The sequence below is a fragment of the Typopeltis vanoorti genome, chromosome 25, assembly GCF_054136105.1.
Source record: "Typopeltis vanoorti isolate ZY-2024b chromosome 25, IOZ_Tvanoo_1.0, whole genome shotgun sequence".
In the NCBI taxonomy this organism is placed as follows: Eukaryota; Metazoa; Arthropoda; class Arachnida; order Uropygi; family Thelyphonidae; genus Typopeltis; species Typopeltis vanoorti.
The window spans coordinates 67,965,738-68,109,916 of NC_143573.1; the positions used below are offsets into that span (position 1 = coordinate 67,965,738).

Below are 144,179 nucleotides of genomic sequence, written 5' to 3' on the forward strand. Positions count from 1 at the left end.
TTAAAATTTACTAATTAATATTTTTTTAAATAGGGGTAGATAGATACATGTCTCCTAGTTCTTTCTCTTCTTTTCAAATACAATAAAGATTGTTTATCCCTTTTCCCTGAATGTGTCTTAAGGTGATAGCTCCCCACCCCCCCAAGTTTTCAATCTTGATCAATGTTACAATCCCATCTGGATTTGCAGATGGGATTGTAACATAAGTTTATTCAGATTGCTTTTATTGTATTGGTGTTTTGTTTTTTTGTTTTCAGTTATTTAAAGCTTGTTTGATCTGGTTTCTAAGAAGCAGCTACTTCTTACCTAACTAATATCAGTTATATATTGCTCCATTATTATAGTCAATTTGAAGGATTTCTCAGAACTGGCTTCCTACCATATGTGTCATCGCAATATTATGAAGATGGTGCTGTGATTATACAATGTTATCCAAAAAAGTGAAAAGCACATTCAGCAGTACAAACATTAAACAATGATGCTTGATGAATAGGACAGCACTGAGAGTCAAAGTTGAAAATAATTAAATGGCCATCGACGACGAGAGATGTATAAAAATTTATTTTATTTATTTGTTTTAAAGCTAGCCAAACTCTGCTTCCTAGCTTATTTTCTTTTATTCACTCAAGGTTAAGTACATTTTATTGTAAATCTTCCTCAGTATTTTTACACAGTATGGTGAACATTTTGTATGATTTCCATCATACTCTCGAAAATTAATATTTTTTGAAATAGGGTGTGGATAGATTGTATCAAACAATGTGTGGATACATGTATCAAAAATCTAACAATGTGTGGACACACACATTGTTAGATTTTTTGCAGTGGGATAAAGCTGTGTTGGAAAGTGTCTTCCTTTCAATCTGGGGAGGGGGATTGGTCACCAGATGATGCAAATTTTATTTTCCTCCTCCAAGTATATGGAAGAGGTGAAAATTTTCTCTTGAGTCAGTTGAAAATCTACATATACTATTTTTTTTCCTGTGCATTGTCTGAGAATTTAGGAGATGTGTAGGAGGTGAAATGAAAACAGAAATTCAGAACTACTCATCATGTCTGATTGGGCTACGTCTCTCTCTTTCCTGATGATGAAGACAGAAGTGCTTAATTTCCACTGAATTATATTCATATAATAGATGTCTCCACATACCTGCAAAAGTGCATTTGAGAATACTCAAGCTCAGTAAGGACACCACTTGTAAAATATTTGAGATAACTTGCGGTTAAAATCATTTAGTAGATATAATTACACTGAAATTAATTAGGAAAGCAATATTTTCCTAATTAATTACAATCACCTCTTCATTCGAAGAAAAACGCTGACCAGGGAGGAAGAGTTTTGGTTTTGGGAAGAGACAGAAGTCAGAGGGAGCCACATCTGGGGTATAGGGTGGATGTTTCAACAATTCATAGTGCAGATCCCTTAATTTTCCCACTGCCAAAATACCTTTGTGGGAAGGTGCATTGTCTTGATGAAAGATGATTTTTTCTTCTGCAAACCAGGTCTTTTCTCACGAATTTTTTCGTCTAGTCTAGTTAAAAGATAGGAATAATATTCCCTGGTTATTGTTTTACCCTTTTCAAGATAATTAATAAACCAAATGCCTTTAGCATCCCAAATCATTGATGCCACGATCTTTCCTGCTGATGGAACCGACTTTGTCTTCTTTGGCACTGAACAACAGGCTTCTGTCCACTGTTTTGACTGCTGTTTGAATTCTGGTGAATCAAAGTCTCATCCATAGTAATAAACTGATGCACAAAATCAGTTTTATTCTTGTTAAAATGCTCCAAGCACTATTCAGAGATTTTCATGCGAGTGCATTTTTGATCTGCTGTGAGCAAGCATGGCACCCATCTTGTGCAAAGCTTTTTCATTTGCAATTCTTCATGCAAAATAAATCCTCCACGTTCTCTTGAAATGCCTATAGTCTGAGCAATTTAACGCACATTGACTCGCTGCTCATCCAATACCATATTGTGCACTTGATCAATGATTTCTGGTGTAGTTTCACTTTTTGGATGTCCTTCACGTGGATCATCTTCAAGACTGGTATGGCAATGTTTAAACTCGGCTGCCCATTTCTTAATTGTTGAAAACAACGGAGAAGCGTGTCCATGAACTTCAAATGAATTTCTTTTGGTGTTAAACCTTCTTTTACAAAGAATTTTATAACAGCACAATACTCAATTTTATCCATTTCAAGGGATACAAATAAAACCTTGCTGATATGGTTGAGGCTGAGAACTTTTCAGACCATCGTTGTATATAAATACATATTTGTGCAGACAACAAAAATGAGAAGAGTAATGCACATGTAAAAAAGTCACTAAAATTTTAATTGTAGTTCAGATACCCATTAAAGAGCTGAAGTACCTGCCTCAAAAAAGTTTCTCAGGTCAGCAGGGTAGGCTCTTATGCTGTAGTCCTCCACAATTTGCCGGATGGTTTGGTTTATGGCCCACAGTCACACTGGGGTGTAGGTGATCTTCCCCACTTGTGTAAGCTGTCTGCACAGATACCATGTTATGTGCATATCCTATTTAAGCTTTTCCATAGATGATGTGGAAGCTCAATCCCTTTCAGATTGTGGTTGGTAAGGATATACTTGTTTAAGTCTGTAGCAATTTTTCTTTCCAAGTTTCTAGCCATTTTGAATTAACGTTGAAATTGCTGTTTACTAGTTCTTAAGCCAGTATTAGTGAAGGCCATTGGGATTTAAGGCGATTTATATATATATATGGGAAGTCTTCATATATTGGTAACAGAGGATTGCTGTTTATTTTTTTGTACTCTGTTACTAGAGCATCTTTTCTGCACAGGTTCGGTTATGCAATATTGCCCAAAGTTGGAAGTCAGTAGAGGGGAGTGGATTTTGATTTGGGATTTAGATTTTGAGGACAGATTGTGAGTATGTGGACTGCAGACTCTGGTTAACAGGAGAAAGAGGGGTGATATGATAGAGGTCTATAAACTTTTGAATGATGAAATTTTTCATCGTATGGAGGGTGGGGAAAGAACATGAGGCATCCATGGAAGTTAAGGTTGTTCTCAGTCAAGAAAGGGGGCAAGAGCTAGGTTTTTCTCCCAGAAAGCGGTGAGTGAATCTAAGGGAAGGTATGATAGCTGGGTTGGGTAATTTACAGCCTCCCTAGAGGTCTCAGATAATAATAATAATGCCTTTTGAAAGATAGTGTTCTATCCTTTCACATATATATATATAAGCTGTGATGCCTTCACACAGCTAATTAAATCATCCTAATTTGAGGTTCAGTGTGGTCTATGTTTCTCTCCCTTATGGAAGATAGTGCTGTCTGATCTGATTTGTTTTTTAAATCCAGGACTTTGTAAACATTGAAGTTTTTTCTGTTCCATCTTATATACAGAAGATGTCTGGGACAAAAATTTTGCTAATAATTTATTTCACCTAAGTTATCCATTATTTATTTGAGCAATGAAAAATACAATTATTCCATTGTATGTTATTTTCAGAAGCGATAAAATTTACAACTGATATAAAGTTCAGCTAATTAATTTGATAGCACCTCTCAGTTTAGAAGAACGGCTTCTTGGATTATTTTTAACTTCTTCCTCTGATGGTGTAATAACTTTTTTGTTAATAGGCATCCATTTCTTTGTCATAAAATTATCAATTTCATCTTTTGTATGCCACTTGGCAGCGTTACGATATTTCTGACCTAATGTCGAACTGATAGGTTCATCTATGTCAATTCCTATAAAATGGCGCTTCACAATACGATCTTCTAATGAGTGAAATGTTAGGACTGCTGCTCGTCCACCAGGTTTCAAAAAATGGTGTGAAAGTTCAAGACCATAATTTAATTCATTAAGTTCATTATTAACAAAGATTCGAAGAGCTTGGAAAATTTTGGTTGCCACATGAGTAGGACGCTGTAATCTGTCTACACGTTCTTCACTATAAGAAGAAAAAAAAAAATCTTAATAAAATAACTCACTTCTTTTATTAAAATATTGTAAATCAATATTCAGTAAAATTCAATAGACTGTTGTTACTTGTGTGCCATGTAGATAGGCATAACCATAACTTCTAAGTTCTATCAGTTCCTGTAGGATTAAGGTGAATGTGACACTACAATAATAATTTGATTGGCTTTGCAGCCAATAGGTTGTGACTTTCATTCACAGTAGCATGGATGAAAGTTACTGTTGTAATAAATTTAAGCAGGAACATAGAACAAGTAAAATATTTCAGCTATTTAGGCAATTTTTAGTGATGATGCAAACTAAATAGGAAATAAAATATAGAATTAGTGAAGCTGGTATGTTAGGAATTTATATTGAATAAGAAAGAAATTAGTCAAAATATTAAGCTGTATACAGGACAGTGTTCAAACCAATTTTAACTTATGGATCTGAGAGCTGGGTTAGAGATGAAATGCTAGATCACAGAATAGAGACCACTGAGAAAGATAGTAGAGTGAAGAGATGTCATCAATGGCAGTATCATATTAAAAATGAACTTGAGATTGTTTGTGTTCAAGAACATCTGAGTACGGCTAATCTAAGGTTGTATAGTAATTTAAACAGAATGGGAAAGATTAGCAAAACACTATTCTTTACCAGGTTGGCAAGAAAAAAACCTAGAGGAAGACCAAAATATAGGATGGATGGATTGAGTAAAAAGTTCCTTAAAAGACAGAAATATTGGAGTCTTTGACAGATAAGAGATTAATTTGGAGGAAAATTGTTGATTGGAAGCTAGTAATAATGTAACTTTTTCATAATATCCTTTATACCCTCCCCCAAGGGTACCTATCAGGAATTTGATGATGAAAAATAAAGTATATCTAAAATGTGCAAAGAAACTTTGTCTATACTTGCTACTGGACAACAACCAAAAAAAAAAGGGGGGAAAAAGATACTTACTCAGGTACAGCACTCGCTACAATTTCAGCTAGCTCTTGAGTTGTCTGGATATCTCTCATCATAAATCGTGAATCCACAATTGCTGCTGCAATCTTTTTTGAAAATTTTTCCTCTCCATATATTCGAAATATTTGTGCTAATTCCTGTCCATTTAAATTATTAACAACATCGGCAGCTGTTGGTTGATCACTATACCTAAAAGAAAAAAAAGCATAATTCATTGGGGCTTTCCAGTTGAAGGTCAGTCAGACTAATATGGGAGGAGTGGCAAAGTTTTTTCATCCAGAAAAACAGGCAATCTGGCCAGAATAACATGTAATTTACAAACACAGCAGATATAATTAATACCACCCTGTCATAAACATTAAGTAGGTTTCAAAGAAGCTAAATTTCTTGACAAGGCATAAGTTTAATTAACACAAAAAGGGAAACTAAAGCTAACTTTTAATGAGAATTTAAGTTGCCCATGCTGCTTGTTACTGAAGACAGTTATAAACCACCACAGGAGATATGATCTATAAAATTTAAAAATCAGAACTGTGTATTAGATAAGTAACATCACAGATACCTTTTGAAGGGTACTGGGAGAGCAGGCAGAATTCTGATGGGTAAGAATCCTACTGAAAAGAGAAAATTAGTCATTAACTCACTGGTATATGTCCCATATCCACAAATGAGGCTGTAGATACCAGAGCAAATGTGTGATCCCAATCAGATGAAATGCCATCTAATTATTAGGTAACTAACCTTCATTACAGATCTCACATAGTGTGGAGACCTTCATTTGAAAATACAGAAACATTAACTGCTAGTTAACACAGCTAGAGATACTCCACTTATCATTCGGTTAATGCATAATCACACTGATATACTGTGCTCTGGATATGTAAAACCAACCACAACAGGTTGCAAAACATGTCTTAGAATCCTTCCCACAATGCATAGCATTATACATTTCCAAAAGGATGTATGCCTTGAAGTTATCAGTAGCCACTTCATATACAAATATATTTAGAAAAAAGTACAGTAATGATAGTGGGTAGTTCAGTGGATATGGGAAATATATAAGTTCTACATTAATTCAACCTATGTATTTCTTCTGGGTCTGGCTCCCATTGATGAGACCTCAATGAAGGTCAAAACTAGTCTGGATAGAGACCCTCCCATAATGCATATCATTATGCACATCCAAAAGGAAGTGTGCTGTTATGGCAATTGATGTGAAGATACTTCATGTGCAAACATTGTTTTCTTACTTCTTAATGGTGCATTACAGTATGAACAACACAGAGAGGAAAAAATACATTTATTAAACTTACTATTTCACTAGTTTTCTACCCAGCATCTTCAGAGCACAATTATAAATGTAGAAAACAATTCAAATTGTAACTAAAACATAATTAATGTCCTAACATGCCATCGTCTATTGGCCAGATAATCATAAAAGTTAATTTGCGGAAGTCAGGCAATCAGAACTCAAAAATGAGTTTCTCAGATCTTTGGCAAATTAATGCACCAAATGTTAATGAATTCATACAGAAAGGCTTAGGTGTTATTCATTAGCCATAATAAAGCTTAACAGTATAACTAACACCATGAGGAAAAAATATATTTATTAAACTCATATTTCTCTGCCCAGCATCATCATCAGAACATGATGAAACTGTGACAGGCGCACAGCACTAAACTAAGAGCTAATGTCCATATATATGGGTATACTTAATAGTATAACTAATCTTAAGATTTCTTATGGATAATGTTAATGAATGTGGGGCAATTGTAGCTCTTTCGCCATCACTCTATCTGATGGGGAGAAAGAAAACACCATGTGCCTTGGAAATTTCATGCTTAGATTTAAGCAGATGCACCACATATTGTGGTGATTTTTTAATTGTAACCAAATCTGCATGGGGTGAAGCAAGAATGTACCTGTTTTAGAATATATTAGAAAACAATAATGGAGAATGCTACATTTTTCTTTTATGTGGTTCCCACCCACAAAAGATTATTAATAAACCTGCAGTAAATTTGTACAGTGGGTTAAGGATTTCACCCCCTGTTTTAATCAGTTTTATATATTTTTTATTTATTTATTTTTAGATAGTCTAGAAACCCTGTTTTCGAGATAAAAAATTGAACTTTTTCAAGCCACATCCGGTGGGGCAGTGGTCTCCCACCTAAAGATCATCACAAACGTCCAAATATTTAATATTTGTGATCCTACAAATTCTAGACATGATGGGAAGAGATTTGTTTTTGATCAGGTGATTCATTTAGACAAGGCAGGATTATATGGATTTGGAGCAGCAAATCATCTTATTAAATTTGTACTTTGTTTTCTGAGGATCAGTATACATTTCACACTGTAACAGGATACATAATTTCCAATCATCATTGTAATTATCCACCCTTTCATAAATCCTACCATTACTTTTTTGTTTTGTTTTACAGCCAGTAAGCAAAACTCTAAGATCGAGAACTACGATCTACGAGTTTCATGCTGAAGAACTATCGGCGAATCCAAGCGTAAGTGACGACTTGGTAGTACAACACCAAAGCAACTCGAAGCAAAGGCGGAGCAAGATCCCTCACCATCTTTGATATTTTCTCATAATGTAAAAACACAGCTCCTAGGAGATGTAATACTGTCATTACATTATGAGGAGAGGTCACTACCCAGACCGGTTTCAACCTTTTTTTGAGGTCTCATCATTAGATTATAACTAAGATGAAAAGCCATTAGGTTTTTCATCTTAGTTATAATATATATGGCATTCATATAGTGAAGGTATGTAAGTTCTTTTCACTTAAACTTTGATATCATCCAGGTCTACCTACTCACTGATGAGACCTCAAAAAAAAGGTTGAAACTGGTCATAATGTAAAAACACAGCTCCTAGGAGCTGTGTTTTTACATTATGAGAAAATATCAAGGATGGTGAGGGAGCTTGTTCCACCTTTGCTTCGAGTTGCCTTGGTGTTGTACTACCAAGTGTCACTTACGCTTGGATTCGCCGATAGTTCTTCGGCATGAAACTCATAGATCGTAGTTCTCGATCTTAGAGTTTCGCTTACTGGCTGTAAAACAACAAGGGATTTTTCTCCCCTTAATTTTAATTAAGGTCACCAGAAAAATAGCCGTTTGGCTTTTCATACATTATTCAAGTATTCATTTTTATTCAGGAATAGATAAATTTTTACTGTCTGTTGTTTCTGAAGACTGGAATAAAAACCTATCTTGTGAAAAAATAAGCAGCTTTGTTTATCACTAAATACAGGATAGAGACATTTACAGTCTATGTACTATATTTAGCAATAATTAGTATCATTAGAGACAGGTGGAACAACACTAGTAATGGGAAACCCCCCCCCCTTCCTTTCGCAGACTATGCCGCATGCATGAAAGCAAAACAGATTTACTGTAGCACTAAACATAGCAGCTAACTAAACACATTTGTCCTAACATTCTTTTTAAATTTTCAATTCCAGAAAATACATTATGACAGCTATTTATAATGTAACCATTGGATACAGGAAGTACACAATTTATGTAAAGCAAAAGATCAATTTGAATTACATTTTAGATATTTGATATTATCAAGATGCTTCACAAATGCTAATTTTACTGAAAAAATTGCAACTAGCAGGCTTTGTGAAAATGGAACTGCCAGATGCAGAACAAGTATACATACACTAAAGCTAGTTCCTGCCCAGTGCCAAACTGAACATCAATCAAGATTGTGGATGAATAACTATGACTCTCATTGAGGCAGATGTGCAAGAGATATTGGACCTCTTGCTGGTCAAATTAAGATAAGCTGTCTGAAGTGCAGATCCCACATGCCTCAGTCTTTAAAGAGGTACCTGTAGAGAGAAAATCGTGTGCTACCCGTACAAATGTGGGAACTTGCTCTCTAGGGATGACATCGTGAGAGGTATGAGGAGGCAGTACTCTAGAAAAACTACACCCTGTTCCAGCACAGGCAATTGTTGGGAGTCTAACTCTCCGGTGATTATATTAATGACAAGTTTTGAGAGCAATCTCCTTTAGGTTATAGAATACTATTTAGGGCATGTTCGATAGGAAAGGTAGTTAAGTTAGTTAATGACACCTGGCATTAGTAAGGTATCATACTCCATCACTATACATGAGGCCAATTCTACTAGTGAGGTTATATTGGAGTAAGGGTGGATGGTCCATAAAACCATTCTTCATGTACATTGGGGACCACAACTAAACACTTCCAAGTCAGAATCTCATCTTGTCAATGCAACAATACTATTTATGCCTCACATGTTGAAAGGCATCGCTAGCCAGAGTTGCTATTGTATTGTTAGTGTAATTGCTCTGCTGATGAGGCTACTAGAACAGAAGCATTAAGGCAGCCATTGACAGCCGCTACTTCCTACACTGCACCAAAACCTATGTGTTGTGCTTAGAAGAGCAGCCACCATACTATGATCAATTTAGACTTATCCTCTAGTCCTAATTCTGCTGGCCAAACTAGTGATTATCAAAAATGGTCTGCTAGAATAAACACTGACTCACTCTTTCCTTTGTCAGATCTCTTGTGGATAACAAACCATAACCTTCTGCAAAGTTTCTCAGCTTTGTGTCCACTGATAATATATACAAAAGCCCCAAAGGGAATAATTTCTGCTCTTCTTTTTCTATGCTCCTGAAAACGTTTGCTCTGATCAAGTTGCTAAAATGAATATCTCCATTTCCTATTTTACTCAGCATCCCAGCTTACTACTAAGCTTTTAGTTTACCAATTATGTCATGGCAGTTCAAGCAAAAATCAATTCAGCATATATATATTTTTAACATGTATATTTCTAGTTGTTTATTATTTTAACGGTATAATAGAACACAGAAACTAAGTAAATAATTAATTTATTAACTTGATGCTGATATTTCGCTGGTATTATAACCAGCATCTTCAGAGCACAAAAACACTGTTTGTCACAATACGCGAGACTAAAACATCATGGTGTACTTAAACAAAATTATAGCAGCAACACAAAGACTAGAGTCCTGATTTTGGTGCCCTCTATCTGGAAAAAAAAAAAAAAAAAACACTATCATATATTACTAGAGTCCTAGAAAAGTGCTAGTTTTTTCTTAATATGACTGTCTCCCAGATCTTTGGCAAGTTAATACAGCCATATTTCTTGAGATTTGGAGTGTGTTTTAGGGCTTCTGTCGCCTCTAAGAACAATTTCTCTGATTTATATGGGTTTCTGTGTAGTACTTTTGTGTTTTTCCAGTTGATCCTGTGTGCAGGGGTATCCAGAGCATGGTCTGCTAGGCCCGACTTCCCATAATGATATTTCCGGATGTATCGTTTATGTTCGCTGATGCGGATATTCACAGTTCTTCCTGTTTGACCGTAGTAGGCTTGATTGCATGAGCAGGGTACTTGGTAGACTCGTGGATGTGATAAAGGAGGAATGCTGTTCTTGGATGAGCGGATGAGGGTGGCTAATTTGCTACATGGTCTGAATGTAGTGCATAGTTTATGTTTATGGAGAATTCTTGAGATCTTTTCGGATGTGCCTTTAATGTAAGGGATGGTGACTGTTTTGTTGTAGTTCTCTGTGGTGAATGGTGGGAGGGGTTTCTTAGGAGTGTTTAGTATTTTGTTTATTTTTTGTGGATTGTAGCCGTTGGCCAAGAAGGTGTGGCGTAAGTGAGTCAGTTCAGCAGTAAGAGCCTTGTCATTTGAACAGATTGCTCTCGCTCTATGGGTTAGCGTTTTTAATATGCCATATTGTTGAGAAAGATGATGGTGTGATTGTTTGTGTAAGTATCTGCCTGTATGTGTGGGTTTTCTGAAAATGATAAGGAACCATCTGGGAGACGTGTGATGAGTGTATCCAGGAAGGGCAGACAGTTGTTGGCTTCCAGTTCCACAGTAAAGTGGATTTTTGGATGTTGTCTATTTAAATGTGCTAAGAATGTTTTCAATGTCTCAGGGCCATGTGGCCAAATAGCAAGCACATCATCAGCATAGCCAAAGTGTTGGTTTGAGAGTGGCTGTATTGATTGCTTGTTTTTCCAGGTGTTCTATGTAAAAGTTGGCTGGGGGGGGAGAGAAAGGGGGGAGCACATGGCTGTCCCATCAATTTGTTTGTATATTTTCCCTTTCCATGTGAAATATCCTGCATGTATTGTGAATTTGAATAGTTCAAATATATCAGGGGGGAAGTGTGACTTCAGTAGATTGAGGGTTTCTATTAGTGGTACATTTGTGAATAGTGAAGTGATGTCAAAGCTTACTATTAAGTCTGAGCTTTTTAGGGTGAGGTTTTGTAAGATGCTTTTTAGGTGTGCTGAATTTTTGACAAAGGAGGGAGAATTGTTAGTGAGAGTGGCTAGTAGCTTCGCTAAATGTCTAGCTAGTTTGTATGTGGGACTATTTATACTGTCCACAATTGGGCGTAGGGGTGTGCCTGGTTTGTGAATTTTTGGTGATCCATAGATCCTCGGTGTTTTAACATGGAAGGGTTTGAGTTTGTTAAATGTGTCTTTGGGCCAGGAAGTGACTTTTTTTAATAATTTTCGTGCCTCATTCTTTTGTGTGTTGGTGGGATTGCGATGTTGACTGATCTTGTAATAGTGTGTGCATTTTGTTTTCATATTCAGTTTTGTCCATCACCACGGTTGCATTTTCTTTGTCTGCTTTTGTTATGGTAATCTGGCTGTTGTTGTGTAGCTCTTTTATAGCAATGAATTCCTTATGTGGGATATTATTTTTTTGGAGGCTTGGACTTGATTAGGATGTTGGCCACATCTAAACGTATGTTGTTAGCTATTGTTGGAGGGTCGTATATTCCTCGTTCGATGGACGGCATTATTTCGGCTTTTGGAACTTGCTTGAGAGTTATGGCAAAGTTGTGCCCTCGACTTAAAGCAGTCGTGGCTTCTTTGCTTAAGGTGAGTGACGATAGATTCACGACGACGAGGTCTTGTTGTAGATTTTCGAACTTCTTTTGGTGCCGGTTTTTGACTCTGTCGAATTCTTTTTTTGCCGTTGCGTCAGTGATGTTCTCTAAGGTCTGCCAAAGTTCCGTATTTAGAATATTATGCAGTGATTCTCGTAATGCGCTGATGGTTGTATTTGCTTGTGCTAATTCCCGGCGAGTGGTGTTAATTTGTTCGCGTAAAAGTGCTACACTCACTCGTTTATAGATGCGTTGGGCTTTGGCCGAGTGGAACTTGTTTTTGATTTTAAAACAGTTCGGTATTAATTTTGTGTCTCGGCACCTCTTTAAGAAGGCTAACCTGTTTAGTTGCCCCGCCAATTTCAACTTCCACTTACCATATCGTTGTGTCTTGCGTACGATATCGTCTCCGTGAAGAATCCTTGAACGTGTGGACAGACTTATGTGTTCGTCGAACATGTTGTTTATTATTTTAACGGTATAATAGAACACAGAAACTAAGTAAACCGAGACTTAATAGTAAGCTTTGACATCACTTCACTATTCACAAATGTACCACTAATAGAAACCCTCAATCTACTGAAGCCACACTTCCCCCCTGATATATTTGAACTATTCAAATTCACAATACATGCAGGATATTTCACATGGAAAGGGAAAATATACAAACAAATTGATGGGACAGCCATGGGCTCCCCCTCCCTTCCCCCCTCAGCCAACTTTTACATAGAACACTTGGAAAAACAAGCAATCAATACAGCCACTCTCAAACCAATACTTTGGCTACGCTATGTTGATGATGTGCTGGCTATTTGGCCACGTGGCCCTGAGACATTGAAAACATTCTTAGCACATTTAAATAGCCAACATACAAAAATCCACTTTACTATGGAACTGGAAGCCAACAACTGTCTGCCCTTCCTGGATACACTCATCACACGTCTCCCAGATGGTTCTTTATCATTTTCAGTTTTTAGAAAACCCACACATACAGGCAGATACTTACACAAACTATCATCCTTCTCAACAATATCGCATATTAAAAATGCTAACCCATAGAGCAAGAGCAATCTGTTCCAATGACAAGGCTCTTACTCCTGAACTGACTCACTTACGCCACACCTTCTTGGCCAACGGCTACAATCCACATAAAATAAACAAAATACTAAACACTCCTAAGAAACCCCTCCCACCATCCACCACAGAGAACTACAACAAAACAGTCACCATCCCTTACATTAAAGGCACATCCGAAAAGATTTCAAGAATTCTCAATAAACATAAACTACACACTACATTCAGACCATGTAGCAAATTAGCCACCCTCATCCGCCCACCCAAGAACAGCATTCCTCCTTTATCACATCCAGGAGTCTACCAAGTACCCTGCTCATGCAATCAAGCCTACTACGGTCAAACAGGAAGAACTGTGAATATCCGCATCAGCGAACATAAACGATACGTCCGGAAATATCATTATGGGAAGTCGGGCCTAGCAGACCATGCTCTGGATACCTCTGCACACAGGATCAACTGGAAAAACACAAAAGTACTACACAGAAACCCATATAAATCAGAGAGATTGTTCTTAGAGGCGAAAGAAGCCCTAAAACACACTCCAAATCTCAACAAATATGGCTGTATTAACTTGCTGAAGATCTGGGAGACAGTCATATTAAGAAAAAACTAGCACTTTTCTTAGGACTCTAGTAATATATGATAGCGTGTTTTTTTTTTTTTTTTTTCCCAGATAGAGGGTGCCAAAATCAGGACTCTAGACTTTGTGTTGCTGCTACAATTTTGTTTAAGTACACCGTGTTGTTTTAGTCTCGCGTATTGTTGTGACAAACAGTGTTTTTGTGCTCTGAAGATGCTGGTTATAATACCAGCGAAATATCAGCATCAAGTTAATAAATTAATTATTTACTTAGTTTCTGTGTTCTATTATACCGTTAAAATAATAAACAACATGTTCGACGAACACATAAGTCTGTCCACACGTTTAATGTATATTTCTAGGTTTATTGTCATAAAAAAAGAGAGAGAGAAGATAGGTATTGCTACTGGAATATTTGTAGGATAACTGGCCAGCAAAGAAAACATCTGGATAACATGAAAAAGCAATATAAATTGCTATGTAAGGGAACTGAAACATAAGATCTCCCAAGCAATTTCCATACATCATGCAAGATCAATCTCAAATTCATATTAATGGTTCCAATGTGCGAATAAGTAACTTCTCTAGATTCTTTAAAATTATATAAACTTCTAAACCACGACACATCCATGGTGTAATTCAGAAGTTTGTCATTTTAAAGAATCTAGTAAAATGATTTGCTTGTATGAAATCCTTAAGGCCTGAATTTTTCTAAATCCCCCCCCCCCAAAAAAAAAAAGATTTATAATACAAGATTTGAGTGTTTTCTATTGTATCCTTTTTTTTCCTTCAGCCCCACACATGAAAGAAGAAAGGAATTTATGTTTCTTGAAAATCTCAGGATTGTAATAATTGGGGAAAACTGTTCAAAGAGCAGAAGGATGAGAAGTTGGTTCACTAAGTTTGGAGCTGAATTTTGTGCGTATTGACCAGTAGCTGTTGTGTTTGTACCTGATTAGAGAAAAGTGGTGGGGATGGTAGTGGCTAATTCAGTATAGCAGCATCCATAGTAATAATAGAAGAGACATGATGCAACTGAAGGGAGTCTTAGGAGTTGAGCAAGTACTGTTTGGGAAAAAAAAGAAAGGCTGTGGAGCTGTGTTTGCGCCAGGATAAGTTGCATGAGGAAATTGATCTTTATTGGTGAGTATATTATCAAAAGCGAGGAAGAATGATGCATGGTCTTTCTTCTGGGAAATGAGAGAGGAATCTGTTTTATTGGCATTAGAATTCACCAGGTTATCCTCACTTCACTTGAGCAAGGAGATTAAAGAAGTGTTTAAAACATTAATTATCCGAGTAGTACTACAATATTCTGAGAATGAAAAGGAGGAGTGGAGAGTATTATTATCAGTAAAGTAGCAGTGGATGTTAGAGAGAGATCACTAATGTATAGGAGAAAGAGCATAGGCACAGAGTCCTGGGTACACCAGCACTGACTGAAATTCTAATGAAAGGAAACTATCCATGTTTACCACAAAGGACTAAGTTTTAGTACATATTTTTTTTTTAATTGCATTGACCAGAATTTTTTAGACTGTTTATCATGGTTGCAAGGTTGAGAAAAGGGGGAAAAACTTGCCTGGGATAGTGCTTCCTGAAGGCTGCTTATACTCTACTCTCTCCAGGATTATTTGCATTTGATCAGTAAGCCTCAAAGCGTTATTAGCAGGTTGAGGGCTGGCCTCCAGATAATAACAGCTTTAATGCTGTCAAAATTTTTTTTTTTTTCCCCACTTAGTTATAAATTAAATTAAAAACATCAAGAAATTATATTCTTGTTTAATCCTTTATCCAAGTGTAAGCACACATACTAAGGCTATATACAAGCAGCATAGTTCTTAAGAAACTTCACATGTAAAGTTTCACTCTTGCAGTACTCTTGATCTCTTAACAATTTCTCCTTTCAGATACCACCACATAGATTACCTCTCCTTTCGCAAAGTAGCTTTATTTCAATTACCCCAAACTTATTCCTTTAGCACTATGACCTTATTATTACTTCCATTCCTCTGACCCAAATGCTCTTAGTCCTGGAAATTATCTACCCAAAATTTTCATCCAAGTTCCAACCCCTGGTTGAATCAGGGGTTGGAACTTGTAGCAAACGACTTTTTTTTAAAATAAAAAAAAACTTGCTGCAGGTGTCTTGCTTCAAGAACCCTAGTTTCATACTCGGCCTGAAGCATGTGATAAATGCAAATCTAGATCTCACCCCATATAAGACAACAGATGGAAGCCATGCCTTCTGGTCCATTGCAACTTCTGCTCACCTGCACTGTCAGCTCTCTTGACCCAATGGTACCACCAGTGGTGAGCTATAAGGGGCTCGTGCGAGCCCTTTGTTAAATTTTTCTAAAATTTGCGAGTCACTTGTTCTTCTTGCTTACTTTTATATTTTTTCAAAAAAAAAAAAAAAATTTTTTTTTTTTTTGAAACATATTCAGCGACAAACTCATACAGTAACCTAACAAAAATTAGTCTATTTGGCAGTGTATAGATTATTTGCACACAATCAACTGTTTCCAGTTGATTGTGTGCAAATATTTCATGTTTAGATCATGAAATATTTGTTTAAAAATGATAGCCTTTAGAGGTTGATTGTCCTCTCATACTTTTTGCATGGTTTTTTGTTTTGCTCGACGATACGAGCCCTTTGTTAAAATTTTCATAGCTCACCACTGGGTACCACTGTTATACATGCACTCAAACCAGGATGCATACTGTGGTTTTTTGATAAAAAGACATGAGAAGAATACTAAACTTGGACACACAAAACTCTTCTGGTACTGATTGCACCTCCCCAAATGAGCTCACACCTGTTCTGTATCATCTATACTTAGCTATCACTTATCCCAAAGTATGGAAGCAATCATCCAGCCTATTCCAAAAAGAGTAGACAGAAGTCTGCTATCAAACTGCTGAATTGCCATCATCTCAATCCTGTCTAAAATAATGGAGTCACAAACAGTCAACTTCTCCACTACCTAGAGGTCCACCAGTTGATCAGCAAACACAGTATGGATGACCTGCCACAAACAGCCTTCCTCATCAAGTGTTCCAACAACTACAAACTGCAACTCTTAAAGCAAAATATCAACTTATTTCTGAATCCTCATCTGCACCCCCACATGGCACTGAGATTCTTCTACTTCTTATGTACGTGATCGATATAAAACATTAAAAAAACACTACCTTCTCTAATGCCTCGAAAAATTCTTGCACTTCTTTCTTACAAGAACCGTCTGTGAAACCACAGGGACAAATAAGTCTCACTGTCCAATTCCCATTTTGATATTTGCCCGCATCACTCTGGTTGGTAGTGCTTGCCATTCAAGCATATTCTCATGTTTAGTATTGAATACTATAGCTACTCTTTTCTTCCTTTCCTTAATCACCATTATTTCAATATAACATCTATTTGTGATTGAGAAGAATATCACCAGCTTTTGTCTTCTTCTGCTGACATTGAGTTTGAATTTGTTCGAGGAGTGACTTTTCCCTAATTTCATATTGAAAACAGCAGGGAACCTTGTAAAACTTGGCAGTCCTCAGCCAGCACTAAATCCCATCATGCCATTTTATTAAAATTAAGTTTAAGCCAATAACAATGAGAATTGGACGTTCAGAATTCGTGAGTGGTTCTCCATATTTTCCTTAAAAGGCTATGTGGAAGGTGCAGCATAACTCATCACTCTGTAACCCAGCTTTCCAAGCTACCACATCTCACTGTACATGCTCTTTTGCACCTCGGTTCTGAATGTTTTTTTTTGTGCAGATTCGTGTTATAGTTGATGCCTTGAATGGCAGTTTTTACATATTATCCTTCATAGCACCCTACAGTCACATTTAGCAAGTGTGGTGGGTCATCCACTGTAGGTGGCACTTGCAGTTGTCTCCTTCTGCTTCCATCTCAGTATGGAGTATTGATTGTTGGTCTTGGATGGCTCAATTTGCAAAACAGATGGGCCTGTAACACTGCATTCTCTCACAATGCTTCTTTCACACTCTTGCAGCCATTTTACCTGGAGCATCATATTCCTCCAATTTATACTTATCCCCATTGGGGTGTCCATCATCTTCTTTCCAAGCAGTGTCTACTTAAAGTGACACCGTATTTATATAAATTTTATCAATTAATTGTATTGTTATATATTTAGTTTATTAAGAAAAATGGGTAACTGGACAATGATACTTTTTTTTTTCTCTCTCTCTCTATGGTCTCACAGAAGATTTGGGAGAATTTCTTGGTTCATTAATAAAAGAAAAAAAAAGATGATCATTGTTAGTGATCCATACAGCAGAGAAAAAAATGAATAACAAACACACAACAAAAACTTGTTATTGAACATCACTACAATCAGGCAGTTTTAGAAACAGTTCAAATTGCAAATGAAAAGGAACAAATCCTATTGTGGCACTTTCTAGTCCTGGAGAGTAATTGCGAAACATCTTAATTTTTATACTTTCTTCTCCTCGCCCTTGGGTTTTATGTCCCTACAAGATCCACTATCTTCACCACAATTCCATCTTTACTACCTAGTTAACTCTCACTATTAGCCATATTGAAGTTTCTTTAGAATAGCTAATAGAGCTTAGCATTATGTTGTATACTGTGCTTGACAAAGATAGTACATCTATCTCTGTCAAGCATAATATACAACACAATGAAATGTAAATCCCGCAACTACCAACACAGAAATCACAAAAGTAAAGGCTCAAACAAACAGTTACTGGGTCCATTCTAGTAGACCTGAAAGCCAAGCACATAGCCTAGAACAGCAGAACAGTCAACTTTGCTGCTGCCAGGAACACTATAATTCTATAACCTCCAGAACCCATACTAAAATGTAACAAGACTAATTGATGTCCTTGATATCGCAATACTGCAAAATATTGCACACTAATACAGTTTTAAGTGTGATGAATGAGCTTATCTCTGATCATAACTGGGTTATATTGAAAGAAGCTTATGAGAAGCTGATTCATCATCCCAATCTCAACAAGAATGATGGATTAGGGAAGACCCATCTGCAACCTATATATATATATAGCATTCAGGTATAGAAGAACAAGATGGCAGAGCCTAAAGGTAATTAGTAGCAACTGATGTAGTTCCAATTTTAATAAAATAAAATTTACTCTTTCCCCCTTTTTCTTTCTTTCACCATATGTTAGGCTAGTATAAATGGTTAACAAAGTAGTTATGCTATAGCTTACTTAAGTATTGTGATATAGCTTGCGTTTTATTTCGTATAACGAGTTATTTTAAGTAAAGTAATTGCTGTAACATATTTTTTACACAATGAATATAAGCAGAAGTGTTTTCTAATGGAAAAATATGCCAAATTCCAATTAAAAACTTACCTCTTTCCATCCATTCTCATATCTAACGGACCATTTCTGCTGAGGGAAAAGCCACGGTTAGCTTCATCGATTTGCATAGAAGAAAAGCCAACATCAAATAAAATACCATCAATTGAACCGCTTTTAACTCCATGCTTTGTAAGAAGATTATTCAGTTCACTAAAGCGACCAAGAAGAGGGACAACTTGATTGCTAATGGGAAGAAAAATGATTCGTGTTAACTAGAGGTGTCCATTACTATCAATCATCAGATAGATCATATTTGTCAACTAACAACAGTGAGAAATCAGGTCATTCAATTCCAGATTGATAAAATCCATGTAGTTTTCTCATATTTTCTCATACAGAACAAAATAATAAATTCTATTATTTTTCTATCCTTTGCAATTGTATCGTGTTTCCTTCCTGGTCAAAATGGCCATCATGTTAGATGGCTTCCCATCTGAAAATTACCTGAAATCTCTTGCACAGTTTTGCTGTTGACAGTAAACTCTATTCCTCTTCATTTCAACAATGCCATTATCCCCCAAGTTGTGTTTGCAATCTTTGTTATATGATCCCTAAACTTCCACAATATCTAGCAAAATCTCACCAATATAATCTCATCACACCTAAGTGTATAACTTTACCTTTACTAAACTTGAACTGACGGCCATTTTCACATGCCCACATTTCCAGCATATTTAAATCATCCTGCAAGTGCTTTATGTCAGTTTACCCCTGATTACCCTCTGCATTATCGACAAACTGTTGTATGTCACCAGTTCAAAAATCAAACAATGAACCAGGGACTAATTGCCTTAAATTTTGCAGACACACCCATACACCATTTTTTTTTTTAAATATCAGTTAGCCATCTTCTTATCCATACTAATGGTTTATAATCCAATCATATATCCTTGGCAAAGTTCAGAAGTATCGTATCCATTCCCCTTGTCTAACTGAACCATAACATTATTAGGGTTGTTACAAAGTATACATTCTCTGTCAACCCATTTCTGTATGCCAGCTCTTATCGATTTTTTTTTTTCTTTCCAAGATCTTTATCATTATCCCAGAGATACTGACAAGCCTATACTGCACATCAGTCTTTGCACCATCCTTATGCAATGGAATGACCATACATTCTTTCCACTATTGTGGAATCTTCTCTGTGCTGAGCTTCAAATTATATAACAGGGATGGCCACATGCAGCTCCCTCCACATGTCATTTCACACTCTACCAAGAAAAAATAAACAAAAAGAGACCACAAAAAAAGAGAGAGAGAAAAACAGGGTTAAAAAAATTACTGCTATAAAAAACTTTAATTCGAAACACATTAAGTTTCAAATTAAAGTAAAATTGTTCAAAGTAAGCATGAAATTTACTTTGAACAATTCGAATAATTTTTAAGTCGAAACACAACAATTTTAGTTACTTATTTAATAGTAGAAGCCTTCCTTGTGTCCATTTTCTTAGTAAGCTCCTTAAAATTAGGTGTATAATTAGTTAAGGCAGTTCTTATAAATGTTCATTTAAAACAGATCTATATTTAGATATAATCAATTTAAGAGTCGAATCTAGCGCTTCAAAAGAGTATGTGGTCCCAAAAATGGAGATAATTTTTCTGACACATTGCTTAAGTGTTGGATACCATTGGTCCAGAACTTGCATCCAAAACTAATTAACGAACATCCACTTTGCTTCACTAGCTTCAGTCCTTCGTCCTCTTGAAGTTCCCAAAGCTCTAGTTCTGCAGCTGCGACGTCCACTACAATTTGTTTTGAAATAGGGCAACCACACTCAAGCACATTTGTGAGGAAAGGATTTTGCTAAACGAACGTTGGCTTAAGTTCTTGAAGGTAGCAAAATCGATTTGTTAGTTCTTCGGCCAGATCATTTAATTTGCTAACATAAGATTTCGTTCTTAATTTCACTTTTGGCAAATTTGTTAGTAATTTCTTCAGACAAATAAAGTGATTGAAAGTTTTATTTTCCAAGTCTCTCTGGAAAAGTTGCAGTTTGCTTTGGAAGCTTAGCATGGTCTGTGTGAGATCGGTTATTAGTTTTTCTTTCCCTTGAAGTGAAATGTTTAATATCTGTAGATCTGGAAAACATTGGAGAAAAATGCCATATAGAAATTTTCCCTCATCTCGAAGTGTCTTCGAGATGAGGGAAAATTTCTCTTTCTCTCTAAGAATCTGTTTGACTGGGTTTATCAACAAAAAAAAAACTTGTTAACTGAGAGACACCTTACTAAGCAAAAACCATGATACATCATTAGGAATCTCGTCACAATTCAACTCATTGAGAAAGCTTTTGAATTGTCAGTGTGTTTTAGCATTTAACGAATAAAATTGACAATTCTTAGAACTACTTCCATTACGTGTTCAAATTTAAAACACTTGGCAACTAAATGTTCCCTGTGAATAATGTAATGTACAGGTAGGAAAGCAGGATACGATTCATCATTCTTAAAGAGCCTTATGAGCCCTTTAGTTTTATCCCTCATAGTTAGAGCACCATTGGTTGCAATGCTAACGATTTTTTACACTAAAATAAAACCAGCCTTGGTGGTAACCGAAGCCTCTTTAGTAAACATAGACATCAATTTATTCTGACCATGGAGTTGTTCTTTAAAGTTTAATTCTCCTCAGATCAGAGCCAAGAGGAAATTTTTTACTAAAATTACTCTGATGAATGTTATAATGATGCTTGAAATTGCTGGCTTTGAATTGCGTACGTGTTATTTGGCATGTGGCACACATTGGTTTACTTTGTCGTTTCACAAAAAGGAAACTATTCTTCCCAGCCTGGCCTAAAACTTCTATGTTCCTCTTCATATTTTCGTTTTTAAGCACTTGAAAAAGAGTTCAATGATAACAAGCACTGTCAATGGATTCACGCAACAATATGCTGAACGATACCAATAGATGAGCGCCGGAAGTGTAACTAACATGTTGTGGTGGGCAGGCATAGCGTCTGCATCCCCATCTCTCCATGCTCACACTCACTTACTCCTGTACCATCACATCATTCAAAGGTTGTGGCTCTTCTAAGTCTTACCAAAATTATTTTGGTTCCAAAAAGACGTGTAGTTGGCCACCTCTGTTATACAACCATGTCATTGAGTGAAGAAGTAGTATTGAGCTCCATGTTGCATACATCATGTTGACAGTTCTTAACAAAATATGCATTCAGTAGTTGAACAATCTTTTCTGCATACCATCTGCATTAAACAGTGTTATTCTCCCACATTCATTCTTTCTTTTACTCAACATAGTGATACAATTCTTTTTGGTTATTGTTACCTTGCAGTATTCTTACTCTCTACAATACTTGTAACTCTTCTGGCCTGTGCCTTAAAATGTTATGCTTTTGCACACAGTATTCCTTTCACTTTGTCATATAAAGCAGTTGAAGAAACAACTCAGCTTACTACAGGTAACTTGGATTAAGAACCTCAACTTCATAAAGACTAATAGCAGATAACTTGTCCTCTTGTCCAAATGGAAGCTGTGCCTTCTGGTATCTTGCAAAAGCAATCAGACAACTTCTGCTCACTAGTGCTTTCACCTCTCTGTCTACATGGTGCCACTGTTACAGCACCCAAAGCAAAAAGCTGATCTCCTGGCATCACTTAACTCTTGCAGATGACAAAGGCAAATCGCCTTCTTCCATGCCAGCAACTGAGAAACATATGACTCTGATAGCATCTCTCCTGTTGTACTAAAACACTGTGCTCCAGAGCTAATACCTGTCCACTATTATCTCTTTTATCTTCCATACTCAGCCAGCACCTATCTTCTAGAAGCAAGCATATATCCAACCCATTCCCAAAATCCTCTCCATAAGAATGGAGAAAGTTATAATCGACTTCTTCACTACCTGAAAGCTCACCAGTTAGTGAGCAACAACCAGTATGGATTCCACCAATTGAGATCCATGGCTGAACTCTTGGCCTACATCAACCACTCGAGATCTGCCATGGAAATGTACTGACATATCCAGCACTTTCGACTGTGTTTAGCATCAAGGTCTGCTTTGCAAATTGCCTTCCTTCAGTATATATGCCATTCTCTGGTCGTTCACGTGCCATGGTAGATTTTAAGGCAAAGCTTAAAGAGAGGGTAGGAATGTACAAATGTAGGAAAAACACTGTGCTCCAGAGCTAATACCTGTCCACTATTATCTCTTTTATCTTCCATACTCAGCCAGCACCTATCTTCTAGAAGCAAGCATATATCCAACCCATTCCCAAAATCCTCTCCATAAGAATGGAGAAAGTTATAATCGACTTCTTCACTACCTGAAAGCTCACCAGTTAGTGAGCAACAACCAGTATGGATTCCACCAATTGAGATCCATGGCTGAACTCTTGGCCTACATCAACCACTCGAGATCTGCCATGGAAATGTACTGACATATCCAGCACTTTCGACTGTGTTTAGCATCAAGGTCTGCTTTGCAAATTGCCTTCCTTCAGTATATATGCCATTCTCTGGTCGTTCACGTGCCATGGTAGATTTTAAGGCAAAGCTTAAAGAGAGGGTAGGAATGTACAAATGTAGGAGCGTCTTAGGACTCTGTTGTGGCTGTATCCAGCAGTATTCTGATCTCAGGTCTTTTCCAACCGGAAAAGACCTGAGATCAGATTCATCATGAGGTGAGGAAACCCCTACATTTTCTATTGAAGGTGAGTTAGTCCAGTTCATTAGATATGATTTTGCTACATGCATTTGGCAAAGTCCATTGGGCAACAGCCCAATGGACTTTGCCAAATGCATGTAGCAAAATCTACCTGTCAACTTGCAGTTGACAGGTAGATTTTGGTATGGAGTGACTTCCCACTATGGGGTTGTAGAATTACGAGTGCCAAGTAATAAAAATAATAATTTTCAAAATTTGCATTAGAGAACAGACTTCATTTCTGCTCATGAAGATATTTCACACTCACCTAGTTACTAACCTTATAAAAATTTCAAATCCATCCATCCCTAAATTTTCACACAGTTGGGGTGGTACACCTAAAACCTTCTTAAAAATTCTTGATGCTGCCTGGAGGAGAGCAATTAGGCTCATAGATGACCCTTATCTCACAGATGCAATGTTTCAGCTCTGTGTCTCTTCTACAAATACTTCCATGGTTACTGCTCAGAATTGGCAAACATTATCACTCCACTTGCTGTTAGGCCTGTTAGAGCAAGAGCAGCAGGTGCCCAACATCCCATTTCAGTAAATCTGAAAAAATACATCAAACCTGTTTCTCCTCTTCCTCATCAACAACTTCAACCTCTAGCTGTTTAAGAAAAATGTCAAAAATATCTTATTTATTTTGTTCCTTCAGTGTTATGTATTAGAGCATAAAACCTTGAATGAATAACTGCCAACACCTAAGCTAGTTTAAACGTTTCAAAAATTTAACTAAAAAAAATTAAGTACAAATCCAAATTTCATCTAGCTAGTGAATATCAGTTCAAATCCTTTTTCCAGTAAAAATGATGAAGCCAACAATGAATTACATTGACATCTTGTGTGAATCCCAAATTTTATTAAATTCCATTCAGTCAGAGTAGAGTTATTACAATGCACTTGCAAACAGCCTAAATGAAACAAAAATGAGAACAAACAGTTGAAATTTTGTTAGGATTCAATAAATCAATCAACCAGTCCTGGAATAACTTACAAATAAAACAAGACAAAACCTAATAGGAACTTACGTGTTCTGCACCACGCACCCAACAAAACTGTTAGATGTAATTGTGGATGGATAGATATGTTGTTGTGTAGTAATAATTCTTTCTGTTCTTGGGTTCAGCAGCATATACCCTAACAATGGTTCTGTTTAGGACTAATATTTGTCAAATGGAACATTTTAATGGTCTAACAGGCTGAATTTTGGAAGCTGCTTAGTAGTAGCAGCTTCCAAAGAAGGAGGTTAACTTCAAATATTTACTTTTCTTCAAAGTCTCTGAAACATTTTTGCACCTTGACGATGATTTTTTTTCTAGTATTCTTAATACTAGAAAAAAAAAAAACTTAATAGTAATCTCCTATTAGGCTAAATAGAAGTCATGTGAAACCTCTTTTACATAAAATATTCTTGCATTTTATTCTATATTTTCGAAGAGAGTCTTTACTTACTAGCCAGGTATTTCCTGTATGATTTCATCTTTTCATGGCCACTTCTCCATCTTCCTAGATTTCACCATATCTTTTTCCAAGAGATTTCCAAACTCCTATTCAAAATTTTTCCCAAAATTGGTTATTCATTTTTACCCTATTCAACACAAGTTCATGACCAGTGCTATTTGAAATCCCGAGTATGTTCTTCTCCCTTAACTAATTTTATTTTCATCGAATATCACAACTGAATAATATAATCGATAAGATGTTTTGTGTGTGTGTGTACACACTCTCTTCATGTGCACTGATGCACATTTCTTTTAGTGGTTTCCTGAACAAAAGAGGGATACATAGAGTCCAAACCTGTCAGTAGGATCTCCCATTCGGCTGGTGCACAAACCTGCAGACATATACTGTGCTAGGTTATGACTGGATGGGGGGGGGGGGGGGGGGGAAAGTCTGAGTAATGGTGTGTGGGAAGCACTGACGAGGCTATGTTATCAAGGAGAATAGTCGCTCTCCATATGAGTGTCGTGTCCAAGATCTCCTCTTACTGCATAATCTTTTCCATCTTAATCAAAAATAAAATGTACTACAAACGACAGTGATTGTGTCACTGATATATAACCCTCTCAAAAATTATCCTCAACAATATTTTTGTTAATTTTGCATGGTCAAACCAAGCACAATATACAAAAATTGCCAGAATCCTTGAAAAAATAATTTTCATCCACCATCATTTTCACCATCCATGGCATAAAATCAAACATAAATGACAATTTTATCATATTATATCTTCTATGTTTAGGAAGTGTGTGTATTGCATTATTGGATACTAAAGTAACTGATGTGAAGTCAGTCTCTATATGCAAATAGCCTTCACATGCAAACTGCTTGCTTACAATTGGATAAAGGATATAAACAAAAATATAATTTCTTGGTAAGTTTAATTTAAGACATTCAGCAACCTGATGTTAATGGTCAACATGGTAATATTAAACTCAACTTGTTAGTATTTCAGAAGGTCTTTCCTCTTCTCCCCACCTCCATAGTGGAAACAAAAATCAAAAGAAGCAGTCCATGAAACAAAGAAATCATAAAAATCCACACTAATCATGTCCTGTTTAGAGACTACAGAAAATGTAGGAATGCTAAGTGATGTGCAAGAGTAGCTAAACAAAAGTTAAGGGAAAGTTTTGGAAAGGATATAAAAGACATAATATCATAAAATGTTTTGGAGATAGTCTTTAAAACAAAGATGAAGTAAACATTAACATTGTAATAACATTGAGATAGTACTGAAATGATATGGGTATAAAGTGTAAAACAGTCGATCTTTCATCAACCATGCATGCAGCTTTATCATTCTAAAGTACAGTCATACCCCAACTTACGCGGTTTCATATATGTACATATTCCCGCCCCGCTTCACCACTAGTCGTATCTTTCCGGCACTGGTCGCATTCGCCAGTGTTGCACATGCTGTGAATAAGCACTGTTTCACGCGGTCTCCATTCATACACGATTTTTTATAGTCTACAAACCTTGTGATTGTTTAATGTTATGTTCTTGATAAAAATTTTATCACATAAAAAATAATAATGTCGTCCAAAGGAAGCAAGTCCGATTCTTCTACAGTTAACAAGAAAAGAAAAACATTGACTTTGGAAACAAAACTCAACATTATTAAGGATTTTGAAGGTGGAATGAAAATTTGTGAGATAGCAAAGAAGTTCGATCTACAAGAATCCACAGCAAGAACAATCATAAAAGAAAGGTTTACAGATTTTGGAGGAGATAGATTCTAACGAGGAACAAATTGTAGCCACAAGGCAAGGAATAAAAAAAATCATTGGCTTGCTATGAAGAAATTTTGGGTGACAAGAAAAAGACATTATGCTGTCAGACGAATCTATTAGATTTTATGAAACCGTTGATATCGAAATAACTTTCTTTTTTTTTTATGTACGAAAAACTACAATTATGATTATATTTCTTAAAAAATATAAGTGTTTTTGTAAACCTTTGGTCCCAATTAACTAATATTTTGTATGTTTGTATGCAAAATTATACCCGAGTTACGCGACTTCTACTTACATGCTTTTTGTTGATCCCATCTACCACGTAACTTCGGAGTATGACTGTACTGTGTAATAAAGCTACATAAAGATAACTATGACAAGAATTAGTTATTCACATTTGGTGTCAATGGATGCTCCTGTACCTCATAGGGTTTGGAGAGTGAAGCCTTGTGCTAGAAGTCAGGATCACAGATTCCCTTTCCACACAGTTAGTAGGACAATCACAAACATCCATTTCCATGGCAGGATTTGAATCTGAGAGTGGACACACTAACTACTTTGATCCAGACTAGCATGACAAAAGAAAGGTGGTGAAATACTGAAAGCAGCTGATTAAATATAATTTAGTAACCTATCATATTACAAACAAAACTGTATAGTTATTCACAAAAATAATTTTTAAATAACTTAAGTAAAGAAGTAATTACGGCTGCTCTTTAGCTAATGACACTGCAAGGGAATGAGCTGTGGGATCTCTATCCAAACAGTAAACTTTGATGTCTTCAGCAACATTAAGTAGGTGTTGAGTATGGCCTCCTGCACCAAATGTCATATCTATAAATACCTGAAAAGAGATAAAAATACTAATCATGCATTTACTCAGGAAGTATACATTAGAAGTTTATTACAGAGGACTGCACTACAACAGGATGTGATAAGGTAGCCAGTTGAAGACCCATAGTAACAGTACTATTTTATCGTTTATGTAAACTGAATTTGCTGATAGATGGCATCATAATCCAATGAAATCATTCAGTTATTGAATGGAGCCACTTTTATTTTTAATTTAACTTACACAACACAACAGCCATAATGAAGTTCAGTGTTGCATGGTCAAAGATGTGACTTGTTTTCTTAGATGAGAAGGTAGTTCCTGAAAACTATCTACTTTGACTGTGAGTAGTACTCTAGAAAGGAAAGTAGGAATTTTGTGAAGTTTCAAAAATAAGAAATTAGAACATATGATTAAATATATCAGCCAAATTTTAATTGGTACACTGCAATTAAGTGTCCTGGCATAATTTTTAAATAAAATATAAGCAAAAGCTTAATTGCAGCTGGAGCTTCAAGTTATAATGAGAGGAATATGTATACCAAATTTGTTGGTTGTGGTTCTTGTTTAGATAAAATCCACAAGAGTTTGATTGGGGAAAACAAAATGTAAGGAGAAGGCTAGAAATTAAATCTGATGTCTTTAGTTTATACTGTTTAGATAAGATCTGCAAGAGCTTGGGTGTGTAGAGAGAGAGTATGCAGCAAAAAGTTTTGATTTTTCAAAAAATTAGCAAAGAGCTTATGAGAATACACACTTAGGCATCAGAGTTACTTTGATTTATATCAGCTCTGCCCAAGAGCCTGTATGTATAAGCCTTTTCTTAGTGCTAAAATTAGATTTTGCTGGCCTGTCAGAGATCAGGCAATTCAATTCCAAAAACTCTCGAGTGACATTAATGATCACTTTCTCAGGTAGTCCCAAAACTGCTCCACCTGTTCACTGACCACCTCAACAAACACCAGACAAACACTTTTTCAATACCATAGCTATCCTATATCAAAAGGTTAATATCATCATAATTACTAAAATTTAGAGCCAAAACACTTCAATTTGGCATAAGTAATCCAGTCATACTGTATAGCCAAATGGAGAAAGAAACTTAGTTTTGAAAATTTACCAGCTCTCTCAACTGAAAGCACTGAAGTCATTAAAAATAACAATCTTAGGACTGTAGTAGCACAAGATGGGAAAGAATACTACTGGAAAATTATTGTAATGCTTCATGACTTCAAGAGAATTCTCTCTCATAAATTATTTAATGTGAAATCTATGAAAAACATCTCCAAGTGTCCAAGATTAAAGCAGTTCATCATGGAATATAGGTAACATCATTAGAAAAAAGAAATTAGTTTTTTTTTTTTTTTGATTTGTCGATTTTTCATCAGTCTTCATTTTGCATTTTTAAGGGGGAGGGGGGAATTATAATCCTTAACAAATGGCTTCAGTAAAACTTTCAACAGTTGTAAGACTTCTGCTCAAGAAGAAATTATTCATATATTTCAATCCCATATATTAAGGAAATATCAAACATATTGTATTGCTAAAATTCTGAAGCCTCTCACAAAATTCACATATCATTTCATCCTGTTTGAAAAATTTCTACTTTTCTTTCCTCACCTAAATACCAGCTTTTACCATTAAGCTTTTCAGGAGTACTAGATTCCTTGCTCTTGTGGCCTATCTTATTTTGGATAATTTAGAAGATCCACTTCAATCTACTGCAGGGAATATAAAATATATCCCAAGTTTCATGAATCTGAACTCTACTCTGAGTGGAAAAGGCATGTTCTGGAAGCCCAGAACACGCCTCTTCCACTAAACACAAAATATAGTTCTTTGGAAGAGCATATTCCTTATAGAGGGGCTTAATAATAATAATAAAAAAAAAGCAGTTGTGAAGTAATATTATATTGTCACAATTTAAAACAGTCTGTCTACATTTGCCCTCTATTATGAAAGATAGTACAGTGGTGCCTCACAATTCGACACTAATCCGTCGCCGAACTAATGTCGAATTGCAGGACAATATTTCCGTAAGTCTATGGAAAATAGATAAATTCGTTGTCAGAACCCCATTCCACTTCTCCTAACACGGAAGTGGGAGAGAAATACACCATATTATTTACTTTACGTATTTTACAACACACTAAATTACAAAATACACTTGTATACACAATACATACAATCTATTGAGCTTTAGATGTTGGAAGGGAGTCTTCTTGTCTCCTCTTTGCTTGAACAGGGATGAGGAACTGATCAAGCGTGGATTGTCTCTCCCTCTTTTTCAAGTGATGCATGATGATGGTGTTGTTGAACATGTCAGTCATTCTACTCACATCAACACTGTTGGGGTGCCATTCCAAACAAACAGACTGCACCTTCTCCCAATGGAATAAAACTTTAATAGCAGCTGTTGGCATTGGCCCTTTTTCCTTGCCATCCTCTTCCTCTCTCCTTTGCTGTTCATTGAGTGCTCAGAGTTCTTCCACAGTCAGTTCGTCATCGTGATCCTCCCCAAGCTCTTGTACATCAGCCTCACCAACCTCTTCTATGTCAAGATTCTCCACTGTCGAAATGATCTCTCACCTGGCTGCAGCTGCTGTCATCCTGAGAAAAATTAGGAATGCGTTTTTCTTCCACGATGCATGGATGGTTCTCTGTGTCACTCCTTCCCAGGCAGTTTTAATAAAGGAAATGGTGTGGAGAATGTTGAGTTGTCTTCCAGAAGTCCTTCAGTATCTTGTCAGAAGAGTGAGTCATGTCGAAAAGCTGTGAGAACAAAGCCTTGGTATAAAGTTTTTTAAAACATGCAATCACTTCTTGATCTATGGGTTGGATCAGTGACATCGTGTTTGGAGGCAAGAACTGGACTTTGGTCAATTTCAAGAATGTCCTCTAAGTCTTGAGGGTGGACACTAGCATTGTCAAGGATCAGCTTTCGAAGGCAAATTGTTGTCAGTGAGGAACTTCTTCACACTTGGGGCAAACACCTCAAAAATTCCAATGTTTGAAAACTTACTGGTGTACCCAGGCTTTTGCATTGGTTTTCCACATCATTAGCAGTTTAGACTTAATGATTTTCTGAGTGGTAGACCAGAAGTGGCTTTAGTTTAAAGTCTCTGCTTGCATTTGCTGCCAATAACAAGGTAAGCCTATCTTTCATAGGCTTATGTCCTGGGAGCTTCACTTCTTGAGTGATGTAAATTCGATTTGGCAAGCGCTTCCAAAATAACCCAGTTTCATCCTCATTAAAAATTTGCTGTAGCAGGTAGTCTTCCTTTCTGATTAAATCTTCAAATTTTTTCTGTAGTCTCTTTATCTGCACTAGCAGCTTCCCCCCTGTCTGAGAACACTACGGATGCCTGTTCTACCTTAGAATCTGTGAAACTAGCCTCGACTTGCTTTGAATTCCTCAGTTTGATCTGAGATACATAATGGAGTTTTCTTCTGCAATTCTTCAAAAATTAACCTAGCCTTCTCACAGATCATTGCCTGAGTTACTGGATCTCCCTTCATCTGTCTCTTTCTCTAATCCAGGTAATAAGCAGCTTTTCCCTTCATTGATTGAAGATCTATTCTTGTCCGAAATCTTCATTGCACCAGCAGACATCCTAGCACCTATAATCTTCTCTGTCTGTTGCCAAAAAGTTGACCTAGGAACACCATACTCTTGAGTTACATCTGTAATTGTTCTACCTTTCTGCACTTTATCTACAATTTCTTTCTTCTTCTCTATGCTCAACCAAGTGTGCTTCTTTCCTGAATTATTCCTCTCTTCACTTCTCTTTGGACCCATTCTTAAATTTCACTCAAAAAAAATAACTGCAGATGCACAAAATTTTTACTTTCTGAAAAATGCAGAAATGAAAATTAGCACAAAGAACACGAGCAAACACCAATGCAGCCCAACAAGAAATAACAAACGGCATTGCACAATTCCATGCATGCACATGCACCGAATTGCGAGGCACCACTGTACTTCTCAATCTGTTAATTCTTTCATAGCACATTTTTGAATTAATTTTTTTTCTGTTATATGTTATTCCACAATTATCAAGCTTCAGAGAGATGACAAAGATTTCTTTATAGGAGACTCAATCTAACATCTGATGGATGAAAAAGAAGAATTTTATTCTGTTTGATTTTTTTGTATTGACAATGTCTGGGTAAAATTTTTGCAAATAAATATTTCATTCACATAGTCATCATGTGTGTTTTTGTTCGTATTTTAGAACAGATGTACTATCTTGATGTTTGCCATGCTCTTGAAAAGCACTATACCACATGATAAAAAAGTGAAAAGTGTTTGGGGGGGATACAAATGGAGACACTTCCAACCAGTCTCAATTTGTTTCCTACCCAAAGACCATAATAACTCTTGAGGCAATGGAAGTCATCTACCAACTGGATTATATATCTTCTATCCTAGAAAAAAAAATACTTTTATGCAATACTAATCATACTCACTGAAGGTTCATTTGTGCAAAAAAGGTCCTATTACAGGAAAGTATCTGTTGGGAGGGGAGGCTTGGTTGGATGAGGCAATGAGTTTGACACACACTCGCAAAGTAATATATAGCAATTGACAACAGTGATTTGCTGTCATCAATCACTGCATGTCAATTTTTAACAATATTTAAAGCTTAACATCGCCAGCATTCTTTCTCAAGCTTTGAGTCCTATACATAATCTCTCTCTTCTTATCGTACTCAGTGCCCTCAAGAAGCTACAAAAAGATAACAGTACAGTCATCACCAGAGTGGATAAGGGTAGCACCACAGTAATCTTTAATGCCAATAAATACAATTGAAAAAGGGATACTCTCACAGACAACTCTACTTATATTACCACTAAATCTCACATTAAAACTTTAAAAGGTTTACTTCCTGGCCTCACCCCCCCCCACCTGAAATATATGGTTTATCTAAAATCCGCTACCCCACCCTCTATCTCTCTCTCTCTCCATACATATATATACACCCTCTCTCCAAAACGAAACCGAACCTTTCGAAAATAGAAGAAACTAGTGGCGCCACCTGTTGTATCTTTTTGTTGTCGAAAGCAGCAACCTTCATTAGTGTTGTGTCATCTGTTTATGACATTTGTTTCATTAGAAGCTGAGTTATAGTGACAGTGTTTTGATGAACGGTCGGAAAATGAGTTTCAAACAGACAGCTGCAGTTGACTTTTGTGTTAAATTTGGTAAAAGTTTTACCAAAATGCATCAAATGTTCAAAAAGCATATGGTGATGAATGCTTATCCCGTACTCAAGTTTTCAAGTGGTTTAAGCAAATTTCAAAGTGGTCGTGAGACGCTTAATGATGACAAAAAGCCGGGCAGTCCAAAAACTGAACTGAGTGAAGTTAACATCCAAAAAGTGCGTGATTTCATCAAAGAAAACTCAAAATCGTCCATGAGATTGATTGAAGATGAATTGGGGATTCCAAAATCAACTGTGTACAACATTTTGACTGAGAGGTTGGGCCTTCGTAAATTGAATTGTTCCCCACAAGTTGACTGATGACCAAAAAATGTATTGAATTGAGCACTTCAAGGACCTCATTAAAACCGTTTGTAAGGAATCGAACTTCCTTGAAATAATCGTTACTGGTGATGAAACATGGCGTTTTGAGTATTTTTTTCTTTTTATGTTGGCCATATACGAGTGGTTCGCTGGTCAACCTATAGTATGTTAGTAATGTATATGGGTAACGGGTTGGGAAAGGAGAAATTTGTTTACATTTGATTTAAAAGCCTGTATGTTGTATTCCTTGGGAAATACGTCAGGAGGAAAACTATTCCACAGTACTGCAGAAGCAGGGTTGGAGGAGGAGGAAAAGAAACTTGTTCTGTGAGTTTCAAGATGTACTATGAAAGGATGTTGAGTAGCAGCTGTACGTGTTTCAATGGGCTTGGTACAGAGTGGGGGGAATTATTGATATTGTTTGAGATGACCATTTCCCATGGAAATATTTATAGAATATACAAGTCGCAGAGACCAAGCATCTATGTGAAAGTGAGGGGAGCGAGTTGGTGAGAGATGGGTCATTTATCAGTCTAATTGCTCTCCTCTGTATTGAGTCAAGCATTTTGAGGGAGCTTTTAGGAGCCCCACTCCAAATGTGAGAGCAGTATTCAATAGCTGGGCGGATTTGTGATTTGTGTAATGTTAACAGCTGTTTAGAGGTGAAGTAGTGTCGTGAGCGAAAGAGAAAACCTAGTTTTTTGGAAGCTGTGGATGCAATGGTTGTGATGTGTTTATGCCAAGAGAGTCTTAATGTCAGGGTAATTCCAAGAAGAGAAATCTCAAAAAAAAAAAAAAAAAAAAATCTTCTCTGGGAATTTGAGTGTTATTGGAAATGATGTTGGGAGAAAATGGTTCTTTTTTGTGAGAAATAAGACAGAACTGGGTTTTACTAGCACTGAAGTTGATGGGGTTATCTGAGCCCCATTGGAGGATGGCTTGGAGATCAGAATTAAGGGCAGTGGTGGTTGATGTTCTGTGGGACAAAGTGAGTTATGTAGAATAGGGTTTGTCAAATGAGAGGGAGGAGTGTAATGTGCTGTCGTCTGCAAAACTGTGTATTGGGTTAGAGGTCAACTGAAGTAGGTCATTGATATATATATATATATATATATATATATATATATATATATATATATAGGGGGTGCTTAAAGGTCAAAGCTGTATAACTGAGAGGAGACCTTCACATAGCCTTTAAAGGAATGCGGAGAACCGACCAGGGCTTCTGACCTAATGTCCAATCCTCGCCTTCTCGTGGTGCACCCTGTTGGGTATCTACCTGGATACTGAACGAACGAGGATGGGCTGGCAATTTGGGATTTAGCCGACCAAATTGTATTCTTATTGGTTAAACCAAAATAAAAAATGATGGTATGACATGACAAAATTTCATGCCGGCTGGGGCGTCGCCCGGTTAAACAAGGCCCCCGTTGTTTTCGCCAGGGAACCAGGGCGAACAGCGAAAAGTCAGCTATTGGAACAAATCTGAAAACACACCCCAACTCAACATCACCAGAGTTCAAGATCGGTACTATCAACATAAGAAGCCTGAATGGCAAAGAAATGGAGCTAGCTGAGGAATTAGATAAGTACCAGATCGACATAATAGGGGTTACTGAAACAAAAAAGACAAAAACTGGTGAGATCTTTCTGAGCAATAAATACAAAATGTTATATTCAGGTAATGACAATCAAGGAAAAGAAGGAGTAGCCATAGTATTCAACACAAAATACGAGGCTAATCTTCTTGAATGGCAGTCAGTCTCAAGTAGAGTAATGTGGGCAAATATGAGAATGGGGAACTGGACAATGAGACTTATTTGTGCCTATGGTCCCACAGAAGGTTCTAATAAGGTAGAAGTGGGGGAATTTTTTGAGGCTTTAGAAAAAGCAACTGACACTAGAAAAAGGAAAAGTTGGTCCTTGTTAGGGATCTAAATAGCAGAGTAGAAAATGATTGTGAGACATACAAAAATATTTTGGGAAAATTTGGAGAAAAGAGAAAAGCTAATAATAATGGCAAATATTTGTTGGATTTCTGCTCAGGACATGGACTGGTTATTACTAACACCATGTTCCAACATAAAAATGTGCACAAATTTACATGGAGAGAAGAGGCAAGGAAAAAGAAAAGTCTCATTGACTATGTTATTGTTGATAGTGATGTTTTCTCCCTGGTGCAGGACACCAGAGTGTACAGAGGATTTGAAATTGGAAGCGATCACCATTTAGTCTTGAGCAGGATAAAATTGAATTTCATATTGAAAAGAATAACATGTAAGAAAGTTTTAAAGTGAATAAAAGTTGAGCAGCTCTCAGATGTGAACTGTAGACTAAAATACACAAAGATTATTGAAGAAAAAATGAAAGAGTTTGAGAACAGGAATCAAACCTTGGAGATTCGGTGGCACGCCTTGAAGAAAACCCTGATTGATTCAGCTAGAGAGGCATGTGGTGAAGTTGTCTGCAAGGATAGAAAAATTAGAACTCCATGGTAGACACAGAAAGTCAAAGAGGCAGTGAAGGAAAAGAAGAAAGCATATCAAAAGTTCCTGGCAAATAAGTCAGCTTGTGCTCTTAGAGAATATAGAGACAAATGCAAGAATGCTAAACACTGTGTAAAACTAGCTAAACAAAAGTCATGGGAAGACTTTGGCAAGAATATAGAAAATAAATATCAAGAAGGTGGCAAAATATTCTGGAGGTTGTTGAAGAAGCTTAGGAATGGAGGAAAGAGTGCTGTAAAAGGAAACTGCTGTGAAAGGAAAAAAGGTGATATGAAAATGGGAGAAAAAGATATCCTTGAAGTATGGAGTAATTACTTTGAAAAACTGCTAAATGAAACAAGCAGTGATGACAGCATAGTGATAAAAAACACTGACCAGGCATGCAGTCAGGAATACATATCCATACTTGAAGTAAAAAAAAGCCATCAAAGGCTTGAAATGTGGAAAGGCAGCAGGAGTAGATGATATTCGACCAGAAATGCTGAAGTATGGTGGTATAAGAGTCTTACAGTGGCTGCACTGCATAGTTCAGAAAGCCTGGACAGAGGGACGAATTCCCGATGATTGGAGTAGGGTTCTCATAGTACCCATATATAAAAAGGGAAATAAAACTGAATGTGAGAATTTCAGAGGTATTTCCCTACTGAGTGTTCCTGGCAAGATCTATGCAAGTGTACTTGAGAAACGGTTGAGAAGAATTGTGGAAGAAAAGCTTGGTGAAGAACAAGCTGGATTCAGGCCAAATAGAGGCTGTCAGGATCAGATCTTCACTTTACGACAAATAGTTGAGAAAGCATGGGAATATAACAGAGATCTGTATTTAAGTTTTGTTGATTTGGTAAAGGCATATGACAAGGTGCCAAGAGATAAGCTATTCAATACACTACAGTTATATGGTGTCAATGGGGCATTATATCAAGCAATACGTAGTCTTTATTTGAGTTGTAAGTCAGCAGTTAGAATTGAAGGAATTACAGGAAGATGGTTTAATGTTAAGTCTGGTGTGAGACAAGGATGTACATTATCCCCTCTGTTATTCATTATCTATATGGATCACATTATGAAGTAAAGTGGTATTAAACATGATATCAAAATTGGAGATGTTAATGTCAGCTCTTTGCTTTATGCGGATGATGTTATACTTCTAAATAAATCCGCTACAAGTCTGCAAGATTCTCTGACTAAATTGAATAGATGTTGTAATAGGTATGGTATGAAGGTCAGCAATAAAAAGACAAAGACAATGAAAATAGGCAGAATCATTGAAAATGTCAACTGTGTTGTGAATGGAGAACCTGTGGAACAAATGAAACATTTCAGCTACTTAGGCACGATTTTTACTGAAGATAGTAATTTAAATATAGAAATAGACAACAGAATCAGCAAAGCTGGTATGGTAGGAAGTGAATTGAATAAATCCATATGGAATAAGAGAGAAATTAGTCAGAACACTAAATTAGCTGTATACAAGACAGTGTTCAAACCTGTTTTAACTTATGGATCTGAGAGCTGGGTCAGAAGTAAAACACTTGACCAAAGACTAGAGACCGCAGATATGAGAGTCCTGAGAAAGATTATAGGTGTGAACAGATGGCATCAATGGCAATATCATATTAAAAACGAGGATATTAGGAAAGAACTTGACATTGTCAACATGCAGAATGCGTTAGCAGAGCTAATCTCAGGTGGTATGGTCACTTAAACAGAATGGGCGAAGAAAGATTAGCAAAACAAATGTTCTCTGTCAGGTTGGCAGCAAAACGACCCAGAAGTAGACCAAGATATAGGTGGATTGATACAGTACAAAGTGCTTTAGATGATAGAAATATAAGATCTGATAATGTTGAAGCCTTGACAAGTAATAGACTGATTTGGAGGGAAATTGTAGATAGGAAGTTAGTAATGATGTAATTTTTTTCATGTAGTACTATCATATCCTGTACAACCCTTGAGGGTACATGGCAGGAATTTGATGATGATGATATATATATAGAAGGAAGAGGGTTGGTGAGAGAACTGAACCTTGTGGGACCCCACCATTAGTTGGATGGTGAGAGGATAGAGAGCCATCTACCATCACACACAGTATTCGTCCAGACAGGAAGCTGGCAATCCATCTGCAGAAGTCCTGAGACAGTCCAAATGATGGGAGTTTGCTTAGTAAGCCTTTGCGCCAAACCTGGTCAAAGGATTTAGAGATATCAAGTGCAACTACTTGGGATTCGCCAAATTTCTCCATAGCATTTGGCCAGCGATGGGTGATGTGTGAGAGTAGATCTCCTGTTGATCAGTTTCGATGGAATCTGTACTGGTGGTCACTTAATAGTTGGGTACCTTCGAGGTATAGTAGAAGTTGAGAGTTTATGGTTTTCTCCATCACTTTAGATAGGACTGAAGTGAGTGAGTGAGATAGGGAAGTAGTTAGATGGTAGTGATTTATCACCCTTTTTAGGAATGGGTTGAATGTGAGCTAGTTTCCAGGCTTTGGGATATATACCAGTGGAGTAAGAGTGTGTGTACAGACGGCATAGGATAGGAGTCAGTACTGTTGCACAGACCTTCAAGACAATTGGAGGAATGCCATCAGGGCCAGGAGACTTTTTTTTTTGTGTCTAATTTAGACAACAGGTTTATGATATCTTTTTGGCAAAAGGATACAGGGGACATTGCATGTTGGGCAGTTGGAATGACTGGAGGGCATTTGCCATTGTCAGTTATGTGTGCATTGGAGGCAAAGTGTGAGGCCAGGAGGTTAGCTTTTTCTGTGGGTGATGTTGCAATTGAGCCATCTGGGTATGATAGAGGTGGGAGTAGTGTAGAGCAAAAGTTACGACCAGTTGCCTTGGCAAGAGAGCAAAAGTCATGGCTGCCATTTGGACAGGCTGTAAGCTTCCTGTTTTTTGTCTGTTCAAATTCTGTTTTAACACTTTCATTGTCAATCGCACGATGCGAGTTCTCACCAAACGGCCGATCATGCGTTATCGCGTTGACGTCGCTAACTAAATAAAAAAATAAAAAAAATTTGGCCACCACACGAAATTCCAATTTTCAGCTTGGCAATGAACGATATCACGCAATGCGAGTTCTCACCAAACGGCCAATCACGCGTTATCGCGTGGACGTCGCTAACTAAATAAAAAAATGAAAAAAAATTTGGCCACCACACGAAATTCAAATTTTCTTGCATCTGTTTTGGGCTTCAGTATAGGCATTGAAGGAGGATCGGGTTCTTGATTTGAGCAGTTATGGTATGCCTGGTTTTTCATTTGTACTGCATTGGCATATCTTTTGGAGAGCCAGGGGTTTAGTTTGGGGACGGCAGTTCAGAGTAGTGTGGAAATGTATGTTTTCATGCCAGTGGAGATTACTGTGGTGGTGGTACATTCAGCGTATATGTTTGGACTGGAAGACTGGAAACAATAATCCAACCATGGGAATAAAGCATAGTAGTCTTGGAGGCTGTCCCATTTGGCACTGTTATAATGCCAAACTACTCTTGTGTGAGAGTGACTGTGTAAGCATTGTTGCATGGGGGAGGAGATGAGCACTAGGTTATGGTCAGAATTACCCAGGGGGCTCACTACATTCACTACATATTTGGAGGGTCATTAGTAAGGAAGAGATCTACGATATTTGGGGAGTGGTTCAGGTTATCTGGTATTCTGGTCAGTTTTTGAACAATTTGTGTAAGGTCGTTAGTGATGGCAAATGTTTCAGCATCTCTGCCTGCAGGATCTGTACAACTGGAAGAGAATAGCCAATCGATGTTATGGACATTAAAATCACCCAGGAGGATGATTTTGCTGTTAGGAGAGTGGGACTGGAGAGGAAATGAAAGAGCTCAGAATGATTGGTGGTATTAGGAGATACCACCAATCATTCTGATATAGAGACAGCAGATGAATTTGACTGAGTGGAGGAGGGATAGCTTTAGCCAAAGAAGGTTGAAGTTGAGCAATTCTAGACTAGGTGTTCTCTGGCAGGGTATGTCAGAGCGGGTATATGCACAGATGCCACCCTTGGATCGAAAGGAGGTAAATAGTGTATAGTTAGGGAGGTTGAGATGCATAGTATTGGGGGAAGATGAGATCTGAATTTCTGTTAAAAAGAGTAGGTGGGGTTTGGCAGACTACAGATGGTAGTGGATGCTATTAAGGTTGGAATTGAGGCCATGGATGTTGGTGAAGTGGATATGCTAGGTTCTGTGAGGCATGGATTTGATTGCAAGGGTCTTGCACATTTCCTATGCAATGGCTGCATACTAGTGGCGTCACTTGGATTTTGCACTAGTTTGGTTTGTTTGTAGTCTATCATCCAATTGTCTCCATTTTGGCATTTTTCTTCTAGTTGTCTTTAGAGTTGGTGTCTTTGTTCTCTCTGGGCAAAGGTTAGATCAGGATGGGCACATATGTGTGACTGGGGCGAATGTCCTTTAGCTTGTTGTTTATCGCCGTTATAAATTTGGATTTGTATGAGCCCAAAACAAAGCACCAGAGTGCTGAGTGGAGACCACCAGAAGAGGGGTATCTGAAAAAAAGTCGCTTGGAGAAGTCAAAAGTAAAGACAATGCTGATTTGTTTCTACGATTCCAAGGGCATTATCCACAAAGAATTCGTTCCGCCTGGCAAAACAGTCAATGATGAGTTTTATCTCAAAGTTTTGAAGCAATTGATAGCGAGAATTCGTCGCATACAGCATGAATATTGTGATGCAGGCAGCTGGTCACTTTTGCACGATAATGCACCATCTCATCGTTCGAACACTGTGAGAGTTTTTGAGCAAAAACCAAGTTCATGTGTTGGATCACTTGCTGTATTCACCTGATTTAGCATCTTGTGACTTCTTTCTCTTCCCCCGACTTCATTTGCTGATGAAAGAAAAGCAATATGACACCATTGAAAACGTTCAAGCGGCAGTAATTACGACCCTCAACAGTATCTTAAAAACCGATATAAAAAACTCATTTAACAAATCAACTGACCATGCCAAACGCTGTATCGAAGCTGAGGGAGAGTATATTGATTGAAATAAATTATTTGAATAATTACAGATTGGCCTGTGTTTTATTTTCTATCAAAAGTTTGGTTTCTTTTTGGACAGAGGGTGTATGTATATATATATATATTAGATCTACTGTAGAAAAAGGGAGTTGGGGGGGGGGGGGGGTTGATCTACTATGGATCTCGATGAGTGACACTATCATATACTAATAAAAAAAAATTCTCACAGCAGGTGAGAATCAGTAGATTCTACTGATTCTCACCTGCTATAAACTATCCAAACAATTAGTGAAATCGCTTATCTCCCTCACTGGCCATACCACATCTTACATTAAAAACCATAAGTTTTTAATGTAAGATGATGTTTAGGTTCTAAGATATCTATCTTTCAGAATTTAATCCTGAAGTCCACACTTTTTTTTTGCTCTGGTCAATTGTTCCGGTTTGAAGCAAAAAGTTTCACTTTCAAAATATAATGTTCCATCTGAAAAACACGCATGTGAATGTGTACACACATACTGTGTACGTGTATATTTCTAAAGATATGTTACTGCGTCAGAGCAAAAAATTTCACTCAGAAAATATCTGAAAAGCACATGTGCACATACATACTACGTATATTATGTATTTATATATATATATATATATATATATATCTGAAGATATACTTCTGGATTGGAGCAAAAACTTTCACCCTCAGAAAATTCTCTTCTCAGCCTTACTTAATATCTTACCTCTTCTGCAATTTTTCAATATTGCACTTTGGCCTGTAAAGGATAACATTCAAGCATGCTATTCCTTTATTTATGTCCATTTCATTCTCTTCTGTTTCCAAGACTGCATATTCAACATTAATTCTGAAATTTTCATCCTACCATCAATACTGTTCACTCTCTCCTAATATTTGCTCTGTTCTCGTCACCTACAACCTAGAAACTACTTTTGAAACATTTAATATACACTCTCTCCAGTTTTAATTTCCTGCACAAAATCTTGCAAATTCAAATCACCTGACAATGTGGACAACATTATTCTACCATGCATTGGCACTACACTGACAATATCGTATTTAAAAAAAAAAAAAAAAAAATATATATATATATATATATATATATATATAAGGTTTACTTACAAACTAAATAACTCAGTCAATTACACACCTGTTTAAAGCATTCCTTTAAACAGGTGTGTAATTTTACACACCTGCTTAAAACTACAATAAATTAGCCTAATATCATTTAAAATATGAAAGAATTACTTATCCTTCAGGAGAGCTAATAACACGCAGCACACACACAATACATCATTTAATAGAGGATTAAGATACATAAATTATGTGTTCTCTATTTAGCATCATCACACCTTCCTAATTGTGACCTATCTTTCACAATATACAAGAAATCCAATCACATTCACAAACTTTTCACATCACCTTTCCCCTTGTTCTCAACAATATGATACCATAAAAACTAACCCACGAAGTCTATGAGCTTTGCTCCAATGAGGCCTCTTTTACAGCAGAACGCATCCATATACAACACACCTTTCTATCTAATAGCTACAGTGTCCACAGAATCAAACAAACAAAAAAAAAAAAAAAAAAAAAAAAAAAAAAAACTTTTTCAGCATTATTAAAATCCTTCTTTTCAGAAGGATTTTAATAATGCTGAAAAAGTAGCCAGAATATTAAAAAAATACCTCTGTATAGCTTTCAAGCATCCCTTGAATCTATTCCTCTAATTCCATCCCCCCCCCCCTCCCCTTTCAGTTCCTGATGTATGTAGTTCCCTGTTCCTGCAAGTTGACCTACTACAGACAGACAGGAAGATTAGCCACGATCTGCTTAGAAGAATATAAAAAGTACATCTGCAATCATGATAATCAATCAGATCTTGCATACCATACATTAGATGCTATACGTGGAATCAACTGGAAAAAACCACCATGCTCCATTGCTGCAATTTCACAAGTCTTTTTTTAGAATCTCCAGCTGACATTAAAAACTAACCTCATGTGAATAAACATGGATACGTAAAATTTCCCAAAATATGGGAAATGTTAATCCTCCAAGAACCCAGTTTACAAATGAGGCCTCTAGTAGATGCCCACCTAGTTAGAACTAATCTTTTGCCAAGATGTTTCACTTAGTTTTGTGTAGCCTGTGTACATGTTATAAGTTTTATATTGTACTCACTGAAGATGAATCTCAGATTAACATATCTGAGATTCATCTCCTACTTAGATAGTGAAGTCTACAACAAGAACCAATACTTTCCTTTTTGTCAGCTGTCCATCTAATTCAAAAAATTACCATGCTTCTTCCATAATTCTCAAATTTACAAAAGTAGTTGTCAAAGAACAATTTCTCATCTTGAAATTTGTTCACATTACTTTTCATGAAATTGCAAATGAAGACATTTATCTTCATGCTTAGTATTGAATACCATAACTACCTTTTCCTAAGCCTGATTACAATTATACAAATATAACATCTTATAGTTATTATTTAGAAATATCTCATCTATTTTGTCTTCTAGTTATTGTTCCAGTTATGTCAACTAGGTATTTTCTGCAATTCTTCTGTTGACCTTGCATCTATTTTCACAGCTGCTTCTAATGTTGGTCAATTCTGTTTAGTTTCAGTTGTTTCACTAGCTGAATTTTCACTGTTTGTGTTCATTTCCCTGTTGGGGGAAATGAAAACAAACAGCATCAAATTTGACCATGTTATGCCATATTTCTGTGGTTTATATCAATACAGAATGTGGTTTAATTGGATAAGTCCAAAAATTGTCACACCATCCTCATTTGTTAAGTATACATGTGGATACTTAACAGTTGGTTGTACCATGAAAATGTGAGGATTGGACACTGGACAGTTTACTGCATTCCTTAGAGGCTATGAAAAGATCTCCTCCTAGTTACACAGATTTAACCCTAAAACAACTCCATGTGAAAGTGTAACAGAATACAATAAGAATATGGGAGCAGTTGACCAATCAGACATGATTGGTACTTCTGCTCAATGTTTGCCTACAGCCTTGAAGGTACAGAAAACTCATTTTTCTTCTTGTGTACATAACAGTTCTAAATTCTCACAGAAACTGTATAAATTAAAAACAGAGAAAAACATAATATTGGGTTGGCAAATAAGTTTGTTCGATTTTTCAGAGTGGAATGAAACACATTTTATTTAATATATATAATACATATTAGTCAGTTATATATTGACCCTCTTTATCAATGACCTCTTTCCATCTGTCCAACTTCATCATGCCACGTTCATAAAACTCCTGAGGTTTACTGGAGAAAAACCGATCCAGGTGTCTTTTGACAGCCTCCTCATTAGCGAAGGTTTTCCCATTCATAGAATTCTGCAATGATCGGAATGAGTGGTAATGGGAAGGTGCCAGGTCCAGTGAATACAGAGGATGCAGCAAAACATCCCAGCCAAGACGTAACAATTTACTCCAGATTGTTAACGATCTGTGGGGTCTGGTGTTGTCGTGGTGAAAGACAACTCCTTTCCGATTTTCCAATTCAGGATGTTTTGTGCTAATTGCATAGGCCAGTCGCGTTAACTGTGAGCAATAGACAGTTGAATCAATCGTTCTGCCTGACGGTAACACCTCGTAGCGGACGACACCTTTATAATCCCACCACACAGAGAGCATGATCTTCTTTGAGTGCAATCCCACTTTTGAGGCTGTTTGTGGTGGTTCGCTTTTGTCCTCCATGATCTTTTACATACCACGTTATCGTACATGACCCATTTTTCAATATGGGTAATCATCCGTAATCTCCCGTAATCATCCGCTTCAAAAATGGGTCGTTTTCTTGGCGACATTGCAGCGAATCACAGATGGATATGCGAGCAGTCATACTGGCCTCAGTCAATTCATGCGGCATCCAAACATTGATCCTAGCTTGTGCAAATGGTTTTCAATGCTTGTATGGGATATGTTCGGTACTGCAGAGATTATTAATAGTAATAATCTCCCACACTGTTTGTGACAGATTTTTGTCGACGATATCCTTCACAACACTCGAATCAACCTCGGTCGGGTGACCAGTGCTGATTCGAGTGTTGTGAAGGATATCGTCAACAAAAATCTGTCGCAAACAGTGCGGGAGATTATTACTATTAATAATCTCTGCAGTACCGAACATATCCCATACAAGCGTTGAAAACCATTTGCACAAGCTAGGATGTGTTTCAAAACTCAATGTTTGGGTGCCGCATGAATTGACTGAGGCCAGTATGACTGCTCGCATATCCATCGGTGATTCGCTGCAATGTCGCCAAGAAAACGACCCATTTTTGAAGCGGATGATCACGGGAGATGAAAAATGGGTTGTGTATGATAACGTGGTACGTAAAAGATCATGTTCGTTAACAACCTGGAGTAAATTGTTACGTCTTGGCCGGGATGTTTTGCCGCATCCTCTGTATTCACTGATGTTGAAATCTCCAGAACGAAATTTGGCAAACCACTTTTGGCATACGCTATGTTCTCTCCAGGACCTTTTGAATGGGCAAACCGCCCGGCTGGTTTTACTGACCACCCGGCTAATCAATGTTGTGATTAGCCGGGTGGTCAAACATGGCTAAATAATGAGCAAGAATGGAAAAATAATTTAAGACATTTTTTAATTAATAGTGATGAGAAATCGAACCGGAGAGTCTCGATACTTGTGAGACCAGCTCAATTTCTTGCATTGCAAGCCAATCTCAATAGCTTTGGATATTCACTTTGATGCACACCAAACTGTACACAGAAGAAGACAAAAATAGGGATCTCGAATACAACAGTATCAGTTGCAAAGAAGATCTTTTACAAAAGAGACATAATTTTGATGTTTGAAAGAAATAAATTGTGAAAATTGAGCGAATTTGAATTGAAGGCAAAAATCAATGTTAAAAATCTACATCTTTTTTTCTTAATAATGGTTTTTGTCTGAAGATCGTGAGTCAAATATTTAATATTTTATTTTGTAAAAGAAAATAGGCCTGCGCATCAAATATAGTTGTGATCTCGGGGAATTCTTGAAACTCTCAAGGACTATGACGTCAGTTCTCGAGTGATACCAATTTTCATTCTTAATAATTAATATTTATAAATAGTAAAATTGTGACATAACACGCATTATGTGCTCTGGGTATTACTGTCACTGTACAATTTAGGGATTTGTTCTGATTAATTTAATAATAATGATATTTTGTATTTATTAAATTAGCCCATAATGAGTAAAAAGTCAAGTCAGAAAACTGCACTCAAGTTATTTTAAGAAAGATGAAACCGATAAGCATAGTAGCGAAGCGGTTAGCCTAGTGGCTTTGCACTTCGCAACCATATGCTGGGGAAGGAGTGTCCTAGGTTCGATTCCCGTCGGTGACGTGAGGAGCTGAAGGATCTTCCTCAGCCATAGCCAAGTTAGCCGGTCTTGGGCATGGGCAGTAGGGTTTTTTCCGCCAGTTTATCTGGCGTTTTTCATCCCGCAAGCAGGCAAACCGGCCCCGTGAACACACATGGATACAGTCAAGAATACCTTGAGGCATAGGAGTGACCATTCTATCCTCGTATTTCGGTTACGAAATCCAAGCATGCTTGGAAGGTTGTGGGCCTTAGAGGCCTGTTAAAGCCATTGGGATAGATAGTAGCGAAGACACCAAACTAACAACAGAATCGTCGATTTCTGCAGAGTCTCTTTCAAATGTAAAACTTGCGTCTAAACACCGCTTATCGAGTATTAACAGTAAGTGGTTTAAAAAATTCCATCGGTTAGTGGTGAACGATAATGGAATGTTGTGTTTCACATGTATGAAATATGGAAAGAGACAACCCACAAACAAGGAGGAGACTTGGGTAACTATGCCATGCATAAGACTTCGAAAAGAAAGCTTGGTTGACCATTAACAAAGCAAGTTACACTGGCTGGTTTAACCCAAATCCAAAATATACTGAACAGTCCTCAGATTAAACTTAAAATGGCTAGTGACACTAGATGGCTGTCTCATGATTCTGCAATCCAGTCTCTAAGAGAATGCATGGTGAGTGTTATAGCTGCATTTGAAAGAGAGGCCACTGAACAAAATGATATCACAGCTGAAGGTTTAAGTAAATATATCAGAACATACAATTTCGTAGCATCACTAATGATGCTTTCAGATATGTTACTGCATTTATCTAACTTGTCTAGATCATGGCAAAGGCAAAATGTTGACTTAACTGAAATAGGCCAGTCTCAGAATCCAGAAAACTATCCATCATGGAATTGAAAGACACTCCTGGCAGTCATTTTCAAAATCTTCATCAGCATCTTTCAGGTGAATGGTCAGACCTTCACATTGATTATTCAGATTCTAATGTTATTACGTTTAAAACTACAATATGATAATTACATAGGCACAGTTATTAAACACCTAGAAGCAAGATTTCCAGATATGCCAATCATTTCCTGCTTTTCAAGACTTTTCAATGCAGAAAGTCATGATCAACATGAGGCCTCTGAGATACTTTTTGATTATTATTCTAGAAATGGAAGTCCTGGTTTTAAACTATGAAAGTACTAAACTAGAATGAGCAGTTGCATCAAAAATGATTAATGGACAAAAATCTAGTTATACAAAAATTTAGATCCAAGACAAATACTGCTGAAATTAGCAACAACATCTGAGGCTCAAAAAGTCTTTTCCAAATTTAGCAAAACCAGCTGCTGTTGGACTGGTCATACCTGTGAGCACAGCTGAATGTGAAAGAGTTTTCTCTGCATTAAAAGAGATAAAAACCTGTATGAGGAATAACATCAGTCAGAACACTCTAAATAATCTGATGCTGATTTCGCTGCAGGGAACAAATCCAACAGATTTTAATTACGAAAAAGCTGTTGACAATTGGGCTTCTAAGAAGAAGAGATGAATTGATGTATAGAATTTTAAGCTGTGAGCATTACGAGGTTTTTCGTTACTTAATGAGAAAATAAGAAAAATCCTAGTCTTGTTTATTATAATTATATATAAAATATATCCTTGTTTGAAATAATTTCTAATAAAATTACTATTTTAATTTGTTATGAAAAAAGGTCTTTCTTAACTCATTCAAAATGTTTGTGCGCCCAGTTAATGCTTCATTCCACCCGGCTGGTAAAAATTTCTGGGGAGAACACTGCATACGCATTCTGTTAAGGCACCATCCCCATATACGCTGCAAATTTTTTTATGGGCCTCCACAGCTCGTTTGCCTTTTTTGAAATAAAAAAAGCAAAACATGCCAGTAATGTACATTATTTCCTTCCATTTCTAAAAATATGTTACACACATGCAACTGAAGTAGGCCGAACGAAAATTCACTGAAAGATTATGTGAAATGTCACCTTTCAACTGCGAAATAGCGTTGCGCAGTCGCAACAACAACGATAGGCGAAGCGGCGTAAACTTGTACTGACGCATAAACCGAACAAACTTATTTGCCAACCCAATACTTTGCAGATTTTCAACTGACTTGTATAAGAGAAATATTTAAGAACTTGCATACAACAAGAACAACCACTAAAATGAGATGTGCACTGCCTGGTAACCAACCAATGCCTTGGATTAAAAGGAAGATACTTCCCAACCCTGGTTCTTACATCTGCACACAAAAAAAAAATAAATAAATAAATAGATAAATAATAATAAAATTAAATAAATCCTTCTCTTCAGGTAACCTGAAGACAAGGATAGGAGAAAGGGCAGATGTGTGTGTGACAAATGTTGCATTGCGTACCCCTGTTTCAAACAAATATCATCCAATGGCTATATTTTGAAAGGAAGATAGAGTAGATGTAGAAAATCTTGCTCATTTTTATACTATAAAAATGAGCAAGATTTTCAACTGGTTAACAAAAAATTCACATGAAATTCTCACCTAGTAGGCATCTTCAGTACAATGATGTAAAAGAACATATTTAAAATACAACAAAAGAATTTTAAAAAGTACCATCACAACTCAAGTAAGATAACAGTCAATAAAATTCCTATTTTTTTAAAAAAAATATAAATATACATGTAAAAAATTAGTAATTATTAGAAGTGATATAATAATGTTTCCCAAGGGAGGATAACTGAAAGCCATCGGACCTGTTTTAATTTGGACAATGCTAAAAGGTCTCACAATATAAATGTTCCATAACGAATCTAATCTTGTGTAAGAGTGATTTTCTTCCATAAGACTGTGCTTGATAGAGATGCCATGGTTCAGCAAAGCCAGACTGCTCAGACTCATGACACTTAGATATAAGATTCATGTCCTTTGTGGTGCACAGCAGCAACTCTACCTGACTGACCACAATAAGACAAATCACAAAAGCAGTAGCAGCTGTATAACAAAGTTATTGGTACCCTTGACAATTTCATTGTTATGCACTTTTTAGTATGACAGGTTTGATAACTAATGTGCTTAAACAGACTTCTCAAAAGTAAAAAAAAAAAAGTTTTGACTGCATTCAGCATGTGAAATTGTGGGAGATGATGAAAGTGGTGTGTTTTTCTCAACACTTAGGTTGTTAGCCAACTTATACAATGAGCAAGATACAGTAAAAAACAGGTGTTGGACTAACTGACTGGCTTCAGGTAGGTAAGATGTCCCTACTTTCCCCTCACCTGTTCAGTATCTATGCTGAGGAAATGATGTGTGTTACAATGGATGAGTTAAAGACAGGAATTAGAATCAGTACCATAGCTAAGGGGAGGGGCAGAGGGGACGATCTGCCCCGAGCAGCACTTTGAACCTTACCCTATACGTTGTTTTGACTTTATGTAGTATTTTTGGTGTGTGACAAATTCGGGGACAGCCTCAGGCAGCAAAAGCTCTAGTAACATCACTGATTAGAAGAGGTGGCAGATGAATAAGTAATCTGAGATGAAAGGGAAGAGTTAAGGCAAATCCATCCTTGATAGAGTTAATAAGATCAACAAGATCAGAGGATTTAAATTCAATCATAGTTTGAAGGCTTTTTTCACTTGGTTATACTATAAATAAAGATACTAAGAAATTATATTCTTGGTTTTAATTCTTCATCTAAGTGCAAGCAAAGTTTGCACGTGAAGTGTCTTCATTACCCGGCTACTTGTATATACAGGCCAATGACTTCACATCAACTGCCTTAGTATTATTATTACTACTACCCAATGGAGTCAAAGTATTCCATAATGCAAAGCACACACACTCCTTTTGGACATGTATAATGTTATGCATTATGGAAAGGGCCTCCCCAGACCAGATTTGACCTTTAATGAAGTCTCATCAGTAGGAGCCAGACCCAGAAGTGTATAATGCATGTGGATAATGCAGACATGCATAGCATTATATATGTATGAAAGGGGATGTGTTTTACAAAAAAATTTACATAGCTTAAAGTAGATTATGGTTCTTGAACAGAGAATGTCCTGAGAAACAAGTGTAACATATCTTAATGGAGAAATAACTGTCGAGGTCAGCAAATTTGAGCATCTGGGATCCATTATTAATCTGATGCTGTTCAGAAGACATCAGAAAAAGATTGGGAATGACTGAACAATGGTCAGAGACTTATCTAAAGTCTGGAATGACAGACCTATAACTACAGGAACAAAGCTGAGGATTCTAGATGCAGCTTCTTCTTTTTTTTTTTTTTTTTTTTTTTTTTTCAGTAGATTGTTATGGATATGAAGCTTGGAACCTACAAAAGTGTTATAAGAAAATAATAATTGCTTTGGAGATGTGGGCATCTCTTGGTGAATGAGGTATCTACTTGTGTGTGTGGGCGAGTTTTCTATAAGCTGAAATCATCAAGGATCCATCAGGTTGCCGTATAATTCAGGTGTCCAGGAATGGGAGATTTCTGCCCCCCCCCCCCCAAAGTAAACTGGATCCTGGGGTGCTGGTTAGCACCTCACAACTGTGTGGCCAAATGGGTAATACATCAACAACAACAGCCAAACTGTAAACCTGTCTGAGTCAGTGGTTAAGGCTTTATCTTCCAAGGCTTCCATGAAATACGTTGAGAGGGAAGAGAAAGTGGAGACTCCATGGTTTGTCAACTCTATATGTTTGGAGAATTTTCCTTGCCAAGTGAAATAGTCTGAGCTCATGGTGAACTTACACAAGGCAAAATATTGGGAGGAAATTGTGCTTGGATAAAGATCTAATGTATCATTCAGAGAAACATTAGTGAATAGAGAGGTGTCAAAACAAACCACAGTGTGTTGAAGCGTTAATTTTCAACATTGGCCTTAAAGTGAGCAGAGCTTTTAATGTATGAACAGGTCTTGACTGGGCGAGCACTTTGGCTAGTTAGAAGGTAATAATTCACTACTATGGTGAATGCTGATCTCTGGACAATCCTTTCATAATTTCAAAAAAATAATAAAATAAAGATGTGCTGATATAATAAAATATCAGCACATCTGTAAATTTGAAACCTTTTAAAACATTCTACTTCTAAGCCTCAACAACCACCAGAAAAAATTAATAAACTTGTCATTTGTCACACTAAAGCCAGAAACTATTAGTGCCCAGTCATGACCATAACTATGCTAAAAAAACACCCACCAAAGAAATTATGATACAGACTGAAAGCAGAATTCACAGCCTTTCTAGCCATTTGACAAATATTATCAGCCCAAATGTAGTGAATGTCCTAACATAAGCAAAACTACCAAGAAGCAATTTTTCTCACAAATAATACGAAGTACTACCTGAGATGAAGAATAATAAAAGAATTATAATTATGAAACCAGATAAGGGAAATGCCACTGTAGTTCTTAACATGATTAAGGTTCACTTTACTTGTTACTCATTGGAATATGATCCAACTGGGGACAACTGTGGGGTGTCCCCCACCCCAACAAACTATTTCAAGGAAACCTTGGCCATATGGCTCTGAGGCTCTTAACACCTTCCTAATACAGGATTCAGTTCACCTTGGAAAAAAATAAAACAAAATAAATAAATAAAATAAAAACTCTCCCATTCCTAGACACCTAAATTACATGACAACTGATGGATTCCGAACATTCTTAGTTTTTTGTTTTTTTTATTATTGTTGTTGTTGTTCCGGGCAACTCTAAGGAGTCGACAGACTCATCGAGGGAGGCCCTAACATCATGTCAAGAACAACTATTCGACATTGACACAGTATCTATCATACCTTGTCTTGAACTCATTCACGGTCGTAGCACCCACAACAGACTCTGTAAGCTTATTCCACTCATTCACCACTCTCCAAGTAAAAAACCTAGCTCTAACTCCCTTGTCAACCATGCTCTTGCCCAACTTCCATGCATGGCCCCTAGTCCTCTCACCACCAGTCATATTTTCAAAAATATCTTCTGGATCAATCTTATAGAAACCCTTCAGTAATTTGAATGGCTCAATCATATCACCCCTCCTTCGCCTATCGTCCAATCTCTGCAACCCACAAATCTTCAACCTATTCTCATAAGGTTCATTCCACAGACCTTCTATCATCTTGGTCACTCGTCTCTGGATCCTCTCCCCTTCCTCCCTATCACGAAGAAACCCTGGTGCCCATAACTGGGCACAGTAGTCCAGATAGGGTCTTATCAAGGCTCGATAAAGAGGAACAACAACTTGTTTGTCTCTGCATGTTGAAGTATTTTTCAGAAGCCAAGTGATTTGATGAGCTGATTTAGTCACTTTTGCAATGTGCCCCCTAAACTTCAATTCCCTATCCACCAACACTCCCAAATCCTGACCTCATCAATCTCCTGGAGTACGGTTCCACCAATGCGATATACTGCTGCTATTCTTTTCACCCCAAAGTGCATAACCTTACACTTTGCCACATTAAATTGACATCCATTTTTCCTAGCCCAGTCCTCCAAACTATCCAAATCATGCTGTAAAATTTTGACATCCTGTGCACTCACACTTGCTCTACCCAACTTTGCATCATCAGCAAACAAGTGAACACTTCCTCTCAAATCCTTTCCTATATCATTGATGAACAAATTGAAAAGCAGTGGTCCAAGAACAGAGCCCTGCGGCCCACCACTAGTCACAAGCCGTCTTTTAGACTCCACTCCTGCATAAACCACTCTCTGGTATCTCTCCTTCAACCACCGTCCTATCCATCTCACCAACCCTATATCTATCCCCATCTGCTCCAGTTTACTGAGTTTACTGATTAGGATTCCATGTGGTATCCTGTCAAAGGCCTTAGCAAGGTCTACTAGTATCACTGTAAACCCATTACCCCTATCCAGTTCAGCCGTCACTGTGTTATAAAACTTGAGCAAGTTACTGAGGCATGATCTACTCTTCACAAAACCATGTTGTCCCCCATACAATATCCCATTTTCATCTATCCAATCCTGTATTCTTTTCTTGACTAATTTCTCTAAAACCTTGACAATGATTCTTGATATGCTAATCAGTCGGTAATTTACAACAGTAGTCTTGGAACCACCTTTATGCAGTGGAACTATTTCCCCCTCTTTCCATCCCCTTGGGACTAACCCCGACCCGAGACTCAAATTAATCAAAATGGTCAAGGGTACTGACAATTCTTTAGCTGCTTCTCGTACGACACGAGCTGGTATACTATCCAATCCCACGGATGTATTGACATTGAGGTTATGCAATAGACTACTCACCTCCACTTCATTCACCACAATTCCTGTATAATCTACTGGTTTATTCGTTTCTGCAATGTCACCACCTGGATGATATATGCTTGCAAAGTGCTCACTCAATAACTCAACTATATCAACTGATTCGGTTACCTCCCTACCATCGGCATTCTTTAAAATCATTCTGCCATGTACATTTTTCCTTTTACTCGCTACGTATCTAAAAAACTGTTTAGGATTCTCTTTAGGCTGCATGGCCAATGTTCTTTCGTAATCCTTTTTTGCTTTTCTTACCATACTCGTTACCCTTCTGGCCTGCGCTTTATACCGTTCACGTGCCTGCCGGTCACCTTTCTCCTTAAATTCCCTCCATAGTTGTTTCTTTTTTTGCAGCTCAAGCTTAATGGTGTTATTCATCCATTTAACCCCTACTTGATTTATTATTCTCGGACTCTAGGTATACAGTCAGCCATTGCTTCATGCAAACACTTCTTAACTGCCTCCCATGCACTATCAACTTCTAGTCCTTGCAGTTGTACATGCCATGGCACTGAACCAATCAAACTCCTAAGCTTGTCATACTTTCCAGCCCGATAATTCCACATGTACCCTGTCTTAATTGAAAATTCCACACCTTTAGCCACCTCCCAAGTCAAGACCCTATGATCACTCTCACCAACTGGTGGCAATGTGGTCATATTTGTTACAGCCAAATCATCAGATGTAATTACTAGGTCAAGCACTCTCTGACCCCTAGTATTTTCCATTACATGCTGTCGCAGATAGTTATCCCTTAATAACCGCATTAAATCCAATTCCTTCCTCCCATGTGTCCTCTCCTCACTCCAATCAATGCGACCATAGTTGAAATCTCCCATAATTATTACCCACCTTCCACTCATTTCTTTTATTTGCTTGTGCATACTGTCATCCACCATCTTTTCTATCACCTGGTCTATAGCAACACCCAATTGTATATTTAGTTCTGCTAGCCACAATCTCACACCAAATGGCCTCAAATGTGCTCTTTTCTCTATCCTGCAATTCAACTTCTATTCTCCTTGGCTGTAGCTCATCAGCTATCATCAACAATACTCCTCCCCCCATTTTATTCTCCCTGTCATTCCTGAACACAGTATACCCATCACATTCAATCCCACTAGCTATATCGTCTACAGTCAGCCATGATTCACTAATACCAATAACCTGTGGTCTGGAAGTGCCAACCATGGCACTTCCAGACCACAGGTTATTATTATTATGATGATTTGACACCTCCAGGGAGTCCAAAGACTCATCGAGGGAGAGTGTGCCAACAGCATCGAACGATTGGTCTCCTTCCAACTACTAACCAACTACTAATTTAAGGACCCCCATTAGCCCCAACCCTACCTTGATGCCTTATATTAACTATCCCACTCTGATTTGTTGTCCTTATTCACTCGGGCATATTATATTCATTCATACATACATTCAACTGCCTCCCTAAGGCCTGTATATCTATCTCCCCCTTAATAAATCTAGTTTCCCTGAATTTGCACATCCATTACATTCAGCAACACTTTCTCAAGTCTCCTTACACCGTAACCATTCAAATGCAAGCCATCCATCTTATATAGATCCTTTCGCCCATCGAACTCACTTCACACATCCACAAATTCCACACCACTCGTCATACGTAACCTACTCATAAAGTCATTCGCAATTATGGCCCTCATTTTAAACATTTCACTGTCATACCGTGGCAAAAGACTAATCATTCTAATTCTCTCACTCTTTTGTTTTGCTACTTCAAACAATTCATTCAGGTCTTCTATCATTTCCATTTTATCTCCTTTCAAATCATTCGTACCTGCCACAACAATCATTTCTTTCACCCTTTCCTTTTGCTCTCTAATAGACTCAGTTACATCCTTTATGGTTGCACCAGGTTGGTACGATTTTGTCAAATCCTCTACTAACACACCTCACACTAACGAGTCTCCATACAGCACTCTATCCTTCATTTTTTTCATGTTCGCACTCATACGCCTATTTTTTCTGTCATACTTTTTATTATTGGTTGGTTCATTCAGTCGACTTTTGCTCATACGCTCTAGCTGCTGTTTTGCCCTTTGTATTGCACCATTCAACAACGCGATCTCACTCATTGCATCTATCTCATCTTTTTTATTCTCTGTAAAGCCATTAATACTATCATTCACACTCTCACAATTCTCTGGTACAACCTCGCCGTTTCTTGTCATATCCCTATTTTCTTCATTCTGAAGTTTGACAAAAATATCACACTCACGATCCGAAATACACTTCAATTCCTCATTCTCCCTACATTTTCTACACACATTCACTCCTTTATTATCATCTAGCCACACTCTGACCGCACTCCGCAAAGCGTACATTTCACAGATAGTACACTGAATCATCTGCTTCATTATACCGTTCTTGAAAGAAGATGGCGAACCATCATCACTGGCCGCAATTTTCCTTCGTACTGGAGCCATACTTACCAGTAACGTATTTTATCAAATTATAAATTATAAACACCAAAAACACACAAACAGACGCACTGAGATACGCAAGGCAAACAAAACTACGCAATATTAAAGTAAATTTATCAACTATAACTGAAAATAACGCTTATCTTATCTGGAGCTTTCTCGAACACTTCACACTACGAATCCCTCTAGCGGTGATTTCCCGACATAGATTATGTTATAAAACACTTTAGTACACTAACTACACTAATAAAACTACAATAATATACTAAAATTACACAATTAAATCTAACAAAATATTAATAAATCAACAAAAATCACAAATCTTTCAGGAGCTCTCCGACAGTACGTCCTTTCACCAGCTAGCCTCGACACCTCAACATTTTTTTATGTTACTCCCACCCACGAAAGGTTATTTACTAACCTAAAGTGCATTTTATATCGTGGGTTAGCTAAGGATTTTTTTCCCCTATTTTTTTTTTTTTTTATCAATTTTATATTTTTTTGTACTTTTTACAAAATATTACAAATCCTCCAATAAGTAGGGAGGTGGCCTCACACCAAGCAATGAAATTTATCTCCCACCTAAAGACAATCGCAAACAATCTATGCCAGTGGCAGGATTCAAACCCACAGCCTGTTGGTTAGAGAGTGGGTACACTAACCACTCGGCAAACCAGGTTGGCAGTTTACAGGAAACCCACACATGCATAAGCAAGCCATCAAAGGTTGGTCGATTGGTAGAGCCTCTGCTACTAATGGCTCATAAAAAGTTAAGTAAGTTTGAGCGCAGTTAGTAGTTGGAAGGGATCAATCATTCGATGCTGTTTGCACACCCTCAATCAGTCTTTGGACTCCCTGGAGGTGTCACATAATAATAATAAATATACATTCATCAACAATCACCCCTCCTCTCAGCAGTATTGGATTATTAAAACCCAAAGGGCAAAATCGATCAGCTCTGATAATAATGCCCTCACCACTGAACTTGAACACATTCACGACACCTTCTCAGCCAATAGCTACAATCCCCACAAAACAAAGAATATTAAAACCCCAAAATGCACCCCCTGTTCCAGAACAAAGACTACATCAAATCTAATACCATACATCTGAGGCACATCTGAAAAACTGACAAAAATTCTAAAAATATACAAACTTATAATCACTTACATATAAAAATTGACGTCCCTTATTTGCTCCCCCAAAGACCAGCCATAGTGCCAAGTGTTTACGAGGTTCCATGCAGCTGTAATCTGTCCTATTATGAGTAAACAGGCAGCCAACATTGGAAATGCCAAACACAAAGCCTACACCTGGTTCCACCACTACAACCACTCAGGGCTTGCTCAGCATGCCTTGGACATCCCAAGATATGATGATAAAAGGCCACTTTACCCACAGAAGTAAATTCAAATATGAAAGACTTCTCCCAGAATCTGCTTCAACCTTAAGGAGCCACCAGAACCTAAATAAACTTGGCTTTTCTAATTAATATATATTGTTAATTTCTTTAAGTAATTCCATTATGAGATTAAAATTATCTATTTTGTTATACATCTGGAACTGTAAAGAACAATGACCATACATATTGTGTTTAGACAAATCAGCTGTGTAAATAAAAGGGCATGGCTGTCATTAAAGAACTTAATTATAAGAACATGAAATTGATGCAAGAAAACATGGCATAGGGAAGAAAGAGTCCATTTCTACAGTTCTGAGAGATACCCACCTTAAGCGGAATGTGATGGAAACAACATGAGAAAGTGACATAGGAGATAGTAAGCAGGAGAAGATCAATATATAGTGGTCAGAAAAAAAAAAACATTCATCAAGGGTTATATATATATATATAATCATTTCAGACAAATTATGGAGTCTATCTACAACCTGTGTTAGAATTAATTACTTTAATTTCTTAATATTTCAACCTCATATTAAGGTCATCATCTGGAGTATACATATATATATATATGTATATATATATTCATTTTTCTAAATTAACTGACTTAAACCCGAGAATTATAACACAATGGCATTTATTTGAAAAAAACGCAACATGTTTCGTCAAGAATGACTTCTTCAGGCGATAAGAACATAGAAAGATAATAAAAGACACTTAAATTAACATTGACACACTCTAAAGCTATACAATTATAAAGCCATAATATTCGACTGTAAATTACAGTTATTATGAGCTTGAACTACAGTCCGAGTTAAAGTTCTATTGTTGTACACCTGTGCGTGTGTGGAATCACGCGATCTCCAGTATTTAATATTTGAGTTGAAAGAGTCTGCCAAATTATAGCTAAGATTATTATTCAAATGAAAAGGGTCTAAGGTGATTTCCCTTGACTCGACAATGCGGCGCTCTATTTTATCATGGCTGATGTGTAGGTTTGAAGTCAATGTCCAATTTATTTCATGTTGGTGGCCTTCGTTGTTCGTGTTTATTGAAAGCAGGACATGGCCCGACAGAGCAGTTGCTCTGGTTCTCTTATAAGCAATGTCTCTCTGATGCTCTTCGAGACGTAGTAAGATAGATTTCTCTGTCTGCCCATAGTAAGGCTTTCCGCATTCACAAGTGACCTTGTATACACCTGGGAATTGTAGAAGGTTGTGAGGTTGTTTAGAGACACGGGACGACTCCAAAGGTCATATCGTCTTGCCATATATCAGCACACTATCCAAAACGCTGAGCAGAATTCTAAAGAAGTTTAACATTAAAACGTGCTTCTCGACTCTGCCAAAAATAATATCACGCTTCAACAACTATAATAACTGTAATTTACAGTCGAATATTATGGCTTTATAATTGTATAGCTTTAGAGTGTGTCAATGTTAATTTAAGTGTCTTTTATTATCTTTCTATGTTCTTATAGCCTGAAGAAGTCATTCTTGATGAAACATGTTGCGTTTTTTTTCAAATAAATGTCATTGTGTTATAATTCTCGGGTTTAAGTCAGTTAATTTAGAAAAATGAACATATGAACCCCGAGTTAATAGTACGTTTCATATATATATATATAAAAAGAGACAAGCTATATTACATTTCAAGCATTATGCCAAAGAGACATTGATTTGATCAACAGTTATTCTACTGGTCTGACCTCTAGTGGAAAAAAAAAATTAAATAAAATAACTACATCAATTATTACACATCATCTGAGAACAATTTCATTGCAGTAAAAGTGATGTCCTAATTTAACATGAAAGTTGTTATATTAGAGTTAAGATCATGGATTACCTATAATCATATTTATAATTGACTCGTAGGCAGAAAGGTTATGTGGGTAGAATATGTGCCTTCCATATTCTTGGGATTTTTAGACCATCATTACTGTTAAGATTAAGGTGGTTGGTTGATAAGAATTTCACAGGCTTCCTTAAAGTTACGTTCATATTTTGGTGTCGTAAACAATAGGTACCTTTCCAGTCAATTCTATGTAGAGTATTCAGGGCATGATCAAAAAAAGAACGGATTTACCATAGTTATTAAATTTAATGTGCTGTTTATGTTCCTTATTTCTGACAGGAATTGCGCATCCTGTTTCACCTACGAGGGTGGTCTGAAACATTCCCGACCTAACGATGAAAAAACGAATTTATAATTTCAAAATTATTTTTATTTTTCAACATAATTCTCCCTTAACACTAATACATTTTATTCCTGCAATACTTCAGTGCCATTATCCCATTCCTGTAGTGTTCTCAGTAAGATCTGCAAAATACCCCTCTACAGCTGCAATCACCTCTTGATTCGAAGAAAAAGCTGACAAGCGAGGAAGAGTTTTAGTTTTGGGAAGAGATAGAAGTCAGAGGGAGCCAAATCTGAGGAATACAGTGGATGTTCCAACAATTCATAGTGCAAATCCCTTAATTTTCCCATTGCCAAAACACCTTTGTGGGCAGGTGCATTGTCCTGATGAAAGACGATTTTTTCCTTCTGCAAACCGGGTCTTTTCTCACGAAGTTTTTCATCTAGTCTGGTTAAAAGATCAGAATGATATTCCCTGGTTATTGTTACCATTTTCAAGATAATTAATAAACCAAATGCCTTTAGCATCCCAAAACTTCGATGCCATGACCTTTCCTGCTGATGGAACCGGCTTTGTCTTCTTTGGCACTGAATAACTGGCTTCTGTCCACTGTTTGGATTCTGGTATGTAATGGTGAATCAAAGTCTCATCCATAGTAATAAATCGATGCACAAAATCAGTTTTATTCTTGTTAAACCCCTCCGAGCACTGTTCAGAGATTTTCAAGCGAGTGTATTTTTGATCTGCTGTGAGCAAATAAAAAAAAAATAGCAGGGTACTCATCTTGCACAAAGCTTTTTCATTTGCAATTCTTCATGCAAAATATATCCTACACGTTCTTATGAAATGCCTATAGTCTCAGCAATTTCACACACTTTGACTCGCCGGTCATCCAATACCATATCACACTTGATCAATAATTTCAGGCGTTATTACACTTTTTGGATGTCCTTCACGTGGATCATCTTCAAGGCTGGTATGGCCATGTTTAAACTCGGCAGCTCATTTCTTAATTATCGAAAATGAAGGAGAAGAGTGCCCATAAACTTTTATGAACTTCGAATGAATTTCTTTTGGTGTTAAACCTTCTTTTACGAAGAATTTTATAACTGCATGATACTCAATTTTATCTGTTTCAAGGGATACAGACAACACTTTTGCTTCAGTCAACTGTATAAAACAAACTACTTGATAGAATGACTTGCAATTTCACATGGATGCTTATGACAGATATGTATCAACTTGGAAAAAAAAAAAAAAAAAGCTTGCCGATAGTGTTACCATCTATGGTCAAGGCCAAGAACTTTTCAGACCACTCTCGTATATAGGGCAAATCACAGGTGCAATGAATATGGTGTACTCCAGAGTGGGGGTTAGTGGAGGAAGTGGATCCTTGGATGAGTTGAATAAGTTCTTTAATTTTGCAGGAGGTTTAAAAGTGGTATTAAGGTTGCATTTCTGTAGTATTCTGTTTATTTTATCCGATATTCCTTTAAAGTATGGAATGGTTACAATTTTATTGTAATCTAGTTTATTTCTGTTTTTAAATGAGATCTTGTGAAGAATTTTGTTGATAGTATTTTGGCTGTAGCCATTTTTTAGGAAGGTACTGCTGATAACTTTTAATTCTTCTTTAAGTGCTTGTTCACTGGAGCAAATCTTCAACACAAAAACTGGTGTCATTAAATATCAACACCCAGGTGTTTGAAGAAGCACTTAAAGATGAATTAAAGTTATCAGTAATATCTTCCTGATAAATAAAAATAAAATTAAATAAACAAGGAAAAAACTTTCTACACACACACACACATATATATATATATATCCCTTCCTGAAAAATGGCTACAGCCAAAATACAGCAACAAAATTCTTCATAAGACCTCACTTAAAAACAAAAATAAACTAGATTACAATAAAACTGTAACCATTCCATACATTAAAGGGATATCAGATAAAATAAATAGAACACTACAGAAATAACCTTAATGCTACCTTTAAACCTCCTGCAAAATTAAAGAACTTATTCAACTCATCCAATGATCCACTTCCTCTGCTGGTCCACCCTCAAGTATACCGTATTATTCATTGCACCCGTAATTTGCCCTATATAGGGCAAATTACAGGTGCAATGTAGAATATAGAATAGAATACAAAATAGAATATAGCTTTGATGTAGTTATTTTAATTTTTTTCCGCTAGAGGTCAGGCCAGTAGAATAACCATTGATCAAATCATTGTCTCTTTGGCATACTGTTTGGAATGTAATATAGCTTGTCTGTGTGTGTGTGTGTACTCCATATGATGATCTTAATATGAAGGTCAAAATGTCAGGAAATTAATGTAATTATTTCTAACACGGTTGTAGACTCCATTTATCTGAAATGAATGCTGATCACTGAATACTAAAGGAAAGGGATATATATATATATATTAAAGATACAAAGTAATTTTATATACTTGGTTTTAATCCTTTTCCCAAGTAAGCAAAAAAAAAAGTTTTGCACGTGAAATATATTCACGTCTGAGCTACTTGTATATATATAGAGGCCAATGACTTCATATCACTTGCCTTAGTATGCATCCCATAATGCAAATCACCCCTTTCAGGCATGTATAATGCAATGTATAATGAGAAGGGCCACTACCAAGACCGGTTTCAACCTTTTTTGAGGTCTCTTCAGTGGGAGCCAGATCCAGGAGAGATACCAAGGTTGAAGTAATGCAGAAATCATATATATCTCATATACAAGTAGACAAAAGGTGCCTTGACCTTCTTAATAAAAATCTCTGGATGAGAGAAAGATGTAGAAAGTTTTTTTACGTTAAAGATACCAAGAAATTTTATACACTTGGTTTTAATCCTTTTCCCAAGTAAGCAAAACAAAGTTTTGCACATGAAATATATTCACATCTGAAACCGGTCTGGGTAGTGGCCCTTCCCATTATGCATTGTATTATACATGCCTGAAAGGGGATGTGCTTTGCATTATGGGATACATACTAAGGCAAGTGATATGAAGCCTCTATATACAAGTAGCTCAAAGGTAATATATTTCATTATTTTGCTTACTTGGGAAAAGGATTAAAACCAAGTATATAAAATTTCTTGATATCTTTGAAGTATATTACACCCAAGGAAAAAACTTTCTATATATATATATATATATATATCCCTTCAGTACCACCTTTCTTAAAAAAGGAACGTAGTAAGGCTGGCCGTCAGGATTGAGTTCATCTTCTCCTTGAAGCTTGACCAACTGTAATCCAGCTATCCAAATAGTAGAGTCATCTGACTAGGTTATCTTAACATCTCCATAACTCTAACTAGTTTCCCATTTCCAACATTACTAACCAAACTGGACAAGATGCAGAATTTTTTTTTTTTTTGTAACAAATAATGATCTAACACAAATTTTACATCTGTCTACCTGAATTACTGATAATCCTCTCCACTTCTCCAATAATCTTGATAAATTTTAACCAGTTCTCCATGAAGATATACCACCAGGCCACCTCTTCTCTTGGAAACTGATCATAATCTTGTGCAAATTTCCACTTTCACAGAATGCTCCCCCCCCTCCACCTCTGACCACATCTAACTTTATAACTATGCAACAAATGTAAAACAATTACCACCAAATTCAAATTAAACTTCATAAATACCAATAGCACAAAACTTGGCACCTGCTCAAATAAGCCATGCCTTTTTGTCATTCTCGAAAGCAAGTGGATGCAATGTTTGCTCACCTGCACTTCTACCCCTCTCTCTCCTGATGAAGACCTTTGGTTGGAAAGACCTGGATTTGATTCTTGTCAATGACATGAGGAATGCTTATCTGGTCTCTTCAGATTAAAGGTGAGTTAGCTGATCTCATATGGAGGGTTTTTCCCACCTGGAAACTCGGGTTTTTTGTCCCTCAGAACAGGCAAACTGGCCTGTGAACACAGAGATCTACAGTCATAAAATACATAATTAATCCCTCCCTAGGAGGGCTCAACAAGTTCTAATGGATGGTGGAGGAACCCCATATATATATAAAATCTCTCTCTCTCTCTCTGTCATACAGATGGCACTTTATTATTATTATTATTAATATCTGACTTCCATGGAGTCAGAGACTCATCAGAATGGAACTGGAGGCCAGTTCATTGGAGCACTGACCATGACAGTACTTGGAGAAGAGACACAGAACTTAAACATTTCATCTGTGAGATAGAGGTTAAAATGAATCTGTGAGGGAAGTGTCATGTATCAGCCAAATTGCTCTCCACTGGACAACATCAAGAATTTTTAAGGAGGATTTAGGTGTGCAATCTCAAATGTTTAGAACAGTATTCTAAGAATAGGTAGATTTGAGCTTTATATAGGGTTAGCAGCTTGGTGAATATAAAATAGCTTCTTGAGCAGAAAAGTATGTCTTTTTAAGAGGCTGAGGTAGCTATCAATGTGATGTGTTTGTGCTAGGAGAGGCTAGAGGTAAATGTCAGCCCAAGGAGAGGGAAAGTGCTTGATCCTCTAGCTGTGTGTGTTACTGATGATAATGGAAAGTAAGCTGAGATCCCTTTTGCAAAAGAAAAGGCAGAATTGCATTTTGGTAGCATTAAAGGTTACCTGGTGTTTCTTGTCTCCACTGAAGGATTAGTATGGTGATCAGTGTTTAAGACATTGGTTGCAGATCTTGAGTCTGGGGATCTCTTAGAACTACATGGCTTGTTGAAAGAGTAGGATGAATGGAAGCTGCTGTCATTGGCAAAGCTGTGGATAGCATTGAGAGCAGGCTGTTTATTTTTAGGAGAAAGAAGGTAGGTAACAGAACAGAGCCCTGAGACACTCTTGCACTAATCTGAAGAGAGGGTATGTAGTGCATGAGCAGAGAGAAAGCTGGCTGTCCAATTACAGAAGATAGTAGGTAGATCAAAGGAAGGCAGTTTGCATGACAGTCCTCAGTGCCAAATACAATCAGAAGTTCTGGAAATGTCAATTATGACAGCTCACATTTCTCCAAACCTTTCCATGGCACATGTTCAGTGATGAATGCTGTACCACCAGTATGTTTGCTGATTGGAGGAATCCACATTTATGGTCAGTGATTAACTGGTGAGCTCCTAGGTAGTGAAGAAGTTGCTGCTGAGCCTGTTAAAACAAGAGCAGCAAGTCTAAAACAACATCCCTTTTCAGTACATCTGCAAACATGTCAAACCTGCTTCTCCTCCTCATTTATTCCATCTTCCTCAATGTGTTTCCCAACAACTTCTACCTCCAGCTCTTTATGAAAAATATCAATACATTTCTTCTTTCTTAATCTCATGCACAGCACTGATGTGGTATAGGTTCTTGTACCTCTTACGTGTGGAACACACACACACACACACACACACACACACACACACACACACACACACACACACACACACACACTCTGTGTATGTATATATATATATGTATAAAGCAAGTGAGTATGGGAAGTTCTCTAATCAACTAATATAAATACCAATGGATAATGTACTGTGGGAAAAACAAAGGAAACAGAATTAGTTAAAGCAATCTGACACAAGTAAGGTACAACTGTATACTAAAAGTCAAGGAAATAAAAAAAACAGGAGTGAAATCAATGAACTGGGAGAAGAAGCTGTTATAAAGGAGATATAAGGTTAGTAATCGGATACACTATAAGTATAAAACAGGCTAGAAAAGCAACAAGCATGAGGAAATGCTGGGTAGTTGGCTATTTTATTTGGACAATCCAAGGGAATTTTATTTTCCATGATTTCATGCATTTTTTTTTTTGTCGATTTTTTCTTTATTCTGTTTGTTGGTTGCCATTTTTTTAAAAGTTCACTTGTTCTACGATGTGCAAGGTTGGTTCTTTTTTTGTACAAATTTAGTAAGATTTTTTGCCACCTAATTTTTAAAGGAATAAGGTTGGATTCGAATTCTGCTATTTTTCCAGGAATTGTATTCCTTAGTCCACATGATTCTAGCTGCATTTTTCTGAATTTTTATAAGCTTGTCTAAACTGGTTTGTGATGTTTGCATCCAGATGAACAAAGCATATTCCATTATGGGTCGGATAATAGTGTTGTATGTGACTTTTTTTAGCATCGGCTCCCCACTCTTTACCTGAGGTACTTTTCATGATATTTAGTCTTCTTTTTGCTCTGACTGCAACATTGTTGATATGTTTACTGAAGCTTAGTGATGGATCAAGAGTAACTCCAAGGTATTTGGGGTTTTCATTAAATGTAATTAGTTGACTGTTTAGCTTAATCTTTGGTCTCCACTTTCTGAGGTGGTTATTAATGGTAAATACACAAATTTCTGATTTAGTAGGGTTAATTTTGTTTTTTTTTGGTTTTCACAGTATGTAGATAAACTTTCAACTTTGTTTAAGTGACCTTCTGCTGTTTCTAGGTTGTTGTGAGCTGAGAATAGGACCAAATCAACATAGCTATTTTTGTTTCTTTATTTATATTTTTTATCTACGTTGTTTAAGTAGATGGAAAAAAGGAGCGGGCTCAAAATACTGCCTTAAGGGAGTTCCCATCTTATTTTCACTTCCTTGGAAAAGGTATTATTTATTCTATCTCAAATTGTTCTATTTCTTAGAAAGTCATAAATCCAGTTTAGAACTTTCCCTTCTATTCCAATATGACAAAGTTTGGAAAAGAGTTTCTGCCTTAAAAAAATTAAAATTAAAGATACCAAGAAATTATATACTTGGTTTAATCCTTTATCCAAGTGTAAGCAAACAAAGTTTGCGCCTGAAGTATTTTCAGGACTGGGGCAACTTGTATATAGAAGCTAATGACTTCACATCACATGCCTTAGTATCCCATAAGCAAAGCACATATCCTTATGGGTATGTACAATGTTATGCATTATGAGAGGGGGGGGGGTCACTACCCAGACCAGTTTCAACCTTTATTGAGATCTCTTTAGTGGGAGCCAGACCCAGAGGTGATGCTAAGGTTGAAGTAATGCAGAAGTCATATTTTCATATACGAGTTGCCTAAAGGTGTCACATATTATTATTAAATTACTCTTGATTAGAAAAAGTTATTGGAAGTTTTTTCACTTGGTTATACTATAAATTAAAGATACCAAGAAATTATATACTTGGTTTAATCCTTTATCCAAGAAGCAAACAAAGTTTGTGCCTGATGTATTTTCAGGACTGGGGCAATTCTTATATAGAAGCTAATGACTTCACGTCACTTGCTTTAGTATAATGCATAGCATTATACATACCTGTAATAGAATGCTTTTAATGAATGCTGATGACAGGGAGATAACTGAATCAATTGAAATAGTAGAATTACTAAGTGAACACTTTGCAAGAGTATATCATCCAGGTGGTGATACTGCAGAAATGAGAGAGCAAAAGGCTTATATGGGAACTGAGGTAAATGAAATGGAGGTGCATAGCATATTTCAGAACCTTAATGAGAATACAGCTGTGGGATTGGATGGTATATCAGCTTGAGTTTTATGTGAAGTGGCGAAAGACTTGTCAATGTACTTGACCATATTGTTTAATCTAAGTCTCAGCTCAGGTTAGTCCCAAGGGGATGGAAAGAGGGAAAAATAGTTTCATTGCATAAAGGAGGCCCCAAGAATGATGTAGCAAATTACCGACTGATTAGCATATCAGGAGTTATTGTCAAAGTACTCAAGCAGCATGGTTTGGTGAAGGGTAGGTCATGCCTCAGTAACTTGCTCACGTTTTATAATACAGTGATAGCTGAGTTAGATAAGGGTAATGGGTTTACAGTGATATTGCTGGACTTTACGAAGGCCTTTGACAGGATACCACATGGAATTCTAATAAGTAAACTGCAGCACATGGGGATGGATATAGAATGAGGAACTGTTCCATTATTTGCTGATGATGCAAAGTTGGGTAGAGCAATATTTAATACAAATGATGTCAAAATTTTGCAGGATGATTTGGATAGATTAGCAGACTGGGCAAAGGAGAATGGATGTTGGTTTAATGTGGCAAAGTGCAAGGTTATGCATTTTGGGGTGAAAAGATACTCAGCTGTTACCACATTGGTGGAACTGTACTCCAGGAAACTGAAGAAGCCAGAGATTTGGGAGTGTTAGTGGAAGTTTTGGGGGAACATAGCAAAAGTGGCTAAAGCAGCTGATCAGATTACTTGGTTACTGAAGAACACTTGGACGAGCAGAGACAAGTAGGTTATTGTTCCTCTTTATCGAGCCTTGATAAGATTCCACATCTTAACTACTGCATGCTGATCTGGGTACAGGGTTTCTCGGTGATGAGGAAGAGGTTCCATGGAGAGGATCCAGAGGTGAGTGACCAAGATGGTAGCAGGTCCATGGAATGAACCTTACAAGAACAGCTTGAAGATTTGTGGGTTACAGAAACTGGTCGATAGGCAGAATGGGTGATATGATCAAGACATACAAATTACTGAGGGATTTTTACTAGATTAATTCAGAGGAAATTTTTCAGAACAGGCCTGGTAGTGGAAGAACTAGGGGCCATCCATGGAAACAGTAAGAGTCTAATTAGCAAGAGTGTTAGAACCAGCCAGTTTTTTACTTGGAGAGTGGTAAATGAGTGAAATAAGTAGCCAGTGTCTGTAGTGGGTGCCATGACTGTGAATGAGTGCAAAGCAAAGTATGATAGATACTGCGCAAATATTGGATAGTTTTTGACATGATGTTTAGGGCCTCCCTTGATGAATCTAAGAACTCCTTGGAGTAGCCTGTAATAATAATAATAATCATAAATAATAATGGGCAGTAGATGGCACTGATGGTAGTAGTGTCTTTGTGAGTAGGTGGAAAATTAATAGGGGAGACAGAGAGATGTGTATGTAGCAGAGTGGAGTGGAGTGTAATGAGTCCTTGGATTCCTTCTTATTATTTTATCTACCACTCCATAATGTTTTAATGTTTTTGAGTACATAAAGCAAATGCTGCATCAAAACTACTGAAAATCCAGAAAAAACTCAATCCCCAAGTTGAAACCTTCCATGTTACTGGCATATGCTTCTTTATTACAACCATTTTTGTAACTAGCACATCTACAATAATCAATATAACAACTGAAGCAAACACTTTTAGAACCACAATACCATGGTACAATGATTATATCCAGTCGGAATATCACACAAAAGTACTACTATTATATAATAAAAAAAATCAATGTGGTGAAAAGACATGCTGTTAGGAAGCTCCTGAAAGATCAGTGATTTTTGTTAATGTATTGACTGTTTTCTTAGATTTATTGGTGCATTTTTAGTATATTATTGTAGTTTTTTAATGTATTTGTTGTACTACATCATTTTTAAATATTATTAAATGAAGATCATTTAATAACATAACTGTTGAAAGTTTGTCCATTTGGTTATACTATAAATTAAAGATGACAAGAAATTCTATTCTTTATTAAATCCTTTATCCAAGTATAAGCAAACAAAGTTTTTGTGTGAAGTAACTTCATGACTGGACAAATCGTATATGAAATTATGACTACTGCATTACTTTAACCTTGGTATCACTTCTGGGTCTGGCTCCTATTGAGGAAACTTTAGTAAAGGTCGAATCCTGTCTGGGTAGTGACCCTTCTCATAATGCATAGCATTATACATGTCCGTAAGGATACGTGCTTTGCATTACAGGATACTAAGGCAAGTTATAGTTTCGTATGATGATACAATGGCCGTGAGTCCCTTTTACAGGAAGATACGGCACCATCTCAACCCCCCTAAATTTTATCCAGGCTCAGGACTGGCATAGCTGATGAATCAGGCCTATGGCTGGGTCAGTATTCCTGACTGTAATCCATGTGTGTTCACAGGGCTGGTTTGCCTGCTTGTGGGATGAAAAACCCCAGATAAACTGGTGGAAAAAAAACCATGCTGTCCATGCCCAAGACTGGTTAACTTGGCTATGGCTGAGGAAGATCATTAAGCTCCTCAAGTCATCAACAGGATTCGAACCTAGGACACTCCTTCCCCAGGTATATGGCTGTGAAGTGCAAAGCCACTAGGCTAACCGCACAGAAACTAAGGCAAGTGATGTAAAGTCATTAGCCTCTATAAAAGAGTTGCCAGTCGTTAAGTTACTTCACATGCAAAGTCTGCTTGCTTACAATTGAATAAAGTAAACCAAGAATATAATTTCTTGGCATCTTTAATTTATAATAACATAATTGCAGAAATATTATTAGTTTTGATTACTCTCAAGTTGTTACTACTGAAGAGAATGCTTGTCACGATAAGCAAAAGCGTTGCTGCAGTGATGATGATAATTTAATGAGGATAATCTGACATTGGAAATATCCCACTTAACAGAAATTATTAGAAAATCAACTACAGAATTAGAAAATGTGGAAAAACACTTAATGAAACTTAGGATAAGAAAAAGGATCTGAACAAGAAGATGACAGAAACTTAGTAATCATATTAACAACAACAAGGTAAGTCAATTAAAATCTAAGAAAAAAAAAAAGATATGGTGATTCAATCTTAAAATTTGCACTTTCCAAGGGAGCCACGACTTCTAGTTTCTCAGTGGCAAAAACTAAAGATATGACAAACATAATTGAAAAACAGGAAAGAAAAGTAAAAGAGATGGCAGTTCTGGTAGGAACTAATAATTTAAGTAGTGACAAATATAGTTTGAGAGAAGATATGAAAGGTCTGTTGGAAGAAATGAGAAGGATATTTGAGATTGTAAAAAGTGTATGTTTGCTATGTAGATACGACAGTACTGAGTAGAAGAAATGCTGTGTAGAAGAAATGGATTCGAGTTTTTAGATGTGTGGGGTGTGTTTAATGGCAGAAAAGACTTGTATAAGAGGGACAGCCTGCACTTGAATTCATTTGGCATCAAGAGCCTGGAAAAATTACTTATTGGTATGACACCTAATGCAGAGAGTCAAAGAAACTAAATCATCAAGAGAGGAATGGGAAAATGTGTGTGTTCAGCTATGGTATACAAACACGATACAGATATGAATGGCTTCAAATATGGTTATGTATGTGACGAAGAGGTGGAAAAATATGCTTTGGGTTCACACCTTTTAAGTATGTCTGGGAAGGGAAAAGAGAAAATTCTACAAGACCAAATAGATTACATGTCTAATTATAAGAATAGGCTAGGTGGTAATTTGTTATGTCTGTACACAAATACTAGAAGCATCAGAAAAAAAGCAGTTGAGTTTGTTACTTCATTGAATACAATGTGGCGTAAAATTGTTGGCATTAGTGAAACCTGGCTATCAGAATCAGATATGGTAACTGGGATCAAGTGTAATGGGTATACTAATTTTAGGAATGACAGACAAGATAGGAGCAGAGGGGGGGGGTACTACTAATGATATCAGATGACTTAAATCCAGTTAAGGCAGAAATGCAAGAAAAAAATGACAGTTACAAAGTCCCATGTAGTGGTGAGTTTGAAGCTATTTGGTGTGAAGCGGAGGCTAACAGAATGAAATATATGGTGGTGTGTTGTTACAGACCTACTGGCTCAGTGTTGCAGGGGACAAATAAATTCATTGCCAATTTAGCCTTATGGATACTAAATGAGTGATCATTATGGGTGACTTTAATTATACAAACATCGATTGGATAGAAGAGAAATCACATAAGAGGAATTCGTTGAATTGTTGTAAGACAACTTTCTCAAGCAGCATGTGAAAGAAGGAACGTGAGGTCAAAGAGTGTTGGATTTGTTCATAGCATCAGAAAGGGGGGGGGGTCTCTGTTAAGAATATGATTATTTTACCACCAGTTTGTGACAGTGATCATGATGTGCTTTCTTGGGAGGTATCTAATTGTATTGATGCTCTGATACATGTTCAACTACAAAGCTAGAAATTATGATCAACTTAGGAGAATACTATCGTTGTTCCCATGGTATCAGTTACTGAATGGGAAAAATGTCAGCAATGCATGGGAATATTTAAAAAAGGTGCTTAAATATGTATAGCTAGTGTTCAAAGAATAAATAAGTTGGGATTGAAACGAACTTGCAACCTTATTAAGCAAGAGATCCACAAGAAGAAGATGATATGGAAAGAATATTATGAGAAGAGTGAGAGGAGTTATGAAATGTATAAAGCTTAGGCCAGAAAAGTAATGAATGCTGTGTGGAAAACTAACCTGAAGTATTAAAAGAAATTGGCTGTGCAAGCTAAAGGCAATCCAAAAGAATTTTATCATTATGCCATAAGCAAAAGAAAGAACTAATGTGGAAGAATAACTTTACTGAATGCAGATGGTACTAAAGTGTCATAAGCTAATGAGATAGTTCAATTAATGAGTGCTCACTTTACTAAGATATATCAAGCAGGTGTAAGTAACACGTTTGCTAAAGGAGCCAGCCAAATTGGCTAGATCTTTCACATATTTGTATAACTTAAGTCTGCTCAGGAATGATACCACTGGAATGGAAGAAATGTATGATAGTTCCACTGTATAAGGATGGTGCAAAAACTATGTTTCTAACTACTGACCTATCACTATCTCTGGTGTGTTAGTGAAGAATTTAGAGAAGTTGGTAAGAACTTACATACAGAAATGGATAGATAAGCTATACTCTGCAAGGAGCAGCATGGATTTACTAAAAGAAGGTCATGTTTTAGCAATTTGCTCATACTGTATAAATGTTACGGCCGAGTTGGATCAAGGGAATGGATACACTATGATATAATGTTGGAATTTGCTAAGGCATTTGATAGGATACTACACGAAAGGCTGTTGCATAAACTGGAGAATATGGGATTGAAATATAAACTCTTCACTTGGATCAGTGGATGGTTGACAGACAGATATCAGAAAGTGGTATACGGTGGGTGTGAATCTGCCAGATTTAAGGTGACCAGAGCTGTTCCTCAGGGTTTAGTCCTTGGGCTATTATTGTTCAATCTATACATTAATGACATCAGGCAGAGTCTAACAGAAGATGTGCAATTGTTTGCCAATGATGCGAAGATAGGCAGGGTAATCAGGGATGCTACTGATATTCAGCAATTACAAAATGATTTGAATAGACTGGAAATTTGGGCAAATGAGAATGGCTGTCAGTTTAATGTTAGTAAATGTAAAGTTATGTGCTTTGGCGTGATGAGATTTCCAGGGGTATATTGTATTATATTATATTAGCAGGGTTTATGCTACAAGAAACTGATGAGGGTAGGGATCTTGGCATAATGGTGGATAGGAATTTGAAGTTCAAACGTCACATAACAAAAGCTTCAAATATAGTTCAGAGGATAATTGCGATGTTAAAGTGAACCTTGACATGTAAGGATAAGGAAGTCATTTTGCCTCTTTATAAGGCCATGATACGACCACACCTCTTTATTGTGTGCAGATTTGGTGTCCTAGGTTCCAAGGAGATAAAAAAATAATAATAAAAAAAAATAAAAAACGTGGAAAGGATGCAAAGAAGAGTAACAAAGATTTTATTTGGTTTATGGGCTTTAGATTATGAGGATAGACTGGGATATATGGATTAATGAATAGTTAACAAGAGAAAGACGGATGATATCATAGAGTTCGATAATCGTTTGAATGGTTGTTATAGGATATAGTTGTTATAGGGGTAAGAGTTAGGTTTTTCTCTCACAGAGCAGTTAGTGAGTGGAATAGTTTGCCTTTAAGGGGTAGTGAATGCATATAGTGTGAATAAAGAGAAGCTATGACAGTTGGTTTGGGTAATTTAAAACCTCTCTTGATGAGTATAATAAATTTATTTAGTTTAATCCTTTATCCAAGTGTAAGCAAACAGAGTTTGCACCTGAAAATATCTTCAGGACTGAGGTAAGCTGGTGCAACACTAGGCAACTCCAAGCAAAGGTGGACCAAGCTCTCATCACTCCTTGTCTCAGTATCTCCCATAATACAAATCACATTTCCTTGCAGACATGTATACTGCTATGCATTAAGGGAAGGGACTCTCTTGATGAGTCCTTGATACTCTAGAGGTCTCATATAATAATAATTAAGAGAAAAAAAAAACGTTTTCGTAACACTATTCAAATACACTGCTATTTTTAGAGAATGTACAAAGGAGTATGTCCCTGAACTGGATGTTTATAATGAGCCTTGTAATAAGTGGAAGAAATGAGAGAACAACAAATAATATTGTTTTCCTCTGCTACTTGTTCATTTCTGCAATTGTTACTAAGGCAATAGAATCTGGTTTGGAACAGAATACAAGAGTGGGTTGATAGAAAATAGAGTTCTCTGTAATTCTCTGGTTCAAATATATTTCTGAAAAGTAGATAGGTCTTGCATCATCAATTCAATTACATTTTATGAAAAAAAAGGTGACTTATAATAAGGGAGAATCGTACAATGATATTACTGGACTTCACAAAGGCATTTTAAGAACTGCCAGATAGCAAGTATAAAAGCTGGAGTAGAGCAGATAAGATAAGGATGGCTGACAGATATATCAAAAAGTAGTGTATATCGAAAATGAATCTAGAAGGTGAGTGACTAGTGATTATAAAATGGCAGTATGGATAAAGGATAATGGCTGACAGTTTAATGTGATAAAGTGTCAAGTCATGCACTTTGGGATGAAGAGATCACAAGCTGTGTACTACAGTAATGGAAATGTAGTGCAGGAAATTGATGAGGTGGAATTTGTAGGTGATTATGAGTGTGGTCAGCAAGTGTATGAGAATTAGGTTTTATGCTTGGAGAGAGGTAGTGGATGCCAGAGAATGCCTATGAATGCAATGTCACTGTATGAGTTCAAGGAAAAGTATGATGGGGTGTGAATAATATTAGCAAAGGCCTCCTATGATGAGTCTTTGATACTATAGAGATGCCTGAGAAGATAAAATAATAACAAACACAAGGTTAGCTAAATGGATAGGAGACCAGCTATCTGAATGATGCCAACAACTCATGTATGAGGAGGACAGTGTTTTAGGAAAAGAAAGTAACTAATAGCAATGTTTCTGTTCTTGAGAATTCTACTGCTTATATCTTATCTGTTGGTGTTATTTCACGTGGATTGATAGATATTCAGTTGTCTGCTGAAGATTCAAATTTGGAAAGAGTTTATTAAGTGAAACTGTGCTGAAGTTGGATTCAAACAGATTTATAACTTGGACAAGCTTAGTCACCATTTGAATGATAAATAGTGCAAGATGTTGCCCTCTGGGCAAAAATGTAGAGGTGTGTACTGGTGGAACTGTGCTTCAGGAAGTAGATGAAATTTGGGATATGGATATGATGGTCAACAGAAGTCTGAAATTCAAAAGCACATTTCAAGTACTTTAAAGATTGCACAGCACTTTGCTGTTAGAATAAGTAGCAACAATGTGCTGCGACAAAGAGAGAGAGATCTCTCCATTTGTACTATCACAGAAAGCATTGGCAAGCTATGGACTACTGTGTAACATATTTGGTTGATAGCATTTCTGAAGATTCCAGAGTTCTGATATCAGCTGAATCACAGAGCCAATACTGGGCAGTTACTGAGAGAGGAGAGGTTGAGGAAATATAAATTAAAGAGTTCTACAAATAGGCAGAAAAGAGGTAAAATGATAGAGACATTTAAGGTAATAATGAGATACATTCATCCATATTTCTACCATAGATGGATTCAATTTCTCTTTTTTCATGAGAATATTCCCTCTCACTCTCCAATTTTCTCTCTCTGTTCTCAGTGAATACACTATAATCATCACATTCTATTCCTAGAAGAGTATCCTCTTGTTAGTTGTATATCAAGTAGGTTTTATCCAATATATTTATTATTATGATAATAAGTTCATCAAAAAAAAAAAAAAATGAAGATTGGGTGGGAGACAAATAAATTGAAAATAATATTTTTATTTACACATAACTAATATCAGTATAATTATGGTATGTATATGTCTAATAGTGTATTTAAAATGCTTGTATCTCACAAGAATTATATATACAATTCAGCATTAATATGCTGAATTGATATATTAGTTTTATAAATAAGAAAATAAAAATAACTCACAAAAATAAAGAAATTATGAGCAAAACCATATACAAATTGACAGTTCAGTTAACCAACTGATGGCACTATCTGGGAATAAATGCAAGTTTTGAGGCCTTCGGATAAGGAAAGTGTGTGGTGTGTGGAGCACTAATCAGTGATATGATATGATGCACAGTCTGCATAACACCACACACAAAAACAGATGACTGTGAAATTCCCCACAGATGTAATAAGTGGGCACAACAGCCTTGTCTGGTCCTAAATCTGTTTACCAAGTTCTGGAGATGTCAAAGTAGACTGAATCTTGGAGATATGATAGTTTGTTCTGTATTCAGATACTTGTTTATAGTTCATTACAGAGTCTTCTCTACCAGTACTAGTACCTTAAGATCTACTTCTCTCCCATTGAGCTATATGTCCATGAGAGTTGTATGGTGACTTCAGCTCCAAACTGGCAAGCAATACTCTGCCACTAGTAAGACCAGAGACAGGGCTGCTGTTTTAAGAGTTGAGGCATTACAATCCAAAGTTGTGCCTATGAGCTTGCTTATGATGTTGTTCCTGGCAGATATCTTTAACTTAGTTTTTTTTTCCAAATGTTGTCAGTATGTGAGGCTGTGATTGTGACGTTTATTTTTAGTTTTCTATGAGCCTGATGGTTATTTCAGTGACAAGCTGATAACAAGATCTTTGCTCATTTGCTCAGTGTTTCCTCAAGGCCTTGGAAGGTGTTATCTTGAGTGGTGATTGCTATGTCATCAGTCAACATTAGTCAACATTCTTCCAACATTGCTGTTGGAAGAATGTTGCTCGTGTACAGGTTGAAAAAAGCTGGGGCGAGGACAGATTCTTGCCGAAATCCATCCTGCAGGATTAAAGTTCTGCTTTTTTTGTGAATAATGAACCTTTATTTTCCTACTGGAGAACATGTGTTCTAGTAGTTGAAGAGTTTTTTGGCAGTTGATTATTTTGGATGTTTTATACAGTAAGCCTTTATTCCATATATTGCACATATTGTCATAAGCTGATGTTAGGTCTGTGAGAGCCAGGACCTTGTCAGAGCAGCTTCTCCTGGGTCTAAACCTAGCCTGTTCATTTGGTAAGATGCTTTCTATTTTTGGAAAAATCCTAGAGAGGATAACCCATTCAGAAATGTTTGTGAGGTGTGCAGACCAATGCTACAGGGTAGTAGTTGTTGGGATCATCAATTTACTTGTTTGATAAGGCCATTATCTTTGATTCATTTCTAAATTCTGCAAGTCTTTCATCATTTATTATTGAGGAGAAGAAATTAGATAGCCAGGTTTTTGCTCTTAGGTCAGGTGAGCAAGAAAGTCTGAAAGGATACCATCAACTTGATAAATGTTCTTTGATCTCTCGATGGTGATTTATTGAATTATAATTATTATTACTATTATTAATATTATTGCATGACACCTCCAAGGAGTCCAAAGACTCATCGAGGGAGGGCACATACTCCACAATTCTGTCTCCACCACTCAATCCACCAACTACAATAAACCGCAATTACCATCATCATCTACACCAATGCCATCTACTGCCCATCGCCACCACTAGTATTTTCACAGACAATCACAAACATCCATGCCCATGGCAGGAATCAAACCTGCAGCCTTTTTTGGCTGGAGAGCAGATATGTTAACACTAAATGATACACTAAACTCCATGGAGTTTCCCATATAATAATACTTTAGTATTCGATTATGCATGTACTGAGAACTTATAATGAATTTAACTGACTAACATGAGACTGCTATGGTAATGAACAGAGATTTTGCTTTCTTTATGTTTCTGACTGGTCTCTGATGAAACCAGCAGTTCGAAATAGCTGTCAGGAAAGTGAAACCCAATCTAAGCACTAATAAAAGGTAGATTATATGGGTGATACTGGGCAGAGTCCATGTCTTTAAAATTTGTAGTAATTCAAACCATGGCAACTCTGAGGCCAAAGGCTATATTCTCATAAGCACTCTCATAAAGTTTGAAACTTTTTTTTCGTTTATTTCTATATTTGGCTATAAAATATGGATGGATCCATATTGTAGATGGATATGGATGGATCCTTCAGGGCTAGTGAGCCAAGCACTGTGGACATGTTTAAGAAGAGCTCCTGATTGAGATAAGTAATTCTAGGAATAATTAAGTATATATTAAGTATTACATAGTATTGTTTACTTTAGTAGTTTAACGTGTCTGGGTGATTTTTGTGTGTTTTTTGAATATTTTAACAGTAAACTGATAGATCGATTATCTGTGCTCGTGGCTCCCATAAAGAGGAATACTAAGATGGCATCCAGGTCACCATATTTGTCTGGAAATATTGATTTAAAAGATTTGATTCAGTGTTCCATTTGCGAAATGTATGCATCGAGGAGAGCGGTTGGAGTCTGGTTAAACAACGATTGTGGAGTAAATGTGTGCAAAAAGTGTAAAGAATGTGATGATTTAAAGAATGTTTTGGGTCGTGTGAGTGATATCATTGTCAAAAGTGAGGAACTAGATAACAGCGATATTCGAGGTATGGACGAGGATATTTGCAAGGTAGTACCTGATAGCTGTGAGAGTGGCATTGATAAAGTGAATGAAGTTAAGCATACAGGACGATTGAATGAATCATCGGAAAATAAAAATGACGACACAGATGCAATGAGTGAAATAGCTTTATTACGAGGGGCGATACATAGTGTAAACCAGCAACTGGAATGTTGGCAATAATCGTTAACAAGCGTACCAACTAATAATCAAAAGTATGATAGAAAAAAATAAGGGTATGATAGTGAGTGTAAATAAAATGAAAGAGTGTGTATTGTATGGAGATTCCCTAGTAAGAGGTGTGTTAGTTGAGAGTTTAACAAAATCGTACCAACCCAACGCGACCGTAAAAAATGTAAGCGAGTCAATTAGGATGCAAAAACAGCGGGTGAAGGAATTGATAGTGGTGGTGGGTACAAATGATTTGAAAGGAAATTAAAAGGCTATGAGTGAGAATGTGAAGGAGTTGCTTGAGGTGGCAAAAGAAAGAGTGAGAGAGTTAGGATGGTGAGTCTGTTGTTACGGCATGACAGTGAAGAGTATAGAAGGAGGGCCGTAATTGCTAATGACTTTATACGTGAATTATGTTTGACGAGTGGTGTGGAATTTGTGGATTTGTGGAATGAGTTTGATGGGCGAAAGGATTTGTGCAAAATTGATGGATTACATTTGAATGGATATGGTGTGCAGAGACTTGAAAAGGTGTTGTCGAATGTGGTGGAAGTGAAGTTACAGAACCAGGGAAACTAGAGTTAAAAGGGGGGGGGGGGAGAAGATTTGCAGATTTTAGGGAGACAGTTGAGTGTGTGAATGTGTGTAATATGCCCAAGCGAGTGGGAATGACCACGAATCAGAATGGGATAGTTAGTATAAGGCATCAAAATATTGATGGGACAAATCAGCTTCTGCAATTCATGTATAAAAATGCCAGAAGTATTAGGAACAAGAGGGAAGAATTTTTGGCCTTGGTTGGCACTTCCAGGACACAGGTTACTGGCATTAGCGAAACATGGCTGACAGAAGATGACATAGCTAGTGGGATTGAATGTGAGGGGTAGGGTGTGTTCAGGAGTCAAAGGGAGAATAAAATGGGGGGGGGAGTGTTATTGATGATAGCTGATGAGGTACAGCCAAGGAGAATAGAAGTGGAACTGCAGGATAAAGAAAAGAGCACATTTGAGGCTATTTGGTGTGGGATAGAGGCTAGCAGAACAAAATATACAGTTGGATACTGCTATAGACCAGGTGATGGAATAGATGGTGCAGATAGTATGCATAAGCAAATAGAAGAAATGAGTGGAAGGAGGGTAATTATTATGGGAAATTTCAACTATGGAAACATTGATTGGAAGGAGGAGAGGACACATGGGAGGAAAGAATTGGATTTTATGCGGTTATTAAGGGATAACCATCTGTGACAGATGGTTATCTGTCACAGATGGATGTAGATTTTACAACTAAGAAAGGTGTAGATTTTACAACTAAGACTGGGTACATGTGGAATTATCGGGCTGGTAAGTATGACAAGCTTAGTAGATTGATTGGTTCAGTGCCATGGCATGTACAACTGCAAGGGCTAGAAATTGATAGTGAATGGGAGGTGGTAAAGAAGTGTTTGCATGAAGCAATGGCTGACTGTATACCTAGAGTCTGAATAATAAATCAAGTAGGGATTAAATGGATGAATAACACCATTAAGCTTGAGCTGCAAAAAAAAGAAACAACTAGAGGGAATTCACCTTTCTATTTAAATTCCCCTGGAAGGAATTTAAGGAGAACGGTGACCTGCAGGCACATGAACAGTATAAAGCGCAGGCCAGAAGGGTAACGAGTGTGGTAAGAAAAGCAAAAAAGGATTATGAAAGAACATTGGCCATGCAGGCTAAGGAGAATCCTAAACAGTTTTTTCGATATGTTGCAAGTAAAAGAAAAAATGAATATGGTAGAATGATTTTAAAGAATGCCGATGGTATGGAGGTAACCAACTCAGCTGATATAGTTGACATACTGAGTGAGCATTTTGCAAGAATATATCTTCCAGGTGGTGACATTGCAGAAATGAATGAACCAATAAATTATACGGGAATTGTGGTGAATGAAGTGGAGGTGAGTAGTCTATTGCAAAACCTCAACGTCAATACATCTGTGGGATTGGATGGTATACCAGCTCATGTTGTACATGAAGCGGCTAAAGAATTGTCAGTACCCTTGACCATTTTGTTTAATTTGAGTCTCCGGTCTGGGTTAGTCCCGAGGGGATGGAAAGAGAGGAAAATAGTTCTACTACATAAAGGAGGTTCCAAGACTGATGTTGTAAATTACTGACCGATTAGCATATCAGGCATCGTTGTCAAGGTCTTGGAGAAATTAGTCAAGAGAAGAATACAGGACTGGATAGATGAAAATGGGATACTGTATGGGCGACAACATGGTTTTGTGAAGGGTAGATCATGCCTCAGTTTTTTATTGCTCACATTTTTTATAACACAGTGACGGCTGAACTGGATAAGGGTAATAGTTTACAGTGATACTACTGGACCTTGCCAAGGCCTTTGACAGGATACCACATGTTACTCTAATCAGTAAACTGGAGCAGATGGGGATGGATATAGGGTTGGTGAGATGGATAGGAGGGTGGTTGATGGAGAGATATCAGAGAGTGGTTTATTCAGGAGTAGAGTCCAAAAGACGGCCTATGACTAGTCGTGTGCTGCAGGGTTCTTGGACCACTACTTTTCAATTTGTTCATCAATGGTATAGGAAAGGATCTGAGAGGAAGTGTTCACTTGTTTGCTGATGATGCAAAGCTGGGTAGAGCAATTGTGAATGCACAGGATGTCAAAATTTTGCAGGATGATTTGGATAGTTTAGAGGACTGGGCTAGGGAAAATGGATATCAATTTAATGTGGCAAAGTGTAAGGTTATGCATTTTGGAGTGAAAAGATTAGCAGCAGTATATCACATTGGTGGAACCATACTCCAGGAGATTGATGAGGCCAGGGATTTGGGAGTGTTGGTGGATAGGGAGTTGAAGTTTAGGGGGCACATTGCAAAAGTGGCCAAAACAGCTCATCAAATCACTTGGTTGCTGAAAAATACTTTAACAAGCAGAGACAAACAAGTTATTGTTCCTCTATATTGAGCCTTGATAAGACCCCATCTAGACTACTGTGCCCAGATATGGGTGCCAGGGTTTCTTCTTGATGGGGAGGAGATGGAGAGGATCCAGAGATGAGTGACCAAGATGATAGCAGGTCTGTGGAATGAACCTTATGAGAACTGGTTGAAGATTTGTGTGTTACATAAATTGGTTGATAGGCAGAAAAGGGGTGATATAATTGAGACATTCAAATTACTGAAGGGTTTCTATAGGATTAATCCAGAAGATATTTTTGAGAATAGGATTGGTGGTGGGAGGACTAGGAGCCATACATGGAAGCTGGGCAAGAGTGTGGTTAGCAGGGATTGTTAGAACTAGGTTTTTTACTTGGAGAGTGGTGAATGAGTGGAATAAGTTGCCAGAGTCTGTTGTAGGTGCCATGACTCTGAATGAATTCAAGGTGAGGTATGATAGATACTGTGTGAATGTTGAATAGTTGCTCTTGACACGATGTTAGGGCCTCCCTCGATGAGTCTGTCGACTCCTTGGAGTTGCCCGCAATAATAATAATAATATTGTCTTCCATTTCAATATTCATACTATATTGAAGCCTTTAGGCTATATATATATATATACTTTAGCATTTGAATCCTATTCAGAAATAATAAACAATCTTTGGACCAGTATACTATTGCCTAGCATGGTGAAACCACAGTGAAATTTCGTTTGTGACAAAACAAAGTAAAATCATCGTTTATTGTAAACAAGGTTACAGTTGTTCAATAACATAAAAAGTTAGTTGGAAAGTTTAATACTTTCTTCTCCATAATCAGATGGTTTCAACATGCTGTAGCTATAAAGATTTCTTTTATACAAACCATCATGCAACCAACATCTTGTATGCCCTGACTAGATCAATTTTCTATAGGGCGATCACCCAATTATCTGATTTCAAATAATCAAGCCTTCAGTAATCATTATTTTCTCTTTGCATTTACAGATAAAGCTACGAGACCAAAGTGTATTGCATCTGTAAATGTGTGTGTGTGTGTGTGTGTGTTCATCTGGCAGTTTGTCTGTTTTGCAGCATCAAAAACCAAGTTTCCAGGAGAAAGTTTCCAAACTTCTGTCACTTCTATATGAGACTTGCTAACTTGATTAACTGAAAAAGCACTAAGGTTCTTCATTTCCTAGATAGAATTTGAACCCAGGTCTTTCTAGTCAATTGATACCAAATGAGCTCTGCAGGCTCTTACCTGTCTTTGAATTAGCATATCAAATGAGTCCTAAAACAGCTATATAATCGTACCTTCAACTAAACGAACTAGCAAATCCATTTTTCAGCATGACAATGAGCAGGTAAGAAGAAGAGGGAATTAGATGTTTTTTTTGAACAGATGAGAACTGTAATCCTTGAAGAAGAACACAATGCAAGGAAGGCTATTATACACAAGATAAGATGAAATGAAAGAATAGAACAAGAAGTTGGTTCAGTAATTAAGTGGTCGGTAATGATTTCTCAATCAATGCCCCTTTGCCAGTAATGAAATTTTTACTTTTCACATAAGCTGCATCAAAATGAGCCATTTTTGGAATTACCACCTTCATGTAATCACTTCTTTAATCTCTTTCTTGTACAAATTACAATCACTCTCTTTATTGATAAATTACAAATCAGTTTTTTAATCACATAATCACTCATCCATATACCGTATTTGCTGGCGCATAAGATGTACATTTTTTCTTTGAAAATAGGTCTGAAAAACAGGGTGTGTCTTATACACCGAAACTCAGTTTTTTATTACTTTCATTTCTGGAAATTTTCTCTGTTCCGAGTTATGCGATTTCTTTCTTGCTTCCTTGCAGTGTGTGAGAGCATTCCAGTTACATAGAGTTCAGTGGATGCTGTCATCGACGAACACAGCAGTGTTCCTGTTCGTTTAAATTTTCCAATTGTCGTCGCAGTTGTTGCGAACGGTAATAAATTTCTGACGTTAAATTTTCTCTAAATTTCTTGGCAGATTATGGCTGAAAAACATCGGCATTGCTACAATATTGCATACAAGCTACGTGTGATTGCATATGCTAAAGGGCTGCAGAGAGGCACTTCGGGCCACCCCCAACTGAGAAAATGATAAGAACTTGGCAGAATCAGGAAGAGGTCTAAAAAACGTGTACAAAAAAAGGGAGTACATCTTATTATTATTATTATTATTATTTTGACACCTCCAGGGAGTCCAAAGACTCATCGAGGGAGAGTGTGCCGACAGCATCGATCGATTGGCCCCCTTCCAACTACTAACCGCGCTCAAACTTACTTAACTGAGCCATTTGTAGCAGAGGCTCTACCAATCGACCAACCTGATAATTTTGGTTTCCCTGAACCTTTTGCATCAGTTCCCTCAAAAAACATTAGTTACCTAAAATTTCTAACACCAAATCCATTTAAACGCGTCTCTCATCATACAGTTAAAGATCCTTCTGCTTACAAAACTTCAAACATTAGTACTCTTTTAAAGCTATATTAATAAAGAAAGACTTAAATGAAAATCTTGATATCAAACTAATATTGAGATTTGCTGATAATATAACCAATATTGGTGTCATGAACTGGACACTATTTCTTTTACATAACTGAACATTCAGATCATTTGCAGCCCTTCATTTCAGCTCACTACTATTATACCATGGAAACATATTCACAGTTTTGACTGTTGCTTTTTTTTTTCAAATCTTGTAACTATTCATTCTCTCATATCATGCTTTTCAACTTCCAAATCATTTGTCCAACTAACAATCATCTCTTCTACTTGCTCTATCCTCTTGTAACAGTCTCATTCATGCAATTAATTTTCACACCTGGTAACATGCATTCATCAGTTACCCATCTAGCATCCCCTAATTATAGAATCATCTTACATCACTCTATTCTTTTCATGATAATCATAAAAATGGCAACCACAAGCAGAAATATTACTTTATACCAACCTGTTTATTCTTTGGAGTTAACATCTTAATGACTTCTTTTACCATTACAGAATGATGAAGGCATTCCTTCTGTGAATCTGAAGAAACATCAGATGAAACATTTTGATGGAAATATCTCTGAAAAGAAGTATAAATGACACAGAACCTTGAATAAGTTAGAGAGGTGTAAGCTGCCTTTCTCAGACCTGCCATAATTGCCAGAACTAGAATATAATAAATACAATTAACAAAATATTATTTCCTGGTTATATCACTGATTATATATATAAAATAAGTGATACACACACATATATAAATCGATCTTAGTTATACTAATCTCAGTTCTAGTGTATTTTTTTCGTGTGTATGTGGGGGGGGGGGTTCTCCAGATGTTTTGTAACTGTTTTACAATAACTATCTTGGTTATGATAGATCTTCTAAGCCACTTCCTAAGTAAATTTATCTAGCTACATATTTTTTTCTTCACCTCTGACAAGAATTTTTGTGCACAAAAAACAAAAATAAATAATAATATAATAAAATAAAATAATGAAAACTGTGTCATCATGTAGTACTCTTTTAAAACTACATTAATAAAAAAAAGTATAAATGCAAATCTCTTCATATATTATCAAATGCATATATAAGCAAAACAATACTGATGCCAGGAAATTGATAAGATATGAAACTGTAAGAACCTTGAACTACCTCACTGCAAGTTATCCATGTACGTGCTACACTATGATTAATGTACATAACATGCATATTATTAATATCCGTGGAAACATTAGAGAAGGTCCAGAGTTGAGGCTAATACAATGATCAGGACTATGGAATGTTGGCAATGGAGAGGTTGAAGACAGAATGCAGTTTGGTGGAAAAGATGTAATATGATAGCGACATGTAACCTAATGAGGAGATTTTATCAGATCAATCCAGAGATAATTATAAAAAGAGTAGCAGGTGAGAGGAGAAGAACCATAGGCCATCCCTGGAAATTATGTAAGAGTGTGGTGAAGAGGTTTATGAGGAGTAGATTTTTTACATGGAGAATTCTGAATAAATGAAACACATTCAGAGAGTGTTAAGATTTTAAAATTCAGTGATAAATATGTTGTCAGTTGAATGAATATCGTACAATGGTTCTGTCGACTCCATGAAGGGTGTGATAATAAAATACTCCATAGAAATACATAAGACAACAATAATGCCGGCCTGGTTGGCTGAGTGGCTAACGTATCCACTCTCCAGCCAAAAGGCTGCGGGTTTGAATCCCACTGTAGGCATAGATGTTTGTGATTGTGTGTGGAAATACCAGTGGTGGTCAGCGGTAGATGGCATTGGTGTAGTTGTGATCAGTTGGTGGAGATGGACTTGTAGAGCAGGTGCCCTCCCTCGATGAGTTCTTGAACTCCCTGGAGGTGTAAAATAATAATAATAACCTCAAGCCTCTAATGATTTTCTTTTGTTTACTTTCAAAGTATGAATATTTATTCTTCTTTACTAATAACCTGATGTATAGAAATGTAACACATGACAATAAATAAATAACATAAAACTGGATTTAACTTACGTATATATTTTTATTAGTATAAAATTTTTGCCTTAGTATCAAGGGCATCTTCAGTATGGCTTGCAAATTAAACAACAAGAACAGAAACTGCACAAACAAGATACAATTAGTTCTTCACAAATTCCAGAATTTAAAAAAATATCATTCAATTAATTTAATTATTATTAAATCTTGTTAACATACTAGTTTCTGTTCTTGTTTAATTTGAAAGTCATACTGGAGATGCACTTAATACTAGGGTGAAAATTTTATACTAATAAAAATGTATACTGAAGTTAAATCCATTTTATGTTATTTATTAATTCTTCTTTACTATATGTACATGAATTAATGCATATGGCAAGATTTAAATAGTGTGTAAACTTTCATTTGGATATACATTTATAATTTCAAATTGTGTTTTTTCAGCATTCTCAAGTTAAGTTGATTTTTGATGAAGTAAGTGAGGGGAAGAGTTTTCCTTCCTAGAAACTGTGCTTTTTTAATGAAGTGATTTAGGAAAAAATCAACTAGAACATAAAATTTCATACAATAATGCCTGTTTAGAATTAAAACTGTAAGATGACAGCAGTTATTTGTTATATTCTCATGTGCTTTCATCTGTGCATGTAAGCCAGATGATGCGCTAATTGTCCAGTGTAATATGAAGGTGGAAACTTTTTTTTTCTTATGTAACTAAAACCCACAAAAGGTTGTAAACCTATAGTATACATTAACATCATAGGTAGGATAAACAGTGTTATAGTAGGATATATTATTTTTTATATTTTTATTAATTTTTTTTTTACCTAGTCTGGATACCCTGCTCTGGAGATCAAACACTGAACTTTTTCAAACCACTTTAGGTCTCCAATAATCAGAGCAGAGCAGAGTTCTCACAACTGGTAATGAAATTCATCTACCACCTAAAGACAATCACTAGCCATGCTCATGGTGGGATTTGAACCTACAGCCTGTTTGTTGGATAGTGGATATGCTAAGACTCTGAGCATGTTAATTGAACATGTTCTGACCAATCCAGCTGTTTTATGAGATGAAAAATTCCAAGTTTCCAGGAGAGAAAAGCCCTATTCATCTCCATATGAGACCAGATAACTCTCCTTCAACTGAAAAAAAAAAAAACTTATAAAGAAGTTCTTCATATCCTAGACAGGAATTTGAATCAACTCCCAACCAACAGGCATTGTCAATACCAACTGAGCTTAGGAGGTGGAGTTCTGCTGCCAACTAATTAGATAAAAATTTGTGTAGAATATCACTTACTCAGACTGGGAAAAAAAACAAAAAACAGAAAAAGTTTTTTTTTTTCTGTGAGGAAAAATCATTAAATCAAATTATGATTTAAAAAACTAATTTCTAATTATAATATAAAACAAAAAACATACTGAAGCTATAGATGTTGCCCATGTTACTTATTATCACTATAAATAGACCTATGAAAGATTTCAAGAAAATTATTATTACGAATATTCCTATGTAGTTTAAAGATGCACTATGGAAGGTACTAACCATTTTCACTATTTTGACTATAATTCCAGTCACTGTCAAAACAGTCACAAACACCTCTGACAACCATTCTATTTATTCATCAATCTCGAATAATAAGAATTAGTCATCACACTCATGATAACCATACTCGTACACAATTTCCAGAGACAATTCCTTGTCTTCTTCTTCCTTCTTTCTTCCTAATAAGTAGCAGCTTCTCCAATTTAGAGGTTAGCAATCATGGTATGTCAAAATGTTCATTCCTCTACCATCCTTTTAATCTCATACTAGCTATTATCTATCCATTTCTTTAAATAAACTCAAGTGATCTTCCCTCTTATTTTCCATTCAGTATTTCCAGAGATGTTTCCCCACTGATCCTCTTAATATATGCCCTGCCACCTTGCACTTTCTCTTTATAAGGTCTTTCCATGAGTGCTCTTTTGGTTCCCATTAACTTCAATACCTCATTAATTTTTTTTTTTTCCCCTCCTTCCAAGAAATCTTCAGTGCTCACCTATAGCACCACTTCTCAAAGGCTTGTAATCACGTGCTTATGAATTTTGTATATATCCATGTCTCACATCCATACTTCAATCTGGACAGTATATAGGATTTTATTATTCTTATTTTAGTCTGTTTATTTATTCCTGAGGTCATTAGTAATTTAATATTCCAAAATGCTCTTTTGCCTTAGCTATTCTTGATTTTATTTGCATAAAATCAATGAATGAATCCTGTTGATATCTTAATTTATATTTTTGCTGTTTTCTGCTTATTACCATCTTGGTTTTAGCTGTATTTAAATTGATTAGTATTTCAACAATATTTTGTAATTCTATTTTTGATTTTGCTATGGACGCCAATTATATATATATCAGCCCCACACAAGTGGTCCCAAGACCTATTATTATTATTATGGGCAACTCCAAGGAGTCCTTAGACTCATCAAGGGAGGCCCTAAACATCATATCAAGAACAACTATTCGGCATTCGCACAACACACAGTGCCATGTGTGGTTACGTAAATGGGTAGCTGGAAGAGAGTTTTTTTTTTAACCTGAAAGTTGCAGTCATTGTGAAAGACAGTATGGGGAAGACTGTTCCAAGAGCAGAGGTGTAGGAAATGAAAGTGTCGTTACAACTTTCGTTAGTGTAATAACACTAAGGGTAACAAGTATTTATATGAGCAACATTATGCCATTTCAATAACAGTATCTGAAGAAAATAATAGCAGCAGTACTTGATGCCATTATTTTCTTCAGATATACATAGTTCACTTACATGTTTTCTATCTTTTGTTCACTTATAAGTGAACAAAATCAAGAAAGCTTGAAAATTGAGTTACAACACATTCAAATGAAACTGTCTATGACAATTATGGACCAAAGGCAACCTACTTAATAATTTATTACAGAAAAGGAGTATTGACATTGATCATTTGCTAAGACAAAACACAAAAGAATAATGCAGAGTCAACCAATGCCATTACACTCCTGATATGCATATGATTATTTTTTCACAACTCAACACAGTTCACAATCATGAAAAAAAAATCACTGAAAACCTGACAAACTTGCCATGTTTTCAGTAACTGCCAAACTGGTTGGTATCTGCTTTCCAACAAACTGCAGTGCAAATCGCACCATGGGCATGAATGGTTGTAATTGTCATTAGGTGGTAGACAGATTCCATCACCCAGTGTGAGACCAGTGCCCCACTTAATGGGGACCCAAAGTGGCTTGAAAAAGATCTGTGTTTGGTCTCTACAGTAGGGTTTCTGGCTCATGTAAAAAAAAATAAAATAATTTAAAAAATAATAATGATAAAAGACCTTTAACCTACCTGCTGTACTAATGTACTATAAGTTTATAACCTACTTGGGGGGGGGGGTACATAAAAAAGTAAACATTACAGGCTTTATTGCATCAGTTCATTGTAACTGGGAGGGAAAGTTTATATAATATAGGAATCTTTATGTACGCTTTTTCAATGAAAATTGGATTTGCTAAGCTCATATGAAGGCAACACAGTTTCTTCTCCCACAGCATATACAAAGTGACCACATAGAAATCCAATGATGCCATGTAACAAATAAATACACCAGACAAATCTGGTCATTTTTTCCAAAAGCTTTTCACATCACCTTCAAAACGGCAACGCACAATTCTTCACTCTACTCCAATAAAATAATGTCATTCACAAATTGATTCTTGACTAAACACCTGTTTATGCCTCTGGTGCCAAATTAATAAATCAATATTTTGTGAATGACGTCATCTTATTCCTAACGTGATACCAAATAGCACTACTGAGTAATAAACTCATAATATTCAAAACCATATCTATACTAATGACTACAGTATTGACACTGATTCTACTCCTCCAAATAAAGTCAACAGTTATACATGTGCCGGATCGCTTCTCAAATTTACTTTCAAAGCACGCGCTGATACTGTGAACTACAATGATAACCTATATGAAGAGAAGTATAGCAATAATGAATAGCATGATAGCAAGAATGTGTGGATGCTTAGAGTGCGTTTCAGGGCCTAATACAGCTGTATGCAAGAGATGGAATGCATTTGAACATGACGGATGTAGACATCTGGAGAGAGTGTTGTTCTCTGGGCAAGTGAGTGCTAAATCGGGGAAACTAGAAATGCCAAGGTGTATGGTAGCAGTAATGGCCTCTTGTGAGGATAGTCACTTGGGAGATGGGAGAATGAATGCTCACAAATATTGCCACAAAAGTGATAATATTCATGGAGTGACTTTCAGCTGTAACATAGAACATGACTATAGTTTATCCGAAGTAAATTGGCATAACTATATCAGCTTTTCCCAAATCTGGTATTTCCTTATATAGAATGCAATTCAATGCTAAAACAAATGGTCTTAATACATGACAGCATTAAGTACTAATGCCATACCTATCGACAGATTCTGCGATTTACCTCCTACAGCACACGGACAGCATAGTATGTTCATCCATGTGCCGTACACTGGCGCTGTCTTACCGTGACATCCTTCGGTTGTGTAAATGCACGTTCCGTCGTTTTTTCCATATCGCTAGCGGTTTACAAGTGATTTCAGGTTACTCTTCAGTTTTACCGTAATTTCATATGTAAAAAATTGATGTTTTTATTCGATTTCTTTTTTTTTGGGGGGAGGGGGGTAACGATACACAAGGACACACAACACCGGCACCTTTGTTAACATACCGGAGTAGTGCAGTACGTTTAGAAATATGTAACATTCAATAATTTTGTTTTACTTTTATCCATTATTCAAATACGCTTAGTTATATAATTAAATCTGCATTTTCACTAAGTCTGATGTTAAGTTATTTGCTATATATAACTTGATATCTAATTCAGAAATTTAAATTACTTTCGTGTTTAGACTTTATCGTGAGTTGCGCCTCATGCGGGACTCTATGTAACATAGTATTACATACATACCATAACTTTACATACATACTTTTACTCTGTTTAGTTTTACGCTTATGCATCATATTTTGCGTTGGGGAAGGATGTTTTTACAATATAAGGTCATTTTCATTCTAATTGTTTCTAATTACACTAAATACTCTATTTTTCACTAAATATACTATACATGACTTGTGTCTTTGTAGGAGTATGTTTTAGGTGATACAATAAAACTATTTGTTTTGCTTGCATATATGCAGTAAGGTGTCCATAGCGGAAAGGGGGTAAATTTTTTCATTCCAGTAAGAAGCTACTGATATGCACTGCTTGGAGAGAAGTCAACGAACACCATAATGTGAGGAACAAACAGCATGGCGCCGATCGTAATAAGATGTAGGACCTCCTTTCGCTGAGGTGACTGCAGCAATCCTACGTGGCATACTTTTCACAAATATACCATAGCGATCAATGGGAATTTTTGGACCATTCTGCCTGTAGCTGAACTCAACCCAGGAAACCCATTCCACTCATTCACCGCTCTTCAAGCGAAAATCTAGTCCTCACGCCCTTGCTAAAGAGGTCTAGACTAAGGTGAGACGTACGGCCATAGACCTCACCCGACGCGCTAATTCATCCCACAGATGTTCAGTAGGGTTGAGATCAGGTCTCTGTGGAGCGATCAAGTATGGTAACGTTCATGTCTACAAACCACGCCGTTACAGCAACAGCCTTATGACTAGGTGCATGCATTGTCTTTCTGAAAGAGACAATGGAGAGTACCATAAAAACGTCACAAAGTTGGAAAAAGTGAATTCTCCAGACTGTTCAGATATCACTCGGAGTTCAATGTTCGTGGCACCACAAACAAAGGTTCGAGGACAAAGCAGAAAAAACAGGACCTACTATCACACCGCCACTTCCGAATTTCATCTTTAGGTTTACGCACTCTGGAAAGAGACATTTACTGGACATCACCCACACCCATCCATCTGCTCGGTAGAGGATGTAGCATGATTCGTCGCTCCATAACACAACTTTACAAGCTTCCACTGTACACTGAAGCTCTTTGCACCACTGAAGACGATGCTGCATGTTGATTCGGCAATGTTGTACTTGCATATTGCAGTCCTACTATGGAAACCAATATTGTGAGCCTCGGTTCTGAATGTTTTTGTGCAGATTCGTGTTTCTGTCGATGACTAGTTCGCGATCATACCTTTGCTTGGAAAACGAAGGATAAGGTGAGAACAAGACACCATTCCTGAAAGTTACGAATGAAAGTGGTGAGCAAGAGGGTGGAGAATGGCTCTTTCGCACGAGTACAGAGAGAAAGAACGAACAAGGAAAATTTTAAGTAGTAGTATAACAGAGTTTGTGTTGTATAGGGTACACTACCTACGATGAGTCTTGTGACTCAATGGTGGTGCTGCATAATAATAATGAGGATAATATTACCTCGACTACAAAAAAAAACAAACAATTCTCTCCACTTTGTCAATCGGAAAGATTAGGAAGCTGCCTGCATACACATATGTAGGCAGCAAACCACTGGAATAAGAAAATCGCATACGATTACGCTGCAGAGTGTAATTTCAAATATTCAAGATCGATGAGAAAGCAAGAACACGATTTTTTTTCGCAAATCGGAAAGATGCATCAAATACAGAGATGTGAACAATCATTATATTATTATTGTTGCATTGACACTTACATGAATGAGTCTCCCACGACTTTTGCCCATGCAAAAGTCAAGGGAGACCCAAACTATCAAAATAATATCTATCGTACCTCTCCTTGAAACCATGCACAGAGAAATAACTCACCACTGATTCAGGAAACCCATTCCACTCATTCACCGCTCTTCAAGCGAAAATCTAGTCCTCACGCCCTTGCTAATCACACTCTTACCCAACTCCCAGGGATGATCGCTTTTCCTCTTCCCCCTCTACCCAATTGTTGAAATATTTCCTTTGCATTATTGCTAAAAATCTCTCAAGTAATTTAAATGTTTGTATCATATCCCACCATTTTTCACTTATCAACTAACATTAAAACCCAAAAACCCTCAAGATATCTTCATATGAACCATTCAACAGACCATATCCGAGAAACCCAGCTGACCAGATCTGAGCACGGTAATCAGGATGTGGTTGTATCAAGGCTTTATAAAGAGAATGATAACTTATCTCTGTTAGTGTATACTTCGACAACTAAATAACGCTGTGAGCTACCTGGAGACTAGCAATATGCCCTCTAAACTTCGACTCTTTGACTACTACTACTTCCAACCCCAAATCCTTGGCATATTCAATATCCTGGAGTACATTTCCCTCAATATGAGGTACACAACTAGTAATTTTTTGTATCCCAAAATGCATAACTTACACTTTATCATATTAATTGACATCCATTAAGTTTTGTCCATACAATCAGACTATTTAAATCAACTTGAAGCACTCTACATCATCGTGATTAATAACTTTCGTATCCATCTTCGCATCATCAGCAATCAGTTGAATATCTCCCTTCAAATTATTCCCTATATCATTTATGTGCAAATTAAACAACAGTGGTCCAAGCACAGAGCTTTGTGGGACACCATTTGTTGCTGCAGTATTAGAGTCCCATTATGCAAAGGAAATGTTGAAATGTCCTCATTACAATCTCTTGGAACTTTGCCAGAGCTGAGAATTAATTTGACAGCCGACTCGTAGGCATCGCCAATCTCACACCAGTATTTGAATTCAGATTATGGAATATCCTAAGTAACATCAGTTCACAACATTAGTCCCTGTTACATCTGCCATAACAACATCTTCACTTGGATGATATATATTTGCAAAGTGGTCATTTAGTAACTGAACAAATTCATCTGCTTCTATCATCTCTCGTTGATATTTCCTCTTGCCTGTTAAGCCATTTTCTTCTCATAATCTGATTTTGCCTTCCTTACCATGTTGGTCACTTTTTTGAATAACTGGTGTGTGTGCATTGTTCATGGGTTAGCTGGTCACTTTTCTCGTTATATACCATCTACAACATTTTTGCAACTCATGTTTAATGATTCTACTCATCCATCTAATCCCTACCCAACTTATCCTCATGACCTTGGGCATACAGCATAATGCTTTGTCCTCCTCATACACGTGTAGATCATAGTTCATTATATTCCCCCTTCTTAACTGAAATTTTCGCGTTATCGATAGGTCTTCTGATCTTACAACCAGATCAAACACTCTAGTAACATAAGTATATAACATAGTTCCTTATCATGTTGGTCACTTTTTTTTGAATGACTGGTGTGTGTGCATTGTTCATGGGTTAGCTGGTCACCTTTCCTGTTATATACCATCTACAACATTTTTGCAACTCATGTTTAATGATTCTACTCATCCATCTAATCCCTACCCAACTTATCCTCCTGACCTTGGGTATACAGCATAATGTTGTGTCCTCCTGATACACGTGTAGATCATAGTTCATTATATTCCCCCTTCTTAACTGAAATTTTCACGTTATCGATAGGTCTTCTGATCTTACAACCAGATCCAACACTCTAGTAACATAAGTACCTCTATCATATTCAAGTAATTATCTCTCAGTAAATGTATAAATTCTATTTTAATTGCATGTTGTCTTCCCTCCTTCCTATCTATATCTTCGAAGTTAAAGACCCCCCCCCCATAATAATTACTGGACTTCGCACTCATTGTAGTAATCTGCTGATGCATGTCTTCCATCAGTGGTGCACTCATGATTTAATCTTGGGGGGCCGACTTGAGTAGACGATTTGAGAATATACACTACGCATTGCATACGACCCTTACGACTGAGCATCTGCATTGATCGCCAATACATGATACCCTTGATCTCCTCTGGCCCGGCTCGGGCAAACGAAGTAGCGCTGAGTCCACCCGAGCACTACTTCGCCTTGCGTTCACAGCAGCCGTGATTCCCGAGAGCTATAGGGTATTCCCACTTTATGTGGCCGCTAATTCATAAGTAGTATAGAAATATATGCCACAACATAAATGAAAAAAAATTTAATTAGGAAAAGATTTTTTGGAAAATTTTCTAGTTTTTTCTTTTTTCTTTTGGGGAGGGAGGCCCCATCGGGCCCCTGGGTGCGCCATTATCTTCCACATTATCCTTGACCTATAATAGCAACCAATTTTATAGGTTGTCCTATTGGTATTAATTTCACACCAGATTGACTCAAAGGAACTGCCATCTGCTCTTCGTTTTCGTACTCTTGTTGGCTACAATTCATCTGCTGTCATCACTCTGTCCCACCCCTGTCCTTCTTGGAAATACTAAATCTCTCACATTCTGCCCTTGTAACCACGTCATCTGCGGTTAGTCTAAAATCTCACTAATGCCAATAACTTTTTGTGAAGGTGCACAACCCAATGCTAAGAACTTCTCCCTCTTAATTCCTCATGCTTTTGATCATAAAACGAGATCCAACATTCTTGTATCGTGAGGCCCTTCCATTACATTCTCTTCTTCAAGTAATTATCTCTCAGTAAATATATAAATTATATTTTCTTCTTACCATGTTGTCTTTCCTCCTTCCTATCTACATCTTGGTAGTTGAAGCTCCTCATAGTATATAGAAACGGTAGTATCCCATTAGGCCATATCTATCTTTACATCCTGAATTGACTACTACCCCATTCAATATTGTTGCCTGAAGACTTCATTCTCAATGTATTGTTCATTCACATACTTATTCGTTTCATGGATGCGTTGAAATACACACACTCGCCTATAACCGCTCTAATGGGGGGGGGGGGGGTAGTCCTAAAAGAAATAGTGCAAGGGTTCTAACTTGGAAACATAAATCCAGAGCACGAAGTGCGGCATTATTATTATTATTGCGACGGCCATATGGCCGCAATAATAAAATCGACCGTAGTACCCACATTATGTCAGACAGAACATATCTTGTTAGGGTTAGGTACCAAGAGATGGCAGCACTTATTTGTCAGCCACTTCATCGGTGGCTGCTATAATTAGTGATAGACATGGGCCAGCTATCTCTGATTGGCTACCGGTGGAGATTGAACTGCCCACTCAGTCTCCAAAAAGCTAGATAGGGTTAAAAGGGCTCGCCTACTCCCTATAAGGGAATAAAAGGCGTTAGCTGATTTATTTTTTATTATTTTTATAAATAAATAAATAAATAAATAAATAAATAAATATATATATATATATAAAATAGATTTAATGACTTAAAAACCGAGATTACTTATAAAGATTTAATAAGAATAATGCAACTAGTTTCGGCTTATAATAGCCTTCATCAGGTATTCTTAAAGGAAGAGAATAGTAATAAACATTGAAGTATCTAAAAACTGGAAAATACAGGTAAAAAATCGCCACACATAATTATACATAAAAAACGTTGTATTGCAATACAACGTTTTTTATGTATCACTATTACACTATTAAAATAATTAATATAATGATATAGTATAATAATTATATAATAATACAATTATTATTATTATTATTAATAGAAATTTTAGTTCTTAGGGATTTCAATTGCTGAGTTTCTTCTGTACTGTTAAATGTAATTGTGCAGTTCACCCATTCGTCACTGAGAGATAACTCCCTGAGTTTTATAAAGACCTAAGTACCCTGCTGATGAACAATCACTACAACCTAAATATCCATTCTTTGCTATGAGCCACTTATATTTGTCCTTGCGTTCAAGCCAGTTGCTCTGACCATACTGCCGGGTATTCTACATTTATAGAATTAGTGTCAATTGCATTACCTGCATATTCTTGCTGTCCTGTGATAGCTGAAGATACACTCGCAAAATTGAACAAGTTATCTTGCATTTCCGGTTTTTCTGAAAGCATCGATGAAGGAACACGCGCGCACTGATTGTTCTTAATTTTCGGCAGAAATTTTGTATCATATTCCGAACTCGTACTAGAATTTTCATTATTTTTCAGTTTTGAGAAGTAATTGGTTAATTTGTTTTCATTGGTTCGCTTCATATTGTTGATGCACTATTAGGAAAAGTGCATCAACATCAGAAAGTATTTCTTCTTAAAATACTTTCTCTAACACCATATATAGCAAACTATAGCGAGGACACAGTTTCACAGAGCACACTACACGTTTTAACTTGTCAGGTCCATTGAACTTGTTAGGGGTATAGGGATGACAAACGACCAACAGCGATGTAGCATTGGGTAGGTGGGGGTGCAATATTGTCAGTTTTCTTTGGTTTTGAAACTTCGAAACCGAACATAGACGCAGGTCATTGCCTCGTTTTCTGAAACGAAAAAACAACAATACTGGCAAGCTGCTATTGTTTAACCGAAAGCTGGAAATGCATTATAAGTCTCATTATTATAATAAATTTAAAAATTTTGATAGTTTTAAAAAAGTACCAGGGCGTGGCCCTGGCCCGACTACACCTCTGGCTCTGATTTCTTTAATTTACATATTCTGAGAGAACAAAGCCCACTCTAGCCACCTAACGTCGAATCCATTTAAGTGCAGTCATCAGCATTGTACAAATCTTTCCGTCGATCAAACTCGGGCTTTATGTCCACAATCTCTGCATCTTTTCTTCTTCACAATCTGCGTATTGATTCATTATCCTTCATGATGGTACTTTTCAGTTCGCCTCTATCATAGCATGGCAGCAGACTGACAAACTTCATCCTATCACAATTCATTTTCACTTCTTCTAATAACTCTTTCACATCCTTCCTCATACAGTACGTCTCACCCCTTGCCATTAGTTCCAAGCAAAGCAATCAATTCTTTCACCTTTCCTTTCTGCTTGTTGATAATATCACTAATATTATTAGTTTTCGCACCTGAGAAACATGATTTTACAGCGCTTTTAAGAAGTCCTCTCCTTATCATAGAAATGCCAAAAATAATTATACGCTTATGCTCTCGTTTATTCTAACAATCTTCTTTTTTTACGACCTTTTGCTTCCCCCCCACCCCATTCTCAGTTCTCTTGCTATTTTGGCAAACCTTTCGATCTCGCTCCTTTGTCCTGTGATGGACTATATGTAAGCGTCATATTCACTTATTCAGGTGATTAATTATGAAGGTTGTGGATTTTCTTCTCGGTAGAACGTGTTAATCAAATATGAGAAACTCTGGTTTTGTAGTGTAGCTGCTAGATTAACTAGCAGAGACGTGATTAAAGTTATTAAATTACGGATTATACTGTATTTAAGAACAGCAGCACAGGTAAGTGGACTGTAATTGCAACGAGGGCGATTCGTTAGGCCTAACAGCCGTTAGAATCGCCATTGTTAGCACATCTATTTCAGATACATATATTTGCAGGATTTACTTGCATTTATACGCATTGCTGGTAGACATCTAAGAGTGTCTACGGGATTAGCTAGTGGACTCCCAAAGTCTACAGGATCACTCGCAAACAACTCGGTAAACCCGAGCAACCGCTATTTTCTCTTAGGCCAAATTATGGACTCTCCATATGACGAGCTCGACTTCAAGCAGCTATTGGCAATCTTCGAACATGTAGGAGGCCTGCTGCAAAGGAAGTGGCCAGGAAAGGTGGCAATCCACCAAATAGAAGAGGTTGAAACAGAGGACTATCAATCCCCTGACCCTCTCCCCAGCACTTCTCAAGATAACACCAGAGAGATTATGTCGCCGGTCAACGACCAGCCCCTAGTGGACTCAGATAACTGTATGGACTATCAGGTTGTCAGCAGAAAGAAGCACAAGAAAGAGTCGTCAGCTGCAGAACCTGAAATAATACCTCAACCCTTGGAAAGAACAACTCCAATGGACTTAACAGCACAACCTGATGAAAGAATAGAGACTGACTCCAGGGCACAACCCAAAGAGAAGATTCCACCAGTAATTTTAAGAACAAAAGAAAAATGGTCTTTAATTACAGAGACGATGAAGAACTCAAACATCAAATTTAAATCAGCCAAAAGTACAGATGAAGGAATCCGGATTCAACCAGAAGGAACTTTGGACTACCGCAAGCTCACCAGACTTATGGATGAACTGAAGGTCCCATATCACACGATTCAGCTTAAGAGTGAAAAAATCTAAAAGTGGTCATCCGAGGTCTGGCAGAAACCATACCAGCTGAAGAAATAGCTACTGACCTCAGATCACAAGGCCTAGAGCCAATTAAGATATCGTACATGTACTGAGCAGAAAAGCGCCCCATGCCTGTGGTCTTAGTCGAGATCAGTAAAGACCATAGAGAAATTTACGACCTTAAAATAGTCTGCAGCTTAGTCATCAAGACCGAACCTCTCAGAAGAAAGGCTTCAGCTGGTCAATGGCATCGCTGCCAAAAATATGGGCATGCACAAAAACTATGTAAAGTGGATTACAAGTGCGGTGACAATCATCCCTCGCACACTTGCGTCAAACCGCGAACCACGCCCGCTAAGTGTGAAAATCGTGGCGGCCCATACCCAGCAAACTACAAGGGATGTTCACTCCACCCATCTAACCTGCAGAAGGCTAGAGAGGCACTACCCTCGCCCACTCAGAAGCGAACTACACCAGAAATCAGAACGTGGGCTGGTACGCCCTAGAAATCATACGCATCTGCGGTCTCTACAAGTAACAAACCGACATCTTGCAACCAAAACCCCTCAGCAATCTTAGCTGCCACTCTAGGAGAGATGTTAACGGCCTTTAGCAAAACATATCCCAATCAGGCCGACACCAACAAATTCCTCAAAAACACACAAGTCATCTTCTCCATGATTAATGGATAACACGGTTACCATAGCTAACTCAATACAGATTGCATATTGGAATGCAAACGAACTAAACAACTCTTAGAACTAAAAGAATTTGCTGAAAGATATGATAGACATCCTTTTAGTAAACGAGACGCACCTTCGGCCTTGCGACAACCCCAAAATAAGGTACTACACACTACTTAGGACAGTACACACTATTTAGGGCTCAATCCCAGAGGGGACGGAACAGCTAAAATTGTTAAAAAAAAGCATAAGATACAATGAGATCAAGAAAACAACTATAAAGCTGGAATTGAAATACATATCAGGTCCTGTTGAACCAACACACTACGGACCACTGGGGAAACCTGACGTGCTGGATATAGCTATTTTCAGGAACACCCCACACCAGTTCCAGTTACAGGTTATTAATGATCTTAGCTCTGACCACAATCCAGTTCTGCTCAGCCTGGGTGGGGAAGCAGAAACCATCCCCGGACAATCCTACACAAATCTCAAGAAGCTGAATGCAACTCTCTGCAACATCACAGGCCATGTCCGAACCATCTCCTCACTCAAAGAAGTAGACAGAGCGATCAGTAAACTGGAAAGCACAATCCAAACTGGCCTTGCAACAGCCTCCACCGTTACCACCCCAGTTCAAACTAACCTGCTCCCAGAAGTGATTCTAAAGCTCATCCGCAACAAAAACAGGATCAGACGTCGATACCATGCAACACTATCACCCCAGGATAAACAAGAGCTAAACAGGGCAACAAACCTAGTCCGATATGTGATCAAAGTCCATAAGAATCAACTATGGGAGAGGAAACTAAGCTCCTTAAACACTGAAGATAACTCATTATGGAGAATGACTAAAGCCCTTCGCAGCGATCACCCCAACATACAACCAATCCATGGAGAAAGAGGCATAGTCTACCAGAGTTGCAATTTCAACCAAACTACACTTATGCGGACTTGCGCTTCACTGAAAAAATTCACAGGCAAGTACGCTATGCACTTCATCATACCACCAGCCATGACAACACAAGCTACACTACACCAAATAAATTTACCAAATTATCAAGAACCTCAACAACAGAAAAGCACCAGGTCCTGATCAGATTTCAAACAAAATTATAAAAGCACTCCCTCACAAAACAATAATGCATCCAGTGGCTATCATCAATGCGATGCTAAGACTCAACTACTTCCCCACTCGCTGGAAGCAGGCAGATATAGTCCTCATCCACAAACCGGGGAAAGCACCTGTTCCCCCAGAATTACAGACTATCAGCCTCCTGTTGGGCCTTGGAAAAATCGTTGAAAAAGTAATACTAAAACGACTACTAAACAGAAACGGACAATCTAGACCTAATCCCAATATAACAATTTGGTTTTCGAACTGGTCACTGCACAACTCAACAAATCCACAGACTTATAGAATACATAACTATCGGATTTAATTGGAAACAACATACAAGTGCAATCTTCCTGGATGTGGCGAAAGTCTTCAATAAAGTTTGGCACAAAGGCCTCATCCACAAACTAATAACTGCAAAATACTCACTAAACCTCATCCAAATTATAGACTCTTACTTGAAAGATCGAAAATTTCAAGTGAAACTCCATGGGCTCAGATCCACTACAAGAAGTATCACAGCAGGTGTCCCGCAAGGCTCCCTATTATCGCCGCTGCTCTTCAACACTTTTATCTCAGACGTCCCAAGCACAGCATCAACCACCATGGCTTTCTATGCAGATGACATAGCGATACTGACCAGATCGCTCAGACCATACCTAGCCACACAACGCAGCAACGAATCTTGAAAAACGGTTTCGGAAATGGAGAATTGACGTCAATACAGACAAAAGCACGGCCATACTATTTACAAGGAAGAAAGCAAACAATCACGGAGTAGTCACGATGTTCAATACTGATATCCCATGGCTAAAAGAAGTAAAATACCTGGGAATCAAACTAGATAACCATCTCAGCTTCAACTCCCACATCTCTCATGCCTGCAACAAAGCAAACTCAGCAATAGCTCAACTCTACCCTCTACTCAACCGTAGAAGCAAAGTCAGTGCAGAAAACAAATTAAGAATATACAAAGCAATCATTAGACCCATACTAACTTACGGTTCACCAGCGTGGAACCACACCTCCCCTAGCAACATTAAAAGATTACAAATAATCCAAACCAAATGCCTCCGAATGATCTTCGATGCCCCATGGTTTGTAAGGAACACTATCCTCCACCAAGACGGAAACCTACCAGACATACCTACATATCTGGAGGAGAAATGTAGGTATGTCTGGTAGGTTTCCACCAAGACGGAAACCTACCAGACATACCTACATTTCTCCTCCAGATAGCAACCAAGTACTTTGCTCAGGCATCACTCCATCCCAACCTACTCATTCGTGAGTCATCAGATTACGATGAAAAAGGCAGATGGAAACATAAACGCCCAAAGGCGGCCCTGATCACAGATTGAAATATTTCTACACGGCCCTAATTAGGGCGAGCCAAGTGCTCAAAACTTTCTTTCTTTAAACATTTAAAAAAAAAAAAAAACAGATTATGGGATAAAAATCCAAGGGATTGATGTCCATCCAGCCATAGAAGTTAGAACTTATTTAGGTCTTCTAGTACTTTCTTCTGAACTTCGCCACCAACCCAGTATTATCACGGATATTTACACTTTGAGTTTTTTTATTTTATTTTAAATCAATAATCTCTGCTCTGCTGTCACGTAAATCGTTGCTTCCACAATCACAGTGAAAACATTTATTACACACTATTTCACTTATTTCGCTCTCCTTCCAGAAATCTTTCAACTCTACGACGGATAGATCTCACAATTCTACACTGGACAAAATCACACTAATTTGCCACGCCTTAACCACCATGGTTCTGCAACACATAAGCGCCATACCGACACCATATATCTTAAGGGTTACTTAAGTCTAAATAAATGAATATATTTAGCAAACTCATAAAACAAATAAAAACAATAAATTAACTCAGTGTATAATTGTGTATAATTTAGCAAAAATTTGAAACAATTACTTATCTTTCCGCAGCATTTGCCACGCCTTAAGGGTTACTTAAGTCTAAATAAATGAGTCTTCGGACTCCTTGGAGGTATTAGGAATAATAATAATATTTAGCAAACTCATAAAACAAATAAAAACAATAAATTAACTCAGTGTATAATTGTGTATAATTTAGCAAAAATTTGAAAACAATTACTTATCTTTCCGCAGCATTTGGATTTAACGACTTTCACAAACTATCCTCGAAACGGCCTCGCCTACTCCCTATACGGGAACAAATAGGCGTTAGCTGATTTTTTTTTATTTATTTTATTTATTATTATTTTTTTTTAATTTTATCGTCGTTATTTCTGCCTTTCGTTCAGTTTTCATATCCCGTCGCTTTGCACTCTAACCTTCCCCTTAACATACCGCCTTAGGTTTGCATTGGATATCAGCTCACGTATTAGAGAATGCGCAAAGAAATGGTGAATTATAATGCCTCTTACTAAGCTGTGTAACTTAAGTCTCAACGTCAGTATTATTATTATTATTATTACATAACACCTCCAGGCAGAAGCGTAGCTAGAGGGAGCGGTCCGCCCCGGGCGACACTTTGAATATTTTCGAACTTTTGCCGTTAATTCAAAAATACAGTCTCCAGAACTCAGTTCCAACTATTTTAATACTACAGCGAATTTTCCTCACAACTGTTGTAAGTGTTGCTAATTGTGGGAGGAGTTTTTCTAAATAAAATTGATTAAGAATTACCTACATTACTATGAAATAGACTTCGCCAATGTCATCGAACGATTTTGGTAACAGAAAAAGCAAGAAAAATAACATTTTAGAATATAAAATAATATAAAAAATTTTATAATCATTATGTCACAAGTATCGTTAAAGAATCAAACATTTTAGAATGTTGAAATTAAAGTTTTACTTCAAAAATAAACATAGTGTTTTAATTTATTTCCCTACACGTCGTTTTGACTTTTTGTAGTATTTTTGGTGTGTATTGAGAGGGGCAGCAAAAGCTCTAGCTACACCACTGCCTCCATGGAGTCCAAAGACTCGTCGAGGGAGGATACCTACTCTACAACTCTCCCCGTCTCCACCAACCTCAACTACCTTCATTATCTACACCAGTGCCATCTACTGTCGACCACCACTAGACAATCACAAACATCCATGCCCACGGCTGGATTCGAACCCACAGCCTTTTGGCTGGAGACCAGATACCTAATCACTCGGCCAATCATGCCAGCATGTAAGGCCCCAAGGGAGGGGAAATGGGTAAAATAGTTCCTTTGCAATAAAGGAGGCTCTAAGACAGAGATAGAAAAGACAGAATTCAGAAATATGTCTTTGACCGAATAGGTAAGAACATAATAGTCTATGGGGAAGGCAGACATGCCTCCCCATAGATGGTTAAAGGTCAGTGTTGTCTGAGATAACTTATTGCCTCTTTTATAGGAGAGGGTAACAGTAGAGTTGGATAAAGGGAATGGCTACATGATGAAACTGCTGGATTTGACAGATACCTCATGAAATACTTACTTAAATTGGAACAATTGGGAATGCATATGAAACTGGGATATGAGAGTGGCTGAGTGACTAATATCAAAAAGTAGCATATGGAGGAGCAAAGTACAGCAGAAAGCAGGTGGCCAGAGTGTGCGTACTGTAAGGCTCTGTGTTTTGACCATGATTGTTTATTTTGTGCATAAGTGATATAGGAAATTATTTGAAGGGAGATATTCGCATTAAGTTGTTTGCTGATGATTCATAGTTTAGTAGCATACAATAGAGCTTGAAGGATCATTTCAATAAGCTGAATGTATGGTCGAAAAATAATGAAATCAGGGTCAACTTGTGGTGACCAAATCTGGGCACAGTAGTCCATGTGTAGCCTAATCAAAGCCTTATACAATGGAACAAGAATCTCCCTACTTCTACACATCAGTGTCTTCCGCATCATTCCCAGAAGTCTTTGTGTTGTCTTCACAATTTTGGCGATGTGTCCCCTAAATTTTAGATCCTTATCCACTATCACCCCAGATCTCTTATTTCCTCTACTTCCAACAATCATTCTCACCAAGCATAAATTCTGCATCCCATCTTTGTTTTCCAAATTTTAAAACCTTACATTTTGCAACATTGAACTCACATCCCCATTTCCATGCCCAATCACTCAATCTATTCAAGTCTTCCTGTAAGGCCACAACATCTTCACTATACTTCATGGTTCGTCCCAACTTTGCATCATCTGCAAACAACTGAATATCTCCATCCAAATCTTCACCTATATCATTAATATACAAGTTAAACAGCAATGGACCAAAAACAAACCCCTGAGGCACTCCACTAGTGACTTTCCTTTTCCTGGATATCGCTCCCCCATACACAACTTGTTGATACCTATCAGATAGCCAGTCTCCAATCCAATGCACCAATCTAATATCCAATCCCATCTGCTCTAGTTTGACTGTCAACCTATTATGAGGTACTCTATCAAAAGCCTTTGCGAAATCCAAGTATATTACTGTGCACCCTTTTCCTCTGTCCAAGGAAGAGTCACTTTATTGTAATAACTAAGTAGATTACTAAAACATGACCTCCCTTTAGCAAATCCATGCTGTCCATCAAAGATAATATCATTGTAATCAACCCAAATCTGGATCCTAGTTCTCCCAAGTTTCTCCAACAACTTAACCACAATACCTGACACACAGATAGGCCTATAGTTTGATGCTTGAGTTCGATCACCTCCTTTATGAAGTGGCACAATCTTGCTCTCCTTCCACTCCTTAGGAACTTGACCGAGTGCAAGACTTATATTAAAAAAATATGTCAAGGCAGATGTCAACTCCCTGGCACATTCTTTCAGAATACATGGTGATATATTATCAAGTCCCACAGCCTTATTAACATCTAGTTTACTCAACTCCCCATACACCTCTTGCTCACCTACAGTCAATCTCTCTTCCCCATCATCAACTGCTCTCAATCCCTCTATGAAGTCACATTCACAAGATTGAAAGATCTTTATGAACTGTTCATTAAGTATCTCCACCACACATTCTGCATCAGCTATCTTTATACCATTTTTTCCAATCAATGTCATCCTTCCATAATTATTCTTCCTTTTGCTGGCTACATATCGAAAGAACTCCCTTTGGATTCTTTTTGGCTTCATTAGCTAACTGCTGTTCATACCTTTCTTTAGCTACTCTCACCAACCAAGTCGCCCTCCTTGCCTGGTCTTTGTAAACCTCATGAAATTGGTTATTTCCACTTCTCTTATACTGCCTCCACAATGCCCTTTTTCTCTGTATCGCATGCTTAATCTCTTTATTCATCCATCTCACACCCACCTCATTTAACCTTCTCACCCTTGGAATACATTTAGACATTGCACCTACTAAACAGTTTTTGAAAATCCCCCAAGCTCTATTGATCTCTTTTCCAGCTAACTCCTCATTCCACGCTACACCCGCAAGCTGTCTCCTGAGCTCTTCATAATCACTCCCCCCCCCCTTATAGTCCCACATATACCCTTTTCTCACAGTTGTCCTTGCACTGCTGGCAACCACCCAGGTAATCACCTCATGGTCACTCTCACCAACTGGTGGATGACACTAATATCATCAATTATTAGCCTCCACTTCATGATAGATAATTTCGAACTCTGATACGTGTGATATTATCACTATTATTCTTTACGCGAGTTACTACCCTAAAGGACACAAATGATCTGCTATCATTAGTAATATCCGAATTCTGCCAGTAAAATAGTGCACTTTTCACACTCGATTGCAGTTACTACATTTGATTGTGACAGCCAAGTTTCGCTAATGTCAAGAATTTTAGGCTACAACTTAATTATCAAAGAGATTTAACACATTGGTTCCTGATGTTCATAACATTTTTGTACAGATATAACAAATAACTTCCAAATTTTTTGTATTATTAAAATTTGTACAACGATAACTGCCACTTTCTCTTTTCCATCCTAAGACACACCTGTGAATGTTAGAAACCAAAACATACAGGCCTAATATTTCATCATATTAATAAACATGCTCATTGATATTTGTATGATTATCATGTTTACCATAGCAAGTTACACACAAATTCTCAGAGTTCCTCCCAACATGATCTAGTTTCACACACTCTGCATTGAGTTTCAATCCAATAAAACACTCTCTCTGAGCTCTTGATGCCAAATCCATTTAATTTTTAGGGTGATGCGACGACGGAAGATACAAGGGTGTTCTGAAAAGTTTTTGGCCTTGACAATAGATGGCAACACTATTGGCATGAGTTTTTTTCTAAGTTGGTACATCTGTCATAAGCATCCATGTGAAATTTCAAATAATTCTATGAAGTAGTTTGTTTTATACAGCTGTCTGAAGCAAAAGTGTTGTCTGTATCCCTTGAAATCAATAAATTGAGTATCGTGTGGTTATAAAATTCTTTGTAAAAGAAGGTTTAACACAAAAGAAACTCGTTCGAAGTTCATAAAAGTTCATGGGCACTCTTCTCCATCGTTTTCGACAATTAAGAAATGGCCATACTAGCCTTGAAGATGATCCATGTGAAGGACATCGAAAAAGTGTAACAACACCAGAAATCATTGATCAAGTGCACAATATGTTATTGGATGACTGGCGAGTCAAAGTGTGTGAAATTGCTGAGAATATAGGCATTTCAAAAGAATGCGTAGGATATATTTTGCATGAAGAATTGCAAAGGAAAAAGCTTTGTGTGAGATAGGTGCCGAGCTTGCTACAGTAGATCAAAAACGCACTTGCATGAAAATCTCTGAACAGTGCTTGGAGTGTTTTAACAAGAATAAAACTAATTTTGTGTGTTGATTTTTTACTATGGATGAGACTTGGATTCACCATTACACACAAGAATCCAAACAGCAGTCAAAACAGTGGACAGAAGCCGTTTGTTTAGCGCCAAAGAAGACAAAAGTCAGTTCCATCAGCAGGAAAGGTCATGGCATCAGTGTTTTGGGATGCTAATGGCATTTTGGTTATTAATTATCTTGAAAAGGGTAAAACAATAACCTGAGAATATTATTCCGATCTTTTAACCAGACTAGACAAAAAAAAACTCGTGAGAAAATTCCTGGTTTGCAGAAGAAAAAATCACCTTTCATCGGAACAATGCACCTGCCCACAAAGGTGTTTTGGCAACGAGAAAATTAATGGATCTGCACTATGAATTGTTAGAACATCCACCCCGAGATTTGGTTCCTCTGACTTCAATCTCTTCCCAAAACTAAAATTCTTCCTGGCTCTTCAGAGTTTTTCGTCCAATCAAGAGGTGATTGGAGCTGTAGAGGGGTATTTTGTAGATCTTACTGAGAACCACTACAGGGACAGGATAATGGTGCTGGAGAATCACTGGAATAAATGTATTAGTCTTAAGGGAGATTATGTTAAAAAATAAAAATAATTTTGAAATTATAAATTCGTTTTTTTCATTATTAGGCTGAGAATCTTACAGACCACCCTCGTAGGTAAAACAGGATGTGCGATTCCTGTCAGAAATAAGGAACATAAACATCACATTAAATTTAATAACTATTGTTTTTTCATTGTTAGGCTGAGAACTTTTCAGGCCACCTTGATACTCGTATGTGATCAATTGTAGAATATCCTTTTTTTAATCCTGCTTGTTCTTTACTGTTGTTTTTTTGAAGGGTGGTTTTGATTCTATTTGATACAATTGTTGTCATTAATTTGTATATATGTTATATGAGGAATATAGGATGGTAATTCTTGTTGTCTTCTATGTTACCATTTTTGAAGAGAATAATTGTTTCTGATGTCTTCCATTTTGATGATATTTTTCCTTCTTTTTGGTATCAAGTAAATATTTTGGCCAGAGCTTTATAAAGTTGTGATCCTCCTTGATGAATATCCTCAATTTTCACATGATCAGTGCCAGGAGCTGTCTTGGGTTTCATATTTTTGAGTGCATATTCTATTTCGTCTGGGAGCACTTCTGGTATATTGTCAAGTTTTGGTTCAGGTAAAAGATATTTTGATGCAAAAAAGGTCACTGTAGAAGTCTTGTTCTAACTTTTCCATGTTTGGTCTGTTTGTGTGTCTTCTTCCATCTTGATCTAGTAGTGCTGTTGGGACTGGTCTTTTCATAATTAATTCTCTTTCAAATCTTTTTAGATTCAGTATCATTTCCCAGCCTTTTTTTCCCTGTGGGTTTTGGGTTTGATAGTCCTCTAAGATATTCTTTCTTAATACTTTGCAAATAAATTTATATTCAAATTTTGGTTTATCTTTCAGTTCTCTCTTTTTTTTTTTTTTTTTTTTTAGCAAATTCAGGGTTTGTATAAAGAATCTCTCTTTTTGGGGGTGTTCTTGATTGACTTTAGAATTTTCCATGCACTTAGATAGATTTTCCAGGAGCATGCCATAGTCTTTCTCAATGTCGTATTCAATAATATTCCATTCTATTTGATCACTCGATTGCTTGAACAAATCAAGATCTAAATGTTTGGGTCACTTTGCATGGTTTGAGATTGCATGTATGTTTTCTTCCTTCTTTTGGTTAATTTGTAGGATGCTCTTAGTGGTCAGTGATCTGAATGGATGTCAAAGTACTTTTTACCAATTATTCCTATGTCTTGACTATTCTTTTGCAGTCTGTTAGAATGTATTCTGTCTAATTTCTTATATCACCGTTTGGGAATTCCCTAGTTCACTGGCCACTAAGAGCATCCTACAAATTAACCAAAAGAAGGAAGAAAACATACATGCAATCTCAAACCATGCAAAGTGCAAACCTTTTGCCTGTTCTTTTCTTGAAGAAGATATTCAGGATGAAAAGCCTTTCTCCTATTGCAAGTTATAGAAGTTTCTTTCCTCTTTCATTTCTATTACCTAGTTCAAAAGGACTGGTGAAGGTTTCATGATTTCTGTCCTTCCCGATTTTGACATTAATGTCACCACAGATGAAAATGTATGTGGATTTTTGCTGAAACGGTCCTCAAGATTCTCATAGAATTCATTTATTTCATTATCACTTGAGGACAATGTAGGAGAATAATATGTGATAATTTTAAGTGTGGCCTTTCTTCCAAGATTTACCATCAGAGTGCCAACTCTTTTGGAGAGAATGTTACACGAAATGATTTTCTTTGTTAGTCTTTTCTTTATAATGAATTCAACTTTGCTTTGTTTTATCATTCCTGGTTGCTGGACCAAGGAAAATTAGTGAGCTGTCATTCCATTGTGCTGTTAGTTCTTTTGATTTTTTCATTTTGTTTATGACAGAATGTCCATTTTTGTGTTGTCTAATTCTTTAAGTAGGATATCAATTTGGGAATATTTTGCCAGAGTTCAGGCATTCAGAGTACCTATAGTCAGGGTAACCTTTCCAAAAGATGGCCTGTCTATATCTGCAGGATTGTTAGCACCCCTGACACTTCCTTTTTCTTTTCTGCTATCGTAGAAAAGTAGATGAGAGTTTCAGGACTCGGGGCTCATTCTTCTGTTTTGTTGTCAATTGGCATATTATTACTGTTTACTTTGCTTTGGTCCTTTTTGACTCCACTGGATCATCCAGACTCGACTGAAATTCTCATGATCACAGGTGAACATCAGCATTTTTGATATGACATGCATCATAAAAGACCAGTGAGTTCCCCCCCCCCCGCCTAAGGGCTTGATATTCTTGTTCAATCCATGAGTACTTTGAGTGCCTCAAAGTAGATCTATTTTCTGAGTTTAATTTTGGCCATATGTAAGTGCTCACTATGCCTACCACATGAAGCAAAGATGGTGCAAAGCCCAATGATGTAGCACAGTCAAACACTGACAAAACCAATGGTAATACAAAGTGCCACTGTTGCAGATTAGACATTACTGATACAAAAAAAGGGCCTTATGTGTGATTTGTGCTGTCACTGGTTGCACACTTGCTGTGCAAATATAGACAAAATAGGCACATAAACTGCTTACTTACCAACCTAAACCAGCCTTTCTTCCTGCCCACTGTGCTGCTCATTGGTAAAATAACTTCTAAACTTGGGAAAGTGCATTCATAGTCTAGAGCAGTGCCTCATCACTATTAATGAGGCACTGCTCTAGACTATGCCTCATCACTATTAATGAGAGATTCTCTCTTTCTCCCCCCCCCCATTTGTGGTTTACTGGCCTGCCCAACCTAAGAAGAAAAATGCTGAAGTGATGACAATAGTTGGATCAATGACTACAAAAAAAGGAATTCTAGTGAGGAAGTCAACTACTACTTCTGACCACTGTGAAAACCAAAATATAGGCACTGCATAGGAAATGTTCCTGACCAAAGTGGTCAACAACATTATTATTATTATTATTATTATTATTATTACGGGTATCTCCACGGAGTCAGTAGACTCATTGCAGGAGACCCAAACTATCACAACAATATCTATCATTAACTATCAATATCTATCATAACTTATTCTTGAATTCATTTACAGACGAAGAACTCACAACTGAGTCAGGCAATGCATTCTACTCATTCACCACCCTCCAAGCAAAAAATCTAGTTCTCACACCCTTGTAAACTACTTTTCCTTAATTTTCCAGAGATGACCTCTTGTTCTTCCATCACTATCACACAACTGAAATATTTCCCCTGCTTCAATCTTATAAAAACGTTTTAGTAATTTAAATGTTTCTATCATATCCCATCTTCTCCACTTATTGACCAACCTCTGCAATCCACAAGCTCTCAATCTATCAATGTAGGGAGCATTTTTTACATTACTCACAACTTTACTCATTACTCACGGCATTTTTTTTCGGATTAGAATTAAGCTGGACAGTCTAGAAAGGAGTATGACAGTCCTCAAGGATACTCAACCAGGAGCAGGACCATCTTCACTGCTGTCGTTGCATACAACAATATAATTCCTTAAGTGAGTCGCTAGTGGGTCAAGCGCTACAAAAGTGTTTTTGAAGAGCTCCTGATTCAGATAAGTTTTACTAGGAATAATTAAGTATATATGCGTAATTGTTTAAGTAAGAGCGGCTGTAAACGTTGTACGCTACCGATATTATTAGTGTGGGTTTTTTTTCCTTGCTTAAACTAAATACGAAAACGTTAATATTAGACCTAGTAACCTGCAGAGAAAAAAAAAAAATGGCGGCGGCATCGTCATTCCATGATTTTAATTTGGATTTCAGTCGGTTCGTTAAGTGTGAGGTTTGCTATATGTATTCCTTCGACTACATAAACGATTTGTGGATGTTTAGTGCGGATGGAAGAAGGGTGTGTGCGAAATGTGACCTCAACGAGGAATTGATGAATGCGAATATGAAGTTGATGACAGAAAGTGCTAGTACTGATTGTGTCGCGAGTGCACGTTTGAAAGAGAAGGGTGGCGCGAAGACAGGCGAAAAAATGTTAAAAAATCAGGAAAAAAGAAAAAGAGCGATTTGACAACCGTAACGGATGTTAAAAGGGACGAAAGTGAGGCGGAAAGAAAGGAAATTGAGAGAACGAATGAAAGTAGAAATGCCGTGGTTCAGAAATCGCAAGTAAAAAAAATCGAAAGAATGAATGATAGCGAAAAAAGAATGACTGATGGCGAAAGTTGGACGCATGTTGGAACGAAAGTACTGAACCAAAGAAAGATGAATGACAGTAAAAGTGAGAAGAACGATAGCGAAAGTTGGACGCATGTTAGTCCGAAAGTACGGAAACAAAGAAAGAATGTGAGAGTGAAAGTGAGAAGAATGATAGTGAAAGTTGGACGTATGTTAGACCGAAAGTACTGAAACAAAGAAGGATGAATGAGAGGGAAAGTGAGAAGAGGGGGGTCGAGAGTTAGAAAGTTAGAAATATTTAATGATAGAGAGAATGTGTCGCGAGGTTCGGAAGGTGAATTGGATTAGATGAAGCAAGAAATGAAATGGATGCGGAACAAAATTAAGAGAATTCAGGTCAAAACTATTAAAATAAATCATGATGGCATGTTAACGAAAGATGAGCGAGTGGCGTTGTATGGCGACTCCATTATTAAAGGTGTGCTAGAGGATAAAATGCACAAGGTATGTTTTCCAGGCGGTAAAATGAGTAGCGTGATTGAGGCATTGAATATGAGGCGGGAACGAGCAAAAGAGTTAATTGTATTAATTGGTACGAATGATTTGAGAGAGAACAAAGAGCATGTCAAAATGAATGTCAGGAGACTGCTTGGAAAGATAAAGGAGAATAGTGTGACAGGAAGGGTGGTCAGTGTGTTGCCTAGGTATGATTGTGGTGAAATGAGGTGGAGAGCAAGGATTATGAATGATATTCTGGCTGAAATGTGTGAGGAGATGGGAGTACAGTTTGTTAATGTGTGGAATGAGTTTGAGGGACGAAGTGAGCTGTATGGGAGCGATGGACTGCATTTGAGTGGTTATGGTGTGAGTCGCTTGGGGAGACTGCTGCTGGAAGGTAGAGAAGTGAATAGAGAGAATGAATCAGATCGAGAGGGGAGTGATGTGGAAGAGCAGGAGAGTAAGACAGGAGAGATTGAAGGAGTGGAAATGAATGTGGAAGTGAGTGGTATGAGTATAGAAAATGAGAGAATGGGTGTGCAAGAGGAGCAGGGAAACGGCGAGGCTCAGGGTGGACAGGGATACACAGCGTGAGAAAGGTGGATGCTCCAAGAGGAGGTGAGAGAATGTGTAGGCAGGAAAGTAATGGAATGATCAGGGATCAAAAGGAAACAGATGGAATTGCAAAGGGTTCTAAAATGAAGAAGCAGGAAGGGAAATGGCCCCAGTCCAGCATGGAGAGATCACATCGAGTGAGTGGTATCAGTGGAACTAGCTGTAGATCCAGAAATGAGTTGTTGTGTTTGTATACCAATGCTAGAAGTATAAGAAACAAGGCGGATGAAATGGTTGCACTAATTGCGTCTGTGCACCCAGAGATTGTCGGAATAAGTGAGACATGGTTAGATGAGGATGACATCCTGACAGGAATAGAGATGGAAAGGTATGATGTGTTTCGTGAGGATAGAAGGGGTAAAAAGGGAGGGGGAGTGCTATTGATGATAGAGAAAGAGTTATGTCCATACAAGGTAGAAATGCAAGAGGGAAATGGGGCCAGTGGTTTTGAGGCAGTATGGTGTGAGATAGAGGTGAATAGAATCAAATACTTGGTGGGATGTTGTTATAGACCTGGTAATGTGGATGGTGGTGATAGTGAAATGTATCAAATAAGCCAAGCAAATAAGAAAAGGGTGATCATTATGGGTGATTTTAATTATGGCAATATAGACTGGAATGAAGAGATAGCAACTGGAAGTAAAGAAAATGAGTTTCTTGAGTTTTTGAGGGATAACTACCTCAGACAGTATGTAACAGAGGGCACAAGAGGATTAAGGGTCTTGGATTTGGTCATCTCATCGGAGGATGTAATTATCAATGAGGTATCAAATCATCCACCAATTGGTGAAAGTGACCATGAGGTGATTACTTGGGTGGTTGCCAGCAGTGCAAGGACCCCTGTGAAAAAAGGGTATATGTGGAACTACAAGGGGGGTGATTATGAAGAGCTCAGGAGACAGCTTGCAGGTGTAGCATGGAATGAGGTGTTAGCTGGAAAAGAGATCAATGCAGCTTGGGGGATTTTCAAAAAATATTTAGTGGATGCAATGTCTAAATGTATACCACGGGTGAGAAGGTTAAATAAGTTAGGTGTGAGATGGATGAATAAAGAGATTAAGCATGCAATACAGAGAAAAAGGGCATTGTGGAGGCAGCATAAGAGAAGTGGAAGTAACCAATTTCATGAGTTCTACAAAGACCAGGCAAGGAGAGTGACTTGGTTGGTGAGAGTAGCTAAAGAGAGGTATGAACAGCAGTTAGCTAATGAAGCTAAAAAGAATCCTAGGGAGTTCTTTCGATATGTAGCCAGCAAAAGAAAGAATGATTATGGAAGGATGACATTGATTGGAGGAAATGGTATAAAGACAGCTGTTGCAGAATGTGTGGTGGAGATACTTAATGAGCAGTTCATAAAGATCTTTCAATCTTGTGAATGTGACTTCATGGAGAGATTAAGAGCAGTTGATGATGGGGAGGAGAGACTGACTGTAAGTGAGCAAGAGGTGTTTGGGGATTTGAGTAAACTAAATGTAAATAAGGCTGTGGGACTTGATAATATATCACCGTGTATTCTGAAGGAATGTGCCAGAGAGTTGACACCTGCCTTGACATATTTTTTTAATACGAGTCTTGCACTTGGTCAAGTCCCTAAAGAGTGGAAGGAGGGCAAGATTGTGCCACTTCATAAAGGAGGTGATCGAACTCAAGCATCAAACTATAGGCCTATCTGTGTGTCAGGTGTTGTGGTTAAGTTGTTGGAGAAGCTTGTGAGAACTAGTATCCAGAGTTGGGTTGACAATAATGGTATAATCTTTGATGGACAGCATGGATTTGCTAAAGGGAGGTCATGTTTTAGTAATCTACTTACTTATTACAATAAAGTGACTGCTTCCTTGGACAGAGGAGAAGGATACACAGTAATATACTTGGATTTTGCAAAAGCTTTTGATAGAGTACCTCATGATAAGTTGACAGTCAAACTAGAGCAGATGGGGTTGGATATTAGATTAGTGCATTGGATTGGAGACTGGCTATCTGATAGGTATCAACAAGTTGTGTATGGGGGTGCAATATCCAGGAAAAGGAAAGTCACTAGTGGAGTGCCTCAGGGATCTGTTTTAGGGCCATTACTATTTAACTTGTATATTAATGATATTGGCGAAGATTTGGATGGAGATATTCAGTTGTTTGCAGATGATGCAAAGTTGGGACGAACCATAAAGAGTAGTGAAGATGTTGTGGCCTTGCAAGAAGACTTGAATAAATTGAGTGATTGGGCAAGCAAATGGGGATGTGAGTTCAATGTTGCAAAATGTAAGGTTTTAAAATTTGGAAAACAAAGATGGGATGCAGAATTTATGCTTGGTGAGAATATATTGTTGGAAGTAGAGGAAATAAGAGATCTGGGAGTGATAGTGGATAAGGATCTAAAATTTAGGGGACACATTGCCAAAATTGTGAAGACAACACAAAGACTTCTGGGAGTGATGAGGAGGACACTGACGTGTAGAAGTAGGGAGATTCTTGTTCCATTGTATAAGGTTTTGATTAGGCCACACATGGACTATTGTGCCCAGATTTGGTCACCTGGTTTTCAGAAGGATGAAGAGATGTTGGAAAGGGTCCAAAGGCGACTGACTAAGGTAGTTTCTGACCTCTGGAATGTCGAGTATGAGGAAAGATTGCAAAGATGTAATTTGCAGAGTCTAGTGGAGAGAAGGAAGAGGGGAGATATGATAGAGACCTACAAGTTGGTAAGGGGTTGTTATAGGATCAATGGTGGAGAAGTTCTACAGAGAATAGTGGGAGATCAGGGGAGAACCAGAGGTCATCCCTGGAAACTGTATAAAGAGGGTGTGAGTAGGGGAGTGAGAGGCAGGTTTTTTTCGTGCAGAGTTGTGAATGATTGGAATGCCTTGCCTGAGAGTGTGGTGTCTGCAAGGAGTTTGAATGTGTTTAAGACCCGGTATGATGAGATGTGTGTGAGATAAAAGGACCTCCTAGATGAGTCTTTGACTCCATGAGGTCTTGTTTAATAATAATAATAATAATAACTTAGTCACTCTCCTCGCTTGAGAGTGTACGGAAGACGACAGAGAGAGGAAAAATAGTGTGTGTGTTGCCTAGGTATGATAATGATGAGCTGAGCAGTGATATTGAATGGCATAATAGCAAGAATGTGTGACAAGAGAGGACTGGTATATGTGGATGCTTGGAGTGCGTTTGAGGAAAGAGAGGAATTGTATGCGAGAGACCATTTACATTTGAATGAGGAAGGACATAGGCATCTGGAGAGATTGCTGTTCTGAAAGAGTCAGTGTGTCCCAGGGAGGATGATAGCAGGGGTGGCCTCTTGTGGGAATGGATACTTGGGAGAAGGGAGACAATGTCAGGTAATGCTGAGCCCAGTGGAGTCTAGAAGGAATAATGCTGGATATAGAAATAATGGCATTTATATGCTTTATACTAATGCCAGGAGTATCAGGAATAAGGGAGAGGAATTGGTGGTGCAGATAGCATCAGCCTGGCCAAAAATTATTGGGATCACTGAGACGTGGTTGACAGAAGGGGATATAATAACAGGAATAGAAGTCGCTGGGTATAGCATTTTTCGTCAGGATAGGAGGGGAAAGCGTGGTGGTGGGGTATGCTTATGATAAGTGATGGCCTATGTCCTCTAAGAGTGGAGGCTTTGGAAGGAAGTGAGATAAATGATTTTGAGAGCATATGGTGTGAGGTAGAGGTAGGCAAGACAGGATATTTAGTGGGGTGTTGCTACAGACCCAGGAGCACGGAGGATGGGGACCAGAAGATGTTTAGACAGCTAAGTTTGGCAAGTGCAAGAAGAATTATTGTTATGGGAGATTTTAACTACAGTAGTATAAATTGGAGAAAGGCAGATGCATGTAGCAATAGTGGAATGGAATTTCTAGAATTCTTGAGGGACAAATGTCTTAGGCAACATGTAACAGAGGGAACAAGAGGTTCAAGAGTTTTGGATTTGGTTATAGCACCAGAAGAGTTCATAATAACTGAGATGACATCTCTCCCACCAGTTGGAGAGAGTGACCATATGGTTTTGACTTGGAAAATGAATAGACATGCAGGAGTATCAAAGAGACGGGAACTTATCTGGAATTATAATGCAGGTGATTATAATAGTCTTAGACATCAACTTCGGGAAGTTTCATGGAGGGAGGAATTGGAAGGCCGGGATATCATTAGTGCGTGGGAAATTGTGAAAGAATATTTGTTAGCAGCAATGGTAAGTTGTATACCACGAGTGAAGAAGAGGACACAATTTGGAGTAAAGTGGATGACAAACAATATTAAACAGGAATTGCATGTGAAAAAGAGGCTATGGAAGAGATATAAGTAGACAGGTAAGAGAGGATGCGTGAAGAATATAAGACACAGGCCAGAAGAGTGACTAGTGTGGTAAGGAAAGCGAAACTGGAATATGAGAAGAGATTGGCCCTAAGATCCAAAGAAAATCCTAGGGAATTTTTTAGCTATGTGGCCAGTAGGAGGAGAAATGACTGTGGAAGAATGATATTGTGGGATAAAAATGGGAATAGAGTGACTGATGCAGAGGACATAGTGGAATTGTTCAATGACCACTTTATTGGAGTATTTCATCCTGGAGGAGTCAGTTTTAATGCTAGAGGGATAGGGCATGTTCAAGGGTTAGAGGTACAGGAGGAGAGTGTGTTTCAGATACTGAGAACTCTGGATGGCAATAAAGCTTTGGGACTGGATGGTATTTCACCACGAGTTTTGAGAGAATGTGCTAGGGAACTGACAGTGCCTTTAACCTGGCTTTTCAATGAAAGTCTGGCTTCGGCAAAGGTGCCCAGAGAATGGAAGGAAGGTAAGATAGTGCCATTGCATAAGGGTGGTAACAGACTAGAAGTGTCTAATTATAGACCAGTCTGTGTGTCATCAGTAGTTGTTAAGATCTTGGAGAAAGTAGTGAGGGACCGTATACAGCACTGGGCAGATGAGGGTAATGTTATCAGTGATTTGTGGTCAACATGGATTTGTGAAAGGCCGCTCTTGTTTTAGCAATATGCTAGCCTTTTATAATAAAGTTACAAGAACATTAGATGAGGGAAAGGCATATACTGCAATTTTCTTAGACTTAGCAAAGGCATTTGACAGAGTGCCACATGATAAGCTGATATTTAAGTTGCAACACATGGGTCTGGATGTCAGATTGGTCAACTGGATTCAGGATTGGCTGTCTGATAGGTATCAGAGAGTTGTGTATGGTGGAGCAGTTTCAAGGAGACAGAAGGTTACAAGTGGGGTCCCACAGGGCTCAGTACTAGGACCTATATTGTTTAACCTTTATATCAATGACGTTGCCAGTGGATTGCAAGGGGATATTCAGTTGTTTGCAGATGATGCGAAGCTGAGAAGGATTATTAGTAATAGTGCAGATGTGGTAGCCCTGCAAGAGGATTTGAATAAGCTAGATAGATGGGCAAATGAATGGGGGTTTCAGTTTAATGCAGCAAAATGTAAGGTCTTGAGGTTTGGGAAACATCGATGGGATGCTGCATACTCTATGGGAGGAGTTATACTGGAGGAAGTTGGGGAGACAAGAGATCTGGGGTTGATGATTGATAGAAACCTGAAGTTTAGGGGACATATTGCAAAGGTGGTGAAGGTAACAGAGAGGATTGCTGCAATTATGAGAAGGACACTGACCTGCAGAGATAAGAGGGTTATCATTCCGTTGTATAAGTCTCTGATCAGACCACACTTGGACTATTGTTTCTCAGATTTGGTCCCCAGGATTTGAAGGGGATAAATTAACTGTGGAAAAGATACAAAGACAGATGACAAAGATGGTCTCAGGACTGTATAAGGATAGTTATGAGAATCGGCTTAGGGAATGTGGACTGCAGAGTTTGGCGGATAGAAGAAGGAGAGGTGATATGATTGAGACTTTTAAACTGTTGAGAGGTGGTTACAGGGTCGACACTGGGGAGTTCTTTCACTTGGTTGAACAGCGGGAAGGAGTGATGACAAGAGGCCATCCCTGGAAGTTACGAAAGGAAGCTGTGAGCAAGAGGGTGAGGAGTGGTTTCTTTGCATGGATGGTGGTTGAGCTGTGGAATGCATTGCCTGATAGAGTGGTGAGGGTGAGAACGGTCAATGAGTTTAAGGTGTGGTATGATAGACTTTGTGTTTCTTAGGGGGAACCTCCCCTCGATGAGTCTTGACAGACTTTATGTTCTTAGTAAGGACCTCCCACGATGAGTCTTTTGACTCCATGGAGGCCTGAATAATAATAATAATAATAATAATAATTTTTGTATCCATGCTGGCCTGCATAAATTATATTGTTCTCATTTGCCCAATTCTGTACACATGTTCATACCAATTTCTCCAAAATATTAACAGGCCTGCAATTTGATACTTTCATTTTACCACTTTTATGCAGTAGCACTATCATCCTTTCCAGGAACTTTTCCCCTTGCAAACCTTTCATTAAACACCCAAGCTAATGGCACCATCAATTCCACAGCATATTCCCTTAAAAACATGTAGTGAAATTCCATTTAGTTTCTCCTGAATGAAGATGATGTGATCTGAATACTGAGTATGCATATTGCCTTCATTCACTTCTAATACTTCACCACACGTCATCCTTCTAGGAATCAAGAAGGATGACGTGTGGTGAATTTATTATTTGAATTTATTAGAATGTTCCATCCTGCTAAACCAGAATGGAACATTCTAATAAAGTCATCATTACATAGCTCAATTATATATGCAATGATCACTGATATCCCCTGTCCAATCAGAATCATTTTTTCTCCTACGCACCACATGGCAAGTAGGAGAAAAAATGATTACATATTCTCTACAGGATCAAAATGGAGAAAAACATACTAATAGAAAAAAGATAGAACAAACTGTGCAGAATTTCTATAATGACCTTTATGCAACTAAATGCGAAGTCTCAGAACCTATCATTCCAAAACCAAACCATACACCAGATGTACTTCCAGAAGAAACAGAATATGTCCTTAAGAAAATGAATAAAGGTAAAGCCTCAGGACTTGATCATGTTAAGGGCAAAGAAATCCAACAAAGTGGACCAACTATATTCAAAGCCTTGGCTACTAAATTCACGTGGTACTTCAAGGAAGGAAATATTCCAGAGGAATGAAAGACCTCAAAAAAAAAAGGGGGGGGGAACAAGGAAGACATAAAAAATTATCGTCCAATCTGTCTACTCTCTCACACACATAAAATCATGAACAGAGTAAAACTGAACAGAATCCAAAACACTCTTGAAGACAACTCCAATAGAGAGCAGGCAAGATTCAGAAGAGGCTTCTCCAGTAGACAACATCTTAACAGATAAATACAGAGAATACCAAATCCATCTATGTTCTCTTGCACACTGAGTTATCCTGAGAGTCTCTTCTTCTTGTCTTGTTGTGTGCCATGTTTCTGATCTGTATGTTAGTGATGGAAGAATGTCACTATTAAATAGTTTTGCCTTTGCAGAGATGTCAAGATTTGGATCAGTAACTGTGTCTTTTAGTCTATTGAATGATAGCCACGTGGCTTTCTTTCTTTTTACTAGTTCTTCAGATAAATCATTATTCATTTTTATTGTTTGTCCTAAATAATTGTAAGAGTCAATTTGTTCTATTGGGATATTATTAATACATAGGTGACTGTCATTTGTGTTGATGTTTTTTAATCCATTATGGTTTTTCTAGATTCATTTCTAAGCCTATCTCACTGCTGCATGGTTATATTTTTCACCCATTTCTCTTTCGGGTTTTGAGATATTAGCACTAGATCATCAGCAAACATAAGGATTTATAGTTATTCACCACCTTTGTTTATTCCTCCATTTAGGTCTATTTTTTTTTCAGAATATATTCTAAAGTGCTGGTAAATAGATTTGAAGAGATCACATCACCTTGTCGAACCCCTCTCTTTATATTATATTTATAGGTTGATCGAATAGGGTTATTTGTGTGGTCTGATTTTTGTTAATTTCTTTTATCATGTGGATGTAAGTAGGATCCACATTTATTTCCAGTAAGGCACTGATGACTGCATTGTGTTCTATGGTGTCACACTCTTTTGGCAACTTGTATATGAAAATATGACTTCTGCATTACTTTAACCTTGGTATCACCTCTGGGTCTGGCTCCCACTGAAGAGACCTTAATAAAGGTCGAAACCAATCTGGGTAGTGACCCTTCCCATAATGCATAGCATTATACATGTCTGCAAGGAGATGTGCTTTGCATTATGGGATACTAAGGCAAATGATGTGAAGTCTTAGCTTCTTTATACGAGTTGCCCAAGTCCTGAAAATAGTTCAGGTGCAAACTTGTTTGCTTACACTTGGATAAAGGATTAAACCAAGTATATAATTTCTCGGTATCTTTAATTTATAGTATAACCAAGTGGAAAAACTTCCAACAAGGTAATAATATCTTTTTCATCTCCAATTCCTCTTTTATTTCAACTGTCATCTATTTGACTTCAAATTTCTTTATCTTCTTCACTGAAGGTGAAGCTGATAGCAATCTGCCATTGCTACCAAAATGTTTTCTTAAGTATCTCCCATGCACTACTGACTCCCTTACCATCAAATTCTTCATCTATCATACTGCTGCAAGTTGATTTCTAAGTCTATGGTTGCCTGCCTTATAATTCCACATAAATTTCTTCTGCCTTGATAACTCTACCTTCTGATTCATCCTCAATTGCATGGTCACTCTCCCCAACTAGGAGCAAATATGACATCTCAGTCACCATCACATTCTCTGGTGCTATGACCAAATCCAAAACTCTTGATCCTTGTGCTCTCTCCACAACATGCTGCCTAAGACAGTAGTCCTTCAAGAAATCTAAAAATTTAGTTCCCTTAGTAGTGCATGCTGCTTACTTGATCCAGTTTATATTGTTGTAGTCGAAGTCCCCCCCCTCTCCACACACACCCATAATGATCACTTACTTTGCACTTGCCAAACTAATTTGCCTAAACATTTTCTACTCATCACCACCTGCATTCCTTGGTTTATAGCAAGATCCCACTAAATATCTTGTCTTATAAATGTCTATCTCATACCATATACTTTGAAATCCTTTAATGTTATTTTCACTGAGATTCTCCACACTTAGAGGGCACAGTTCATCATCACAGTTTCCTGCTGAAATATACTATGTGCTTCAATTTCTAGCCCTGTTAAAACATTCTTCTCCTCCAAACAAGTTTCCCTGATTCCAACAATCTTTGGAGAGACAGTCACTCAATGCCACAAGCTCGTTTCCTTTATTACTAATGCACCTAGCATTTGTATACAGAAAATCTATTGTATTGCCCATATTCTTATAGCCATTATTACTCCCCTCATACTCCACCTGGCTCTGCAATGCAGTGTTCACCTTCTCATTTCTCAAGCCATTATCCCCACATGAGGCCATCCCTGCTGTTCTTGTTCCATCCATGCAATTCTAGTTTCCTGCCTTGACACTCTCACTTGTCCAGAAAACAAGTCTCTCCAAATGGCTCTGTAATTCTATATTCAAACGTAATCCATCTCTTGCATACAGCTGTTTTCTATCCATAAATGTACTCTGTGCATCCACATATTCGAGACCTCTCTTCCAACACGTTCTTGCTATCATCTCATTTGTTTTGTTGCTCTTCTCCACTGCACATTATCGTATTGGGGCAACAAAGTCACTATCTTTCTTCAGACACATTTCTGCTGTACTATCCATAACATCAACCTAAAATCTCGTGATACATGATTCACTCAATCTCTTAGGTAATTCATACCAACCATTACTATCATCTCTACATTTTCACCCTTCTTCATTGCTATTGCCACACTCTCTATCATTCTACTATGCAAATATTCCTCTAGCACTCTACTCTGTATACCCCAAATCAATGAATTTTCATACATGGTACTCGGAACAGATTCATTCATCCTTCACTCACTAACTCTTGCTGCTGCCATTCTCTTTCTCTCCAACTTTTCTTTCTTTCTCTCATCTGTTTATCTTGATTTTCTCAATTTTTTTCTATTCCCTTTCACTCTTCCTTGCTCTCTCATGACTACTATCTTTCTTCTCACACTAGCCTACCTCTCCAGGCTGCCTAATCTCTTCATGCACCTTCTTCAACTTAGTCTTCACTCCTTCCATCTAGTTTTTTTCCCCCCCTTAATGCATAGCATTATTATTATTATTAAACAAGACCTCATGGAGTCAAAGACTCATCTAGGAGGTCCTTTTATCTCACACACATCTCATCATACCGTGTCTTAAACACATTCAAACTCCTTGCAGACACCACACTATCAGGCAAGGCATTCCAATCACTCACAACTCTGCACGAAAAAAACCTGTCTCTCACTCCCCTACTCACACCCTCTTTATACAGTTTCCAGGGATGACCTCTGGTTCTCCCACTATTCTCTGTAGAACTTCTCCACCATTGATCCTATAACAACCCCTTACCAACTTGTAGGTCTCTATCATATCTCCCTTCTTCCTTCTCTCCACTAGACTCTGCAAATTACATCTTTTCAATCTATCCTCATACTCGACATTCCAGAGGTCAGAAACTACCTTAGTCAGTCGCCTTTGGACCCTTTCCAACATCTCTTCATCCTTCTGAAAACCAGGTGACCAAATCTGGGCACAATAGTCCATGTGTGGCCTAATCAAAGCCTTATACAATGGAACAAGAATCTCCCTACTTCTACACATCAGTGTCCTCCGCATCATTCCCAGAAGTCATTGTGTTGTCTTCACAATTTTGGCGATGTGTCCCCTAAATTTTAGATCCTTATCCACTATCACCCCCAGATCTCTTATTTCCTCTACTTCCAACAATTATTCTCACCAAGCATAAATTTTGCATCCCATCTTTGTTTTCCAAATTTTAAAACCTTACATTTTGCAACATTGAACTCACATCCCCATTTGCTTGCCCAATCACTCAATTTATTCAAGTCTTCTTGCAAGGCCACAACATCTTTACTACTCTTTATGGTTCGTCCCAACTTTGCATCATCTGCAAACAACTGAATATCTCCATCCAAATCTTCGCCAATATCTTTAATATAAAAGTTAAATAGTAATGGACCTAAAACAGACCCCCGAGGTACTCCACTAGTGACTTTCCTTTTCCTGGATATTGCACCCCCATACACAACTTGTTGATACCTATCAGATAGCCAGTCTCCAATCCAATGCACTAATCTAACATCCAACCCCATCTGCTCTAGTTTGACTGTCAACTGATCATGAGGTACTCTATCAAAAGCTTTTGTGAAATCCAAGTATATTACAGTGTATCCTTCTCCTCTGTCCAAGGAAGCAGTCACTTTATTGTAATAAGCAAGTAGATTACTAAAACACGACCACCCTTTAGCAAATCCATGCTGTCCATCAAAGATTATACCATTGTTGTCAACCCAACTCTGGATCCTAGTTCTCACAAGCTTCTCCAACAACTTAACCACAACACACCTGACACCCAGATGGGCCTATAGTTTGATGCTTGAGTTCGATCACCTTCTTTATGAAGTGGCACAATCTTGCCCTCCTTCCACTCTTTAGGAACTTGACCAAGTGCAAGACTCGTATTAAAAAAATATGTCAAGGCAGGTGTCAACTCTCTGGCACATTCCTTCAGAATACGCGCTGATATATTATCAAGTCCCACAGCTTTATTTACATCTAGTTTACTCAACTCCCCAAACACCTCTTGCTCACTTACAGTCCGTCTCTCCTCCCATCATCAACTGCTCTTAATCTCTCCATGAAGTCACAATCACAAGATTGAAAGATCTTTATGAACTGTTCATTAAGTATCTCCACCACACATTCTGCAACAGCTGTCTTTATACCATTTCCTCCAATCAATGTCATCCTTCCATAATCATTCTTTCTTTTGCTGGCTACATATCGAAATAACTCCCTAGGATTCTTTTTGGCTTCATTAGCTAACTGCTGTTCATACCTCTCTTTAGCTACCCTCACCAACCAAGTCACCCTCCTTGCTTGGTCTTTGTAGACCTCATGGAATTGGTTATTTCCACTTCTCTTATGCTGCCTCCACAATGCCCTTTTTCTCTGTATTGCATGCTTAATCTCTTTATTCATCCATCTCACACCTACCTTATTTAATTTTCTCACCCATGGTATACATTTATACATTGCATCTACTAAATAGTTTTTGAAAATCCCCCAAGCTGCATTGACTCTTTTCCAGCTAACTCCTCATTCCATGCTACACCTGCAAGCTGTCTCCTGGGCTCTTCATAATCACCCCCCCTTTTAGTTCCACGTATACCCTTTTTTCACAGGGGTACTTGCACTGCTGGCAACCACCCAGGTAATCACCTCATGGTCACTTTCACCAATTGGTGGATGATTACATGCACCTATAGACGTTCCTGGTTCTCACCACACATTTTTAAACTACAGGATGCACATATGCTAAACAATAATAAGCTATTGGGCTTGGGCACAACATGTTAGAATTGGTGGCCATAATGTTGAATAAAACCTCAAAACTACTACTACCTTTTTTACCCTTGAATCTCTATGATATATGGACATAACTCTTTTTCTATCATTAATTGATGTCTACAATATGCATGTCTGCAAGGAGATGTGCTTTGCATTATGGGAGATACTAGGACAAGTAGTGATGAGAAAGTTTGGTCCACCTTTACCACAAGTTGCCTCAGTCCTGAAGATACTTCAGGTGAAAACTTTCTTTGCTTACACTTGGATAAAGGATTAAACTAAATTTATTATATTCCATCTAGTTTTTTAGCAGTTCTATTTGTCTCCACACACACACACACACGCACACACATCACTTTACGCTGCCAACATTTCATGCACCTAAAGACGTTCCTGGTTCTCACCACACATTTTTAAACTACAGGATGCACATATGCTAAACAATAATAAGCTATTGGGCTTGGGCACAACTTGTTAGAATTGGAGGCCATAATGTTGAATAAAACCTCAAAACCACTACTACCTTTTTTACCCTTGCATCTTTATGATATATGGACATAACTCTTTTTCTATTATCAATAGTAGCCCTCCATCTCCCTTTATTCCCTTTCTTTATGTACTGAATACTAATACACCAATTCTCTCTGTTTCCCTGTTTGTCTTGCACACTTGTTCTCTCATTCTCTACAGTAATGATATCTACGTATATTTCCATATTGGGGGGGGGGAGGATAATTTGCTCACATTTTATAATGGAGTGAAAGCAGAATTAGATAATGAAAATTTCTGTATACTTGATAATGTTGGACTTTGCAAAGGCATTTACAAAGTCCAGCAGTATCAGGAAAACTATTACAAAAGTTGGAGCAATTGGGAATGGATATGAAGCTATAGCATGGATGAGAAGGGATGGCTGACAAACAGACACTAGCGAGTATATATGGTGGAGTGGAATCCAGGAGAATGGGGTTGACTAGTGGAGTAACTCAATGCTCCATACTAGGGCCACTAGTCTTTAATTTGTGCATTAATGGCAGTAGCAGCAAGTGAAAATTTTAAGTGGGGGGTGCTGCATATACAAAATAAGAAAAATAATTCATTTTTTCCTAATCAGTAACCAATTTATTAATAAGTAAATTTACATATTAAAAATTTGCTTTATTAAAAATATTTCACCCTTGCCATGAACACACACACACACCACTAATAAAAGTTTCATACACAGAAATAACGCGCACAAGCATACAATTTATTTATAGTGAAACTGCTCAACGAGCAGTGTCGGTTTTGACATTCCAATACTGCGTTACATCGCAATGCATTTGTTTCGTGTAGTGATCATGTTTCATGTAACGATAATTGAGAAAATATAATTCTTTTCATATTTTCAAGTGACACTCATCATAATTCAGCCTTGTATCTATAATAAATAAATAATTATATGTAATTTTAACAGAATTTTAACCACGAACACATCAATAATAAAAGTTTCGTATCTCACAGAAACAAATGCATGCGCACGCACATACAATTTAACTGTAGCAACACTGCTTGTTGAGCAATGTCAGATTCACTTGTTACATGCAGTGACAAGTGCAAACGAATATTGGCGAGTCTAGCTGAAACTGACCGACATGATAATTCCAACAGTGATTTAGATCGCAGTGTCAGAATAATCTAAAGCGTTAATTATTATTATTATTATTATTGTTGTTCCGGGAAACTCGAAGGAGTTGACAGACTCATCGAGGGAGGCCCTAACATCATGTCAAGAACAACTATTCAACATTCACACAGTATCTATCATACCTTGCCTTGAACTCATTCACGGTCGTAGCACCCACAACAGACTCTGGACGCTTATTCCACTCATTCATCACTCTCCAAGTAAAAAACCTAGCTCTAACACCCTTGTCAACCACGCTCTTGCCCAGCTTCCATGCATGGCTCCTAGTCCTCCAACCACCAGTCATATTTTCAAAAATATCTTCGGATCTATCTTGTAGAAACTCTTCAGTAATTTGAATGTCTCAATCATATCACTCCTCCTTCGCCTATCATCCAATCTCTGCAACCCACAAATCTTCAACCTATTCTCATAAGGTTCATTCCACAGACCTTCTATCATCTTGGTCACTCGTCTCTGGATCCTCTCAACTTCCTCCCCATCACGAAGAAACCCTGGTGCCCATAACTGGGCACAGTAGTCCAGATGAGGTCTTATCAAGGCTTGATACAGAGGAACAACAACTTGTTTGTCTCTGCATGTTAAAGTATTTTTCAGAAGCCAAGTGATTTGGTGAGCTGTTTTAGTTACTTTTGCAATGTGCCCCCTAAACTTCAACTCCCTATCCACCAACACTCCCAAATCCCTGGCCTCATCAATCTCCTGGAGTATGGTTCCACCAATGCGATATACTGCTGCTATTCTTTTCACCCCAAAGTGCATAACCTTACACTTTGCCACATTAAATTGACATCCATTTTTCCTAGCCCAGTCCTCCAAACTATCCAAATCATCCTGTAAAATTTTGACATCCTGTGCACTCACAATTGCTCTACCCAACTTTGCATCATCAGCAAACAAGTGAACACTTCCTCTCAGATCCTTTCCAATATCATTGATGAACAAATTGAAAAGCAGTGGTCCAAGAACAGAGCCCTGTGGCACTCCACTAGTCACAAGACGTCTTTTAGACTCCACTCCTGAATAAACCACTCTTTGATATCTCTCCTTCAACCACCCTCTTATCCATCTCACCAACCCTACATCTATACCCATCTGCTCCAGTTTACTGATTAGGGTTCCATGTGGTATCCTATCAAAGGCCTTGGCAAGGTCCAGTAGTATCACTGTAAACCTATTACCCCTATCCAGTTCAGCCGTCACTGTGTTATAAAACGTGAGCAAGTTACTGAGGTATGATCTACCCTTCACAAAACCATGTTGTCCCCCATACAATATCCCATTTTCATCAATCCAATCCTGTATTCTTTTCTTGACTAATTTCTCTAAGACCTTGACAATGATTCCTGATATGCTAATCGGTCGGTAATTTACAACAGCAGTCTTGGAACCACCTTTATGCAGTGGAACTATTTTCCCCTCTTTCCACCCGCTCGGGACTAACCCAGACCCGAGACTAAAATTAAACAAAATGGTCAAGGGTACTGACAATTCTTTAGCTGCTTCTCGTACAACACGAGCTGGTATACCATCCAATCCCACAGATGTATTGACATTGAGGTTATGCAATAGACTACTCACCTCCACTTCATTAACCACAATTCCCGTATATTCTACTGGTTTATTCGTTTCTGCAATGTCACCACCTGGATGATATACTTTTGCAAAGTGCTCACTCAGTAACTCAACTATATCAACTGATTCAGTTACCTCCCTACCATCGGCATTCTTTAAAATCAATCTGCCATGTACATTTTTCCTTTTACTTGCTACATATCTAAAAAACTGTTTAGGATTCTCTTTAGCCTGCATGGCCAATGTTCTTTCGTAATCCTTTTTTGCTTTTCTTACCACACTCGTCACCCTTCTGGCCTGCGCTTTATACCGTTCATGTGCCTGCCGGTCACCCTTCTCCTTAAATTCCCTCCATAGTTGTTTCTTTTTTTGCAACTCAAGCTTAATGGTGTTATTCATCCATTTAACCCCTAGTTGATTTATTATTCGGACTCTAGGTATACAGTCAGCCATTGCTTCATGCAAGCACTTCTTAACTACCTCCCATGCACTATCAACTTCTAGTCCTTGCAGTTGTACATGCCATGGCACTGAACCAATCAAACTCCTAAGCTTGTCATACTTTCCAGCCCGATAATTCCACATGTACCTTATCTTAATTGAAAATTCTACACCTTTAGCCACCTCCCAAGTTAAGACCCTATGATCACTCTCACCGATTGGTGGCAATGTGGTCATTTTTGTTACAGCCAAATCCTCAGATGTAATTACTAGGTCAAGCACTCTCTGACCCCTAGTATTTTCCATTACATGCTGTCGCAGATAGTTATCCCTTAATAACCGCATAAAATCCAGTTCCTTCCTCCCGTGTGTCCTCTCCTCACTCCAATCAATGCGACCATAGTTGAAATCTCCCATAATAATCACCCTCCTTCCACCCATTTCTTCTATTTGCTTGTGCATACTGTCACCACCATCTTTCCATCACCTGGTCTATAGCAGCACCCAATTGTATATTTAGTTCTGCTAGCCACAATCTCACACCAAATGGCCTCAAATGTGCTCTTTTCTCTATCCTGCAATTCAACTTCTATTCTCCTTGGCTGGAGCTCATCAGCTATCATCAACAATACTCCTCCTCCTATTTTATTCTCCCTGTCATTCCTGAACACACTATACCCATCACATTCAATCCCACTAGCTATATCATCTACAGTCAGCCATGTTTCACTAATACCTATAACCTGTGGTCTGGAAGTGCCAACCATGGCCAAAAACTCTTCCTTCTTGTTCCTAATACTCCTAGTATTAGTGTACATGAATTTAAGACCCCCATTAGCCCCATTGATGCCTTATATTAACTATCCCACTCAGATTTGTTGTCCTTATTTGCTCTGACATATTATATTCATTCTTACATTCAACTGCCTCCATAAGGACTGTATCTCCACTCTCCCCCCCTTAACAAATCTAGTTTCCCTGAATTTGCACATCCACTACATTCAGCAACACTTTCTCAAGTCTTCTTACACCGTAACCATTCAAATGCAAGCCATCCATCTTATATAGATCCTTTCGCCCATCAAACTCACTCTACACATCCACAAATTCCACACCACTCGTCATACATAACCCACGCATAAAGTCATTCGCAATTATAGCCCTCCTTTTAAACATTTCACTGTCATACCGTGGCAAAAGACTAATCATTCTAACTCTCTCACTCTTTTCTTTTGCTACCTCAAACAATTCATTCAGGTCTTCTATCATTTCCATTTTATCTCCTTTCAAATCATTCGTACCTGCCACAACAGTCATTTCTTTCACCCTTTCCTTTTGCTTTCTAATAGACTCAGTTACGTCCTTTATGGTCGCACGAGGTTGGTACGATTTTGTCAAATCCTCTACTAACACACCTCGTACTAACGAGTCTCCATACAGCACACTATCCTTCATTTTGTTCATGTTCACATTCATACGTCTATTTTTCCTGTCATACCTTTTATTATTGGTTGGTTCATTCAGTCTACTTTTGTTCATGCACTCTAGCTGCTGTTTTGCTCTTTCTATCGCACTATTAAACAACGCGATCTCACTCAATGCATCTATCTCATCTTTTTTGTTCTCTGAGAAACCATTTATACTATCATTCACACTCTCACAATTTTCATGTACAACCTTGCCGTTTCTTGTCATATCCCTATTTCCTTCATTCTGAAGGTTGACAAAAATATCACACTCACGATCCGAAATACACTTCAATTCCTCATTCTCCCTATATTTTCTACACACATTCAATCCTTTATTATCATCTAACCGCACTCCGCAAAGCGTACATTTCACAGCTAGTACACTGACTCATTTCTTTTATGCTACCGTTCTTTGATAACGATGGCGAACCTTCTTTACTGGCCGCCATTTTCCTTCGCACAGGTGCCATACTTATTTGCAACGTGTTTTGTCAAATTATACGTTATAACACACCAAAAATAGACGCACTAAAATACGCAAGGCAAACAAAACAAAACTACACAATATTAAGTAATTTGTATCGATAACTGAAAATGATACTTATCTTATCTGGAGCTTGCACGAACACTACACATTACGAATTCATCTAGCGGCGACTTCCCGACATAGATTATGTTATAAAACACTTTAGTACACTAACCACGCTAATAAAGCTCCAATAATATACCAAAATTACACACTTAAGTCCCTGTTATTGAGCCTCCTTAGCTCACGTCAGTTTCAAAAATGCCTTTTACTTTGAAAGACTTGGGTTTGAATCTCATCTAGGATGTCAAGAACCTTTATCACGGCTTTTCAATTGAAGGTGAGTCAGCCAGTCTCATATAGATTAATAATTGAAAGTTTCAATTATTAACTATTCAGTCAATGTCGAAATATAAGTAGTAACATGTTGTATTGCATTTATATAATGTTGCAAGCATTGTTATTATTTGTAAACACAAACAAAATTTAATTTTTAATTTTTTCCTTAGGGGTGCTGCTGTGTCACAGTGCTTATGTACAAACCACCACTGATTAATGATATAAGGAATGATTTAAGGGTGGATATTCAGTTGTTTGCTGATGATGCAAAACTGGGAAAGGCAATAGTTGATAATGGTGATGTAGATATCCTGCAAGATGATTTAAATAATTGGCATTGTTGATGAAGGATAATAGTTGTCAACTAAATGTTACGAAATGCAAGATTTCACTTCAGGTTGAAAAGATTATATACTGTATATCATATTGATAGTACTTGATTTCAGTAAATTGAGGCTAGAGACTTGGGGTTCATTTGAAGCTCATAGGGTATATTGCACAAATGATTGTTGGATGCAGAAGTTATTGAGCCTCCTTAGCTCACGTCAGTTTCAAAAATGCCTTTTACTTTGAAAGACTTGGGTTTGAATCTCGCCTAGGATGTCAAGAACCTTTATCACGGCTTTTCAATTGAAGGTGAGTCAGCCAGTCTCATATAGAATTGGCAGGGTTTTTCTCCTGGAAACTCTGGTTTTTCATCCTGCAAAACAGCAATTAGAGCACAGCAATTAACAGACATACACTGGCCTCATAGCCTGAATTGCTTTGGCCATAAATCCAAATCGACCAACCAATCAACTAGTATGGAATTTATTATTTCTCTTTATTATTATTATTATTATTATTCAGGCCTCCATCTTGGCTACTGTAGGCAGGTGCCTCTAGCACTAAAGGAACAAATGGGATAACCTCTGCAATTTCTTCTCCTTCTTTGCTCTGTACAAGTCACAGAAATTATCCTTACTGGCATGAAGGCATTCATTTCCCATTCTACTCAGAATCTTTGTCCGCTTTCTAAGCCACACTGATTCAATAGAAAGTGTATCGGTGCAGTTGAAGAAAAAAACGAAGCTTATGGCAAGTGGCTCACATCAAGAAATGCCTGCTTCATACCTTGACTATATCAAAGCATGCAACAAATGCAAAGCAGTCATCAACATATCCAAATTAGATTTCATAAAGGCCAAAAGCAGAAACTTGCCTCCTGTGCCTTCTGTTCCCTTGCTAAGACTATGGACAAAACTTCTGCTCATCTGCACTTCCATCTCTCTCTCTCTCTCATCTTGATGGCACCACTGTTACTTCAACCAAAGATAAAGCTGACCTCTTAGTGTCACTGTTTTCTCCAGACATATTGATGACCAAAGGAAATTGCTACCTGCCATACTGGAATCTGAGCACCATATGCCTCCTGTAGTTTTTTGACAAAAAGACATCAAAAAATTACTAAATAGGACACAAAAAAGTCTCCTGGCCCTTATGGCATATTTCCATTTGTTCTCAAACATTGTGCTCCAGAGCTAACACCCATCCTGTATCATCTATGCAATCTATTAACAGAAGGTACTTATCCTGACTTGTGGAAGCAATCTCATATCCCGCTTATTCCAAGAAAGGGAGATAGAAGCATACCATCAAACTACTGAGTAATAGCCATCATAATAAAAGATCATTTACAACTAGTGCCTTAAACACTGATCTATGTACTATTCTTTAATGGGGCAAGTATAATTAGGTCATGTTCAATGCTACCAAAACATAGTCTTGTCTCTTCTATTGCAAAAGAAATCTCAGCTCACATTTCCTTACTCATACACAAATCACCAGACAAAATCAGATCTCTCTGCTTGGACTAACATTCACCTCCAGTCTCTCCTGGCATAAACACATCTCAACAACAGCTTCCTCATCATCCAAAAAACTAGGTATTCTCTTTTATTCAAGATGCTATTTTATATCCAACCAACTCATAACAATATACAAATCCAAAATCCAGCTGTGCTTAGAATACTGCTCACATATTTGTTGTGAGCAGTAATCTGGAACTTCTTTAAAAATTATGCTGCTGTCCAAAGGAGAGCAAATCAGCTCATAGATGATCCCACATACAGATTCCCTTCAATCTCTATTTCACAAATGCATTGTTTCAACTCTGTGTCCATTCTACTGGTACTTTAATGGTCATTGCTCCACTGAAGTGACAACCACCATTCCTCCACTTTCTGTTGCACCTGTTAATACAACAGCAGCAGCTGCCCAACACTCCTTTACTGTGCAACTCCAAACATTAAACCCTCTTTTCCTCTTTCATTCCATCTACCTTCATCGTCTGGAACAGCCTACTGCAAGAAGTATTTCCAAACAGCCAAAACTTGCTACTACTCTTCAAAAATAAAATGTCCATAAACTTCTGACTCCTCAGCTGCACCCCATATACAGCACTGATGTGCTTATACGAGGGTGGTCTGAAAAGTTCTCAGCCTAACAATTAAAAAAAATTAATTTATAATTTCAATATTATTTTTATTTTTCAACATAATCTCCCTTAAGACTAACACATTTATTCCAGCGATGCTCCAGGGCCATTATCCAATCCCTGTAGTGGTTCTCAGTAAGATCTGCAAAATACCCCTCTACAGCTGCAATGATTTCTGGTATTGATACACTTTTTAGACGTCATTCATGTGGATGATCTTCAAGGCTGGTATAGCCACGTTTAAACTCGGCAGCCCATTTCTTAATTGTTGAAAAGGAAGGAGAAGAGTGCCCATAAGTTTTTATGAACTTCTTTTGGCGTTAAACCTTCTTTTACAAAGAATTTTATAACTGCACGATACTCAATTTTATCCATTTCAAGGGATACAGACAACACTTTTGCTTCAGACAGCTGAATGAAACAAACTACTTGATAGAATGACTTGCAATTTCACATGGATGCTAATGACAGATGTACCAACTTAGGAAAAAAAATCCTGCTGATAGTGTTGCCATCTCTTGTCGACACCAAGAACTTTTCAGACCAACCTAATAGGTCCTTCAACTTTTCATGCATGGGATTATATAAAAAAAAATTCCTTCGCAGTCAGGAGGTGATGGATAGGATCCACACATAAGTGACAAGGCTGGAGTGAAGTCTATAAAATGTTCCTATAAGAATAGATTGAATGTATGTGGGTTGCAAATTTTAGTTAATAAGTAGAAAATAGGGGACATGACAGAAACTTAGAAGTTACTAAAGGAATTCTATAAGACTGACAAAATAAATTTTTCAGTAAATGAAGAGAAGGGAGAGAACTGGGATCATCTCTAGAAGGTGTGTGTGTGTGTGTGGTTGGTTGGTTATGGTATGTGAACTCGGTTTTTTGCTTGGAGACTAGTTAATGAATGGAATGGATAACCAGAAGTACTGTAGTTGTGAGTACACTGATAATAAATGACTTTAAGGATAGGTATGATAGGTATTGTGTGCATAAAGGTTATGCAAAGTATCTTCAGGACTGAGGCAACTCGTGGTAAAGGTGGACCAAGCTCTCATCACTCCTTGTCTTAGTATCTCCCATAATGCAAAGCACATCTCCTTGTGAACATGTATAATGCTATGCATTAAGGGAAGGGCCTTAATGCATAGCATTAAGGCCCTTCCCTTAATGAGGTCTCATCAGTGGGAGCCAGACCCAGAGGTAGTAATACCAAAGAGGAAGCAATGAAGAAGTCATATTTAGCTATATCAGTTGCCAAAAGGTATCACACCTTATTATTAAAATTCTCTGGTTAGAGATAAGTTGATGAATGTTTTTTCACTTGGCTATACTACCAATTATATATTTGGTTTAATCCTTTGGGTCTGGCTCCCACTGATGAGATCTCATTAAGGGAAGGGCCTTAATGCTATGATTAAACTAAATTAAACTAAACTAAATATAAGTTAGCTCCTGATGAGAACTTATACCACCTTTACCACGAATTGCCCCAGTCCTGAAAATACTTCAGGCGCAAACTTTGTTTGCTTACACTTGGAAAAGGATTAAACCAAATATATAATTGGTATAGCCAAATGAAAAAAGTTTCATCAACTTAGCTCTAATCCAGAGAATTTTCATAATAAGGTGTGACACCTTTTGGCAACTGGTATAGGTAAATATGACTTCTCCATTGCTTCCTCTTTGGTATTACAACCTCTGGGTCTGGCTCCCACTGACGAGACCTCAATAAAGGTCGAAACTGGTCTGTGTAGTGGCCCTTCACTTAATGCAAACACCTTGATGAGCAGAGACAAGCAAGTTATTGTACCTCTGTACCGAGCCTTGATAAGACCTCATCTCAACTACTGTGCCCAGATTTGGTCACCTCGGTTCCTTCTTGATGGGGAGGAGGTGGAGAGGATCCAGAGGCGAGTGACTAAGATGATAACAGGTCTATGGAATGAACCATATGAGAAGAGGTTGAAGATTTGTGGGTTGCAGAAACTAGTTGATATGCGGAAAAGGGGAGATATGATTGAGACATTCAAATTGCTAAAGGGATTCTATAGGATTAATTCAGAGGATATTTTTGAGATCAGGACTGGTGGTGGGAGAACTAGGGGACACCTATGGAAGCTGGGCAAGAGTGTGATTAGCAGGGGTGTTAGAGCTGGGTTGTTTACTTTTAGAGTGGTAAATGAGTGGAATAAGCTGCCAGAGTCTGTTGTGGGTGCTATGACGGTGAACGAGTTCAAGGCAAGGTATGATAGATACTGTGAGAATGTAATCGCATAGTTGTGCAGACATGATGTTTAGGGCCTCCCTCGATGAGTCTAAGGACTCATGGAGTTGCCTGAAATAATAATAATAATAAAAATAATAATTATACATGTCCGTAAGGAGATGTGCTTTGCATTATGGGAAATACTAAGACAAGGAGTGATGAGAGCTTGGTCCACCTTTACCAAGAGTTGCCTCAGTCCTGAAGATACTTCGGGAGCAAAGTTTGTTTGCTTACACTTGGATAAAGGATTAAACTAAATTTACTATAGTCTAACCAAGTGAAAAAAACTTCCAACATCTTTCTCTAAATCCAGAGTAATTTAAGAATAAGGCAACTCATATAGGTAAATATGACTTCTTCATTGCTTCCACCATAGTATCACCACCTCTAGGTCTGACACCCATTGACGAGACCTCCATAAAAGTTAAAACTGGTCTGGGTAGTGGCCCTTCCCTTAATGCATAGCATTATACATATCCCCAAGGTGTTGAGAGTATCTCAAGCTGATGTTGAGATACTCTCAACATCAGCTTGATTTTTTATTGTGCAACCCAACTTTTCATCATCCATAAACAACTGAATATCTCCCTTTAAGCCAATTCCTATATCATTGATGAACAAATTAAACAACAATGGCCCAAGCACATAGCCCTGAGGAACACCACTGATCACCTGCCTCATCCTGGACTCGGCTCCTCCATACACCACCTTCTTGTATTTCTCCCAAAGCCATTCTCCTATTCCATATCATCAGTTTAGTATCCATCCCCATCTGCTCCAATTTGGACAACAGTATTCCATGGGGTATCCTCAACAGCCTTAGCAAAATCCAGAAGTACCACTGTGTAGCTATTTCCTTTGTCCAACTCAGATGTCATTTTATTATAAAAAGCTAATAAACTGCTAAGGCAGGATCGACCTTTAACAAAACTATGTTGGCCCCTATAGGGTATCATATCCTGATCCACCCATTCTTGAATTTTGTCTTTAACTAACCTTTTCCAATACTTTACCACCATTCCCGAGATGGTGATTTGTCTATAATTAACTACCGCAGTTTTAGATCCACCTTTATGCAAAGGAACTACTTTGCCTTCCTTCCACTCCTTAGGGACCATACCAGAGTTCAAACTTAGTTAAATAACCAAGTAAGATGCATTGACAATTCCTCTGCACATTCACGCAACACTCGAGCTGATATTCCATCTAAACCTACAGCAGTGTTTGCATTTAAATTTTGCAATATACTAAGTACCTCTGAATTCTTAACTTCAATTCTCACATTAGTTATTTCTACAGGTACAAAGATATTCTCACAAGGGTGATAGACTTTTGAAAAGTGATCACTCAGTAACTCTACTATTACGTCTGAATTGGTCACCTCGATACCATCAGCACCCACTAAGGTTATCCTTCCAAAGTCATTCTTCCTTTTACTTGCCACATAGCAGAAGAACTCTTTGGGATTACCCTTGATCTCCTTGGCTAAGGTCTTCTCATAATCTGATTTAGCTTTTCTTACTATGCTGGTAACCTTCCTAACTTGAGCCTTGTACTGCTCATGGGTGTACTCATCGCCTTTCTCCTTGTAAATTCTGCATAACATTTTCTTTTTTTGCAGCTCAAGCTTGATACTACTACTCATCCATCTAACGCCTAACTTGTTTGTCTTCCTGACCATGGGGACACAATCTGATATTGCCTTCTTCGGATACCTGCTGATTTTATCCCATGCACTGCTAACATCTTTCCCCTGCAATATGTTCTGCCATGGTACTGCTGCAAACTCACTCCCAAGCTTGTTATAATCATCTAACCTGTACTTCTGTATATACCCCCTTCTTAAGAGAGAGAGAGAGAGATCCACAAATTTTGCAACCTCCCAATTCAATACCACATGATCGCTCTCACCAACTGGAGGTAACAAGGACACCTTACTTATGCATATATCCTCTGAACCAATGACCAGGTCCAACACTCTCACACCAGATGTCCCTTCAGTTATGTGCTGTTTCAAGTAATTATCTCGTAGAAGATGTATGAATTCCATTTCCACATGATATTTCCTCCTTCCAATTGATATCACCATAATTAAAATCCCACATAATAATCACTAACCCTGCACTCATTGCACTAATTTGCTGATGCATGAATTCAATATCACTCCCTATATCCCCTGGCCTATAGTAGCAACCAACTGTATATTTGGTTGTGTTGGTGACTATTTCACATGAGACCGCCTCAAATGTACTATCATTCACATATCTATCATCTTGGATAAAGGATTAAACTAAATTTACTATAGTCTAACCAAGTGGGAAAAACTTCCAACATCTTTCTCTAAATCCAGAGTAAATAAGGTAAGAACACCTTTTGGCAACTCGTATAGGTAAATATGACTTCTCCATTGCTTCCACCTTAGTATCACTACCTCTGGGTCTGGCTCCCACTGACGAGACCTTAATAAAGGTCGAAATCAGACTGTGTAGTGGCCCTTCCCTTAATGCGTAGCATTATACATGTCTGCAAGGAGATGTTCTTTGCATTATGGGAGATACTAAGACAAGGAGTGATGAGAGCTTGGTCCACCTTTACCATGAGTTGTCTCAGTCCTGAAGATACTTCGGGCACAAACTTTGTTTGCTTACACCTGGATAAAGGATTAAACTAAATTTACTATAGTGTAACCAAGTGGGAAAAAAAACTTCCAATATGCATGGGTCTTCAGTGATGAGTCTTCTGACTCCATGGAGATATCCATATAATAATAATAATAATGAGTCTTACCAAAATGCAAATTCAAATCTTAGGTTCTATAATAATAATAATCTTAACAAAATGCAAATTTAAATTTTAGGTTCTATATTGCAAGGAATAACTTCATTAAAAAGAGCACAAAGATTATTTTGGCACATCAAAATTTAGAATTCTCATGCAGAGGTGTCAGAGTTTTTCTTCAGAGAAATTGGGTTTTCATCAAACAAAACAGGCAAACCAGTCATAATACTCTAAGGAGATAGGATCAATCATCCTATCAGAACATTAATTAGGTTTCAAAGGTGGCATGTTATTTCGCTGTGACAGGCCATTGAGCCTAACATGCAAGGGAAAATAGGAATGAGAAAATTGAGAATTCTTTTTTCTTTGAGTGGTGACCACTGTTTTCACAAAAGTCAGAAAAAAAAAAATTGAAATTTCGCTGACTGTTAATTGCTTAACAGTCAGCAAAAGAGACTGCAAAGAAAACTTGATCCTGGTAATCATTTGTTTATAGCTGCATCATGGTTTAATTTGAGGATGTGCTTCTACAAATGAAAATAAATATCCCTCTATTCCAGAGGCATATGCTATTCATACATAGAAATTGAAATCAAAATTGAAGTTTATTAACACTGAAGTAGTACAAATGAAAATACAATATAATAGATGCAACAAGTATTTAGAACAATACAAGTGATAACAGTTGATAGTAAAAAGTATATATTCTAAAAAAATATCCTACAATTATTTTTCAGGTGGTAATATAGAGATTGATAGTTAAAGAAAAGACTTAGGAATAAAAACAGAAAATGGAAATAGATTAGGAGGAACTGTACAATGTGTGTAACCAAGGGTTGTAGCCATATTGGTTACTATAAAAATACAAATGTAGGCGATACAGTCACTAAAAATTAAATGTCAGACATTTAATCTATGAGAGTACACATATACATATAGAATATAATTGAGACAATTGGGATTGTTTCACCTGAGCTAAAGATAGCATTATTACGAAAATACCTCCATGGAGTAAAGAGACTCATTCTTGTAGGTTTCCAAAAATTCAACCATACCATACTATAAAATCATTCACTGCATGTTTGCTATACTCTCAGTTAAAGCATCCAAATGTCCTTCACTGTTCTTTGAAAAAGACCTATGTCTCAGCACCTTACACAATTTCAAGGATGTCACTGGTCTTCCCTTTGCTGCTCTATTTGGTATGCACCTCTCAACAACTAGGCTGATTTTATCACTCCCTCTGCTTCCTGTCAACCCAAATTACCATCCAACTACTTTTCCACATCCAAATTACCATTCAACTACTTTTCCATTCAAATCCTGAACATTTCTTCAATCTGCTTTCATAGTCAACATGCCAAAATTCCACATTTGTATACTTGACAAAGTTTCCTCATTCTTATGAAATTCAAGTGACCAGATCTGCACTAAGTGTGGTTTGATCAAGGCTCTGTACAATGGAAGCATAACATCTCTAGTTCTGTTATCTGTGTCTTCACTATTAATGAACTTGTGCCCAATGAATTGTTGAGCACAAGACTACCCAACAATTCATTTTGTAGTCTTGTGCCCTCCTCTACTCCAGTATAGCCCCCCAAATAAGTTACTGAGTTTTCCAAATCTGAAGTCCATTATAAAGTGACATTAACTTTGTATTCCATCTCTGAACTGATTTGCCATCCACATTTCCAGTCTGTTCAAATCTTGGAGAGCCACAAAACCACCTATCACCATTTCTAATAACTCTACAGCTTTGCTTGATTTGCAAAACATTCATTCACTATATCAACATTAACATGAAGATTAAATGGTAATGGTCCCAGTCAGGGATGGGAACCTGAAAAAAATAATGATTTGATTTTTGGCTGTTGAATAATTTTAGAAATATCATTTTTGGTTCTAATTTCAGTTTTATCATGTGTTCTGATGCAAGTTTTTTTTGTATTGATTTCAGTTTATGCATATCGGTTTTGATTGAGTTTCAGTTTTGATTCAGATTTTATAATTTTTTTTAAATATTTCCTTTTATTTATATGCTATTTGTTATGTATTATGAACTGATTCTGCATTCTCATTTGAAATAAAATAGTTATGCTACTAGACATGTTTATTAAAATCCAACAGACATGACTTTTGTATACGACAATTATTATATTATACCTTTAATTTTCTTTGCTGTCTGTTTCAGTAAACTCTTTCACATTATTTCCTCAACAGCTCAAAATCTACCTTATTGCATTGGTGTGCAGTTAGAATGACAACTTCAGATGGTGAGGTTTTGGGTTTGAAACTCAAACAGGGCACAGTTGTGGCAATACTGACATTGTTTGTTTACCAGGTGATTAGTTTCAAACTTTCAGCATGGGAAGGGATGGAGTGAGTCCTGAATGTAATGCATAAAATGCAGCATTGCATTCCACTCTTTGAGCAATAAAAGAGTGGAATGAAGTTGATGCAATTATAGGCATATTTCTCTGTTTCAGCTTCAACTGATATTTTATATCAATTTAAATTTGGATTCGAGTTTATTATTTTTTCGATTCCAGTCCAAATTTCAACTTTTCAAAACACATCAATTCAAGTTTTTTTTTTAAATCTAAGAAAATATCAATTTTATTGGTATATTGATTTGAATTTGACTTGGTTTCCCATCCCTGGTCCCAGTACCAAGCTCACGGGAATCCTGCTTGTAAACATCTTCCTTGATACTGCTTCCTTATACACAGAACTAATTGATATCTGTCAGCTAGCCAACTACTAAACTAATTCATCACCTAATTAAAACCCATTGTTGTTGTTGCTATTTAAATATTATTATTATGTAACACATCCAGGGAGTCCAACGACTCATCGAGGGAGAGTGTGCCAACAGCATCGAATGATTGATCCCCTTCCAACTACTAACTGCACTCGAACTTGCTTAACTTTTTGTGTGAGCCATTAGTAGCAGAGGCTCTACCAATTGACCAACCTTTGCTGGCATGCCTATCAAATGCTTTCTGAAAAATCCAAAAATATCATACTAAATGCATTGCTCCCATTGTAACCATACTATAAATGTGACCGCATACTAAGACATAACTGTCCATTAGCAAATCTAAGATGGTATCTATAAGGAATCTCAACCACATATGCTTATTCCTGTACAAGACCTACCATTTTTTTCCCCAAAAATTTTAACTTTTTAAATGATTTGGGAGTTAAAAAAATGGTCAGAATTTTGAATTCTATTAAAATTCTGTCATTTTGACAGAATTCAGTACCAGAGAAGAAAAGTGTTTTACATTTTCCCCTTTAAAGCCTGAAAGAAAAGTCCTCTTGCTACTGTTCCACATTCAACTCAATTTGATGAAAAATTTGTTAGAGCTTTAAATATAACATTTCTATTTAAAGGTCAAGTTTCTACGAATAACTGATGCAAAATTAAAGATGACATTTTTTATGGATTGACAACTTCTTCACTTCTGAATGATGATTCTGTTGATGACATAAATTTTAAGTGCACTGAAGGATCTACTTTCTGAATTCACATTTGGATTTCTTTCTTACTAACTTGGTTATCATCAGTGATGAATATTGGCAAACAGTTCTATCAGAAAGACATGCATGGAACAACTGGACTCACTCAGGTAAAACTTCAGTATCCTTCAGTAATCCAAGAAACCACGGATGCAGCTACGAGCAGAACTATGAACTTAATTAGATGTGAGTTTCCTCATAGGATGTAAACAGTAAATAACTTTGCATACATGTATGCAATTAGTATATCATTTGATTGTTTAAAGATACTTCTGACATTAGGATTATAAAATATATACCCGTTTACACAAGATTATTACTTAATTTGCCAAATATTTCAGTCTGAATATTACAGACCATCTTCAGTGGCTACATAGGAATAGTTTTAAAAAACAAGGTGGAACACGAACAATTGATCATTCACAAATAGAACAAGCCACGTGATGTCATATCGCTAAGTATTAAAAGAGTAAACATTTTTTATCAGAGTCATGATTATATTAAAGATATTAATTCAGAAATTCATGTAATAATCTTAAATAACATTAGACTAATATATATAAAAAAAAAAAAAATTAATGTCTTATTCTGATTAAACTTTCCCCAATTTTTGATACAGCTATACAGTCATTACGATTCAAGTTAGGATGTTGAAGTAAGGCCTCCACACTTTCTTCAAATAAATGTTCAAATTTATAGTGACATCTGTGTAGGAGGCAAGGCTTGGACCAAAGGATGTTGTGGCTTGTTTCTATTCCGTGCTGAGCTAATCCAGATTTCTCAGATTTGTTATGTTGAATGGATGATTGATGCTCTTGAATTCTTTTTTCTATAGAGTGTCCAGTTTGTCCAAAGTAGGAAAGATTAGAGTTACACGGAACTTAATACACACCAGGTAGAGACATAGTTGAGCATTTATCTTTAGAAGAAGGAAAATGGGTGGATAATTAGTTAATAGGTGTATAAGTGGCTATAGGTGTATAGGTGTATAAGAAGAAATCATATTTCTTCAGAATTCTTGAAAATGGTTCTGAAATCCTGGAAATATAAGGAATTGGAACTCGATGTATTGAATCTTTGCTGTTTTGTGTTGGATTGTAAGAATCGAAAAGATGTTGTGTACTCTTTTCGGAGAGGCCATTTAGTTTCACGTGATGTTTGTTGGTTGAAAGTTCTTTCTGCAATAGATGAGAAGTTGAACAATTAGTTTTGGCTCGTCGGATTAGACATTTAATGATTCCTGTTTTTTGACAAGGATGATGGGCAGATTCTTTGAGAATATAACGACCTGTGAAAGTTGGTTTTTTGTAAACTGTTGTTGTAAGAATACCTGAAGGTGAACGGATGAGGAGGACGTCTAAAAATGATAACTCGTTGTCTTTTTCAATCGCCATGGTAAACTTTATACGAGGATGATGATGCTTAAAAAGGAAGGTAAGGAGTCTCTGTTATGAGGCCATACAGCAAAGATGTCTTCTATATATCTAACCCACAAGGATGGTTGAGGCAATATAGATGAGAACAGGACTTCTTATAGATGTTCCAAATAAAAGTTGGCTAGAGCAGGAGAGAGTGGACTTCCCATGGCTGTTCCTTCCACTTGGTTGTAAAATTTGTTTTGACATAAGAAATATCCAGAGTGCATTATGAAATCAAATAACTCTTATATGATTTCGTAATAATTTTTATTACGAAATCTTTTATATTTATAATATGATTGAAAAAGACAACGAGTTATCATTTTTAGACATCCTCCTCATCCG

The 144,179-nt window shown here is 37.4% G+C and overlaps 1 protein-coding gene across 1 annotated transcript; it reads right to left on the bottom strand.

Annotated features, from left to right (window-relative positions):
• Nucleotides 1-3,402: 3,402 nt before the first annotated feature.
• LOC150092819 (12S rRNA N(4)-cytidine methyltransferase METTL15) lies at nt 3,403-90,109 on the bottom strand. Its single transcript, XM_090414641.1, has 6 exons — nt 89,896-90,109; nt 83,923-84,125; nt 27,498-27,634; nt 18,882-19,073; nt 4,910-5,104; nt 3,403-3,938 (listed from the first exon to the last, which is right to left on the bottom strand). The coding sequence occupies exons 1-6, from the start codon at nt 89,951-89,953 to the stop codon at nt 3,524-3,526; spliced, it is 1,200 nt and encodes a 399-aa protein (XP_090270767.1). The 5' UTR covers nt 89,954-90,109; the 3' UTR covers nt 3,403-3,523.
• Between the last annotated feature and the right edge of the window lie 54,070 nt (nt 90,110-144,179).

What these genes read in the sequence shown, in the direction of transcription:
- LOC150092819 (XM_090414641.1), bottom strand. Translation starts at nt 89,953, where the DNA reads ATGAACATACTATGCTGTCCGTGTGCTGTAGGAGGTAAATCGCAGAAT. An exon ending in TAACTCCAAAGAATAAACAG is followed by an intron (nt 27,635 to 83,922) that starts GTTGGTATAAAG and finishes ATCTCTTTTCAG; the next exon opens with GTATTTATAGATATGACATT. An exon ending in ATGAGAATGGATGGAAAGAG is followed by an intron (nt 5,105 to 18,881) that starts GTAAGTTTTTAA and finishes TTTTTCTTTTAG; the next exon opens with GTATAGTGATCAACCAACAG.